General features: G+C 38.8%; 3 protein-coding genes and 1 long non-coding RNA gene across 4 annotated transcripts; 3 read left to right on the forward strand and 1 right to left on the reverse strand.

The window, feature by feature from the left end:
- The first annotated feature begins 30,316 nt into the window (after positions 1 to 30,316).
- On the forward strand, positions 30,317 to 36,816 carry LOC133103221 (uncharacterized). Its single transcript, XR_009703226.1, has 3 exons — positions 30,317 to 30,451; positions 31,279 to 31,382; positions 36,768 to 36,816. It is a non-coding gene; the product is annotated as an uncharacterized LOC133103221 (long non-coding RNA).
- Positions 36,817 to 37,536: 720 nt separating this feature from the next.
- On the reverse strand, positions 37,537 to 43,046 carry FAM217B (family with sequence similarity 217 member B). The gene is made up of 4 exons (XM_061208574.1): positions 42,966 to 43,046; positions 41,276 to 41,387; positions 41,055 to 41,140; positions 37,537 to 39,660 (listed from the first exon to the last, which is right to left on the reverse strand). Exon 4 carries the CDS (start codon positions 39,654 to 39,656, stop codon positions 38,505 to 38,507), a length of 1,152 nt encoding a protein of 383 aa, XP_061064557.1. The 5' UTR covers positions 39,657 to 39,660; positions 41,055 to 41,140; positions 41,276 to 41,387; positions 42,966 to 43,046; the 3' UTR covers positions 37,537 to 38,504.
- Positions 43,047 to 43,170: 124 nt separating this feature from the next.
- Positions 43,171 to 45,292, forward strand: PPP1R3D (protein phosphatase 1 regulatory subunit 3D). The gene has a single exon (XM_061209139.1). The coding sequence runs from the start codon at positions 43,544 to 43,546 to the stop codon at positions 44,441 to 44,443; it is 900 nt and encodes a 299-aa protein (XP_061065122.1). The 5' UTR covers positions 43,171 to 43,543; the 3' UTR covers positions 44,444 to 45,292.
- Positions 45,293 to 63,960: 18,668 nt separating this feature from the next.
- Positions 63,961 to 121,079, forward strand: SYCP2 (synaptonemal complex protein 2). The gene is given in 44 exon segments (XM_061208684.1): positions 63,961 to 63,984; positions 64,903 to 65,046; positions 65,880 to 66,008; positions 66,812 to 66,916; positions 67,165 to 67,189; positions 69,363 to 69,448; positions 71,387 to 71,472; positions 71,744 to 71,778; positions 72,633 to 72,775; positions 72,859 to 72,911; positions 74,082 to 74,127; positions 74,669 to 74,764; positions 79,898 to 79,958; positions 86,662 to 86,810; positions 87,993 to 88,067; positions 88,511 to 88,657; positions 91,323 to 91,422; positions 92,273 to 92,430; positions 94,045 to 94,114; positions 94,454 to 94,511; positions 95,047 to 95,180; positions 95,330 to 95,769; positions 101,418 to 101,545; positions 102,338 to 102,374; positions 104,558 to 104,628; positions 104,729 to 104,786; positions 105,271 to 105,326; positions 105,737 to 105,794; positions 106,324 to 106,492; positions 108,466 to 108,503; positions 108,974 to 109,144; positions 110,364 to 110,562; positions 111,808 to 112,013; positions 114,672 to 114,730; positions 114,892 to 115,000; positions 115,969 to 116,059; positions 116,321 to 116,479; positions 117,048 to 117,175; positions 118,331 to 118,425; positions 118,523 to 118,622; positions 119,271 to 119,329; positions 119,474 to 119,552; positions 119,663 to 119,719; positions 120,741 to 121,079. Coding segments are annotated over 44 exon segments (4,566 nt in total). The 3' UTR covers positions 120,816 to 121,079.
- The last annotated feature ends 817 nt before the right edge of the window (positions 121,080 to 121,896 follow it).

Consider the following 121,896-nt stretch of genomic DNA (forward strand, 5'->3'; position numbering starts at 1 on the left):
ACTTTAAGATTGCCTTCCTACCCAGGCCTGTTGCTTCAGGTGACTCAAGGTGGGCGGTGCCATTGTGCTGAGGGACAGGAGACGTCGGCCAAGCGAGCGTGGAGGCCAACAAGGACAGGCCAGAGGCTCCAGGGTTATAAACTGTGTCTCAACAGAGAGAGCTGGCTGGCAACAAATAGATCAGAAATCTTTACGTTTCTGAAAAAATGCTTTGCCAAAGAAACCACAGCCTGGTCTGAAAAAGCCTGTGATTGTTCAACCCCAAAGCCATCCCTGAAAACAAGGAGCAAGCTGTGAAACCATTCAGGTCCCAGGAAGTGCATCCCCCCCGGTACCCACGCCAGTCAGCTGTGGCAGGGGAGACAATAGCAAGCACGCAGGTAGGGGCCGGGGGCGGCGACAGCTGCAGAGGTGTCTTCACTGTTCCTGCCTCCCAGGATTTGCTCGTGTGTATGGATCAATGATAATTGTGTTTATTAGTTTGCTTTTCTCCAAATGGGCATTTTTATTGCAGGCGTCTTACTGTTCTTACTTGTCTACCTTATGTTGGCTGTATTGGGAACCAGGAGCTTATTATTTAGTTTGTAGGTTGTGAAACCATGAAGAACCTCATCCATATCTGTGGGAGAGGACTGTGCTTTACCCTGGGATCTTGGATTGTGAGCCAGATGCAGTAATTGGGTGGGGCTTTGCACTTGGTTCCCTGGGGGGGGGAGGGGGGGAGGGGTTCTGTGTGTAGACAAAGGGCGAGCACAGATATGTGGGCAGCCAAAGCGTGGACGGCTGCGGAGACTACTGTCCCCCAACCCCCATTGTCCCTTCTTTCCTTCTTCCCCAAGTTTGAGCGAGGGCTACGGCTTCCTCAAATGAAAATGACGTTTCCCAGCCCTCCTTGAACTAGATGTGACCAGGTGACCATGTTCTGGCCAATGGGACTCACATTGCAGAAGCAGAAGCATAGGTGCAGATGCTGAGATGGGTCCTTGAGGAGAACAGGGATGCCTCTTTCCAGCCCTCTCCCTCTCCCTGCAGCTGGAACACGGCTGTAAAAGCAGACTATCGGGGGACCTTGAGAATGGAGGCTTCCAACCATGGGATAATGTGTTAGAGCCTCGTCCCTCACCCTGGAGACCATGAGAGGCTGAATCACCTCACTTTTTACAAGAGAGAAATAGACACTTGTCTCTATTTATTGGGGGTTCGTGTTCTGTCATTCACAGCCAAACTTAGTACTAATTAACTCAGGTTATATAACCTAAAAAACAAACCAATAAATAGAAAAAACATTGACATAACAAAATATGTGCATTATGCTTCAGAGTAATTACCTTGTTTAGTTAATTTTATTCATTGAACAGATTTTTTCCATTATATTCAAATATTTGTACAGTGAATGTTTCATTCTTCCCTGTGCTGCATGATGGCTTAATATAGTTCTAAAATTATTTTCCAAAACGGCTGTCACTACCCTGTGACAAGATTCTTTTAAATATCCTTTTTTCTGTCCACACGGTATCATTCTGAGCTTGGATCTGGTTTTTGGAAACTGCCGAAAGTCATTCAGGGCCTCGCCGGGTAAACAGGTGAGGGATCAGCCTGAGTGACAGCACTGTGGGCTGGGAATGGGGTGAAGGTGGGGGATGGGGCCCAGAACCTGTAAAACGTTTGAGCCCATGGGCATCGCTGTGCAGCTGGGCCGGGTGAGCTCAATCACTTTTATTCTTTAGCTCTTGCCTTGTGATGTTCAAAACCCCCTAGGATTCTGTGGCAGAATGAATTCACATACCTGGAGAGGTGGTGTTACCAGGATGCTTGTGTGAACCAAGACGGTGCTATGTCTGGCAATCAGGAAGAGCCACGCATAGATCTGAACCCACGAAGGAGGCCTTCACCAGGGAAAGGTCGGTGAGCATTTCCCGGGTTTGAGGAATGATATCGCCAAGGTCCACTGTGCATGGTCTCCAGACCCTGCAGTTTCCATTTGAACTAATCATTTACATAACTCATTGAGGGAAAAAAGAATGACTTTGTTGTTATTCTTGTTTACATCATCCTAATGAACCACCTCCAACAGCTGAAATTCCCTCTATATTTTGCAGTCTCTGTGGGGAGAAGCCCAGTTTAATGAAGTCAGCAGCCACCGAGAGCTCTAGGAGGCTGTATTTTAAAGGCTCCTTCCACAGGCCAGTTGTCCCAACCAGGGCGAGTTTGCTCCCAGGGACCCTGGGTGATGTCTGGAGACACTTTGGTGGTTACGACTTGGGAGAGGGTGCTCCTGGCAAGGGGTGGGTGGAGCCAGGGATTCTGCTAAATGTCCCACAGGGCACGGGACGGTCCCCACAACAGAGAATGATTCAGTCCAGAAGGCCAACAGTGCCAAGGTTGAAAAACCTGCCATAGACCCACTCAGACCCACTCTGAAATACCGTTCGGATGGCAAGAAGCTAATGACCTCTGTTTTAAAAGAACTTCCTCTCTGAGATGAGCTGAGAGACGTGATATTAAGCAGTGCAGTAAACTGTGTATCTCGAGGGCTCCCTCTGGGCCAGGGCTGCCACCCTCACGCGACTTACCCTGGGTTGACACTGTCCTGTCATCAAAGTGCTCTTAAGCCACTGCTTGCAGGGACTGAAAACAGAATAAAGATAATTAGACAGGAGTTGCTTGCCCCTGACCAAAACGAACCTAGAGTAGACAGAACTCATACATTAAATGCTTTCAACCCAGAAAAATGAACTCATTGTGCTAAACACTTTGCTTAGCAGGAAGTCTACGTGGAATGTTTAGAGTTCTCAGAGCCCAGAGGCAGGCACAGGCCCACAATGGGACACGTGGTCTGAAAAAGGGTCCGGCTCCTGGCTATGCAGGGCTCTGCCACCCCCTTGCTGGAGACTTCCCCAGTCTGGGCATCAGCATCTACTTGTAAGATTGAGGGTTCATTTTGATGGATGGTTTTCCCACCTGAGTTCCCCAGAGTCTCAGCATTTTCAGGGACATCAGTGTGACCCAGAATCAACTATGGCAGAGGAACTTTGGTCTGTTGGTATTATAGGTATCTGTCTGTATGTCTGTCTTTCCACAAGCATCTCTTCACCTTTCTTCTGGGAAAGCACATATGGGAATTCCTATGGGCAGTTCCCTTTCTCTTCATCCCCTGCTCACATGGGCTCTAGGGGTGGATCATGAATGACCTAAGCTAGTTAGCATAGCAACCATAATTGGCTCAGAGATGAGCATGTCAGCCAATCTGAGCCAATGAGGGTCAGGCCCAGGTCTACTCAAGTCTTTGGGTAGGGTTGGAACCTGAGTGGGTGTAAGTGCAGGGGCAGTTGCAGCCACTTTGCAACCATGAGGGGAAGCTGCAGAGCTTTGGGGGCAGAGGGCACCACATCAGGCAGTATGAAGGGGAGCTGAGATGAGAGAAGGACAGAGGCTGGCTCCTAATAACCTTGCTTTGGTCCTGTACCAAGTTGTGACTCCACAACTTCCCCTGGACAATTACCTGTACTGATAAGGTTACTTTTGTGCCTAATTCAGGTTTTTAGAAACCAGCCTGAGTAAGAAAATTTCCTCAAATGAAATGACTTGCTTCAAAAGTTTTAACTGGGAGTCAAACTTTCCCAGAGACCCCTCCTCGTGAGCTACTCCCCCTGCTTTGAGTGGCTTAAAGGGACGGTGTTGTTGAGTTGGGCCACAGCTGACAGGGGCTGCAGCAGAATATTTATGAGGAAATGATGAAACCAAGACTAGCAGAGCCTGGGAAATGGAAACACCGGGCTTTGACCCAAACGCCCCCTTTCTAGAAAGTTCTTTATTGTCACTGAGGTTTGAGTCTCTATATTTGTGCATGTAATAGATTTCTCCTCTTTAGAAAGATTTGGTTATGGATTCAGGCATCTGAAATTTAATACTTGAGAGTTAATTGAATTTAATTAATTATTTGTAAAAACTTCCTCAGGTTCTTTAGATGAAAGGAAGGTAATATTCATGAAATTCTGTTTGTAATTTCCCTTCTGTTGCATTTTGTGAGCAGCTTTGCGAGATATGCAAGGTTCTTTGGAAGAAAGGCTGAGGGAGAGCAGGAAGGGGACAGGTGAGAGGGCTGCATGATTCCTGCCCTCACTCTGGGTGTTCATCAGGGGCCGGGAGGTAAGCACTGTCTTTGTATTTTCACCTTCCGGATCTGTCTTTTTGAAGATTTTATCTCCTACTTTGGAAGCATATTAACTTAATCTATCATGTGATTTGTAAATCAAGACCCCCAACAGACAGCTGTCTGCTTCTCTTAGCTTTTAATAACATTGGTGACATGGAGTGGAAGACTTGACTCATTCTGTAAGTCAGTTTTTAATATGGAACAAACACTGAGTTGTTCCTCAAAAGCCGTACAGGCTAAGAACAATTTAAAAATAATTTAACAGTATTATAATTCAATAACTATAATTATTAAAATGCTACCATATAGGCCTGAGTGTTGCAATGAATGGGAGAAGTTGGAATGAGAAATTAACCCTGAAATTAATTTCTATGTTAGTTAGGGAAGTTAGTGCAAGCAGCTTTAACAGATAAATCCACAAATTCCCTTAACCCAACAAAGGTTTATTTCTCATGTAGGCAAAAGCCAGTAACTGTACAATTTGGACCTCCAAGTTTGCTGTGGCAGGGAAAAGATGAAGAAATCACAGTGGCTCTTAAATTCTATTGGCCAGAACTTAAGGGAGGCTGCGAGATGGAGAGGAACACATGGATACTAAAAGCACATTACCTCTCCACCACCGTGAGATGGATTTCTATTCTTGTGTTTGTTAGTCAGAAACTAAACTTGAGACTCTGATTGATTGATTGATTGATTTAAACAACACAATCTAATTCAATCTTTTTTTTCTTTTTTTAAAATTTATTTATTTATTTTTGGCTGCGTTGGGTCTTCGTTGCTGCGCACGGGCTTTTCTCTAGTTGTGGCGAGCGGGGGCTACTCTTTGTTGCAGTGGTCAGGTTTCTCATTGCGGTGGCTTCTCTTGTTGCAGAGCACGGGCTCTAGAGTGCATGGCTTCAGTAGCTGTGGCTCGCAGGCTCTAGAGCACAGGCTCAGTAGTTGGGCGCACGGGCTTAGTTACTCTGCGGCATGTGGGCAAGAGGTGTGTGTGTGTGTGTGTGTGTATGTGTGTGTGTGTGAGAGAGAGAGAGAGAGAGAAAACATGGCAGAGGAAATAACATATGCCAAGGCCTGGCAATAAATATTTTTTCCTGCGTGAACCGTGGGAACTGCACTACAGTGGTGTTTCTAGAGTGTGATTTCCTCTCCACTGTTTTCATTACTGCTTATCAGAGGCACACAGAAGAGTTTCTTTTCCTCTTTCTACAAATTTTAATAGAAGTTCCTTTAAAGCACAGTAGGAAAAAAAAGAATAACTAGCATGTCAAACCCATGATATTATATATGGTAGTTCTTGGGATGTAGCTAAAGTGAATATACAGGTTAAGAAAGTACATCAGTAGCAATAACATTACAGAGTATGAGAGGGATGGTAAAAACAGTGAAGGTGGAAAGCCCAGGGGAGCTGAAGATTCAGGAACCCTGGGCCAGAGGGTGTTTCTGTCCGTTCCAGCTTAGAAGCTCTACACTTGAAGTTTGTCTGAGTGTGAATGGCTCTTTTGTCAATAATGTCACATTCTTCCCAGTGGGGGCAACGGCGTCCCTGCTGCTGTTAACCATGAAGGGATGATTTGTTACCAGTATTAGGACCTGCAGGGCCAAAGTCTGTCCTCGGACTGGTCAGGAAGAGCTTTGAGCTCTGGGGTAAGGGTCAGGAGGGAAGCCACACAAGTGCTAAAGTAGCCGTGGGAATCAGCCCAGCCTAGAGCAGGGACTAACAGTTCAAGAATGTTCTCTGGCCCCATGCTGATCATAGCCGCAGAGCCCTGGGCACCAGGAGATTGGCTAAAAATACCCTGGTCATGGGCCGAGGGCTTACATTTAGAAAACTGCTCTGCAGAGGCAGCCCCGGGGAGAGCTGATATAACACGGGCAGCAGGCAGGCCGCCCAGCCACAAAGGTCAGCCAGCTCAGGAGGCTCGCAGCCTCGGCTTCTGCCAAGACGGCCTTAGTACTCAGGCTCAAACAAAATGCCACTTTCAGCTCCTTTGCTTAAGAGATTTTCAGAGCTGTGCAGCCGAGCCCTCTGTCTGTTCTACTATCTTAACTGCAAGACTTTGCTGGCTCCTTAGCAAATGAACCCCTCAAATGGAAGGGGCGGGGCTTTAACCCGACAGGGCTTCAGAAATGCTCCCCCACTGTCTCTGGGAAGCTGCATTTGAAATCACTGCAAGTCACAAGTAGAACTCACAGGAACTTGGGTGCCAGCAACATGCTTTCATGTCTCGGCTTCTGAGGAGGGACAGCTGTGGGCAGGAATTCTGTCCAACTCTTGCTTCTGACCAGCCTGGTGCAGGGGCTGCGGGAGCTGATTAATGCCCCAGCTATGAACAGGGAAGACACTTAACTGAGAAATCACACGAACGCGCAAGACTGTTATGTAACCGATTTACAAGCACAAGCCGCCTCTTCAAGCAGACGTTCGTGGGGCAGAACCGGGGGGAGCGGCTCTGTAATAGCATACGTCACGGCAGCTGCTTTAACTGAGCACCTAGTATGTGCCAAGCACACAGAGCTTCTCTGTGTACCATCGTGATTAATCCTCATGGCAAGCTCACTTGGCCGGACCCTTGCTGCCTCTGCTCTGCTCACCAGGGCCCCGCGGGCTGCCTACACCTCACTGCTGGTCAGGGGAGAGCGGGGATTGGCCCAGGGTCCTCGGGCACTGCTGACCTGCCTGGGTTGATGCTCCCAGGTCTGGGCAGGCAGGGAGCCCTCGTTCGGTGCACTGAGTGATCTCATGGGCCATGATTAATAAGGCCGGGTCATGATCCTAAGTCTAGTTATTTTTGAAGGTAGGATTTGGCCAGAATCCTGAGGCTAAAATAGAAGCCACACTTTGGATCCCTTGTGGGGTGTTATCCAGGGCTCCTGATGACCTTTGTCCTGGCCCAGAAGCCTCTGGCTCAGACTAGAGTAGCAGTTCTCAAAGCAGGGTGCCCCTGGCCCAGCAGCAGTGGCATCACCCAGGACCTCCTTAAAGTACACATTCTGAGGCCCAGCCCCGGGTCTACAGGCTCAGAAACCAGGGTGGCGCCAGTGCTCTGTGTGTTAGCAAGCCCTCCCGAGGGCTCTGATGCTCGGAAGTCTGAGAACGATGGCTGAGGTAGATGACAGGTCCCCCTCACTTCCTTCCCCGTGGTCCCTGAGAACCGCTGTGCTGACAGGCAGGGTTGAGGTGGGTCCAGGTGAGTGGTGCCTGATGGCGAGTTGTCCCTCTCAGGAAGGGCTGGGCTGGGGGCTGGTGTCAGGTCCCTGGTACGTGTGGGACAGTGAATGGTGTTGGCCCGGCTGGGCTGGTGTTTCGGGACAGGGCCCTAGAGAAGGGTGACCAAGTCACAGTCACTGAAAGCATGCTTCTCTCCTGATGGCTGCTCCAAAGTGGCGAGGCCTGCTGAGGGGGGGCTTTCCAGGCTGTAGGTGAACAGAAAATTTGGGGACTCTACTGTGCCTCAGGCCTCTGTCTCCCCAACATCTCGAATGCACAGAGAGATAGGAGCTCAAGGCTAAACGTTAGCCTCTGCTTTGGACTTTGTTTTCACTGTGAAGACAGATTGTCCAAATAATGCACATTTCAGCTTTGGATGAAATACCCAGCAATTCAGGATCTGCGTTCGTTTGCAAAGTTTAGGTGCCCAATAAATCATTCTTTTGCAGAGATGTCATTAACTAATAATTCAAAGCTGGTAACCTTCATTCAACCGTGATTAAAGAACTTTTGCTGAATGGCGGGGGATAACACGTTTTTCTGAATGCCAGCAGCAAAATCTGCTTACACCATCCATCTTTACTTTGATAAACTGCCCTTAACTAATAATTCCAGATGGAAGGATTTTAAATCAAGCATGGGGATTGGCAGGATCAGGTCAAACTCTCAATAATGGTAAAGACTATTTTATTGCAAACTGTCTTCAGGTGGGCGATATTCATTTAGGTTCTAAAGAGCGGGTGATATTCCAACGCTTCCCGGGCACTTACAGAATGTGGGCCATTCACACCCATTGCAGCTTTGCAGCTTTGACATGCTGTGTTCTTGGAGGGAAGACCAGGTTCTGGGTGTGCCCCTCCAGCCTGCCTCTCCCATGCTTGGCCTGCAGGTGCCAGCTGGGATGGCCTGGCCAGCATCCATGACCAGGTCATGTTTCTCCTCTGGCCCCCGGCTCCTCACACCGCCCCTCACGTGGCACTGGGGAAGTATGGCCCCTCCTGGCTTGTCTGCCTACCTAGCCCGCTGCAGGCCAGCCTTCTGGGGGCAAGTGCTGTCTTACCTGCTTCTGTGGTACACGACACGGCGCCTGGCACGAGCTGGACACTTCATCAGAGTGCGCTTTAGTAGCAGACGAGTGGACAAAGCCCCTTGCTGGTTCACGCTAAGGACGGATGGCTACAGGATACACAGCAACGATGGATGGAATGTGCCAGACGGGGAGCTTGTTAACATGCAGGTGCCTGGGTCCCACCTCCAGAGCCTCTTTTGGCAGGTCTGGGCTGGGGCCCTGGGAGCCTGAGTTTAAACATGCTTGCCCAAACCCGAACCTTCTGCCCTTACCTTTCTTCTTTGCTTCTGAGAGCCGTGCCCACAGCCTTTGAGCCATTGGCTCACTTTTCTGACTAGACTGTGGTGAGGATACTGGTGACAGGGGTCCATGGTCCTTGAACACCCACAAATGAATGGTGCGAGGTGTAACAGGGAGCCTGGAGGTCCAGATGGCCAAGGGAGATCAACTTAGGATGAACTGTTGTGAAAACTGCACGTTATTCATCTGTTCAGCAAATATTTATCGAGAATCTGCTATGTGTGTCACACTGTGCCTCTCCCCATGTGTGAAAGTTTGGACAAACTCTTCAGTCAAACTATTGGGCAAACCTTTGTGGACCTCTCCTCACATGCGGTCCGTGAACCCTCTGACACCTGGCTACTCAAAGTGTGGTCCGTGGACCAGCAGTGCTGGCACTGCCCGGGGAGCTTGTTAGAAATGCTGAATATTGGGCCCCACTCCAGAACTGCAGCCCCTGTGTCTGCATTTCAATAAGAGACCAAGATCCCCAGGTGACATGTGTGCACATCAAAGCTTGAGACCCACTGGTCAAACACCCACTATTGGGCCAAATGTCTTATATCCAAGTATGTGTCTGTGATGGAGCGCATAGCTTTCATGCGATTCTCACGTTGACCTGTGACCCCCAGAATTTAATCGTGGCCTCGGGGACCATCTAGCCCAGGGCTGTGTAGATAAGCAGTTGTGCTTCCTTGATCGAACCCTGTGAGCGATTTGGGATAAGACTTATGATGGGGCTCGACCTTATGCAGTGATGAAGGAGGTGAGCGAGTCTCCGGAAGGCTGATGCCTTCACATTGGGTGGTTGGCCTGAAGTTCCCGGGGTGAGCAGGGCAGCACACAAAGCAGGAGGGGCAGGGAGAAACTGGAGCCCACAGGATGGGCTAGAACCCACCTCTGTCTCACACCACCTCTAAGTCAACCAGATGCTTGACTTGATGGTCGCCCTCACACATTGCTGGTCATGCACCTGGTCCACAACTCACTGGCGCTGGAGGAGCCACTGGTCCCGTTGCTGCCCCAGGACAATCAGGTGAGGCCCCATCAGAGGCAACAAGCAGGAGCTTCCACCAGGCCTGGCCCATCAGAGCCCATTTCACGCCGCTTCATGTCTGCCTTCCAGACGGCCCAGAGACTTCTCTCCTGGCCAGCCCTGACCTGGAACATAGAGCAAAGAGAATGTGGGAGATGTAAGTCCCGCTCAGATGCACCGAGGCCGGGCAGGGTTCTCACACTCGGCAGTCGCCAGGGCCAGGCGGTGCTGTGATGGGTGAAGGGGGACCGGCAGGGCTGTGAGGACCTCCATCCAGGTGTACATTTCAGGTCATGAAAGGTGTTGAGGAGAAAGTAAAGCAGGTAATAGGACCGAGAGCCTCGGGGCAGTGGAGGCAGGCCTTGGAGTCCCCATCCTGTACCTTCCCTCATGAAAGTTTACAGTCAGAGGGGACCAACTAGTAAATAATTACAGAAATCGATGTAAAAGGACAAGTATGATGACGCTTCGGGGGATGGAAACACGGATTTGACCTAGCCAGGGAGCTCCAAGCACAGGGCCTCGGATCTTGATGCAGCAGAACCAATGGGGACGCAGTTTATTTCCCCCACATGCTGTCCCTTTGGCTCTGAATGGTCCCTGGGACCTTTCTGTGACCGGCCAACCTGTTCCATCTCAACCTCACATTTCAGAAAACACTCTTAGGGATGTGGTTTTAGCATCATCAGCTTCCAGGCACAAAGTCCCATATTAAACATTGTGAATGTCAACCTTAGTACATTATTAAAGATGTTAAAGCAATCAAACAACAACAACCAAAAAACCCCTCCAGCACTACATGTTTTGCTCCATCCTTGCACAGCTCATGCCTGTTAACTATTGTGTCCTGGGTCCTCCACAGTCAACCTGCAGAGGCCCGTGGGTCAGTAGCAGCAGCGTGTCCTGGGAGCTTGTGAGAGATGCAGGACCTCAGGCCCTGGCCCACCTACTGAAACAGAACCCACATTTTGACCAGATTCCTTGGTGACCTATTTGCTCAGTAGAGATTGAGAAGTGCTGTCCCAGGGTCTCCTTTATGACCACTGTATATTCCTTCTTTTTAACAAACACTGCACATTTTGTGGAGGGGGGTGAGGGATTATATGGAGAGAGAAGACCTAGACAGTCATCTCTGCATGTCTTTTGGAGTCTGGGAGAATTTCTGCCTGTTTAAAAATTAGAGAGTCCAAGCCCATCAGTGAGTTAAGGGTATATAGTTTACTTTGTATATAAAAATTTTGAGTCACTGGAGAAAACCTTCACAAATTACTTCTTCCCCCGTGAAGGAGGCAATGTGTAGCCAAGCAGGCCTGAGACCCAAGCCCAGGTTCCAGCAGACGTCAAACCAGAACAAAGGCTGCAGACTTCCTAAGAAGCCCGTTAAGCTTAGGCTGGTAGCACGAGATACCACCGTGTGGTTTGGGGCATTTTTATTTCGAATTTCCTTTGCGGTTTAGAACTTGAATTTCAGCTTCATGGTAGACCATGGTATTAGGGTGATGAAATCATAAAGAACACCTAGACTCACAGTAAGAAACCATCACCAAGGGCTGCAATTCCTCATTCATTATGCAATCCATGGAGTCTGTTTGTAGCTTCTCTCCATAGATTTCAACTGTGACTCATCAAAGACTAAATCAGCCCATTTTATAAACATTCTGTCGCTCTATAGCCAAATGTTTTCAGATATCCTGAATCATATCAGCATACTGGTCATTAGAAGGGAGACCTGTAGCAGTTCACAGATCACAGATATGATTACAAAGCCAAAGTCCAGAACTGGAAAAGAAGATTACAAAATTAACCTCTGTGTCCCAGGCTCACTTCTAAAGCGTGCCACATTTCATAAGATGTCAGTCTCCCAGAACCTGGCACACAGCCAGCTTACAGAATGCTTCCCGAATACAATATTCCTGCAAGACTTTTACAATAAATCCAAGCTTAGAATGTATCAAATTTTAAGTACCGTAAAAGATGGTGTTTTCTCTCGATCAACAGGGCGGTGAACATATATTTTTCCATTCACATTATCTTCTATAGAAAACAAACCAATCTCTGGATATTTATCTACACCAGGTCCACTGATTAAATATATTAATTACATGTCGGCAGACAAATTATTGAACAGCTGGAAGGAGGAAAAATAAGGGGAAAATGAGGGTGAGAATAAGCCACTATGCCTATCAAATATCTAGGCTAAGATTCAAAGGCATTTTTAAAGAACCATACCCAGCAATTACAGATCTGAGAATTTACCCTAAAGAAATAAACAGACAGGTCAAGATGAAGGAACAAGGGATATAGCAGCACTTTGGTTTGTAATAGTGAAAAATTGGAAACAACATAAATGTCCGTCCCTATGGAAATAATCGTGTAATGGTTCTCCCCTCACGTGGCATGGGGCTCTGCTGCGTTTCAGGATTTATATGTCCTGCCCCAGAACGAGGGGTGTGACACATGGTAAAACAAGAAAGGCAACCAGCGGGACAGTATGCTCAGTGTGATGCGATTTTGTTAATACAGGTTCATAGCAGTGAATGTGCGAAGAAATATCTGAAAGGATACATACCGAGTTGTCCATACTGATTATCCCTCCAAAGAAGAGTAATAATCATACAGCTAACTTTACAAATTGCTTAGAAGGAGCCAGCTTATATATGCCTTACTTGCACTAACCTGCTTAATCTTTTAACAACCCTATAATGAAGGTACTATCGTTGACCGCATTGTACAGATGAGGAGACAAAAAGTCTATCTAATTTGTATAGTGAGGATGTGGTACATCTGGAATACGAACCCACTGAGTCCCCTGACTCTTGGGAGTGTTCACTGTTAACCGCTGGGCCTTCCAAACTGTCTATAGATGGGTTTTTTTCAGTAGGTATATGTTATTTTTATAAATATTGAACAAATATGAATCATTTAAAAATTTTTTCTAGGAATCATAGAACGTCAGAGCTGTAGGGGACTTAGTATGTAAGTCAAAGACCCATGGAGGTCAGGAAGGTGGTGGAAATGAACAGCAGGGGCCGAGTATAAAAATCCTGGCATCCAACATCCCCATGGGACTTCTTTGATGCCTCAGTCGACACTCAAACCTCAAAGTGAGGGAGACAATAGGGAGTGGTGGGGACTGTGACGCCCTGGGTAACTCAAGCCCCAGCAAATTCCTACCGTGTGGGGATGTACCCTCCAAGGAATCAGATCTTCCCATTTTTAAAAAGCCTCTAGAAGTGCAGAATTTTTAATACAATCGCCCTATTTTTTCCAATTTTTAAAATTATGGTAAATACATGTAACATAAAATTTACTATCTTAACCATTTTTAAGTGCACAATTCAGTGACGTTAAGTACATTTATACTGTTGTGCAGCCATCACCACCATCCATCTCCAAAATGCTTGTCATTTGGCAAAACTGAACCTCTGTACCCATTAAACAATAATTTCCCATGACCCCTCCCCACCAGCCTCTGGCAATCACTGTTTCACTTTATGTTATTTTTTTACTCTCCCTTTTGCTCCCACCCCCCAGCCTCTGGTAGCCACAATCTCCTTATTATATTTTTTTATAAAGTATTTTTTAAATTAATTAATTTATTTATTTTTGGCTGCTTTGTTTCTTCGTTGCTGCGCGCCGGCTTTCTCTAGTTACGATGCACGGTGGCTACTCTTCGTTGTGGTGCGCGGGCTTCTCATTGCGGTGGCTTCTCTTGTTGCGGAGCATGGGCTCTAGGCGTGCAGGCTTCAGTAGTTGTGGCACATGGGCTCAGTAGTTGTGGCTTGCAGGCTCTAGAGCGCAGGCTCAGTAGTTGTGGAGCATGGGCTTCGTTGCTCCGTGGCATGTGGGATCTTCTGGACCAGGGCTCGAACCCGTGTTCCCTGCATTGGCAGGCGGATTCTTAACCACTGTGCCACCAGGGAAGTCCTCCTTATTATTTTTAAATAATGATTTTTTAAAAAACAGGCTTTACTGGGCTAAATAAAACAGGCCTGCAGGCTGGAACTAACCAGCCTGTTGCCATATGTGATTCTTTTTTTTTTTAATTAATTTTTATTGGAGTATAGTTGCTTTACAAGTTGTGTTAGTTTCTGCTGTGCAGCAAAGTGAATCAGCCCTGCGTGTACATATGTGATTCTGACTTTCTCAGCTCACTGTCACATGGAGCAGCGATTTATCCAAAGTCACACGCTCAGGTAGAGGCAGGTGGGCTCTAGGACCCAGGACTCCTGACTCCTGACCCTGGCCAGTGCTGCCCCTAGCGCTCCACTACCTGGCCTCCGTAGCCTCCTGCCAACAGGGGCGTGCTTAATCGGGGAGCATGGTGGATGATGGGGCCCTTCCTTAGAGCAGCTGCCTTACCTCACCCGCAAGTTTGGGAAAGGGTCCCGAGTCTTCCCCCTCCAGCTCCAAGGCCGTGATAATCCATCTTCTCTTGGATCGCCGTAGAGGCCGGCTGTCTCCCTGGAAACCACAGTGACCGTGATGAGGAGGAGGGTGTTGGCGGTGCTGGGGCGCAGTGACTGATACACCTTTTCTCTCCGTCCTCACAACAGTCTCCGATGCTCAGCAATTCCAAGTGCCCATTCTCTCTACAACCACAGAGTCAGTTCTAAACTGGGGGGCATGTGACACCCAAGGATTTTACATTTTTATGTGGCTCACGAGATAATTTCAGGGGCCATGAAGACACAGCACTAAAGGTCATTGCCTAGTGTGTGCTAGCGCCTGCTCTAAAGTAGACATGCACAGAGTTGTTGAATTAATGGGAGATTTACTGCCCCGCTATTTCTCCCTCCATCTTTCTGAAATCCTTGGTGAGAAAGTCTCCATTCAGTGCAGTTGGGTCTTGAATTTCTCTTTGTTTACTCAAGTCCCTTGTAACAGAGACTTAGACTCAGACGTTAGGGTCAGAGATTTGTCAGGCAAGGGAATATAGATAGAATTTAACTATGTGGTTTCATTTGTTTTATATATATTTTACAGTATAGCCGGTTTCTAGTCACATTAATTTTTATTCACAAGAATGTACTTTAAAAAAATTATGTAATTAGAAAGTGAGTAGATCACAAGAACTACAGGAAGGAAATCATCATAAGGTGGATGAGGATACAAAAAAACCTCATGATGGTGCTGGTGACTGCATCCCTGCACTGCCCTGTACTCGCACACTGGAAAATAGCAAGTCTGCTGTTTCTAATTCCCTAAAGAAGAAAAGAGTGTGGGCAAACCTCTGGGCCAGCACCGTATGCTTGATTTCTGATGTTCACAGATTGCTCGTGTTCTAATTAGACATAAAAACATCGTCTGCAATTCTCTTCAGTCCTTTGAGATTCTAAAAGGCCACATCTAGTTACTAATTTATTTTGTGCCAACCAAATATTGACAGGGCACTGAAAAACTCAAAATTGCAATCCAGCTTCTAAGTAAAGTACAGTCTCACTTGGCTTATCAAGAAACTGAATTCCAAACCCCACCTTTGTTTGATTAGTAAGACCATCATTTTCTTGTGGGATACTGTTGACAATGTTGACCTTAAAAATAAAAATGATATTAATTAGTAGGGAATGTACTTAGCAGAATCAGGTAGAAGCTGCCTGAAGTCACACAAATCTTCTAGAATTAGGGGAAAAAAGGAAATGCATTCAGTTTTGATAACTATAATTTCTTGTTCTTGATATCTCAATTCATAATTACCACTTCCCTTCTGTAACTGTAGGAGAATTCTGATTAAGTATTACCAACGGTAGGGACATTTAAAACCCTAAATGTTACTGTTATGTTAGCATGACATAATAAATGGGTAATCAAACTGTCTATTCAGGGAGAGCACAAATGTATTTACATGGGCACATGTAAAATAGCACCAAATGTTAATTGGTGGTGGGATTCAAGTGGGCTTTTTTTTTGTTTTTTCTTTTATTTTTACCTTATTCTTAGACTTTACCATACAATAATCAATAAAATTAAGGAATTTGGTACTTTACATTTACATAATTATTTACATTGAGAATTGTTTATCATTTTTATCTCAACAAATTTCCCCTTCAGAAAAAAAACCCCAAACATGTACAGTAAGAGTGTTGAAGTACCAAGAGAAAGAGACAAGCCCTGCAATGGATGTCAAACCAACACAAAACATGTGTGTCTGTATGTATATGTGTATGTGTGTGCATGTATGTGCATGTGTGTGACACCCATAGTTCTACTTCATTCATTTTCACTGCCGTATAGCATTTCACTATATGAATAGAGGAAAATGTATTTATCATTCTCCTAATGATGGCCATTTAGCTTATTTCCAGTTGTTTGTTATCACACACACACAAAAATGATGCTGTGGTTAGAAACATCCATATGCACATAGAAAATTTCTCTGGACCCCGGTTTTCACTTCGGTTCACTGTGGTCCCTGACCCTATCAGAAACTCCACAATGCCAAACACGTTCATAATAATCTAAGACACTATTTGTCTGTTTTGCTGTGTGACATTTGCACTGATGGTACCAAAGACTGGTGACAAAACTGCTGATGCCTCAGCACCACTGGAGGCCATGGCACAAGTTCCTCTGATAGTCATGCATCCTTCATCACCACGCACGTGCAGGAAAGAAGAAGGAAGGGAGGGAGGAGGGAAAAGAAAAAAAGCCAGTCTCGTTTAAGAATGATGTAACTGGTGAATTCACTTAGTTATTGAAATCACTTGAGGATGGGTGAGGCAGGAAATGTTATTAATTTATCCCATTGCCACACCTGCATGTCTATCTTTTAAGCACTCTGTGTCTACATGGGAGGTATGCGTGAACCCCAGTGCTGCCCTTCAGTGTAGAAGGTTTGTCTCGAAGAGCGCGTTTGTGATTATCAGAGTCGACAGCTGAACAGGCCACTCTTTTATGAAGCAGGATTTTCCTCGAAAGAACGACTGACTGACCGTGGCTGTTCGGGATCAGGTACTTGACAGACAGGTCCTTGGTAATGAACAGAGTCAGCCCGTCACTTTGAGAAAAACAATGGACAGTGTCATGTTGCCGACGATAAAATTTAAGCTCTCAAGCAAAAATTAGAATTTTGGAAAATTTGTGTCTGCTACTCCGAGCTTGACAGCTTCCCAACAGGTAAAGATTTTCTGCTGATATCGGTGGACAGATTGATGAATGTGATTTTTTGATTTTGTAGGATGAAATATGTCAACATTTGGAAGATCTTCATTGCTCAGAGAGCTGAGTTCCTACTGATTAAGACATCACGGTCCAAAATCATGCACAGGTGAGAGTCATCTGCAATGCAAGAGACACAAATGGTTTTAATGGAACAGAGTAAGGAAAGTTCATTAATATGCTTTCAGATTCCACGTTGCAAGTAACTGTTAAAAAAGGACCACTTGTCAAGTTTTGGTGTGATGTCAAAAAGAATACCCACAATTATCTGTTCCAGGCTATTAAAATATTCCTCCCTTTCCATATATACCTATGTGAGGCCAGAATTGCTTCACATACTTTAACCAAACAACATTTACAACAGACTGAATTCGGAATCAGAGAGGAGAATCCAGCTGTCTGCTTTTAAGCCGGACAGCCAGGAGATTTGCAAAAAACATAAAATAGTGCCATTCTGCAAACTGGAGTTTTGAAAAATATGTTTATTTTTCATAGACATGTGTGATTTATATTAACATGTAATGGATTTATCATTAACTTTAATGAATTGAGAAATATGTTTAAAATTTCCCAGTCTTGGGAATTCCCTGGCGGTCCAGCGGTTAGGACTCCATGCTTCCACTGCAGGAGGCCCAGGTTCGATCCCTGGTCAGGGAACTAGGATCCCACAGGCCACATGGCGTGGCCAAAAAAAAAATTCCCAGTCTTAATTTCTATCATGGTAAGCATCAGTAAATATAACCACATAAGCAACAGCTCTTTGGGTTCTGCATAAAGTTTGCGAGTGGAAAGGCATCCTGCGAGCAAGAGGTTTGATAGCTGCTCCTCTAGGATTTATACCTAAGATCTCCCGGCACAGGGTAGGTGATCACCAGCCCACCTAGAGCCTGCCAAACACCCCTCGTTGTGGTTGCCCCCCCACTATAAGGATCTATCCTCACCCAAAAGCTTGTCGCAGCATAAAGGACTGTGTAGTAAATAACAGCGTCATAGAAAATAAAGAAACATTCTCCAAATCTTCATTTCTTGTGGTCGGCCACCCTTTCCGGTGAGTGGGGTATATTATTGGGTCATCTGGTTTTGTTAATGTCAAATATAAATGTATTTGTTTCCTGCCACAGATTCTATTTCTATCTTTTTCCCTAAAGGCAAAGAATTTTTTTAAACTCTTTCCAAAATCTCAAACATCGACTTATTCAGACAACAAATGCTTCTTGATTAATGTTGTTAATTTTAAATTAAGGGCCTAACCGCAGGTGGAATTTTAAAATGGAGAAAATTGCAGGTCTTGAAACAGAATGAAGAAATTCATTCCATTTCTAAGACAGGTGTATTTCCGGGTGGCCCAGGTCATGAACAAAGAATACATTAAGGTTTTGTCTCCTCTCTGGCCTCAGTTTCCCCTTCTGTGAGCAAGGGTGTGAAGCGAGGTGTCTTTAAGGGCCCTTTCAACAGGAAAGCTCTAGTTTCATTTTCCTATGGGCACATAAACAGCACAGCCGACAGTCACTAGGAGCCGGCTGGAGCGCTGGAAAAGAGGTCTGAAATAGTGATTGTATTTCTTGCCCAGAGACACCTGAAATTTCACATCCTTGTGTGCACATGTGTGTTGTTTCTCCTCTCTTTATGCACCGCTTGGAATTCATTTGCACTGTCTCGACTGGTGAGGCAGCAAGACTGGAAACGGTTATATTTGTCGAAATGATCTTGTAAGTACGCTTATTATATTTCCCATCCCTGCCAATTTTAGGCTGTTTGTCCAAAGAGGATGCCATTCAAAAGATTTACATAATGCTTTCTATAACGCGACTGGGGAGAAAACTTTCTCAAAGCGCATCTCCAGCTGCACTGTCCACCTGTTTCATGGGAGTGTGGCAGGTGGGCGGTCACTGTAAAGTCCAGCCTGCCCATCACATGACAGCTGCTGCTGACTTGAGGGCATGTCACCGGCATTGTGCAGGCCAGGCTGAGTAGCCATGGCACCTCTGGGGAGAAGTTATCTCAGTAAATGAAGGCTTTGTGTCTATAGAAGAACTAAGAACGAAGAGACCTATATGGAAATAATTCTTTCCTGAAAATATTTTTTACAGCAAACTTGAATTCAAGAACAATTTTTTTTTATTGAGGTATCATTGACATGCACCATTATATTAGTTTCATGAGCACAACACAATAATTCAATCAATATTTGTATGTATTTCGAAATGATCACCACAATAAGTCTACTTAATATCTGTCACCATTTATAGTAACAGATTTTTTTTCTTGTGATGAGAACTTTTAAGATCTACTCTCTTGGCAAGTTTCAAATATGCGATTTGGAATTATTAACTAGAGTCGCCATGCTGTACATTTCAGTTGCTTTAAGCCACCTAGTTTGTCCTTTGTAATAGCAGCCCTTGGAGACTAGCACACGGGTCCAAACACATTCTCTTCATATGGAAGCTTGGCTGATCCTTCACAGGTGCGGATTTGGCATGGAGCAACAGAAAACGGGGTTCTCGGGGCTCTTAGGACAGAGACCAGCCACTCTGTCCCCTGCTGAGGGCTCAGCATCACCTCTGACCATATGATCCCTCACCTCCTGCAAATCGCCAACTCTGTTGTTCTTGAATGAAGGGGTTGAGTGAGTTAATCAGGCAGAGCATAAATGCTAACAAACTTTTCAAAGATAACTCGACTCAGAATTTCCCAGATGAAAAACAACAACCAACCGTAACAGACTTTGTGCACTAACTTCTTTCTCAAACCCTCCCTCCTCTTGGGTCCTGGAAGCTGCCCCAGCCCAAAGCTGAGGATGTGCAGGCTCTCAGGACTAGAAGTGGCAACTAGGGGAGCGGGGCCCTGCTTCTGTGGCTTGTCGTGGAATCTGGGACAAAGACCCGCAGCAGAGTCACAGCTTTGTCCTTTGCTTCAGGTCAGGATGACAAAGCAAGGGTGGGGGATTTGGGGAGAAAACTGTCAAGACATTGCAGCTCTTCAGCAGAATGGGTACGTTGAAAATCTGGATCAGAGGAGGGGGAGGGGGTGCCTGCTTTGCATGTCAGAGCTGGTCAGAAGCCAATGTGGGGGGAAAAGGTAGGGGTGGAAAGGAATAGGTTACTTACAGCCCGCTCAGCAAATAATTGGGTACCTCCCGGGCGCAAAGGTCTTCGCCAATTAAGGGTCCAGAGTGCGGATTGCTCAAAACCTGTGAATCCTGCTGCATCCCATTCTCTCCCTTGGCCTTGATCCCCTGGAATCTGTATAAAGCTGCTTCCAACACACACGGAATTGCTACCCACAGTCCAGTCCTACTGCCCAGCCAACCCACCACACCCTCCGACATGAATCGACCTGCCTGGGCTCTGTGCTAACACAACAGAAAGGAGAAAAATACACCTCTGTTTTCTAATGAGTCCAGTTAGGGGTGAGGGCAGGAGCAGGACAAAGATGGGGACAGGGTTTGATTTGTGATGTATTCAAATCCAGGCGAACATGGGCTACTAAAACAGGATTCTATCAGAACACACAACTCCTCATGGCAAAACGTAACCAAGAGGGCTTCCCTGGTGGTGCAGTGGTTAAGAATCCGCCTGCCAATGCAGGGGACCAAGGTTCAAGCCCTGGTCCGGGAAGATCCCACATGCCGCGGAGCAGCTAAGCCCCTGTGCCACAACTACTGAGCCTGCACTCTAGAGCCTGTGAGCCACAACTACTGAGCCCGTGCGCCTAGAGCCCGTGCTCCACAACAAGAGAAGCCACCCCAATGAGACGCTCGCGCACCGCAACGAAGAGTAGCCCCTGCTCGCCACAAGTAGAGAAAGCCCGCGTGCAGCAATGAGACCCAACACAGCCCAAAGGTAAATGAAATAAATTTATAAAAAAAGGTTCTTCCATGTTAAAAAGTAACCAAGAAAGTCCTCCGAACACCAAGCAAAGGGTGCCAAATAAGGCATCCAATTTCAGAAGCAGAGCTGGCTAGAGGACTGGGGACTTTTTGTTTGCTCTTTTGTTTACTGTTACACCCCAGTGGCTATGAAAGCACCTGGCCCAGAACGAGTAGCCAATCAGCAGTAGCAGCCCCGGGCCCTGAGTAAACAGAGCAACCATTTCACCAGGGCTGCGAAAACAGAAAGATGCAGATTCTCTGTATTACCTCATTGACTCCCACAGATAAGTACAAGCATTAGCTCCATTTTCAGGTGGAGGAAATGAAGCTTAACAAGGAGAAGTTAAAACCTTTAAAACCCGGATGCCCAGGTCACACCCCAGTAACCCAGCGCAGGCCCAGCATCTTGACCCCCGCCCACTGCAGGGCCTCCTGCCTCTGCCCTCAGCCGGGTTTATAAGGAGGAACTCAGCAGCAACGCGGGAGTCCCACGGCTCTCCCTCCCGCCCTGAGGAAGGTGACTAAGCGGGTCGTGACCCACAGGCATATGCAGCAGCATTAACTCCGTCCACCGTAAGTACAAACAGAACAAGCCCATACTTTTCTCCCCTTGATTCTACTGTTTGTTTCCCAGTTGAGCCGAGGCAACTGGTGGGGGACAAGGGGATTTAGCCTTCCCACCCCCATCGGTTTGCTCAAACTGTCTTTGACGTACTCAATTGAGATTTTCTCAGTCTTATGTAAGGTGAATAGACGTATCCTTAGGAAACGTGTTGATATAAATCAAAAGTGTGTGTACTATATACACCGGTTTTAAGGCGAGTCCCCTTAGCCTGTTCCCACTACTCTCCCAAACAGATCGTGGCCCTAAACCCCTCCTTTGTATAAATTCTGGAAAATCCTTTTCCTCCCCTGTACTAGAGTTCCCAGCCCCCTCGCTCTCAGCTGCAGCCGATCACACGCAGTCCAGCCCCGACCCCTTATCCTCGAAGGGGCAGAGCCAGCTGGAGCTGTGCTCTCAGTTCCTGGCACCTGGCAGGTAGATCCCACGCGCCAGGTAGTGGGTACCCGTCCCTGCTCAGCTGCAGCGTCAGCAGTGCGGGAAGCAGCAGCGCGGACTGGGCCCTGGAGCTCATGCCGACGTGGGGATGCTGGGATACACCCAGAGCCTGCGGGCGATGGGCAGTCCTCCGGGCCGTGGGCTCACCTGCAGCCCGGCCTTTCCAGCAGGCCCTCTCCTCCAATCACGCTTCGGTCACTTTGTCCCAGGCATTCTCATCTCAACTCTCCCCTCCCTGCTCCCTGGCCTTTCTTTTTTTTTTTTTTTTTTGAATTTTTGAATTTTATTTATTTTTTTATACAGCAGGTTCTTATTAGTTGTCCATTTTATACATATTAGTGTGTACATGTCAATCCCAATCTCCCAATTCATCCCACCCCCCCCACCCCCCCGCCGCTTTCCCCCCTTGATGTCCATACGTTTGTTCTCTACATTTATGTCTCTATTTCTGCCCTGCAAACCGGTTCATCTGTACCATTTTTCTAGGTTGCACATATATGCGTTAATATACTATCATTTGTTTTTCTCTTTCTGACTTACTTCACTCTGTATGACAGTCTCTAGATTCATCCACGTCTCTACAAATGACCCAATTTCATTCCTTTTTATGGCTGAGTAGTATTCCATTGTATATATGTACCACATCTTCTTTATCCATTCGTCTTTCGATGGGCATTTAGGTTGCTTCCATGACCTGGCTATTGTAAATAGTGCTGCAGTGCACATTGGGGTGCTTGCGTCTTTTTGAATTATGGTTTTCTCAGGGTATATGCCCAGTAGTGGGATGGCTGGGTCATATGGTAATTCTATTTTTAGTTTTTTAAGGAACCTCCATACTGTTCTCCATAGTGGCTGTATCAATTTACATTCCCACCAACAGTGCAAGAGGGTTCCCTGTTCTCCACACCCACTCCAGCATTTGTCGTTTGTAGATTTTCTGATGATGCCCATTCTAACTGGTGTGAGGTGATGCCTCATTGTAGTTTTGATTTGTATTTCTCTAATAATTAGTGATGTTGAGCAGCTTTTCATGTGCTTCTTGGCCATCTGTATATCTTCATTGGAGAAATGTCTATTTAGGTCTTCTGCCCAGTTTTGGATTGGGTTGTTTGTTTTTTTAATACTGAGCTGCATGAGCTGTTTATATATTTTGGAGATTAATCCTTTGTCCGTTGATTCGTTTGCAAATATTTTCTCCCATTCTGAGGGTTGTCTTTTTGTCTTGTTTATGGTTTCCTTTGCTGTGCAAAAGCTTTTAAGTTTCATTAGGTCCCATTTGTTTATTTTTGTTTTTATTTCCATTACTGTAGGATGTGGATCAAAAAAGATCTTGCTGTGATTTATGTCAAAGAGTGTTCTTCCTATGTTTTCCTCTAAGAGTTTTATAGTGTCCAGTCTCACATTTAGGTCTCTAATCCACTTTGAGTTTATTTTTGTGTATGGTGTTAGGGAGTGTTCTAATTTCATTCTTTTACATGTAGCTGTCCAGCTGTCCCAGCACCACTTATTGAAGAGACTGTCCTTTCTCCATTGTATATTTTTGCCTCCTTTGTCATAGATTAGTTGACCATAGGTTTATCTGTGGGCTTTCTATCCTGTTCCATTGATCTATATTTCTGTTTTTGTGCCAGTGCCATATTGTCTTGATTACTGTACCTTTGTACTGTAGTCTTAAGTCAGGGAGTCTGATTCCTCCAGCTCCATTTTTTTCCATCAAGACTGCTTTGGCCATTCAGGGTCTTTTGTGTCTCCATACAAATTTTAAGATTTTTTGTTCTAGTTCTGTGAAAAAATGCCATTGGTATTTTGATAGGGATTGCATTGAATCTGTAGATTGCTTTGGGTAGTATAGTCATTTTCACAATATTGATTCTTCCTATCCAAGAACATGGTATAACTCTCCATCTGTTTGTGTCATCTTTGATTTCTTTCATCAGTGTCTTATAGTTTTCTGAGTACAGGTGTTGTACCTCCTCAGGTAGGTTTATTCCTAGGTATTTTATTCTTTTTGTTGCAATGGTGAATGGGATTGTTTCCTTAATTTCTCTTTCTGATCTTTCGTTGTTAGCGTATAGGAATGCAATAGATTTCTGTGCATTAATTTTGTATCCTGCAACTTTACCAAATTCATTGATTAGCTCTAGTAGTTTTCTGGTGGCATCTTTAGGATTCTCTATGTATAGTATCATGTCATCTGCAGACAGTGACAGTTTTACTTCTTTTCTGATTTGGATTCCTTTTATTTCTTTTTTGTCTCTGACTGCCATGGCTAGGACTTTCAGAACTATGTTGAATAATAGTGGCGAGAGTGGACATCTTGTCTTGTTCCTGATCTTAGAGGAAATGCTTTCAGTGTTTCACCATTGAGAATAATGTTTGCTGTGGGTTTGTCGTATATGGCCTTTATTATGTTGAGGTAGTTTCCCTCTATGCCCACTTTCTGGAGAGTTTTTATCATAAATGGGTGTTCAATTTTGTCAAAAGCTTTTTCTGCATCTCTTGAGATGATTTTATGGTTTTTATTCTTCAATTTGTTAATATGATGTATCACATTGATTGATTTGTGTATATTGAAGAATCCTTGCATCCCTGGGATAAATCCCACTTGATCATGGTGTATGATCCCGTTAATGCGTTGTTGGATTCTGTTTGCTAGTATTTTGTTGAGGATTTTTGCACCTATATTCATCAGTGATATTGGTCTGTAATTTTCTTTTTTTGTAGTATCTTTGTCTGGTTTTGGTATCAGGGTGATGGTGGCCTCATAGAATGAGTTTGGGAGTGTTCCTTCCTCTGCAGTTTTTTGGAAGAGTTTGAGCAGGATGGTGTTAGCTCTTCTCTAAATGTTTGACAGAATTCACCGGTGAAGCCATCTGGTCCTGGACTTCTGTTTGTTGGAAGATTTTTAATCACAGTTTCAATTTCATTACTTGTGATTGGTCTGTTCATATTTTCTATTTCTTCCTGTTTCAGTCTTGGAAGGTTATACCTTTCTAAGAATTTGTCCATTTTTTCCAGGTTGTCCAGTTTATTGGTATAGAGTTGCTTGTAGTAGTCTCTTAGGATGCTTTGTATTTCTGCGGTGTCTGTTGTAACTTCTCCTTTTTCATTTCTAATTTTATTGATTTGAGTCCTCTCCCTCTTTTTCTTGATGAGTCTGGCTAATGGTTTATCAATTTTGTTTATCTTCTCAAAGAACCAGCTTTTAGTTTTATTGATCTTTGGTATTGTTTTCTTTGTTTCTATTTCATTTATTTCTGCTCTGATCTCTATGATTTCTTTCCTTTTGCTAACTTTGGGTTGTGTTTGTTCTTCTTTCTCTAGTTCCTTTAGGTGTAAGGTTAGATTGTTTATTTGAGATTTTTCTTGTTTCTTGAGGTAGGCTTGTATTGCTATAAACTTCCCTCTTAGAACTGCTTTTGCTGCATCCCATAGGTTTTGGATCGTCGCGTTTTCATTGTCATTTGTCTCTAGGTATTTTTTTGATTTCCTCTTTGATTTCTTCAGTGATCTCTTGGTTATTTAGTAATGTATTGTTTAGCCTCCATGTGTTTGTGTTTTTTACGTTTTTTTCCCTGTAACTGATTTCTAATCTTATAGCGTTGTGGTCAGAAAAGATGCTTGATATGATTTTGGTTTCCTTAAATTTACTGAGGCTTGATTTGTGGCCCAAGATGTGATCTATCCTGGAGAACGTTCCGTGCTCACTTGAGAAGAAAGTGTAATCTGTTTTTGGATGGAATGTCCTATAAATATCAATTAAATCTATCTGGTCGATTGTGTCATTTAAAGCTTGTGTTTCCTTATTAATTTTCTCTTTGGATGATCTGTCCATTGGTGTAAGTGAGGTGTTAAAGTTGCCCACTATTATTGTGTTACTGTTGATTTCCTCTTCTATAGCTGTTAGCAGTTGCCTTATATACTGAGGTGCTTCTATGTTGGCTGCATATATATTTATAATTGTTATATCTTCTTCTTGGATTGATGCCTTGATCATTATGTAGTGTCCTTCCTTGTCTCTTGTAACATTCTTTATTTAAAGTCTATTTTATCTGATATGAGTATTGCTACTCCAGCTTTCTTTTGATTTCCATCTGCATGGAATATCTTTTTCCATCCCCTCACTTTCAGTCTGTATGTGTCCCTAGGTCTGAAGTGGGTCTCTTGTAGACAGCATATATATGCATCTTGTTTTTGTATCCATTCAGCTAGCCTGTGTCTTTTGGTAGGAGCATTTAATCCATTCATGTTTAAGGTAATTATTGATATGTATATTCCTATTACCATTTTCTTAATTGTTTTGGGTTTGTTTTTGTAGGTCCTTTTCTTCTCTTGTGTTTCCCACTTAGAGAAGTTCCTTTAGCATTTGTTGTAGAGCTGGTTTGGTGGTGCTGAATTCTCTTAGCTTTTGCTTGTCTGTAAAGCTTTTGATTTCTCCATCGAATCTGAATGAGATCCTTGCCGGGTAGAGTAATCTTGGTTGTAGGTTCTTCCCTTTCATCACTTTAAATATGTCATGCCATTCCCTTCTGGCTTGTAGAGTTTCTGTTGAGAAATCAGCTGTTAACCTTATGGGAGTTTCCTTGTATGTTATTCGTCATTTTTCCCTTGCTGCTTTCAGTAATTTTCCTTTGTCTTTAATTTTTGCCAATTTGATTACTGTGTGTCTTGGCATGTTTCTCCTTGGGTTTATCCTACCTGGGACTCTCTGCACTTCCTGGTCTTGGGTGGCTATTTCCTTTCCCATGTTAGGGAAGTTTTCGACTATAATCTCTTCAGATATTTTCTCGGGTCCTTTCTCTCTCTCTTCTCCTTCTGGGACCCCTATAATTTGAATGTTGTTGCATTTAATGTTGTCCCAGAGGTCTCTTAGGCTGTCTTCATTTCTTTTTCATGTTTTTTTCTTTATTCTGTTCCACAGCAGTGAATTCCACCATTCTGTCTTCCGGGTCACTTATCCGTTCTTCTGCCTCAGTTATTCTGCTATTGATTCCTTCTAGTGTATTTTTCATTTCAGTTATTGTACTGTTCATCTCTGTTTGTTTGTTCTTCAGTTCTTCTAGGTCTTCATTAAACATTTCTTGCATCTTCTCGATCTTTGCCTCCATTGTTTTTCCGAGGTCCTGGATCATCTTCACTATCATTATTCTGAATTCTTTTTCTGGAAGGTTGCCTATCTCCACTTCATTTAGTTGTTTTTCTGGGGTTTTATCTTGTTCCTTCATCTGGTACATAGCCCTCTGTCTTTTCATCTTGTCTATCTTTCCGTGAATGTGGTTTTTGTTCCAAAGGCTGCAGGATTGTAGTTCTTCTTGCTTCTGCTGTCTGCCCTCTGGTGGATTAGGCAAACTAATCCCTGGCCTTTCTTGGTTTATCAGAGTGGGGTGGGCTGAGCCTTAGCCTTTAACCTCGTTAGCTACAAGCAGAATTCTTAGGGAGTGGAGGGAAATAAAACTGCCCCGGCCACACATACAGCAGACATGAGGCTGGGAATCTTGACCCCAGGAGATTAGGGCTCACTCAGGAAAGTGAAACCAGTGGCTCTGGGGAAGTAGGGGTTTAGTTTCTTTATTTTTTGTTTCCAAAAATCAATGCAATGCCAAGTGATCTCTTTCTGTAGCAGGGTATTTTAATGTTTATTTCCTTATAGTCTCTATCATTTGAAACCAAAGAACTGGAAAAGGAAAGGATAACTTTATCAAGGAAAAAAGAAAAAGTATACTTTTTACTTTCCAAAGCACTAACAATCTTTATCCCAACCGTGTCTCGAGGCTCTGGGGTTTATAGACTTTTTCTACCAAAATCTCTTTTACGCTTAGATGAATCTGGCTTTTTGAGTTTGGGATTAAAGGAAGAGGGAGGAGGGATGGGAAAGAGACTCCCTACGGGTGGGGTCTCTGTACCAACCTAGGGTCTTTGCATTAGAATTCTGAAAAAAAGACAAGTTGAGTTTCTACCATACCAATACTAAGGCTGCAATGACCAAGTTTAAAACAAAATCTGACATCCATTAGTCCTCATTACCTTAACCTATTACCTTGTTATCACATCACCTTGTTTAAAATAGTAAACAGTTTTTCAGCAGATGAAATAGAAGATAGGCTTTCTTGCCTTACCGTACATTCATAGCTCCACGGAGGCTGCTGCACATTTTAATTTGAATAGTTTATAATCTGAATCCAAATTAATAGTTTGTTATTGAAAAGAGTAACTAATGTAATTTTAAGATCTCTCTATTTCCTGTGCATAAAGAGAAGCATAACAATAATTATCAAATTTACAACCTTGCATTTATTTTCAAAGTGGATTTTTTTTTAATTAATTAATTTATTTATTTTTGGCTGTGTTGGGTCTTCGTTTCTGTGCGAGGGCTTTCTCCAGTTGCGGCGAGCGGGGGCCACTCTTCATCGCAGTGCGCAGGCCTCTCACTATCGCGGCCTCTCTTGTTGCGGAGCACAGGCTCCAGACGCGCAGGCTCAGTAGTTGTGGCTCCCGGGCCCAGTTGCTCCACGGCATGTGGGATCCTCCCAGACCAGGGCTCGAACCCGTGTCCCCTGCACCGGCAGGCAGACTCTCAACCACTGCGCCACCAGGGAAGCCCCTCAAAGTGGATATTTTGATTCCGTGTAAGTCTATTCAAAAACTTGATTAAGTTAGAGTCACTAATTCAGAATTTATAGATGAGGTAAACTAAACCATGTGGAATGTTCGTGAGAGATGCAGGTTGTACATCCCTAATGCTGGCGCTGAAAATGTTGATCAAGAAAGACAGTGTGTTGGCCTCCAGAGATCCGGAGAGGGGCTGGGGAATGCGAGTGAAGGGTTCCACTTTTATATTTGCTTTAAGTTGAAGAAAATTGGTATTTTAATATATTTAAAAACAACCAAATTTTCAACATCCTCAAACATTTAAAAGTAACTGAGCAAGAAGCCAGTTTCCCATATGGCAGTCCTTCTCAGTTAGGCTGTGACTCACTCGGCTGGTGACTCTGGGCTTCACCTGCCTCATGTCTTAGGTGAGTCAGAGCTGGAAGATGTCAAGTTTCTCTGTTCTGTGTATCCACGATTCCGGGGAAGACCGTCAGTGTTCCTGTGTTCTTAGAAGTGCAGTAATACCTTATGGCCACAAGGCGGCAGCTCCCAGCTCAATGTAAGCTGAAATGAAGAAAGTGATGGTGAGATAAAAGTTTCTTGATTAAAAGGAAGGTAAAGGTGAGAATTAATTATCTAGACTCTACATTTACACCTTGGGTGTTGAGGGGTGCCCAACCCACCTCAAGTTCTCAGTGTTTTTTATAATGATAAATGCATCATGAGTGCATCTAAGCAAGGATTTTGTCTTGAATTATCCCTGTCAATCAGGGTTCCTGCAATTGCCAGGCACTCACTGAGTTTCATTTTCAGGGTTGTTAGTCAAGACAACTGAAACACATTCATCTTCCATCTTTTCAAGGAAAAGCATGTTGCGTGGGAGGTTTCTACTGGCCCAGGAAGTGGTGAGTAGAGTCCTTAACTGAGAATAAAGAAGCAGTAGTTCATGACGTTCTAAAAAGAGACACCAACAGTTAGGACCAGACCCCTCAGCATTCCCCCAGAATGGCAGGACTGACCCTGTGGCCCGCAACCTGCACCACAGCCCAGTCTCCTGGTCCCAGCCCACCCACTGGTGAGGAGTCCAGGGGGATGGGTGTCAGCTGGCTTCCTTGGGCCTCATTTGCAGTGAGAGCTGATCCCTCCTTCCCTGCTGCAGATGGATGGGATGCTTTCTTTCCACTTAAGGAAATCAGTGAGTTGGATTTTTCCTGTGCATGGGACGGGAGCTTCCTGAGAATCATTGGTCAAGCACGAGGGTCACTGCAAGACGAGGCCCTGGCGTCCCATCCTGGCTTAGACTTCTGCTTGGCCAGTGGCTGGCTGGCCGAGCCCTGTGCCCAGCTGAGATGAAGGGCCCTGTGGTGGCCAACAGGACTCAGAGAAGAATAACGGAAAAGTGCCCATCACTTCCTCCGTTGAGTGTGGCGAGGAAACCGAATTTCTCCCGTGGGTCAAGTCAACATCGAAGAAGGGAATGGTCAGGTATGAGCCTTCTTCCTGCCCCCGCAGTGGGATGCTGCTGGTCGGGAGGGCGAGGACACCTCATATGCATAGAGGAGTCCAGAGTCGGACATTTGGACGCCTTCTTCACGGAGGTGAGCCAACCTAAGCCACCACCTGGAAACAGAGAAGAGGGAGGGAAGGAAGGTGTCCCAGTGGGACCCACAGCCATGCCCTCCTGTGCTGGTGGGAGCTAGAGAGAAGAGGGGAGAGTCTGTTTCTTCATAGTCAGGGGAAAAGCTTAACTTCTGAGAACAGTCTCCAAGGGACAAAACAAAAAACAACCCAAGGAAGGGCTGTGCTTCCAGAAATGGGGAAGTGGTTCCCACAAGCCTAGCCCTGCCTTGTAGAATGATCACCTTTCAACAAAACATAAAACAACAAGTGCCTGGAGCCTCTGGAGAGAGACAAAAGGCACAGAAACTAAAGGGAGCCAGGTGCCCGGAAAAGGATGGACAGACAGAGGATGGACAGACGGGCCGAGAGCCAGGTGTTCACGCAGGATCTGGGTACTGAGCGTGTGGGTGTTCCCTGCACAGTTTTTTCAACTTTTCTGTGTGTTCAAAATTTTTTACAATACAATATTGGTGAAAAAAATCACTGGAGTGAGTTTGACTCCAGCAGTAAAAAAAAAAAAAAAAAAAAAAAAAAAAAAAATCCAAGTTATTATTAAGTGTAGTTTTACTCCAATGTCAATATCATGTGTCTAGTTGTAGCCCAATATCTAACACATGTATGGGGGAACACATCTAACGTGTTAGATTTCATGCCAGAATAAAATAATTCATCACCTGTATTTCCTGATTTATTTTCAGTGACTCACAAATGTTTGTCTCCTATATGGGTGCTTTGTAGTCACATAGGTTGATCAGAAGTGGTCCCTTATGTTTTAGTATTTTGAGTCCGCCACCAAGAGCTGGCGAGAAAATTTCCTTTGAGAGATTTTAATCTCTTGCCCCTATTTGTTCAACTAATCATTGTAGATGAACAATTAGGGGGGGAAATGCTGCCAAATACAACAGATTGGAGTGTTTTTCGCTTTTTGCAAGTATTCTGATAGTAGAATCACCAAGCTCTTTCTTCAGTTGTTTATGTATGTAAATGTTTTTATGGGAAGAAGGGAGATAAAGATTTGAGGCTATTTACTTTGTCTTCCCACATAAACTGTCCTGTAGAGGTAAAAATATATGCTTCCTTTTTAAATATTTTCAGTTAAACTTGGTAGATCATTCATTTCATTATTGCAGAAGACCTCTTAGCAAAAAGCATTTCATTTCAGTATTTAGAAAATTGAACAACATAGGAAAAGGGCCAAGCCTTCCTTTTCTTTCTGTTTCCTTTATTAAGGTGGACATCTCCAGAGAGATGAGTTCAGAGGAAAACCGTGGTGACCCTACCAAACCTGGCCAAAATGTTGAATGAAGTATGTCAAAAAGTCAGCTGAAGGCAGGGTGAGTTCTCTACACCTGCAGTTTAAAAATAGAAGAGTGTAGATGTAAGAAAAACATACTCAAGGTGGATGTGTTCTGAGAAACCTCCACTCCTTCATACCCACCTGTGGCACAGGTCATCAGAGCCATGAAGCATGCAGGTTAGTGTCCTATTCTTTTTTTTTTTTTTTATTGAAGTATAGTTGATGTACAAGATTAATAAGTTACAGGTGATCCACAATTTTTAAAGATTATATTCCATTTATAGTTATTATAAAATATTGGCTATATTCCCTACATATATCCTTTTAGCTTATTTTATACATAACAGCTTGTACCTCTTAATCCCCTACCCTATATTGCCCCTCTCCCCACTGCTAACCACTTGATTGTTCTCTATATCTGTGAGTCGGCTTCTTTTTTGTTATAGTCACTAGTTTGTTATATTTCTTAGATTCCACATGTAAGTGATATCATTCAGTATTTGTCTTTCTCTGTCTGACTTATTTCACTTAGCATAATGCCCTTCAGGTCCATCCATGTTGTTGCAAAGGGCAAAATTTCCTCCTTTTTGATGGCTGAGTAGTGACCTATTCTTGTGGTAAACAGCCAGCTAAGTGCCTTTAAGCCCTGGAGGAAGTAGACAGAGGTAAGCAGAAGACTTTGTTAGTGGCCAAAGCACGAGAGGGGACTGGTCCAGCAGGTGAAATGCTGTCAAAGCAGCCACTTCAACCTTGCAGACTTTAAGTGCCATAAAGGCAGGTTTCTCAGACTTTAACCTCCAAAGATGTTGTTAAAACACAGACTCTGATTCTGGAAGCCAACGTTTACCTTTACCCTTGTGAGTGCCAACTTAAAAGAAATGCACAATGTGAGAGTCGTGAGTTAAGTTTTTTGGGGGCAAAATGAGGACTATAGCCTGGGAGACAGCATCTCAGATAGCTCTGAGAAACCGCTCCAAAGAGGTAGGGGGGAAGGTCAGTATAGATGTGATTTTGGTGAAGGGGGAGTACATGCGATCAAACACATATCTTTTTGCAGAAAGTTTCTGCTAGTCACGAGGAGCAGACGTCACCATGAAGGATTTTAGTGCTTTTCTAGATATGAGGAGATACAAGAAGTGGGCTCAAAATTGGATCCTGAAAATATCTAACTATCTGAAGACCTGTTTTGCCAGTTTTCCCCAGAGCACAGAGTGCCTCATCTCTGCTCTCCACCCTGAACTCCTTTCAGGGGGTGTCGAAGGTCAGCAGCTACAGCAACATGTGATTTAATCCTTGTAGAGGTAGATGGCAAGTGCCAATTTGTAGTTGACATGGGGAAGGAAAAATAATGTTCCCCCTACCCTCTAGCCTCTTGGCTGAGATCCCCTGTAATAAAAGACAGATTAACACGAGGAAAACCAACAGAAGTTGAATAACCTGTATGCTCCCTGTATACATGGGAGACACCCAGGAAAAGTGAGGCACTCCCAGAAATGGCCCAGCCGCCATAAATACCATCTCCAGCTAAAGACAAAAGATGTTGGATTTGGGAGAGCGAGTGAAAGGAAGTTGTCAGGAAAAGCACAGGAAACGAGAGTATAGTTGTTATGCAGGTTTAACTCCTGCCTTAATATAAGAGTTGATAAGGCTGATAAGAATTTCTAGATTTAGTTCATCCTCCTCTTCCAGGTACAGAGAGGAAGACACCCTTACAGATGGAGATTTCCCTTAACAATGTAAATGTCTTCTTAGAAAAGGGTAACGTCTCAGTTTTCAAAGCCTCTCCAGTGTCTGCTGTTTCTCAGAAATGATCAGCCTAAAAAAATCCTCATGCCAAAGAGGCATATTTTGTGGCGGCAAGTTCTGCCCCCCTTCACCCTCTTAGGGTTCTTTTTGGCTGGGCCTGACAGCTACGTTGACATGAGACAGATCAACAGGAGAAAAGCACACCAATTTATTTAACACGAGTCTTACAGGACCCAGGAGCCTTCATAAAGAATGAAGACCCAGAGAAATGGTGACACTAACTTGCTTTTATATTAGGTTGAACAAAGTGGGCAATTGTGGAAAAGTGATTACACGATGTGGAAGACTAGAGGAAGTTAAGAATCATTTGAACAAATAAAGTTTGTGTAGAGTTCTCTCGGTCTCAACTTCTCATCCCTGACGATGAAAAACGTTACTTTCCTCCTGCTCTAAGGAGCACATCTTTCATAGAGGAATTTAATTTTCTGCTTTTAAGAGAATGCAGAAAGGTAGGAGTGTTTTTCTTGTACTTGCTGTTTTTCAAGTGCCTTTAACTCAAAATCATCCAAATGCCAGAGCGACATGTTTTGGGGTGGTGTGTTCTGAACTCCTTCACCATTAGTGGGTCTGAAGTGGGGCTCACAATACGAGGAGCAAGGCATAAAATTGTGCTAGCTGAACGGAATTGAAAGTTAAATATGCATCATTAGTTTTCTCTAAAATATCATGCAAGCTGGGACGGTTATATGTACGACTATCCCATTTTTAAATTTCGATATATATTTTCCAGTGTTATCACAGTTAATTCCTTAAATACCAAATTGCTGAGGACAGAGATATACGAATGGTATTTTTTGAACAGGGTCCTTCTGAAGATATTTATAAACGAATGATTTATGTTCCTTCATGGAGCATTGTTTCTATGCTATAAATAGTGTTTTATGATATCAAAGTAATGATGCAAGGAGGCTTTTGGACTGAGGTGGTTTTAACCCCTTCTTCGCCTACCTAAGCAGACCAAACCCTAAGCGGAATATTTCCCGCAAATGCCTCAAGAGCAGGGAAAACAACCCAATCACCAACAGCCAATCAGGCTTTCCCAAATGGCACGACCACTTAAGCCACAGCCAATCAAATGATTCCCTTGCTTCTGCATCCTCTCTATAAAATTTTCCGCCCTCAGCTCCTGTCCGGGAAGTAGTGATGCTAACCTCTAAGGCTTTGGTGCTGCTCAATTTGAATTGATTTTTGCTCAAATCAATCCTTAAATCTTTCAAAGAGAAAAGTCTTAATCTTCTTGTGTCTGAAATCAAACAGTCCTCCCCACTCCCCATGTCTTTTTGATTACAAGAAAAATGTCTCCATTTGGTCAGAAGGCATTCACAGAACCGATTCAGTGCTGCCCGAAAAGGTTTAGTTGCCACCTTGTGGATAAGAAAAGAGCCGCATCCAAAGATAATCTACCATTTTCTGTACAAACAAATGATTTAAAATCTCCAGCATGGTTAACTTTCAAATTATCAAAAAATTATTTGTAAACCCCGTTAAAAACAAGACAGCAGGCCCCAAATGAGTCGCTTATGCTAAGCCCCACCTCACCAAACCGAGACTTAGTAACAGTTTCAGCTGTCCCCAAACGGAATCTTCAGCCCGTCTGTCGGAACAGCCTAGTCGGGACGCGTTCAGTCGCGCGCCTGGTCGCCCCCTGCCATCCTGGCCCCTAAAGGAAGGCGACCTTGACACAACCAATCTGCTTTTTGCTGGTATAGCTTTCTTGTCCGGCTCCCTTCTGCCTGTAGTTCCATTTCATACAGCCCCTCAGAGCCCCTTTCTAGCTGCTGCACTGGGTGCTGCTGATTCGTGAATCACAGAATAAAGTCAGCAAGATTTCAATTTACTCAGTGAACTTGCTTTTTTACACCCCAAAGTTATTTTTTTAAACTGCCACTATTTGGTAGACTCAAAAGAGGGCACCTCATTGTCAGAGTGAGTTTAGAAAGAGGAGCAGAAAATCTTTCAGAATGCTTACGCCAGTAGCTGCTCACAGCTGCCATCTCCTAACCGGGGGGCTTCCTCGAAAAGACACGGGGCTCATTTCTGGACGTGTCAGTTAACGTGCAATAGATTTCTATCACATGTTATGTCAATTTTACTGAATTTTCATCTGCTTCCCTACACCTTTGGGGGTAATAAAAGGAAGAGGGACCCAAGAAAGGTACAGCCAGGGATGCTCCTCAGATGCATCTAGTACTGTTGCCATGTATGCTGCTCAGTATTAAGAAAGGAATTGGAACAGAATTTCCCCCTCAAGCAGTTTTTTGAACTAATCAGGGAGAGAAATAAGACAAACTCTGAAATAAAACTGCATAAAAGGCAAATGAAAACCATACCAGAAAAATCCAGGCAATATTTTTCTAGTGTTTAATTGATCTCAAGGAAGGAAAAAGTCCAGATTCACAAAAACCTATGTGTATTGTTTTATTATATACAAAACCAAGCATACAATAAATACACAGCAAATAACATGCTGAATATTTTCAGGCCATTTTGAATGGTGTTCTGTACATGTACATGAATAAGTAATAAATACTGCTTCTCTATTACCTTGAAATACAGTACCACCAAGAGTTTTATATTTTTATTTTACTACTCACGTAAATGAGCATAAAGGAAAGAGGAAATAGATAATATTTAAACATGTAAGGTAGAAATTCTTCTTTCTGGAAACTAACCAAATAGGCCTAAGAACCACTACTAATCAATGATATCCTCTCCCCCATCTTTTCCATCATAGCCACCAATCCCACCCTATTCCGGTTAAGTTACAAACCTACAGCCAATTTAGTCATTAAAGATTTGAGAAACAGTCCCAACCTAAACAATTGTAGCTAATACTGATATATTTTTGTAATTCATTTTTGTACTTTTTTACAACTTTTTCCCCTGATCCTAAGCTTGAAGCAGTTCTTCTTACATTCTCTAAAGTTTGGGGGTTTTTTTTTGCTACCATTTATTTTATTTTATTGGATCATTTTAATTGGTTTAAATGCAACATGTATGTAAACAACTCCACAGAAATGAGAGGCACTTCTTAGAAATACAATGACTCATGTCACAAGATTCAATGGCTTCGATTTGATGAACTGAATGAGCTCCTGACTCAACTCTCCAATGTTGTCTGCTTGAATGGCAAGATCCTTATCTGCAGCATTTAGTGCATTAAGATATGGGCATCAGAAATCATAAAATTGTGCTTATGTTCCATAATGAACCTATATTCATTAGGAGCTCTGATCCAATCACAATAATGTTGGTTAAAATAAACTACCAACCCGAGGCAAAAAAGTAAACAAGTAAAGCCACTTTTTCAGGCTTTTAAAACTGCCTTAACATGTGACATTATAGCTATCCCCCCAAATTAAGCAACCAACTTCAAGTCAAAGAGCTAGGAACAAATGTAACATCCGAGGCGTTACCTCAACATTTCTTAATCAGCTCAGAAATACACGAGGCCGGGAAAGGTAAACTACGTCACCCTCACCCTCCAGATCTCTGAGGGTACCTGCACAGGTGCATTACTGGGAGAGGCGGCAGCTCAGCATAAACCCTGTAGGATTAATATCAGGAGTATATATGTGTATATATATGTGTGTAAATATATGTAATGTGCTTACAGAGATTTATCGAACCTGAATACTTCATAAAGAGCTGCATAAAAATCTAGCAGAGAAAGACTCATGAATTGGGTGCCGGCAGTGTATATAGGACTAACCCATCTGTACTCACAGGAGCAGGGCCGTCGAGGGACATGTGGGGTGCCACTCAGGAACCACAGAAAGGAAAAGTAAGACTAGCACTATGTTTTCAAAACACTATACTTAATACTGAGTACAAAAGTTATAGTATAATTGTGAACCATGGAAGTAATGCCTGCCAGATGTACATCGTTTGTTCATTTATAAAAGTGCATAAGATTTTATTGTAAGCAGTGCTTTCTCCAGTAGGGTGGTGTGAGAGAGAATATAAGAGGGACTCTGTAAATAAAAGTCTTAGAAGAAAAAAAATTACCATAAAAATTTTTGTCGTTTAATACGATTAAAATCAGATTTTAAAATGGCATCTTAATATTTCAACTTTGGCCTATTATTTTAATTATTTATAAATGCATCTTGTCTTTATGTTAACTTAAACAGTGCCTTGGATGACACTGAGTTACTGGGTGAAAAGTCTGCGAGTTAGTAAATATTTTCAGATGAAAAGTGCCAAGTTTTTCATTTGTCCCAAAGGTGAGAAAACAGAAACATATATGTAAAAAAACAAATAGAATAATCGTTTGAAGGGATAAAATCAGCTGCAGTCATTAAAACATACTGTATATCAAGAAGTAGTCAAGCAAAGGTTCTACAGATATTCACCATAATATCAAGAGAAATCTCTCAGCACAACCATAGGGACAAGTAGATGTGACTTAACAGCGGTTAAATAAGAAGCATTCAGGGGAGTCAGGAAGCCGCAGGGCCAGGTGAGGAGGTTAAGACATTCAGTAACTTGATCCGTGGTCCGCCCTCCAGCAAGATTATAAAGTCCTGCTCTCGCAAATGAAGACAGATCATCATTCTGATGCTTTTTCCCCGGCACCTCTTCAGAGAAGCCACACATGCCGGGGATTCTGGTGCCAACTGTTTCATTCTTCCTCCCATCACGTGCTAACAACCGTGCTCAGACCCGCCGACGTCCACTGGGACGAAGCCTGCACGCTATTTTAACTTCAGCTTAGAGAATATAGAAATGGACTTCGCCACCACCTCCGAATTGAAAAGGCCTTGATTTTTTTTAAACCCACGTCAGGGAAAGTGTTTGAAAGCACTAGATTCCACTGTCTGGAAGGAGCAGGCAGCTTAGTGATAAATGACTTTGCTCATAATAGCTGCTCCGTAACTCGAGGAAGAGCCGAAGCTTCCCCAGGAGTGAGATGCCCGGACCTTCTGCTTGAATAGTTTAGGATAAGGATGCAGAGAGCCCTACTTCAGACATTCAGGATTCTACACCGTTTGAAGCAGTATGCACTAGTTTACATACGCTGTACGTGGCCTGGCTGAGGTTTCAGAAGTTTAGTCCACTCTTCCCTTGGAGAGCTGTCGTTTTATTTCTTTATGTGGCACAGACCTTGGTTAATTTTTATCTGAAGGGCTCTCATTTGCCTAAGACTGTCAACGCAAAATATGGTTACTGAAAGACACCCTTCTTTGGAAACGACCCTGTTGTGGCTTGGGTGGGCGTGGCGTGGACTAAAGAACTGGTCAACCTCTTCAGTGTCAGTAATCCCAAAGTCTCTTAAAATTCACAGTATTGTAACCTTTGGAAGCGCTCTAATACTGAGGCACCTGCAGGTCCTTGCAATTCATCATCTCAGTTATGATTTGAATTTGTGTGTGTTTGGTTTTACTCCATTTGTTTTGAGCTTTTTCTCGCTGGATATAGTGGCTCGAGCACAATTATTTGCATTTCCCTTTTTCTTAAGACTTGCATGTGCTGGCGCTCTGGAGGCCTTGTAGGTGTCCGTGGAGTCCCCGATCACCGCTGGCTGCCTGGGAAAGCGAAGGTTCAGGCTGCTCTCGATCTTAGGGTCGCCGCCGTCCCCGCAGGACAGATGCCAGTGCTGCAGCTTGGAGCTCTTGTTGGATTTCTTTCTCTTCTCCTCTGTCTGCACGTCCAGGGTTTGCTTCTGAGAACACAGTCGGCTGCTACTCAGCACATCGAGGGGTTTGGTGGAAGCCTCACATGTGTAATAGGACGGATGGACGTCTTCGCGGTGCACGTCTTTCTTTCGTGAAGGGCCTGACTTTGGAGGCCCTTCCTGCTGAGGCCTGAACAGAGCGCTGGCAATCAGCTTGCTTCTCCCAGGGCTTTTCAGAGCCCCCGAGGTCCCAGGCGCAGTGGGAGGCCTCGCCTTGGCCCCCTTTCCTTTCTCGCACTGGACAGTCTGGATCTGTAGCCACTCGAGCTGGACAAGCCTGTCGACGTACTTCCCCAGCAGCCCCGCGGTTCTGGGCACGGCCTCTGTCCTGCGCTCAGAGTGCAGGAGCACAGCCATGTCCCGCAGGTCCCAGGAGTTACACGGGGCCGGGAGGAAGTCGGGGTAACAGTATTCGGGCTGGGTGGGACCCTGCCCTGGGTGCAGATCGAAGTGAACCGCATCAATCTCTTCGGCTCGAAGGTGAAGATCTGGAGGCGTGAGGGGAGAAGGGGGGACGGGGATTCTTTCTGAATCAGAGAGATCACTGGCACTGTCCTCCTCAGCATCTTCTTTGACAATTTTCATCGTCTGAAAGTCCAGAAACAACTTGTTCCCTGAGGACCCCCGACACCTGTAGCCAAGGGGACTCCTTTTGGGGTTTCCTTCCGGGGAAATGCTTTCCTTCAGTTTATCCTCAGTTGGTTGGGGGACACATCCTCCGAGACTGCTTTTCAGCTGGGACGAGACGTAGGGGACTTGGGATTTATTCTGCCTTTTTCTTGAATTCTTTGGACGTTGTACTTTATTCCAAGAGGGGCCTGCATTCATATTGCTGTGAGAAATAAACCTGCAATTCTTAGTCCATCTGACAAAAACTGGCCAGCCGATGACTGAACAAAGGAACCAAAAGAATCCCCTAGTGGTATATTTCAGCTATCACGAGGCATTAGAAAATGTGAGGCCTCTAACTCACAGAACAAGTTACAGGACAATTTTCCACTTGATACTCTACTTAGGAAACATCATAGCGTAGGTGCCAGAGTAAATGCATGGATTCTATTTTACATCAAACATTACCTTTTAAGAAAAACACTAACATTTCATAAAGTGCTTATATTATCATTTTAAACATTAGTTTGGAAAACATCTCTCATAGGACACTCAATCTGTTCTGCTAATGATGAGCAATGTTTAATAACACGAACAAGTAAAATCCACAGCTTTCTTTTATATACCTGTTTTCAATTAAATGTGAACAGGATGTAAAATACAAGTTTTACAGAACTTAATCACTGTTGGTGGTAATTCTGAGCTGACAAAAATCTTAAGGAAAAGTGTAGCATATACAACCTACACCTTAAACCAAAAGCTTATCAAAGTGTTTTCAAATAGAAAACACACTCAGGAAAACTGTTTAGAGGAATAGGAATAAAATCATACCTTTTAACACAATATGAATTTTAAAAATAGGTTTAATGCAATCCTTTGAATGGCGGGGAAGTAGACATTGTGAATAGCATGTGCATTACTAGCATGGCAACTGATTCTTCCTCTAATTTATTCTGAGGCAGGATCTCATATCAGAGGTGAAAATATTTTCTTTTTGACTTATTTACCAAGAACATAGCATTTTGCCAAGATGAATAATACTTCTCAGCAACATCAGTCTGGTGGGGTTAAAAAAATTGGGTGGTAAACATACTTTGTGGAAACCTCAGAGGTTCATTTGTTTGGTTTACATTCGTCTGTGTTTCCACCACACTAAGCAATTACTTGAAAATGTGTCACTTCTTAACAAATAAACACGTTGGAGGTTAAATCATTGCCAGTAACATAACACGTGCTCAATAAATGTTGACGAAATGGATAAAGGAATTGCCATTATTTAGAACTCATAGCCAATATTGTTAAAACTTTCATTTACCTCTAGCTGTCTGTGTGCATCCATAAAAGTTATCAGTATCCTTTTTATAGAAAAGGAAACTAACATAGACAGATGATTAAGGGGCTTACCCCAAATTGTGGATTCTGCTAAGAGTGCAAGAATTATGACCTCTGGAATTTTTACCAACTAGTAATGTTTAAAATCATTTCTGCCAGACAAGAAATATAAGTATATATTTCCTATCAACAGACATATTTTTTTCCCAACCACACATATCAATCTGGAGAACTGAGATAACGTGCCTTTTGCAAGACAAAGCAATTACATGACAAACTATTTACCTGCTTTTCTGATAAGATTTATTCACCCTATTCCCTTTCTTGAAAAAGTCACACGGCTGATCATCATCTAGGGTTTGATGGACTGTCTAAAAAACAGACACGTAGTTAATAAATACCCTGAACACACACACACCCACCCACCCACACACACACAAGAAACAAACAGGAAAAAGAAAAACAGAACAAATCTAAATAAGATTTTACTTCAAAGTTTACATCACCTTTGCTGTAGTGCTCAAAATATTCTTGCTCAGTCTGTTGGGAGATGATGGCAGCGGGGGAAGTAACTTCTTTATTCCTCTTATATTTGGAAAGGACTCCTTACCACCGGAACTAGAAGCAACAGAACAGTGTCGGCAAGTACTGACTGCAAACGGTCCTATCGCCAGTGTTGTGCTGGTTTTCACTTGTTTGTTCTTAAATATTCAAATTGTATAGAAAAACTGGTGGGAGAATATTGCCTTCTATTTACGGTTTAATCTTTTTTTGCTTGTTTGTTTTTCACAGTGGATATTAGATACAAGATCACACTACTACAAATGGATTCCCTCTCTCTGTCTCCCCATACCCACACATACACACACAAAATCTCCTTGGAAATAACATGCTGTGGAAATTTGTGGGGCTAATTAAGGTCGGGTGTTGCTCCAAAGTTCCCATGTCCATTCATTCATTCATTCGTTCGTTCTTTCAACAAATACTTACAGGAGTGCCTAGAAAACGGCAGGATTACACACATGTCCTGCTCTTGTGGCGCTTAAGCTCTACTGTGGAGGCTCCCTTTCAAGTCTCCTGCCTTCACTATCACATCAATCCACGAAAAGGTTATCAATATCTTCATACACATCACACGATGTTATCTCTTTGTGACATTTTGTTGATTTGTACCACCCAAGGTTGCTTTTCCCCTCTTATTTTGAGTGGCCTACTAAAAGTGCCCCATTTGAACATGAATACGTATTTCTTTCTTCCATAATATCCCCTGCCTCTGAAAAATGGAAGAGGTGGGATTATAGAAGATTTTTATTTCCTTCCTAAAACTTTGCTGTGTTATTTTTCAAAAGAAGCATGTGTGCCATTTTGGTCAGTGTACATATGATGGGAATAAAAAACACATGCGGGCCCTCACAATGAATGAATTATAGCATAATCAACGGCTTGATTCGTTTTGGACGTAGAAAACGTTCTTTACCAACCCTCCTCCAATTAGCCTGGTTTTATTGCTGCTTTGTCCCTCTGGACAGTAAGGAACCCTCTAGAACGCTCTCTAGAAAGTGCACTCCCATCTTCTCCACTTCACCTGGCAAGCTTTACACCCTAGGCTGTGCCGTTTTCTGCACCAAGTTAGATGACAGCCTGCAGGGTCCCTAAGGATGCAGAAAACAAGCTCCGGTTTCCCTGACGGTTCCGGCTCCCATCGGAACAAAGCTAGAAGTCTGAGATTCTGGCTCCAAAAATGCGTCCCAAGCGCCAGAGGCTGCTTGCTTAAGGGCAACCGCATACGTCACCCCAGGGTATGAACTCTTGCTTCCACATCTACCTCTCCTGCGCGGCGCCACGAGACAGCCGCAACCGCCCGCTCCCTACCCCCGGGGACGGTGCCGGGCGGCAAAGCATTGTGGGTGCCGTGGGGACAGGACGCTTCTCCTCTACGCAGCGAGGCTCCCTCGGTCTGGCCTATGGTCCAGGCTGCAGTGCAAACGTCCAAAGAGCTGGCTAGCCTCGAGGCTTAAAATCAGCCTGGGGACGAGCTCCTGGAAAGGCCGGGTTTTGCACGCCTCCCCCGCCCCCATTAACCCAGAAATCCGAGGACCAGCAGCATGCACGTTCCTGGTCCTCCGTTTGTGCAGAGGCGGATCTGTGATCGATCGGCGGGCGGGCCAGGCAGACGCGGACAGAGATTGATCAGACCTGTTTCGCGATCGCCGAGGACACGTGACGCGGCCGCCGGCCTTCCTTCCCGGGCCGGGGCGGGAGGCCGGACTGCGGCGCGCTGCTGCAGGCGCGGCGGCGGCGCTCGGGCGGCGGGAGTCCGCGCGCGGGCCGCGTCACGAGGGGCGGGGCGGAGGCTCGCCGGGAAGTTGCACCGACAAGTTGCAGCCGTGTAAGTAACGCCAGGGCCCGGGGGTGGGAGCGGCCGCTGGGCGGACACCGCCTTCCCCCAGGCACCCGGGAGGAAGCAGAAGGCCGGCGCCACCCCGCGCTCCGCGGTGGTCCCGAAAAACTTCCACGGGAGCAAGCACTCATCTCTTGAAATCAGCTCTTTTTTTTTTTTTTTTGCTGCCCAAAGCGAAAAACCCGGGCGAGGACTCGAGGGACGAAGTGGCTGTCCGGGCGCAGCCGGCCCACTGGATCCCCTGCAGGCAGAGGTTCCGGCGGACCCTCCCCAGGGGCTGCTGAGCACGGCCAGGGACACAGAGGGAGCGGACGCGGGGTCGGGAGGCCGCCCCTCGGTTCCACCTCCCCATCGCCCGACGGCCGGCTGGGCCATGTCCAGAGGCCCGGGCTCCGCGGTCCTCCCCGCCGCCGCCGGTTTCCGGAAGCCCGCCCCGCGGAGCCTCAGCTGCCTCTCGGACCTGGATGGCGGCGCGGCCCGGGAGTCGCGGCCCTGCAGGCCCCCCGGGAGCCCGGGCAGCGCGCCGCCGCCGCCGCCCGCGCCGTCCGGCTGCGACCCCCGCCTTCGGCCCATCATCCTGCGGCGGGCGCGCTCGCTGCCCAGTTCGCCCGAGCGCCGCAATAAGGGCGCGGGCGCGCCGGGCGCTGCGTGCCGGCCGGGCTGCAGCCAGCAGCACCGCGTGCGCTTCGCCGACGCGCTGGGCCTGGAGCTGGCGCAGGTCAAGGTGTTCAACGCGGGCGACGACCCGTCCGTGCCGCTGCACGTGCTGTCGCGGCTCGCCATCAACTCGGACCTGTGCTGCAGCAGCCAGGACCTGGAGTTCACCCTGCAGTGCCTGGTGCCCGACTTCCCGCCGCCCGTCGAGGCCCCTGACTTCGGCGAGCGCCTGGGGCGGCAGCTCGTGTGTCTGGAGCGCGTCACCTGCTCAGACCTGGGCATCAGCGGTACGGCGCGCGTGCGCAACCTGGCCTTCGAGAAGCAGGTGGCGGTGCGCTACACGTTCTCGGACTGGCGCAGCGCGCACGAGGCGGCGGCGCGGTGGCGCGGGCCGGCGGGCACCGAGGGCGCCGAGGACGTCTTCGCCTTCGGCTTCCCGGTGCCGCCGTTCCTGCTGGAGCTCGGCTCCCGCGTGCACTTCGCGCTGTGCTACCGCGTGGCCGGCGCCGAGTACTGGGACAACAACGACGGCCGCGACTACAGCCTCACGTGCCGCAACCACGCGCTGCACATGCCGCGCGGGGAGTGCGAGGAGAGCTGGATCCACTTCATCTGAGCCTCCGCGCGCAGGCCGCACCCGCGCTCACTTCCTGGCTGGGCTCTCGCATCTGGGCAGTGGCCCTTCCTCACACCCCGTCCCCTAAGCGAGGTCGTCTGACCTCACTTCCCGCTGTAAGGTGTGCTGGCATGGCCCATCCTGTCTTCTACTTGCATCGTCTGTGTCACTTGGTCTAAAAAGTAACCTCACGTGCCAGAAGGCCGAGCTGTGTCCTATGCTGGGGCGGGGTGCTGGGTGGGTAGACGCATGGGTGCGTTGGCCCCTCTGAAGAAGGCCCAGGCAGGTGGTTTTGGAAAGGCCTGCATCCTCCCGCTGGGAAAGCCTGTGGCTTTTGCATGTGTCCTGATTGGGTCTCTGTGAATATAGCTGTTATTTATCATCATTGTGACGTTGGGACTTTTTACCCTTAGTGGATGCCTTCTTCGGAACATTCTGGATTTAATAAGCTAAAAAAGAAAAAAGTCATTTTGTGTGTTTGTGCCCATTGTAAACAGAATGTACAGTGTGACTCCCATTGTGGTCCCTTGTGGCATTCCTGCCCTGGGACAAGAAAAACCTGAGATCACATTTTCTTGCCAATGTCTGTAGGCTTCTAACAGCCGGGAAACTATTAATAGGCATGAAATTTATGCCTCATCCGGTCATCTTACAACCATTCCTGGTAGTTCAGGCTGCCCGGTTAGGCTGTGTGTCTCCTGCATCAGCAATTGCGAAGGAAGAAAATGCTTAAAACTTTTAACTAGCAAAAGAGCCCTTTCTGCAGTCTCTTTTTGCACGTCATGTATTATTCTTGTACATGTTTGATAATTATGTATCTGCACTTTATCAGGCCATTCTGTTTAGATTTGAACTACCTAAGTATTTAAAGAAATTCTGCCTTAAGTTATTTCAGTTTTCAGGCAACTCTATGGAATTTCGGGCAACGATGCCCTTTGCGATGACGTTTTTGATGAATTAAGGTGACTCTCTTTATGTCTTCTTAAGCGTCAAAGGTTCCAGCAGTCATCTTTCAGAAATCACGTTACCAAGTGGAACTAGCAGGTATTTTCAGCAACAGCCAGACTGGAGGAAAAACAATACACAAATATTTACACTTTTTAAGTGTTTTAAACTGTATTTATATATGCCTGGTTTTATCAGCTACCTGCCAACTTTGCTCTTTGTGCCTTCAGATAGAAAAGTTTATAACCTCGTCTGGACTTGTTTCCCAATTTTAAAATGTTAAATGCTGTTTTTTTTTTTAAATTTCCAACCAAGAAGTCAAGGCCATTGTCCCCTGCAGAGTGCCACAAGAACTTACAACCTCAGTGAGGGGCTGGCAATTGTTTTTGGTGCTGAGTGGTGGTCTCACGGCAGGTGCTAGCACTGAGGTGTGAAAACCCAGCTAAGATGGACACGGTCTCCAACTTGGGAAGCTGGTTTCTGAGACAGCTGAAACCAGTGTAATCAATTTTGTGATAGCTGTCACCAATGCACTGACTCTAAATTTTTGAATGCTTGTTGCCATTTGTCAAATAAGTATGTAAAGGATGCGTTTTGCCTTTTAACCAATTTCTTTTTTATAATTGCAACTGTGTTGTTTTTAAAATTCCATCAACAGGGATGGCTTTCTTTGGTACCTTCTGCTCTAAGAATATGGAACTTTGATTTAAAATATTGTGACTAAATTGAACAATCATTGGCTGTTAGCACTGTGTACTCCACTGACACGCAAGAGGGAGAGAAGCCTGGTCGCATTTCCTGCTATTTGACAAACTGTCCAGTTAGTTCAGCAAGCCTGTGAGGGCCTCAGCTGCTATGCCCTGGGTCCCAGCCCAGCGTGCAAGGCAGTTGTCCACAGCATTCAGGTATGAGCTAGAGCTGGCAAATGTATTGCTATGTAAAGGCATGTAGAGAATCTTATAATCCATATGAAGGTCACTTACCAAAAAGGTTCTGGTCATGGAATATGAAGTAAATGTTATATCTTTAATATTAAGAGAATCTCCATGTGCCTTTGAAAAAAGATCAATGTTTAAAAAATTTTAAAGCTTAAATATACCTGTCTAGTTAATAAAGAAGCTTTGGAACAGCTTAAGGAGATTTTCAGGCCTGAAAACACAGTTATGTGGCCTAGATGTTCAAATTTTGTTGTGGATTGTGCAATTCTTGGGTTGTCTCCCAAACATATTTTAATACCTGCCATTTAAGGTGTCTTCACTTAAGCCTAAATATTAAAGTATATGTGCACAAGTTGTTAGTTGAAGTGTGTTTTTCTTGTGGTCTGATTACTGTGAAACAAGGCTTTAGAAGCATGCTGATTGTCATTTCACACGTAAGTCTTATCCATCCTAAAATGCTGTCACATTTAGGATCTTGGCTAGATAAGTAAATAAATGCATTGTATAATGGCACCTCAACTTCAGTAGCACAGTTGTGTATGTCTTTGAGAAACCGAAATACACCCTTTTATGCCAGGTCAGTATTACATGTGAAGAAAGCTCTAGGGGGACATAAGGGATGGGACAGTTACTGTACTTCCTTAGTGCTTACTGAAGCCTGTATATGGAATAATTAGTGTGTATCTGCCTTCCCCCGCAGCACCCCGATCGTGACTCTCACTCAATTACAAAGCTTTGAACACAGGGAAAGGAAACTAACCCTTATTGTGTCCTCTCTTATTTGCTTGCCTAAAATGTTAGGTGCTGTATGTATTTGATTTCATTTAATTCTGAAAATTGCACTACCTGGTAGATAATTTCCCCATTTTCTCAGCTGAAGTGAATGAAGCTTGGGGAGGTTTAAGGAGCTCACCTAGAGCCCCACAGCTGGTAAGTAGCAAAGCTAGCATTCAAACCCACGCCAAAGCCCAACCTCTCTCTGCCATGTGGTAAGATGTACCCGGTAAGAGCTTGTTAAATTTAATTGAAAGCCCATTCGGATTATGAGCGATAAGATTTTCCATCTGACATCATAATCTAAAAACCTATTTAAAAACAATTCAAATAAGGTTAAGTAAAATGATTTTTTTCTTCCATGTGGTAGTCTACTGATGTTTCTGAAACAATCCTTGGGCTTTCTGAACACATGAAACAATGAAAAGGGCTCTGACATTTTTCTTCTCTCTACTAAAAAGTGGCAAGGTGAGAAATCACTAACTTTTAATTTTTGGTGCTTGTCTGCTGTAATTATTTCTGAGTTGCTTGCACAGTTTACACCACAAGCATCCATTGCTTTTATCATTTAAACTGATACTTTAAATTGAAACATTCTAAAAAGCCTGGGAATACACTGTTGATGAGTCCCCTCAGTGCCAAGCCTAGATGGCCTCAGCGCTCTGTGCCCCAGGGGTCTGGGGTTCAGGCTAACGAGAGGGCAGTCACTCGCAGCCCCTGCTTCTAGGAAACCCTGGCAGGGGCGGGGCCGGGCGGGGCCGGGCGGGGCGGGGCCGGAAGGGCGGGGGCGGGCCCGGGAGGCGCGGCGGTCAGCGGGGACAGGCCCGGAGTGGTTCCGCTGCTCTCTGCTGGCCCGCAGCGTGGGCCTGTCTCAGGGCACTCTGACCATCGTGTCCCCGCGGGTTCGCCTGGTGCCCCCGTGTCACTGCGGCCCCTTCCAGCCTTCGCGGTGGCCGTCGGGAGCCCTGAGTCTTCTTGAGCCGCCGGCGCTTCCGGCCCTCCACGTTCAAGTCCTGCGGGCAGAGGAGGGACACTGTCGCCTCCTCTCGAGGCGCGTCCGTGCGGGGAGGGCTTCGCGGCGCGGCCGCCGGCCGAGCGGGGTCAGGGGTCGGCGTCGGGTCGGGGCGCGGCCGGCCCACTTAACCTGAGGCCCTGAGCCTTGCCCACCTCGGCGCCCTTGGTTCCGGCCTCGGGCGGCACTCGCGCCGGTGTGAGGGGCGGGGCCTGGCAGGCCGGCGGCGCTGATTGGACGCGGCGCCGACTGTACGCGACGCCGATTGGACGGGCACTTCCCGCCTTCCCTCGGCTGCGTGAGGCGCTGCGGCGATCGCTTAAGCGCGGAGACGGGACGCTGGGCGGCAGCTGCAGCGGGACTCCGCGCGGAGGCCTCTTCCAGCCGGCAGGTTGAGCTGGGCGCCGGGGAGGACTTCCCTGACGGCGGGGTGCGCGAGGGGAGCTGCGGCGTCGGCTGGGCCTCAGGGGGCGGGCGAGCGAGCGAGAGAGCGGCTTCCGGACGGTTGAGGCGAGCCGTTGAGGAAACGGCCGGGGCGGCGGCGCCGCCGGGGCTGAGGGGGGCCGACTCCGGCGGGGCGTCCGGTGGGCGGTGCGGGCCTCGCGCCGACGGATCGCGGGGCGTGCGGTCGTGAGGGGCCGGCGGCGGGTGTCCAGGGCCGGGGTGGGGTTGGGGGGATCGGGGGGAGCGCGGATCCGCTGGTCGGGGATGACCGAGGACGCGAGCACTGGCCGGAATCACGAAATTGAGGGCGACGCGGGTGGAGACGCGGCGGGCCGGGCGGGGCTTCCGGAGCGGGCGCGGAACCTACAGCTTAGCTTCCGAAACGATGTAACAGCGCCCAGGTGTGTGTGGGGGGGCGGGGAGGGGTTAGCAGCTGGCCTCGCGGTGGCCCGTGCTCTCCGCTTTCGGGAGAGCCAAGTGCGCACACGTGTTTCCCCTCTCGCCGCCGCCCCTCCTCCCCGGGCCCTGCCCCGCAGCCTTTTGCCGCGAGCGCGTTCTGCCTGGTTCCCCTTTCCGTTGGGAGCCACATGTCCTGCTGTCCCCGGTCGCAGAAGGAGGAGGATGAAACGAGTCTGTGCGCTGGGTGTCGTGGGTGATCCACTACAGGTGTCGTGAAGTAGCTTGTGGTGACGGGAGAAGGTGGTGTTTCCTCCCCGGCTCGCGGGCAGCCTCCGGCGTCACGGTCTGAACTGTTGGACGTCTGCTCTGGTGGCGCAGAGGGCTTTGCTGCATTCATTCATTCAGCTTTGGGGAAAGAATATATGCTTGTGTCAAGTTGTTGGGTGTTTTTTAAACCTTCCTCCTTCCATCCGCCTGCGCATGTGCATTCATCTTGTCCCAACGTCTGTGTTGCCTGTAAGGAAACCAGAGCGCCAAGCCCGCTTAGTTGACCCCACCCTCCCAGACTCGTCTTGAAAAAGTATAATTCTGTGCTGGGTCTCCCAGGTCGTTCTGTTGTTGCTTGTGCTCGTGCATAGCGCTTCATAAAGGTTTTTTTAAAAAAAATAAATTTATTTATTTATTTTTGGCTGTGTTGGGTCTTCGTTTCTGTGCGAGGGCTTTCTCCAGTTGTGGCAAGCGGGGGCCACTCCTCATCGCGGTGCGCGGGCCTCTCACTATCGCGGCCTCTCTTGTGGCGGAGCACAGGCTCCAGACGCGCAGGCTCAGTAGTTGTGGCTCATGGGCTTAGTTGCTCCGCGGCATGTGGGATCTTCCCAGGCCAGGGCTCGAACCCGTGTCCCCTGCATTGGCAGGCAGATTCTCAACCACTGCGCCACCAGGGAAGCCCCATAAAGGTATTTTTAACTGTTTACTCAGGGCGGTGGAAAGATGAGTGTGTCGCTTACGTTCCTTACTTACTTACTTAGCCTTCCCTCTCAGTCGCAGGTGTTTGTCTTGCATCATGGATGGTACCCAGTTTGGGGCTCTGTTAGAGCCAGTATATGCATTCAGCCTTGGAAGGGAGGGAGGAGTCGCTGGATTGTTTAGTTCAGTTTTCCTTACTTAAAAAAAACTCTGCCTGGGTAGACATTAATTAATTTTCCTTACCCTTGACGGACTTCTTGCACAAAAGTAGACTAGGAACTAAGCCGTCTTGTGAGCCTTGTGTGCCTCTTGGCCGTAAGTAATTCCTCTGGGCTGTAGGTCATGTCTCAGAGTAACCTTGTAAATGACATGGCAAATTCACACTCAGGTTGCTGTAGCTGTGAAGCAGGAAAGCATTCCGCCATAGGCAGGCCCGCCCCAACAGTTGCTGACCCTAGGGAAGAAGTACAAACAGAGGCCCCTGAAATATTTTAAGTGCTTAAACTTTTCAATCGAGTTTTCAAGTGGTGCAATAAAGTCTTCAGTTTCACACAGATACCCTCGTCGTAACGAAATAGAAAAGTTTGTGTGAAGCTATTATTTTTATGACCTAGTGTTGGCAAAATATGAAAGATAACAACGCATTTATTATGGATATTTGATGATGGACTGCCGAATTTTGGATAAGTAATAATGACCTATATAATTCGTAAATTAGTACACATTTCATAAACTTCTTTTCATTTTAGCAAAATCAGTAAATATAGTCAAGATTTTTACTTATTTTGTGTTGTATTGACAGTATGATTTAAGGATTAAAACAACATGTAATTTTGTTCAAAATGTACTAATTTGAGTATACTTTCACCAGAAACATGAAATAAGTGTAAAAAATAAAAAGGTACTGTTTGTTTAATACTTTCTGAAATACTAAATTTTTCTTAAAATTAAGGTAGATACAAATTACTAATGAACATTAATCTAAATAAAATTGTTCTAATAACACTGAAATTATTTTTGAATAAATCTTATTAAATATTTTTATAAAATAAACTCAGTCACTATTCTAGTGTTTGCTTGCCATCTAACTGTGAATATGTCATGTTCATGCAGTTGTCTAGATTTACATATATACAAATTAAAGAATAATAGCAGTTGCTTAGAACTACAGAATGTTTCTCAGTCACCATGTGCAATTGTTGCAAATACTGTGCACTTAGTTGCCAGTACTTCCAGAGCCACAAGTTGGAATACAAAGAGAAGCAAGAAAATGGACGTTTGGCACTATTAGGAAGCAGTTTTTCATTACGCAGGAATCAACTGTAGTTTTGCTCTGCCAGAGGAAGGATTTGACAGTTAACTGATGTCTTTTCTCTTACCTGAGCACTTAGGTTGCTCAAATTTTACCTCCTTTCTGAAGCAAAGACTAAAATGTCAGTATCAGCACAACCTGCAGTCTTCTCTGCATTGTTTCAGCCTACCCTCCTCCCCGACCCCCACCGGCCCCGCCCCGAGTCCCTTAAACATTATTATTATGGAAGATTTCTAACATACAAAATAAACAGAATAGTGTAATTAACTGCAGTCCCCTTCTTTTAAAGGCATAGGCAAAGGAAATGTTTCTCTAGGGCTTGAAGGGTGTGAGTTATGCCAGTGAATGTGTTCACGGTTATAGGACCTGCTGGGGCAATACTGAGTACTGGATTCAGAGTGAATAGAGAGTCCTTAATGAAATTATGTATGTGTGTATGAGAGAGAGAAGGAGACAATGATGTACAAAAAGTTCATATCTATTACTTTTTGTGCTTTGTGCTTTTTATGTTTTAAATGTTTTCACATTGCAGAGTCATAGAGATATCCTCCTGTGTTTCCTTCTAATGGTTTTTAAACATTTTCATTTTACATTAGGTAGTTAATTCATCTAGTTTGCTTTGTGAATGGGGGAAATAAGGGGCTTGATGTTATATTTTTATATGGTGAGTCAGTTTTCCCAGTGCCAGTTTGCTCATTTGGGAGCATTTATTGACTAATTTACATTTACTATTTGCAAAACCTTCTTACTCATATATGAAGTTCCAATATATACTTGGGTATGCATTTGGATTCTCTTTTGGTTATTGATCCATTTGTCTATTTCCTATTTTTAATACTGTTTTTAGTAATTGTAACTTTGTAATACATTTTAATAACAAATAGGATGATTCTTCCATTTATTTTTAAATAGTACTTTTGTTGGTTATAGAACTCTAGCTTGCAGTTTTTTCTTTCAGAACTTTCTAGTTTCTTTTCTCATAATGTTCTTGTATGGCTTTGGTATCAGCATAAGCCTGGCTAATAAAACGAGTTTGGAAGTGTTCCTTTCTCTTCTATTTTTTGGAAGAGTTTGAGGATTGGTGTTAGTAGTTCTTTAAATGTTTGGTAGAATTCACTGGCGAAGCCATCTGGTCCTGGACCTGTCTTGTTGGGAGGTTTTTGATTACTGATTCAATTTCCTTACTAATAATTGGTCTGTTCAGATTTTGTTTCTTCATGATTCAGTATTGATAGGTTATATGTTTCTCGTAGGTTCCATTTCTTCTAGGTTGCCCAATTTGTGGTCAGAAAAGATGCTTGATATGATTTCAGTCTTCTTAAATTTATTAAGACTTGTTTTGTGGCCTAACATATGATCTATCCTGGAGAATATTCTATGTGTGCTTGAGAAGCATGTGTGTTCAGCTGTTCTATGGAAAGTTCTGTATAGGTCTGTTAGGTCCATCTATCCAATGTGTAGTTTAAGTCCAATTTTAGAGCACTTTAAAGAAGTTATTATTCTAAGTCTTTTGGCTTTCATAGTTTCTATTGGTCATCTACTAGTCTTATTGATGCTACTTAAAAGTAACCTGTCTTTTTTTACTCTCTGACAGCAGTTTGATTTTTGATTTTGATTTTGATCTTGATTTTCAGCAGTTTTCTGTGGTGCACCAGGGTTTGGGTGTTTTTTTTCCCCCTGCTGGGGTTCATGGGGTTTTTTGAATCTATTGTTTGATATATTTTATTGGTTTTGGGAACTTCTCAGTCATCATTTCTTAGATATTGCTTTGGTCACATTCACTATCTCCTCTCCTGGGATTATAGTTACACATACGTAGGGCTTTATAACTTATCCTCTGTGTTCTTTTTTTTTTTTTAACATCTTTATTGGAGTATAATTGCTCTACTATGGTGTGTTAGTTTCTGCTTCATAACAAAGTGAATCACTTATACATATACATATGTCCCCATATCTCTTCTCTCCTGCTTCTCCCTCCCTCCCACCCTCCCATCCCACCCCTCCAGGCGGTCACAAAGCACCGAGCTGATCTCCCTGTGCTACGTGGCTGCTTCCCACTAGCTATCCATTTTCATTTGGTAGTGTATATATGTCCATGCCACTCTCTTACCCCATCCCAGGTTACCCCTCCCCCTCCCCGTATTCCCAAGTCCACCCTCTAGTAGGGCTGTGTCTTTATTCCCATCTCACCCCCAGGTTCCTCTGACCTTTTTTTTTTTTTTTTTTTAGATTCCATATATATGTGTTAGCATATGGTATTTGTTTTTCTCTTTCTGACTTACTTCACTCTGTATGACAGTCTCTAGGTCCATCCACCTCACTACAAATAACTCAGTTTCGTTCCTTTTCATGGCTGAGTAATATTCCATTGTGTATATGTGCCACATCTTCTTTATCCATTCATCTGTTGATGGACACTTAGGTTGCTTCATATCCTGGTTATTGTAAATAGAGCTGCAATTAACATTTTGGTACACGACTCTTTTTGAATTATGGTTTTCTCAGGGTATATGCCCAGTAGTGGGATTACTGGGTCATATGGTAGTTCTATTTTTAGTTTGTTAAGGAACCTCCATAATGTTCTCCATAGTGGCTGTATCAATTTACATTCCCACCAACAGTGCAAGAGGGTTCCCTTTTCTCCACACCCTCTCCAGCATTTATTGTGTTGTTTTTTTTAAATTATTCAAACAGAAAGTCACAAAAATTATAATCATCCTCATCAGTTCACTCAGTCCCATGTTCCAGCATTTATTGTTTGTAGATTTTTTGATGATGGCCATTCTGACCAGTGTGAGATGATATCTCATTGTAGTTTTGATTTGCATTTCTCTAATGGTTAATGTTGTTGAGCATTCTTTCATGTGTTTGTTGTCAATCTGTATATCTTCTTTGGAGAAATGTCTGTTTAGGTCTTCTGTCCATTTTTGGATTGGGTTGTTTGTTTTTTTGATATTGAGCTGCATGAGTTGCTTGTATGTTTTGGAGATTAATCCTTTGTCAGTTATTTCATTTGCAAATATTTTCTCCCATTCTGAGGGTTGTCTTTTCGTCTTGTTTATGGTTTCCTTTGCTGTGCAAAAGCTTTTAAGTTTCATGAGGTTCCATTTGTTTATTTTTGTTTTTATTTCCATTTCTCTAGGAGGTGGGTCAAAAAGGATCTTGCTGTGATGTGTGTCATAGAGTGTTCTGCCTATGTTTTCCTCTAAGAGTTTGATGGTGTCTGGCCTTACATTTAGGTCTTTAATCCATTTTGAGTTTATTTTTGTAAATTTATTTATTTATTTATTTATTTTTGGCTGTGTTGGGTCTTCGTTTCTGTGCAAGGGCTTTCTCCAGTTGCGGCGAGCGGGGGCCGGCCACTCTTCATCACGGTGCGCAGACCTCTCACCGTCGCGGCCTCTCCTGTTGCAGAGCACAGGCTCCAGACGTGTAGGCTCAGTAGCTGTGGCTCACGGGCCTAGTTGCTCTGCGGCACGTGGGATCCTCCCAGACCAGGGCTGGAACCCGTGTCCCCTGCATCGGCAGGCAAACTCTCAACCACTGCGCCACCAAGGAAGCCCCTGAGTTTCTTTTTGTGTATGGTGTTAGGGAGTGTTCTAATTTCATTCTTTTACATGTAGCTGTCCAGTTTTCCCAGCACCACTTATTGAAGAGGCTGTCTTTTCTCCACTGTATATTCTTGCCTCCTTTATCAAAGATTAGGTTATCATATGTGCATGGGTTTATCTCTGGGCTTTCTATCCTGTTCCATTGATCTATATTTCTGTTTTTGTGCCAGTACCATACTGTCTTGATTACTGTAGCTTTGTAGTGTAGTCTGAAGTCAGGGAGCCTGATTCCTCCAGCTCCATTTTTCTCTTTCAAGATTGCTTTGGCTATTCGGGGTCTTTTGTGTTTCCATACAAATTGTGAAATTTTTTGTTCTAGTTCTGTGAAAAATGCCAGTGGTAGTTTGATAGGGATTGCATTGAATCTGTAGATTGCTCTGGGTAGTAGAGTCATTTTCACAATGTTGATTCTTCCAATCCAAGAACATGGTATATCTCTCCATCTATTTGTATCATCTTTAATTTCTTTCATCAGTGTCTTATAATTTTTTACATACAGGTCTTTTGTCTCCTTAGGTAGGTTTATTCCTAGATATTTTATTCTTTTTGTTGCAATGGTAAATGGGAGTGTTTTCTTAATTTCACTTTCAGATTTTTCGTCATTAGTGTATTGGAATGCAAGAGATTTCTGTGCATTAATTTTGTATCCTGCTACTTTCCCAAATTCATTGATTAGCTCTAGTAGTTTTCTGGTAGCATCTTTAGGATTCTCTATGTATAGTATCATGTCATTTGCAAACAGTGACAGCTTTACTTCTTCTTTTCCAATTTGGATTCCTTTTATTTCTTTTTCTTCTTTGATTGCTGTGGCTAAAACTTCCAAAACTGTGTTGAATAATAGTGGTGAGAGTGGGCAACCTTGTCTCCTTCCTGATCTTAGTGGAAATGGTTTCAGTTTTTCACCATTGAGGATGATGTTGGCTGTGGGTTTGTCATATATGGCCTTTATTATGTTGAGGAAAGTTCCCTCTATGCCTACTTTCTGGAGGGTTTTTATCATAAATGGGTGTTGAATTTTGTCAAGAGCTTTCTCTGCCATCTATTGAGATGATCATATGGTTTTTCTCCTTCAATTTGTTAATATGGTGCATCACGTTGATTGATTTGCGTATATTGAAGAATCCTTGCATTCCTGGGATAAACTTTGCTTGATCATAGTGTGTGATCCTTTTAATGTGCTGTTGGATACTGTTTGCTAGTATTTTGTTTAGGATTTTTGCATCTATGTTCATCAGTGATATGGGCCTGTAGTTTTCTTTCTTTGTGACATCTTTGTTTGGTTTTGGTATCAGAGTGATGGTGGCCTCGTAGAATGAGTTTGGGGGTGTTCCTCCCTCTGCTATATTTTGGAAGAGTTTGAGAAGGATAGGTGTTAGCTCTTCTCTAAATGTCTGATAGAATTCGCCTGTGAAGCCATCTGGTCCTGGGCTTTTGTTTGTTGGAAGATTTTTAATCACAGTTTCAATTTCAGTGCTTGTGGTCGGTCTGTTCATATTTTCTATTTCTTCCTGGTTCAGTCTCGGAAGGTTGTGCATTTCTAAGAATTTGTCCATTTCTTCCAGGTTGTCCATTTTATTGGCATATAGTTGCTTGTAGTAATCTCTCATGATCCTTTGTACTTCTGCAGTGTCAGTTGTTACTTCTCCTTTTTCATTTCTGATTCTATTGATTTGAGTCTTCTCCCTTTTTTTCTTGACAAGTCTGGCTAATGGTTTATCAATTTTGTTTATCTTGTCAAAGAACCAGGTTTTAGTTTTATTGATCTTTGCTATCGTTTTCTTCATTTCTTTTTCATTTCTTTCTTTTTTTTAAAAATTAATTTATTTATTTTTAATTTTGGCTGTGTTGGGTCTTCGTTTCTGTGCAAGGGCTTTCTCTAGTTGCGGCGAGCGGGGGCCACTCTTCATTGCGGTGTGCGGGCCTCTCACTATCGCGGCCTCTCTTGTTGCAGAGCACAGGCTCCAGACGCGCAGGCTCAGTAATTGTGGCTCACGGGCCCAGTTGCTCCGTGGCATGTGGGATCTTCCCAGACCAGGGCTCGAACCCGTGTCCCCTGCATTGGCAGGCAGACTCTCAACCACTGCGCCACCAGGGAAGCCCCTTCATTTATTTCTGATCTGATCTTTATGATTTCTTTCCTTCTGCTAACTTTGGGGTTTTTTTGTTCTTCTTTCTCTAACTGCTTTAGGTGTAAGGTTAGGTTGTTTATTTGAGATGTTTCTTGTTTCTTAAGGTAGGATTGTATTGCTATAAACTTCCCTATACTGCTTTTGCTGCATCCCATAGGTTTTGGGTCGTTGTGTTTTCATTGTCATTTGTTTCTAGGTATTTTTTGATTTCCTCTTTGATTTCTTCAGTGATCTCTTGGTTATTAAGTAGTGTGTTGTTTAGCCTTCATGTGTTTATATTTCTTACAGATTTTTTCTTGTAATTGATATCTAGTCTCATAGCGTTATGGTTGGAAAAGATACTTGATACGATTTCAATTTTCTTAAATTTACCAAGGCTTGATTTGTGACCCAAGATATGATCTATCCTGGAGAATGGTCCATGAGCACTTGAGAAGAATGTGTATTCTGTTGTTTTTGGATGGAATGTCCTATAAATATCAGTTAAGTCCATCTTATTTAAGGTATCATTTAAAGCTGGTGTTTCCTTATTTACTTTCATTTTGGATGATCTGTCCATTGGTGAAAGTGTGGTGTTAAAGTCCCCTACTATGATTGTGTTACTGTCGATTTCCCCTTTTATGGCTGTTAGTATTTGCCTTATGTATTGAGGTGCTCCTATGTTGGGTGCATAAATATTTACAATTGTTATATCTTCTTCTTGGATTGATCCCTTGATCATTATGTAGTGTCCTTCTTTGTCTCTTGTAATAGTCTTTGTTTTAAAGTCTATTTTGTCTGATACGAGAATTGCTACTCCAGCTTTCTTTTGATTTCCATTTGCATGGAATATCTTTTTCCATCCCCTCACTTTCAGTCTGTATGTGTCCCTAGGCCTGAAGTGGGTCTCTTGTAGACAGCATATATATGGGTCTTGTTTTTGTATCCATTCAGCCAATCTATGTCTTTTGGTTGGAGCATTTAATCCATTTACATTGAAGGTAATTATTGATATGTATGTTCTTATTACCATTTTCTTAATTGTTTTGGGTTTATTATTGTAGGTGTTTTCCTTCTCTTGTGTTTCCTGCCTAGAGAAGTTCCTTTAGCATTTGTTGTAAAGCTGGTTTGGTGTTGTTGAATTCTCTTAGCTTTTGCTTGTCTGTAAAGGTTTTAGTTTCTCCGTCAAATCTGAATTGAGATCCTTGCTGGGTAGAGTAATCTTGGTTGTAGGTTTTTCTCCTTCATCACTTTAAATATGTCCTGCCACTCCCTTCTGGCTTGCAGAGTTTCTGCTGAAAGATCAGCTGTTAACCTTATGGGAATTCCCTTATGTGTTGTTTGTTGTTTTTCCCTTGCTGCTTTTAATATTTGTTCTTTGTATTTAATTTTTGATAGTTTGATTAATATGTGCCTTGGCGTGTTTCTCCTTGGATTTATCCTGTATGGGACTCTCTGCGCTTCCTGGACTTGATTAACTATTCCCTTTCCCATATTAGGGAAGTTTTCAACTATAATCTCTTCTAATATTTTCTCATTCCCTTTCTTTTTCTCTTCTTCTTCTGGGACCTCTATAATTCGAAATGTTGTTGCATTTAATGTTGTCCCAGAGGTCTCTGAGACTGTCCTCAATTCTTTTCATTCTTTTTTCTTTATTCTGCTCTGCAGTAGTTATTTCCACTATTTTATCTTCCAGGTCACTTATCCGTTCTTCTGCCTCAGGTATTCTGCTATTGATCCCTTCTAGAGAATTTTTAGTTTCATTTATTGTGTTGTTCATAACTGTTTGTTTGCTCTTTAGTTCTTCTAGGTCCTTGTTAAACGTTTCTTGTATTTTCTCCATTCTATTTCCAAGGTTTTGGATCATCTTTACTCTCATTATTCTGAATTCTTTTTCAGGTAGACCGCCTATTTCCTCTTCATTTGTTAGGTCTGGTGGGTTTTTACCTTGCTCCTTCATCTGCTGTGTGTTTCTCTGTCTTCTCATTTTGCTTAACTTACTGTGTTTGGGGGTCTCCTTTTTGCAGACTGCAGGTTCGTAGTTTCCATTATTTTTGGTGTCTGTCCCCAGTGGCTAAGGTTGGTTCAGTGGGTTGTGTAGGCTTCCTAGTGGAGGGGACTAGTGCCTGTGTCCTGGTGGATGAGGCTGGATCTTGTCTTTCTGGTGGGCAGGTCCACGTCTGGTGGTGTGTTTTGGGGTGTCTGTGGCCTTATTACGATTTTAGGCAGCCTCTCTGCTAATGGATGGGGTTGTGTTCCTGTCTTCCCAGTTGTTTGGCATAGGGTGTCCTGCACTGTAGCTTGCTGGTCGTTGAGTGGAGCTGGGTCTTGGCGTTGAGATGGAGATCTCTGGGAGATTTTCGCCATTTGATATTACGTGGAGCTGGGAGGTCTCTTGTGGACCAGTGTCCTGAAGTTGGCTCTCCCACCTCAGAGGCACAGCCCTGACGCCTGGCTGGAGCACCAAGAGCCTGTGCTCCACGTGGCTCAGAATAAAAGGGAGGAAAAAAAAAAAGAAAGAAAGAAGATAAAAGAAAATAAAATAAAGTAAAATAAAATAAAATAGTTATTAAAATAAAAAATAATTATTAAGAAAAAACATTTTTTTTAAGTAATTAAAAAAAAAAAAAGGACAGACAGAACCCTAGGACATATGGTAAAAGCAAAGCTATACAGACAAAATCACACACAGAAGCATACACATACACACTCACAAAAAGAGAAAAAGGGGAAAAAATACATATATCGTTGCTCCCAAAGTCCACCTCCTCAATTTGGGATGATTCGTTGTCTATTCAGGTATTCCACAGCTGCAGTGTACATCAAGTTGATTGTAGAGATTTAATCCGCTGCTCCTGAGGCTGCTGGGAGAGATTTCCCTTTCTCTTCTTTGTTCAAAAAGCTCCCGGGGTTCAGCTTTGGATTCGGCCCCGCCTCTGCGTGTAGGTCGCCTGAGGGCGTCTGTTCTTCGCTCAGACAGGACGGGGTTAAAGGAGCCGCTGATTTGGGGGCTCTGGCTCACTCAGGCCAGGGGGAGGGAGTGGTACGGATGCGGGGCGAGCCTGCGGCGGCAGAGGCCTGTGTGACGTTGCAACAGCCTGAGGCGCGCCGTGCATTCTCCCAGGGAAGTTGTCCCTGGATCTGGGGACCCTGGCGGTGGCGGGCTGCACAGGCTCCCGGGAGGGGAGGTGTGGATAGTGACCTGTGCTTGCACACAGGCTTCTTGGTGGCGGCAGCAGCAGCCTTAGCGTCTCATGCCCGTCTCTGGGGTCCGCGCTGATAGCCACGACTTGCACCCGTCCCTGGAGCTCCTTTAAGCGGCGCTCTTAATCCCCTCTCCTCGCGCACCAGGAAACAAAGAGGCAAGAAAAAGTCTCTTGCCTCTTCGGCAGCTCCAGACTTTTTCCCGGACTCCCTCCTGGCTAGCTGTGGCACGCTAGCCCCCTTCAGGCTGTGTTCACGCCGCCAACCCCAGTCCTCTCCCTGGGATCCGACCGAAGCCTGAGCCTCAGCTCCCAGCCCCCGCCCGCCCCGGTGGGTGCTTGTCGGCACCGTTCCTCTGTGTGGGAATCTCTCCGCTTTGCCCTCCGCACCCCTGTGGCTGCGCTCTCCTCCATGGCTCCGAAGCTTCCCCGCCGCCCACCCCTGTCTCCTCCCGCGAAGGGGCTTCCTAGTGTGTGGAAACCTTTCCTCCTTCGCAGCTCCCTCCCACTGGTGCAGGTCCCGTCCCTATTCTTTTGTCTCTGTTTTTTCTTTTTTTTTTTTGTCCTACCCAGGTACGTGGGGAGTTTCTTGCCTTTTGGGAGGTCTGAGGTTTTCTGCCAGCGTTCAGTAGGTGTTCTGTAGGAGTTGTTCCACATGTAGATGTATTTCTGATGTATTTGTAGGGAGGAAGGTGATCTCTGCATCTTACTCGTCCGCCATCTTGAAGCTCCTCCATCCTTTGTGTTCTTGATCTGACTTCTGATACCCCCCCCATATTTTTGTCTCTGCTTCATTCCAGATATTATCTTCTGATACCACTTCCATTTCTAATCTGCTATTAAAACCATCCATTTTATTCTTTCTTAATAATCTTCTTATTGACTATTTTTGTTTTTAGGATTATTTGGTCTTTTTTCAGATTTTCTGTGGCCTTCCTTACTGCCCACCCCAGTTTCCAGTTCTCTGCCACAATTCTCAGTCTTGTATTATAATTGTTATGTACACAATACTCAGTTATTTTGAAGTATTTGTCTAATAACTACCATTTGGAGGTCCCGTGGGTCTCTTTCTTTTGGCTAGTTCTGTTTCTCACCTTTTAATTAATTCATCCAAGTCTATGAATTGTACTTTAAGTGCTGATTTGGTTGTATCCTATGGGATTTTATATGTTCACATTTTCTTAGTCACTTAAATATTTTGTCATTTCTATCTTTCTGTATCCCATGGAGTATTCACATGTATGTGTTTAAATTTCCAAATATATAGGAAGTTTGAAGCTATCTTGTAGCTGATTTCTAAATTTATTACATTGTGAGAACAGAATCTATTATGTTTATTCTTTTGCATGCATTTGTGTTTTGTTTTTGCTGTGGTGACTTAAGATTTTCTCTTTTATTCTTACTCAGAAATGTCCTCACAGTATGTCTAGATGTACTTTTTCTTATTTATCCTGGAATTCCATGGACTTTTTCAACTTGTGGATGTTTATATTTATTTGGGAAAGTGCTTGGCTATTATTCAGCTGTTGCCATCCCACTGCTCTTTTTTATTTAAACATTTTTTCTGGATTTCTCCTTGAATAGATAGTGGAATGTGTGCATCTCTTCTTCATATCTCAACTTTTTATTCTATACATTTTGTTCCTTTGTGATCCTGTGATATCCTCAACTTTGTCTTTTTATTCCAAGGAATGTTCCCCCCTGAAGCTTTCAGGCCTGTGGTGTAGTGGCAGTGGTGGACGCTCAGGGTTCTCTAGCCTACCTTGTTCCTCTTATGGTTCCTCATTAATTCCCCTGTTGGTTGCTGGCCTTCTGTACTTATTTCTTACCTCCATAATTGAGTTAATACAGGCTAAATTTCCATCTTCTGTGATGGCCTGGGGAGAAGGAGAGAAAGATTGAAGCCAAGCAGAAAATAAGTACACCCCTTGTTGGGAATTGGGAAAGCAAACCGGTGGGTCCCTGCATTCCCAGTATTTCCCAGGCAAGATGATAAAACAACTACCAACTACTTAGAGATCTTGGAATCATTGCTGGTATACTGGAGTCCCCAGCCTGCCACAGACCTAGAGTCACCCATTTAATATTTAAGCTAGAGCAGACAGACATAACCAGCTGGGGCAAAACCACAGCAAGGTCGTGGATAGACTTGGATGGAGCAGCTGGGCTCTAGCTGCGTAAGTGCAGAGGCTGGCCTTGGTGATTTCATTCCCCTCGCAGTAACCCAAGCCTGCATGTTACTGATCCCACGTTTTGGACCCCACCTACCTGCATTTTAGTATGAATTTACTTTTAAAAAGGTTAAGTAAGTATAAATTACAAATAAAACTGAAGTTTCCCGTTGCCAAATAGCTGATTACGGTTCTGTGCAACTCTCTACTCTTCCTCCCCAATAAGCTGACAGATAGAGTGTCCTGAGTGGTGTAGGTGAATGTCACTCTACACATACACACACATACACACACACACACACACACACACACACAGGCGCACGCATGCACACAAATATGTGTATACTTATGTGCACCTAGAGGTATAATCATAAATAATACAAAATTTCTTTTTGCATATAAGTGGCATTATGCTGTATTTATCATCTGGCAACAGATGATAATCACTAAAACTGTTTGGCTGCAAATATCTAAAATTCTGGTTCATTTTATGTAACTGTTATGTTCACAAAATTGATTAACATATGCCACATTTTATTTCTTCATTCCTTGCCCTCCCTCCCATTCCTAGCTCCCATCTAGGTACTTTTGAATTTTCTCACTCAGAGCGATGCTGCAGAAGCATCTTTATACTTGGCTCCCTATGTATGTGGAATCAGTGTTTCTCTGTGGATCAGATTTTTTCCCCGGGAGTTAATCTTTGGAAATGCAGGATATTTTTTTGCTCATCCCTTTTGTATGCCTTTTATGTATGTCCTCATTGGCACTTAAATATCTCTACTGGCATGTCTGCAAGAAAGTAGACTGACTAGTGCCTCTTGTTGCCTTCAAGATACACAGTCCTGTATTCCTCCTGGATTAAGTAACTAATTTCCCCTCTATGTGGGATTTCCTGAGGTTCTATTACAAAGCTGTTCATAGTACAGATTATTTTAAAATTGTTCTAGTTATGATGTCTAGAAAAGATTGTTTTATTTCTTTTCCTTTATAGGACTAACCTCCAAACCTCCAAATTGCATTTGCAAATGTTAGATGCTTTTGTTAAGATGGTGCTTAATGTAACCCTGCTGTTTCTTGTTTCCATTCTCTTTTGAAGGGAAAAATGTGTTTAGGTTATCTTTTCCTCCTTTCATTGCATATTTGTATATTCTTACATATCCTGTTCTTTGGCAGTATACTTGCATATACTTCCCTTCTTAAATATTGTATTACTAGCTTAAATTTCATTTAGGCATTAATTCAAGATTATTTTTCTTCTTGTTCCCAAAGTTGGAACAAAGTTGGAATCTCTGATGAGGGAGGTTCACATTTATATTCTTTCAGTGACTAGTTTTGTGACCTTTTGGCAGGACTTTGACATTTATTTAAGTCATTTATAAAAAGGGAAGGCTTGAATAAATGATCTTCAGGCTTTCCTCCAGAAACTTCTTTGACAGATTCAAATGAGTAATTTCATAAGCAGTGAGGAACTTGAAGAAACAACGTTTATTGCCCTTGGTATAAGCAGCAATGCTTATTTATGTGTGTTAAGATTTTTAAACTGTAAACATATAAAATAGATTGTAAGATTCAGAACGTATATGCTTTCTTTTGTAGGTGTTTGTTTTGTCCACCTGTTTTAAAATTAAGTCAAAATGCCAGTAAGACCAGATCTCCAGGTATGTAGTCCTAGACCAAAAGGAAGTCTTTTATTTTAATTCCTAAAATCACTTTTTGTTTATTTATAGGTATTAAATGCTATCGTTTTAGGAAAGACAAAGCTTACTTGTTTTTATGAAATGGTCAAGAGTCAAATAATTGAAATAAAAATGTTATCCTTCTATTTTTTCAATAGATTTGTTTCCAAAAGCTTTATTAAGAATATAAAGTACTAAAGATGATTTATATCTATCTCTTACATAGAAATGAATCATACACTGATCTGTGTATCATTTATGGCTGAATACTTTTATATCAAGGCTTAAAATTGTGAGATACTTGCATTTAGGAGAATCATATTAATGTATGAAAATTCCTTATTAATGGTGGTGTACTTTAATAGCAGGGATGGCAGATTTTGTAAAGCTTATAAATATAGAATATAATAAATAATAAATTATATGTGTATGTAATGCTTAAGTTATATTGGTTGGTATAGTTTCTAAAAAAGTGCTTTTACCTGTCTTTATGCAATTTTTTTTTTTTTTTTAACTATTTAAACTTCATGAAGAAGTTGATAGATATGTTAGGGTTTTATCCATGGTATTAAGTATTAGTTACTATAAAGTTGATTTTTATTTCCTTCATTAACAGGTTTTTGTTGAGTTTAGCATAATGATGACTTTCCAATAAGAAATATGAAGTGGAAAATTAGTAAAATATATTTTTCCTGTATAGAGCTTATTATTATCAAAAAACTTAATCTCTAATTCTGTTACTCTGAATTTAATAGTGGACAGTTTTTTTAAATAAATGAATTGATATTATATAAGCTCTTGAGAATTTTCAAATGTGAAAACAATTCTTAAATTACTTGATTTCATAAGGTGACTAATTTGGGTTTTGAGTCAATATATTTGCCATTTTCTATATTTCAGCAGTTGGAAAAATGCATTGATGATGCTTTAAGAAAAAATGATTTCAAACCTTTGAAAACACTTTTACAAATTGATATTTGTGAAGATATGAAGATTAAATGCAGCAAACAGTTTTTCCACAAGTTGGATAACCTTATGTGCAGGGTAAATATTCATTTTTGTTGAATGAGTGTTACAGTTATTAGATACCACTCTACTTTTTAGGAAGAGATACTCCGTTGGAAGGAATGAATAAAAAGGCTTTGGCAAGCTCACTTATAACTATCTAAATAAATGCTTGTTTCACCACTTGCTTTTTGTGTGTGTTTGTTTGAGGAGTCCCAAATAACATGTTGGACTGTTGTTTTCTAAATAATATATACAAAAATCTGTGTTTACATAGTGTTACCATTATTAACTGTTATCTAAATGGGAAAAATAGCTTACCTGTTTGAAGTTTAAACAACTTGATCTATTTTTTAAAAGCCTATCAGCATATTCTTCATGTTGTGTGGACAGTGCTTGGTGCTTGCAAAAAATAAAACAAACAAAAACAAATAAAAATCATCGAAGACCTTGTACTTGATTTGTCATGTATAAAGTATTTTCATATGTGAGAAAAAAGTGATTATTGACAATCTCCACCAGAATTTGATGTTTGTTACGAATCTAGAAGAGTGAGTAAAAATTTCTTGTATCCCTTAGTTAAATGCATAGAGCTTTTTAGAATGGAAGGTAACTGATTCATTGCATCATAATTCTAAAGTTTCTTGAGTTTATACATGTCTGCAATTTTGTACTGAGTTTGTCATTCACTGGCTGAGTGCCTGTAAGCAGGTTGCCTTTTTTAAACCACACTTTTGTCCTTTGCAATATGGAGATTACGATTATGATAATGACTAACACAGGATTTGTGAGGATTATAACGCTCCTAGCACAATGCCAATTCCATTCTATTTTGTATTTACAGATGTTTAAATGTATAATTTGCATTTCAGGAGCTGAATAAAAAGGATATCCAAACTGTTTCAACCATTTTGGTTTCTTTTGGAAGATGTGGCAAAAATATCAGTATATTGGGGCGAGCTGGACTTCTAACTATGATAAAACAAGGACTAGTCCAAAAGATGAGTATAGAATATGTAACATATTTCTTTGAGGGAAATATGATTAAAGGTGTGTTTTCTAATTAAATGGTTCAAACTGTTGGAAAATAAATTTGGGAAGTGTATATAAAACTTTGAGATAAAATATTTTTATAACCTGTGGTATATGTTAGAAAAATAAAGATCACAAGGGAACTGTATTCAGGGTCCTTGATAATTGTGTGAATTTAAGGTCACAAGACTCCCTAAGGCCTTTACTTGCTTTATTTTCTCTTTAGCTCATCTTAATCACTATCTAACTTAATTTACTTTTCTTTTTATATCGTTTATTATTATCTATTTCCCATTTTAGAATGTAGGATATTGATTTTTGTCTGTTTTGTTCATTGTTGTATACCCAGCACCAAGAACAGTGCCTAAGACATAGTGTGTACTCAAATGTCTGAGTTAATAAAAATAAAATAATACCAAAACATTTCAAATAGTAAAAATGCCACAATAATCTAATGTGTAATGATAATTTTTTTTTATCTATGAATATGAATGTACATGAACAAAGAATTTGAAGGGGGGGAAGTAAAGATTTTCTACTTGGAATTGGATTAACTTCATCCATTCCCATCTAAAAAATGGGAACATATAGTGAGCTACTAAAAAGCAAAAACAATGACAGTGTTTAAGAGCATAAACTTATTTTGATACAATACTGGAATTTTTATTTTTAATGTTTCTTTATTCTTAGGTTTACTGTTTGTATGAGTACATTCTTAAAATTATTAAAATTGAATTCAAAGTAACTAATGTATATACATTTCTTTTTCTACATGGTTGCCTGGTTTGAAAAATCCAAGGAGATTATTCTGAGTCAAGGAAATTCAAAAGATGAAGCTGTTATAAATATGATAGAAGACTTATTTGATCTTTTGATGGTAACAATCATATTGATTCACTGATGTTATAAAGCATGTGTTTATTTAAAAACAATTTGTGTTCTATATGCCCTGAGACTAAAAGTTACTAACAGGTTGGTTAGTGCATTTATCCTGATTAATTAGTTAATACATAAAAGTTAAATAATTATTTGGTGAGTTCATATGTAACCTGTTATTTTAATACTATTTGTAATGGTTTATAATATAAGATAGTAAGTTTTAAATTAAATATTATTCACTTTCAGGTCATACATGACATCGATGATGAAGGTATAATAAACATTTTATTCCTACTGGAACAATAATTTGCTGTTAGAGTTTTGGTATAATCTTGCAATTCTTGTAGTATTGTCCTAATATTAGGAATTCATTACCTAATTCAGGGATTGACAAATTTTTTCTGTAAAGAGTCAGATAGTAAATATTTTAGGCTTTGTGGGCCAAGAAAAAAATTGATGGTATTATGTAGGTACTTATTTAACAAGAAAGAAAACAAATTTCCACAAATGTTTTATTGATGCAACTCAAAATATAATAATAATTGAGTACAGTGTTTTTGTAATACAGGTCTACTAATGAGAATAGCACTCCTTTTTGAGAAGATGACGTTTCTCTTAATTAAGGTTCAGAGTTAGTGTTTGCTGTTATAAAAATTAATTGCAAATATTCATTTGTTCATGCTTATCTGTAGTGAAATTTTGTGTATATTACATTAGAAAACGTCTTTTCATGCAGATAATGCCAAATACTGATACCAGTTCATGAGCATGATTTTTAATTGAGCATATTCATCACTTGGAAAGCATTTATAGAATTATATTAGACTTTTTTCTTAATATTTGCTTTTTAGAATGCCATTGCATTGCAGATTAATCACTTTCAGTTGAAGGTTAGGTGGAAGCTCCTCAGTTGCAGAATTAAAATGAATTTTGAAATAGGGAAATGTCCTTTGCACCTACATCAACGTCCAGAAACGCTGCTGGATCTGTAGTTGGAGCTTGGAAAAAATATATCCCCTATAAATTTGTTGTTGGAAATGGAGATGTCATTTCTTGTCTTAGCTTTTGACAGCCTAGGAGATGTATAAAGCAGCTGGACATTACTTGTGATTCAGATGACCTTTGTTTCATTGAAATAACTTTATTGAAGTATAAGTTTCTCATATACGCACTAATTTTGCCTTGGACTTTGGTGTTGAATTCATTAAGAAACCCATCAACTCTGCAGCCCAAGCTAATTACCAAAGCCATTCATTTAGTGGTGGCTAATGATGGCTAAGTTCTTAAGAATGAATGAAATTCACCTGAGACTACCAGTTCAGTAAATCATGATAGATTCACGTATTTCCACAGAGTACCTGCTGATGAATACAGCCATACAAAAAGGGACAGTGAGTTGGATTTGGTTTGTGGGCCATAGTTTGTCCTTGATCTAATGAAACAAAATTTTCAGAGTACACAGAGAGTATAGAACATGTTACAACTCATCATTTCACTTGTGCTTGGCAGTGCCTTATGTCAAACAATAAACTCAAGTTATTTTATCTCTGTGTTGGTTGAGGAAGAATTACCTAGGATTGGTAATTGGGGCCGGTGAATTGTTTATAAATAAAGGAACAGCTAATTGCTGCCAAAACGTTTAAAAATATCAATTGCTATTTATTTCAGTAGTAGTTAATGCTACCTTTTCATTGGTTTCTTTGCAATTAACATAACAATCTAGTCAAAATTCTTAAGTTTTTAAGGGAGAAAACAGTCCTAAAGCACCAGTGATTATGAAGTGATCCAACTGGTTTTTTTTTAAGTAAATCACTTTATCTTTTCAAGTAATTCAGTGATTTTTTTTTCTTTTAACGTAGTCACTTTGTAAAGTGCATTTTCTGTTGCAGCGTTGCCATTAGTTAAAATTATTTTAGAAATCTGCATCATGAATTAGCATGTAGCAAATTCCTCTTAATATACTTAGTATTAATAAAGCCTTGTCTTTTGAGAGAAAAGGGTCAAATTTTAGAAATAGGTCAAGATATTTAGATCTTCATGAAGTCTGGAGGTGTTAACGGCCGTTATGGAATTTTGGAGGTATGACTATAAATTACTGAGGCCAGTTTTCATAAAAACCTCAAATTAGACGTTTCCAGTTTTGGACTGTATTTATTTATCCAAAAAAGTAATACTGCTTTAAGTGCCTCAAAGGAGAAGCTGGATCTGGGGTTATTCCTTTGCCAGAGTTAAAATCAGTCACATCTGTTTGAATGGTGTTTTTCGAAGTTACATGGCTAGTTAATGGCAGAACCAGGACTGAATTTCATGCTTCCTGGTGCCCAGGCCAGTCCTTGGGCCTTCTTCTGAACTGAATTAGTATGTCCGATTTCCATTAACACATATAAGATTGTCATTTAAAAGAGTTTAAAATACACATTTGTCAATAATTTACTTTTATTCAGGTAAAAGGCAAGTAGTGGAAAGTTTCATACCTCGAATTTGTGCCCTGGTTATTGACTCAAGAGTGAATATTTGTATTCAGCAGGAGGTAAAGTCATTTTTTAGATTTTCTTTGAAAACTTAAAGAGAAGGTGAAGACAATTTGGTAGCAATTTATCAAATTGAATAATTATTTTATCTTGGCACTAAATTATCATGTAGTGTATCTCTGTTGTCTTAATTCATTGTCTGACATGATGACATATATTGGGTTGGCCAAAAAGTTCCTTCGGTTTTTAAGTTTAAAAAAAAAGACACATTTTACATTTTCACCAAGAACTTTATTGAACAACATATTCACCGTTTTGTTCCACTACCTTCTGCCATTTTTCAGGCAACTTGATAATTCCATCTTCCCAAAACTTTTTACCTTTTTGAGTAAAGAACTGTTCTAGGTACCTTTTACAGTCTTCCAGGGAATTGACATTTTTTCCATTAAGAGAATTTTGTAAAGACTGAAATAAATGGAAATCCGAAGATGCTATGTCTGATGAATATGGCGGATGAATCAGAACTTCCCAGCCAAGCTGTAAGAGTTTTTGCCTGGTCATCAAAGAAACATGCGGTCTTGTGTTATCCTGATGGAAGATTATGCGTTTTCTGTTGACTAATTCTGGACGCTTTTGGTCGAGTGCCGCTTTCAGTTGGTCTAATTGAGAGCAGTACTTGTTGGAATTAATCGTTTTGTTTTCCGGAAGAAGCTCATAATAGAGGACTCCCTTCCAATCCCACCATATATGCAACATCACCCTCTTTGGATGAAGACCGGCCTTTGGTGTGGTTGGTGGTGGTTCATTTCTCTTTCCCCAGTGTCTCTTCCTTTCCATATTATCGTACAGTATCCACTTTCCATCGCCCGTCACAATTTGTTTTAAAAACAGAACGTTTTCGTTATGTTTCAGTAGAGAATTGCATGTGGAAATACGGTCAAGAAGGTTTTCTTTGCTTAACTTATGTGGAACACAAACATCAAAGCGATTAACATAACCAAGCTGGTGCAAATGATTTTCAACGCTTGATTTGTATATTTTGAGTATGTCAGCTATCTCCCGCATGGTACAACGTTGATTGTTCTCAGTTAATGTCTTGATTTGATTGCTGTCAACTTCAACTGGTCTACCCGACCGTGGAGCATCATCCAGGGAGAAATCTCCAGCATGAAACTTCGCAAACCACTTTTGACATGTTTCATCAGTCACAACACCTTCTCCATACACTGCACAAATCTTTTTTTGCGTTTCAGTTGCATGTTTACCTTTCTTGAAATAATAAATCATAATATGCCAAAAATGTTGCTTTTTTTCTTCCATCTTCAATATTAAAATGGCTACACAAAAATTCACCAATTTTGGTAAGTTCTTTTTAAATGCACGCTGATATGACAGCTGTCACAGTACAATCTAACAAAATTGTTTCGAATGAAGTTAAAGACTACTAAGCGCTACTAGAGCCATCTTATGGAAAAAAAACGCCAAACACACCTTTTGGCCAACCCAATATTACCTAAATATGTATTGAAAATTCATAAGCATGTGGGTTTATGTATACATATATAGCTCATATGAAAATAAACTATACCATCTAGATATTAGTAGTTCCTAAGTATTTAAATGCTAAAAATAACCTGTATTAGTATATATATATGTGTGTACATGTGTATAGTCATAAGAACAAATATTAATAGGGTAATATTTTTTGCTTCTTTAGTTCTTAGAGTAATAATAAACATATGTCATACTGCAAAGAGTATAACTGCTTTGAGTACAGGAATCATGGTATATTCTATTTTTGATATCCTGTGTTTTATGTTTTCTTGTATTCACTATTTTATACTTTATATTCTTTCCTCCACCCTTCTTTCCCTGCATAAAATGCTGTGATTAAGAAAAAATAGGCTTCTAAGTTTATGTACCTATAATATATCTCTAAGTACTTAATGTTTCACTGGATATATAAAGTTAATGGATTATGTATTTTTCTTTTCTAGACTCTAAAAATAATGAATGCTATGCTGGACAAAATGCCTCAAGATGCCAGGAAAATACTCTCTAACCAAGAAATGTTAATTCTCATGTAATAATTTGTACTATATTTCTTTAATTAGTGGTTCAAGTCAAGAATTTAAAGGATGTTTTATAAGGCAAATAAGGCAACCATGAGTTGCTTTAATAATTAAAACTGATAAACTCTTGTAGGTTTCTAATATAATTTATATATACGTTTTCTGCCAAAGTCTGTGATACTAATCAATTGTAAATTTTGGTGAAGTTTTTTCCCCCAAACGTACGAGCTTTCTAGTTAATTGATACTTGTCTAGTATATAACCTGTTGTTTTGATTCACAGGAGTAGTATGGGAGAAAGGATTTTAGATGCTGGAGGTAAGTCTGTTTTTTTCAAAATGTTCATATTTGAAATTACTCCAAATTTATTAATAGACTATAATATATAAGTAGTCAAAATAATATTAACATTATAATGTAGTGAAATTATGCGAGGGAATTATAACTGTGTATAATCAAGCAATTTTTAATTACCTTAATAAGTAATTAAAGGATAAATACCTGTGGGACTAAAAAAATAAGTATGATAACAGGAGTTGTCAAATATAATTTGTGCCTAATGGTAGGTTTTTGAATAATAATTTTCAAGTAGATTTGGATTCCTTTTGTGAAGAAATTTCTTAAATGTATTTTATGAAATTAAAAGGTTTAATATTCTTGGGATTGATAGATTTGTTTGTAAACAATGTTTTTATTAAAAGAGCTCAAATTTTCTTTCCTAAGTTTCATATGAGAAAATTTTGATGTAGTGATTTACATATAGAACAAACCACTGGTTTAAAGTACTTTAAAATAACTGTGAATATCATGATATGCAAAAGGAAAACAAAGATTACCTGTGATTTATAGACTTTTGTATGAGTTATTTTGCAATTCACAACTCTAATAATGGAATGGAAGAATCTTTGAACATTTAGGAGTTTCTTTTAAATATCCTTAAAAATTTTTTTTACTCCTTTCTTCTCTTAGTAAACTTATTTTGTTATTTGGGCTATATTCATGCCTGTAATGAGGAGATGTTTCTAATCTATATGAAGAAAATGGCAAAAGATGAGTAAATTACACTACGTTCCTTATTACTCTTGCTTGTTCTAACAACTTATGAAATGTATTGACTTTTATAAACTTTAATTTTCATAATTTCAAATAATACATTAATTTTTTTTTTAAAGATTATGACTTACAAGTGGCTATCATAGAAGCTTTATGTAGAATGACCACAGAAAAACAAAGACAAGAACTGGCATGTCAGTGGTTTTCAATGGATTTTATTGCTAATGCATTTAAAGGAATTAAAGACTCTGAATTTGAAACAGTAAGTAGTGTAAAAATAACAAATTAACAAGTTTTTTTTAAATTACTGTGTTTTTTAAAAGCTCTCTCTTTTTTAAAAATTAGGATTGCAGGATATTTCTCAACCTTGTAAATGGCATGCTTGGAGACAAAAGAAGGTAAACAATGCAAAATACAACCATTTAATGATAAAGAAATAGAGCTCAAGAAAGAGCACACAATGGTAGGCTGAAATAATCCTCCACTGGTCTTATTTTGCTTTGTACTTTTTAGAGGAAAGAATACATTTTTATTTAATTAATATTAATAACTTTGTCTAAAATTGGTTTACTATATTTCAGATTTGCATATATATTATAAATTTGGTGTTTAAGGAACAATACGAATCTAGGTATAAATATTACTTGAGCTACCTCCTTCGTACACATACTGGAATAAAAATATATAGCAAACATAAACCATCTTCTTTTATAATTAGCATATTGTAAGGATGTTCTTTCTGCAGTTATTTAATCTCAAGAATGGTCATGGAAGGCTAGGTAATATAAATTTTTATCACTTTTGACAATGACAGAAGAGGCATTTTTGTAGTGCAGTGCCTGGCACCTTATAGGTGCTTAGGACACATTGGATTGAATGAGTTCACATTTAGTTTACCTGCTAAGGAAATGAAAGATAGGGTGAGGGTTGTGCGCAGGGAGTCACACTATTTGGATTTGAATAACAGGTCCCCCTCTTCCTGTTCTAATGTTGGACAAGTTATTTAACCTTACTCGCCTCAGTTTCCTTAGCTGTAAAATAAGAATACTAATAAAAAAAAAAAAAAAAAAAAGAATACTAATAATATCTACCTCATAGGTTTGTTGTGAAGATTAAATGAGATGGTTATACACTTAGTACTTATAGTAGTATCTGACCAAGAAAGTAGTCAATGAATTCAGCTGTTTTTATTAGCAGTATTATTCACTTCTACTCTTCTTTTCCCATATAATCTTATGGGAACTTCCACTGTATCAATATCACTAGTATAAGCTAAATTAGGAATCTCTGTTCATAGTCGATAACATGAAAAGTAATTTGGTTCAGTCACTTTAGTCAAAATGGTAGGTTGAGTAGTATCCTCAAAGTAATATGCTGTCTTTCAGAAACAGATTTCCCCTGAACTCTCACTTTAAAGAGTAATAAAGAAGGAAATATGATTTTATTTAAATTGTTGTCACTACTGCCTGATTTCCTTTTGATCCTAGGTGTGATTTGTATGGCAAGTCAAAATTATGCTGTGAAGACTTATTAATTTTTTCTTTAATTCAGACTACTTTTTATTTCAGGGTCTTTACATTTCCTTGTTTATCAGCATTTCTTGATAAATATGAGGTAAATTTTAAATTTAGTATGTGTTTTAGTTATTAGATGACTTTTGATGCAAAGGTCAAGTGAATTGTAGATTACAAATTGACAAGAACATTAATGTTAGTCATAATTAGATCACAAATACAGCTGGACTGGTATTCTGGATCTAAGTGACATTTTATGAAATGGCACATTTGTAGCCAAGGATAAATGAAATATAAAGGTTGTACTTCAAATTTTCTTATGTTTCCTTAATCAAGCCCATTATTGTTTATCATTCATGAATATATTCAAACATGAAAATATTTTCAACCTTTATTTGTACTTGGAATATTTGTGATTTTTTGGAGCTAGCTAATTTCTATGTAAAATATTAAGCAGCATTTCTTTTGATTGTTTCTAAATTGATTTAAATGCTATACTTGCCTGCTCTTTATCTTCCCATACCTTCCAACTCTACTCTTTTCTTTTTTAAAAAAACTCAACCATGAATATAACATCATAATTTTCTGTTGTCTCTTTTAAAAGCATAGTATATTCTAGTTTTATATGTTTATTTTATTAGTTGCAAATACCATCAGATGAAAAACTCGAGGGATTTTGGATAGATTTTAATCTTGGGAGCCAGACTGTATCATTCTACGTTGCTGGAGACAATGATGTAAGCTTTAGATTCCTCTGTACCATTTTATATGTGTGTGTGTGTGTGTGTGTATGTGTGTGTGTGTATAATGTTGTAATTCAACTTAAGAATATGGATTTCTTTGATATTTATTTTCTCGCTATTTTAATAGATTTCAATGTTAGCTCTAGTAGTTTTGATGAGCATGGTAACCTATCAAGTTAATTAGAAATGAAAATTATTTCTGATGTCTTATTGCAAGAGAAAAATGCTAAAATTTAATACTAGTGTTTAAATATGAGCTTTTCAGAAATTAATTACATGTTAATGATTAAAATTTAACATTCACATGAACAAAGTGAATTGAATCTAGAAAAGACAGAAGTTACTCCAGTACAGAAGCACTCAGTTAAAAATAACATTAACAGATGAATGACAAATGGTCTTAACCTTATTCTTTCATAGAATCTTCTGTTTGAAAATAGTGAGGGATTAATTCTTTTTTTGTTTTTTTGTTTACATCTTTATTGGAGTATAATTGCTTTACAACGGTGTGTTAGTTTCTGCTGTATAACAAAGTGGATCAGCTATACGTATACATGTATCCCCATATCCCCTCCCTCTTGCGTCTCCCACCCCTCTAGTTGGACACAAAGCACTGAGCTGATCTCCCTGTGCTTTGCAGTTGCTTCCCGCTAGCTAGCTATTTTACATTTGGTTGTGAGGGATTGATTCTTATGGTGGTACTTAGAAGTGAATTTTAGTTCTTTTCTTTCTGTGCTATATTGTAGCTATGTTTAAACTTTCCAACCAGGTGGTATGTTTTCTACTGACCTCTTTTTAACCTGAGGAAAATTCTTGAGGCCTTGTTTCCAAATAGCCACCACTTAATATTTGCTACATTTGCATACTTCTAGCTCAAACTGTATGGCCTTGCGTGATCTGAGTAAGAGTTGATTTGCATTTACTAATCTGACTGCGGGCTGCTGATAATACAATGAGGCTTTAGTCTTTTTAGTCTCTCTCTTGTAAAATCCTGCCTTTTGTTCCAGGTAAACTCTTTATAGACGAACATTAACCAAATGCCTCTTAGGATTTCCACGTACCTTTATTTCTTTTTAGAGTACCTTTTTAGAATGCTTAATTAAAATTGAGTTCCAAAAACTAGCACTACTTCTCAGGGGTACTGATGGTTTTCATTAGTGTATTTATTCTTGCAGCGTTTTTAGGTGTATTTTTAACTGGATTTTCTTCAGGAAGTGGACTTTCATTTTGGGAAAAGAGGATAGAATAGGACTGATGTGGTTCCTGACTTCACTCACTTGGTCTAATGGATGATTCAGACAAGAAAATAAGTAATTTTAGTATTATACTTGATAGGGATAGTATAAAATGCATTTATAAGTATTAAATACCTCCTATGTTCCTGTCACTGATCTAGAGATGCTGGGAGAGAGTTCTTCCCACAGAGATATTTAGATTCCTCTCCCCTCTGGATTTCTGTAGCAGTAGTGCATTCTCCCTGTCTTCAGGCTTACTCTCCTCAAAGCCATTCTTCCATATTGTGGCTGCTTAAAACCCTCCCTTTGTCTCTTTAACATGGTGTTTGAGGGCCTTTATGACCTGGCCCCTGGCTATTTCTCTGATAATCAGACTGTTCTCTGTGCTTACTGTGTTCTAGCCACATTCATTTTTTTTTTCTTTTCCTCTAGATCATGCTCTTTTCAAGTCTTTCTACTTGCTGGTTCTTCTGCTTAGGAACCTCCAGATCTTTGCATCTTAGTGCCTTCTCAGTTAGATTTCAGCACAAATGTCACCTCCTTATAGAGGTATTCTCTGGTAACTCAGTCTGAAGTAGCCACCCAGCCACATTATATCACATTGGCCTCTTTTTTTCTTTTATAGTAGTTATTGCTACTTAAAATCCTTTTGTTTATCTGTTGTTTTTTCTGTTTTTCCCCCCGTAGAACATAAGATTTATTAAACCAGGGACATGTCTTTTCTCATTTATGGCTATTCAAGGGCTCGTATTTATTTTAAGAATGAATATATAGAATACTCAAAGAACTGGAAGATACATAGTATGGTTAGTGCATAGAGTTCAAAGGATATTGGAAAGAAATAAGGCAGGCAGTATAGAGCCAAAGAAGGATTATAAGTAGGAGGCAACATCAGTTCAGTGAATATTTAATAAGAACTTACTGTGTGCCAGATATATGCTAGACACTGAGCATCACATTCACGTAAAAGATTCTCCTGGTGGGGATGATCTCGGAGAGGCAGCAGTGAGTGGTGGCGTGAAGCGAGATCTTAATTCCCTGCCCAGGAATTGAACCTGGGTAGCCTGGATGAAAACCAGGAATCCTAGCCACCAGACCCCCTGGCTATTGCCCCCAGTGAAAAATGCATTTCTTACGGAGGCAGAAACTGAAAAAAAAACAGGTACAAAGTTTATTATTTAGAGACATAGCACAACAACTAGTGGGAGAGCACACAGAGAAACAGTTTGTTTAGTTAAGATGGAAGCAAGGCAGAATTACACACTGGGAGAGCAAGGGTGTGGGCCTTCTCCCTAATGAGGAGCGCAGTAAAGAGGTGGTTAAGTCATTTATATAGATAGGGCAGTTCTTCCAGGTCTTTGTCTACCTTTGGCCAATTATCTGGTTTCTCAACACCTGACCTGCCCTAGGACCCTCCCCGGGTGCGGTGCGGTGCGTGCGCAACTTTTTTCCAAGATGCATTTCAGCCCAGAGGCCTAGGGGATGGCCTTAGCATCACATATTATGGGGTGGTGCCCCCTCCTTTTTGAACCCCAAGGAGCCTTTCTGTGCATGTGCAATGTTTCCCTTGCACCAAGGATGGGAAATGCATGATGTCTTGATCTTTTAACAGGGTTTAGCCCCTCTCTGTCCCTGCCATAAAAGTGTCCAATGTCCAGTTATCTACCCTGTTCCTGTTGTTGTTTCTTGTATTGAAGTGCAGATCTCGAAATATAGACTGGAGTCTGGTCATAAATATGTAGTCCGGAGCCGGTTTGTCTCCTGCCTCAGGAAATGTAAACAGGGGGGTTGTGGGTTGTAGTGAATGTCTGGCCTGGAGCCCATCTTCTTCTCACCCCAGGAATTTGGAACAGGAGGCCAGTTGTAAATGTCTAGCTTGGGGCCCACCTATCTCCTGCCTCAGGGAGAACAGATTAAAAAGGGACAAGACCAGAGGCAGTTAGGAGACTTGCAGTAATCCAGGTGAGAGAAATCACGGTGGCACAGTTTTGGAAAGTGACAGTGGGGATGGATGGAAATGGATGGATTCCAGAAAAACTTGAGGAGGTAGAATTAAGCAGACTTGGTAGTTTGTTTGTAGTAAAAAGAGGAAGGATTAATAAAACTTGGGTAACTGGATGGATGAAGATGCTGTCACAGGAGGATCAGTTTTGTAGGGGAAGATGATGAGCTCAACTTTGGATGTTTTGATTTGGAGGTGTTTGTGGGGTATTCAGCTGAAGATATCTTGTAGGCAGTTGGATATATTGGTCTGAAGTTGAGGTGAGAGAGCTGAGCTGTAAGTGGAGATTTAGAAGCTCTCTGTATGTAGATGATAAATAAAACCATGGGATTTAATGAGTGTCTACGTGACAGAACTGTGAAAAACACAAATTTATACAGGATAGGTAGAAGAGACTCTAGCCTGAAGGATACTTGACGAATCAGCCAAAAGAGAACAAAAGGGTATCATGTTATAGAAGACAAAGGAAGGGTGTTTTATGAGCGGAAATGATGAACACTGTCAAAACACATGTTAAATAAATAAAAACTGGCGATCCATGAAAGAGCAATTTCACTTAAGTGATGAGGATTTAGGCATTCCTGGAAAGTTGAAATATTTGTAGAGGAAGTAAAGACAAGGGAAAGAGAACAGTAGAAGCTAAAGTGAGATGTGGATTCAAGGGAGGGGTTTTTTTAAGGTACTTTAAGGATAAGAGTTTTAAAGTTGATGGCTGGGGTGACAGAGATTAAATAAAAAACTGAGGTCAAGAGGAGGAGAGTGTAATAGAGGGAGAGTAGGGGGTGAAGATGAAACAAGTGGGTATAATATATCGGTAACTGTTGAAGCTGGGTACGGGCATATTTTGGATTCAATATACTATGATTTCTATTTTTTATAATCTGTTTGAAAATTTTTATAATGTAGACATTTTTTCAAAAGGAAAGCTTTGAACCAGGTGCCTCCATGTATGAGGAAGAGTCACTTTAAAGTTAGTAGATGATAACCGGTAGGTATGTGTGCCAGCTGGCATGTGCCGCAAAGGAGCAAGGTTTTTACACACAGAGAAATGTGAAGCTGCTCAAAGTGTTGGGGGAGAGAGGAGGAGACCAGCCCTTTCCTGCCGACCCTGAGGTTTTGAGGTCTGGGAGAATTAGCACCTTAACTGGAGAAGGCTATAATTATAATAGTAGTGGTGCTTTCAGAGTACAGACTGGTTTCAATTAAGGCAAATAAGGGAGGGAGTTAGTGAAGAGATCGAGGATTTAGCAGAATTTCTATACAATGAGTGGTCCTTAAATAGCAAAAGAATTGGATCTATTTTCATCATAAGATTACTGAAGGTTTTAGGATCCCATCTTTTAGGAATGGTTCTAATTTTTACCATGACTTTTTTGTGTGAATTCATATTATTTTATTCACTTATACAAATTTTCAATGAAAATACTTGGAAGGGGAAAACATTTTAGGTTATTATTCACATGCATTCAGTGTTTGAATCTAAGGACAATCAATTAATGAGTGGGAATTGGGGGATGAATATGATCACACAACATTTCAAAGGAAGAAATGACAGGATTTGGTAATATTTTTTTAGAAGAGTATACTCTAATAAATATGAATGGCTAGTCATTCTTTGCTTTTGGTTAAGAATAGGAAACCATAAAAGTATTCAGTACTGTCATTTACTTTTAAGAATGAACAAATAGATTAAATGTGACAAGTATAATATATTATCTAGTCAATTGATGGAGCAAGAAATGTGTTATATCAACCAGTTACTTAGTGATACTTAGTAAAAAAAAAATAATAATAACCTTTATTGTTTGTATAACTTAAAATGGTGTTTAAAGGAGCTTTAAAGCAAGAATGAATTATTATTTATGATCAAAACCTGTTTTTAAATTTAAGAATCATCAGTGGGAAGCAGTCACTGTGCCTGAGGAAGAAGTACAAATATACAGCATTGAAGGTATTAAACTTGTTTTCTATACCTATCTTCTTGATTCTGTTCGAGTAGAAGTTGCACACTCTATGGAAAAACACAATAGACTGATGAAAGCAGATCAACATTTCCATATGTTCACATTCATAAATTTGATAGTTCAATATCATCAAATTCCCTGACCCCACATTTCCCCCAATATCTTGTATTTATTTCCTTCTCTATCTAGTCTAAAACCCATGATCAGTCACTTTCTTGTCAAAACGTGCTGGACAAAAATCATACACCTTGGCAGACTGGCACCACTCCAAATTCAGATATCAAGACATATTTTAGTTATCTCAGTGGGCATGTAGTGGTATCTCATGATAGCTTTTATTTGCATTTTCCTAATAACCAGTGATGTTGAGCACTTTTTCATGTGCTTAATGGCCACTCATGTATCTTCTTCATGAAGTGTCTGTTTAAATATTTTGTCCATTTGTTTTTTTTTTTTTACTGGACTGTCTTTTTTATTATTAAGTTTTTGAGTTCTTATGTATCCTGGATACGAATCCTTCGACAAATGTATGATCTGTGAGTATTTTCTCCCTATCTGTATCTTATTCATTTTCTCAGTGGTGTCTTTAATGAGCAGAAGTTTTTAAATTTGAAGTCCACATGATCAGTTTTTTTTTTTTCATGGTTATTGCTTTGTGTGACCTAAGAAATTTTGCCTACTACCAAGTCACAAAGATGTTCTCCTATTTTTCTATAAAAACTTTATGGTTTTAGCTTTTATGTTGAGGATTATGATCCATCTCAAATTAATATTTGATTATGGTGTGATATAGGAGTTAGGTTCATTTTTTCATATGGGTATACAGTTATTTCAGGACTATTTGATGAAAAGGTTTTCCTTTCCCCACTGGACTTCATTGGTTCCCTTGTTGAAAATCAAATGACTGGTAGAAGTGCAGGTCTTGATGCTGTAGTCCATTCCATTGATCTGTTCTCTATGCCAGTACCACATTGTTTTAATTACTGTAGATTTATAGTGAGTCTTAAAGTGAGATAGTGTAAGTCTTCTAACACTGTGGGTTTGGTTTTTTTTTCAAGACTGTTTTGGAAATTCTAGACCTTTTGAATTTCCATGTAAATTTTAAAATTGGCTTATCAATTGCTACAAAAAGCCTGCTAGAATTACGACTGGGATTGTAGTTTGATATCTGGAGAAATAACATTGTAACAATAGTTACACTTCTTTGTGATGTATTATTCTTTTATATATTATTGGAATTGATTTGCAAAATTTAGTTAGGAATTTGGTATTTCATGTTCTAGAAGGTCTGTAGTTTTCTTTTCCTGTAATGTCGGTTTTTTTGTTTTTAAGTTTCAGAATCAGGGCATTGTTAGCTTCATAGGCTGAATTGGCAAGTATTCTATAGTCTTCAGTTTTCTCTAAGAGTATGTGTAGAATTGGTATTGTTTCTTCCTTAAGTACTTGGTAATATTTACCAGTGAAGCAATCTGGGCTTGCACTTTTACTTTTCTTTGCTGAAGGCTCTTAACTACAAATTCAATTAATTTAATAGATAGAGGGTTTTTCAGGTTATCTGTTTTTTCCCTTGAGTAAACTTTGGTAATTTGTGTCTTTCAAGTAATCATGTTGTCAAATTTATTGGCATAAAGTGGTTTATAATGGTCCCATTTTATCTTTTTACTGTCTGTAGAGTCTGTAGTGATGGTCCCCCTGTTGCTGCTGATACTGCTAAGTTGTATCTTTTTTTCCTAATCAGTCTGATGAGAGTTATATCAATTTTATTGATATTCTCTAAGAGCCAGCCTTTAGTTTCATCGATTTTTCTCATTTTTGTGTTTTGATTTTCAATTTAATTGATCTGTGCTCTTATATCTGTTCTTTTCTTCTGCTTACTTTAGTTGTAATTTGCTTTCCTGTTTCTAGCGTCTCAGGGTGAAGCTGAAGTCATTGACCTGAGACCATTTTTTCTCTTCTAATATAGCCGTTTAGTGCTTTAAATTCTTCCCCTAAGTACTTCCTTAGCAACATCCTACAAATTGCCGTGTGCTGTGTTTCCATTTTCATTAATTTATTCTTTTTAAATTTCTCTTTTGGTTTCTTCCTTGACCCATAGGTTTATTTAAAAGTGTTTTATTTAGTTTGTATATACTTGAGATTTCAGGGATATTTTCCTGCTACTGATTTCTAACTTAATTTCATTGTTATGAGAGGAGTATACTTTGTATGATTTTTGAGAATCCTTTTCAGTATATTGACACTTATTTTATGACCCAGAATATGGTCTGTCTTGGTGAATGGTGTGAGTGCTCTTGAAGGAATGTATATTCTGCTGTTGTTGGGTGGAGGGTTGGGTTGATAGTGTTGTCATATATCCTCCCTCATTGTCTGCCTCCTTGTTCTATCACTTATTGAGGGAGCGGTATTGAAGTCACCACTAGAGCTGTGGGTTTTTTTCTATTCAGTTCTGTTATTTTTTCGCTTCAGATATTTTGAATTTCTGTTATTAGTTTTATAAACATTTAGTGGTATTATCTTTTCTTCATAAATTTATCATTATGAAATGACTCTTTTTCCTGTGGTAATAGTCTTTGCTCTGCAGTCTACTTTATATAATATTAGTATACTGTCTCCAAGTTTCTGTTGGTTAATTATAGCATGGCATAGCTTTTCTTTATTTTTAAGTCATTTGTGTCTGTGTATTTAAAGTGGGTTTCTTATAGGCATCATATACTGATACTGGGCATCATATCAGAGACTGTCAGTGTAATTTGACAGTCTCTGCCTTTTGTGGTTTTTAATGTGACTATTGATTTGCTTTAAATTCATCATCTAGCTTTTGTTTTTTCTAGGTGCCATCCCATCTGCTATGTTTCTTTTTCTCTTTTTCTTCTTTGGTGTTAATTCATTTTCAGTGGTTTCATTGTATTTCTTTTGTTGGCTTTATATCCACCTTTTTAGTGGCTGATTTACGGTTTATTTTATACATATTTAACTTAATAGTATGTGTGTTAAAGTAATATTATACCCCTTTTTGAATAGTATAAGAACCTTGTAGTAGTAAACTTCCATTTTTGCTTTCCTGGCCTTTGTGCCATTGCTGCCCATAATGCTAAAAATTTTTTTGCTTCTGAATGTGTCAAAGACCTCATATTATGGTATAATGATATTTTTCTTTATGCAGCCAATTAGTTTTTAAAGAGATTTAAAAAGTGGATTAAAAAGTATTTTATATTTACCCACATATTTACCATTTCCAGTGTTCAGCTTTCATTTGTATAGACCCAGATTTCCATCTGGTATTATTTTCCTTCTGCCTAGGTGACTTCTCTAATATTTCTTGTCCTGCAAATATGCTGGTGATGAGTTCTTTCAGGTTTTTTATGTCAGAAAGTCTTTATTTTGTTTTTATTTTGCAAAGTATTTTTGATACATATAGAATTCTAGATTGCCTGTTGTCTTCCTTTCAGTGTACTTGAAAGAGGTTACTCTACTCTCTCTTGGCTTGCATTGTTTCTGATGAGAAGTCTGTCACTCTTATGTTTGCTCCTTTTTGTTTAAAGTCTTTTTTTCCCCTGGCTGATTTTAAGTTTTTCTCTTAATTAGTAGTTTTAAACATTTGATTATAGTGCTTTAGTGTAATTTTCTTCATATTGTTCATTCTTAAGTTCATTGAGCTTCCTTGCTTCTAAAGTTTTTATCCACTGTTCTTCAAATATTTTTTTCTGCTCCTTCTTTTTTCTCCTCCTCTCTGGAGGCTCTGATTACGTATATACTAAGCTATATGAAGTTCTCCCATAGCTCACTGATTCTCTGGATTCTCTACCCAAACTCCAGGCTTTTATTTCCACTCTCTTTTTTCATTTCTGTAGTTTTTTATTGCTGTGTTTTGTTGCTAGTTAATATTTTCTTCTGCAGTGTGTAACCTGCTTCTGTTCTATCCTGTGTAATGTTTATCAGGCATTATATTTTTCATCTCTGGAAGTTTGATTTGGGTCTTTTTTAAAGATAAATTTTAAATGTTAGAATAGTTTTAGATTACAGAAAACTTGCCAGAATAGTGTAGGAAGTTTCCATATACACCCTCACGCAGTTTCTCTTATTTTTTTTATTGTGGTAAAAATCACATAACATAATATTTACCATCTTAACCATTTTTTAGTGTATATAGTTCAGTAGTGTTAAGTACATTCACATTATTGTGAAACAGATCTTCAGAACTTTCGTCATCTTGAGAAATTGAAACTCCATACTCATTGAACAGTTCCCCTTTTCCCCCTCCACCCAGCCCCTGGTAACCACCATTCTACTTTTTGTTTCTATGAAATTGACTATTTTAAGTGGAATCATGCAGCATATGTCTTTTTGTGACTGGCTTATTTCACTTAACATAATGTCCTCTCCTGTAGTTTTAACATCATACATTTTTATGGTACATTTGTCACTGCATCTTAAAAAAGTCTACTTGGATCCTATGTCTTCCTCTATCTCATTCTTTTTCCATTCACAGCCAATTTTGAGAGAATAGTTTTTACTAAATCTTTCCCTTTCTTGCTCTTCATTTCTGTTCTTTTCTACATTCTGTTTTACATCCCACTCCATCAAAATTTCCACTGAAATTTCAGATGTCAAGGTAATAATTAACTCTTTCATTATCAATATCAGTATACACACTTCAGTCCTTATACTGACCCTTGGTGGCACACCCCAGACTCCACAGGGATAGTGTCTTCTGTGCTCAGGACTTTTCCAGACCTCACACTATCTCTCTTCATCTGGCTGTTCATTTGTATCTTTTAATATCCTTTGTAATAAAGTGGTGATGTAGTCTACCTATGTGGAGCAGGCAAGATCTGAATTTTTTACATGACTGGCACTCATGGAAGTTAAAAAAAAGTGTGGACTCTGGAGATCAAGCAATAGTTCTAGTGAAAAAGAGCATCTACAGTTGCAGACTGAAGGAATGGGGAAGCAACAGCACAATAGGGTGAGGTTAGACCCTTTTATGTTCAATTTATAGGAGTATATAAAATAAAGGCTCCATGGACAGTTTTTAAGTGTTTTTTTGAATGGCTTTGCAGGAGAAAACATATTATTATATTCATTTAAGAATAGTATACTGGAATCCTACAGAAATATCTAGATAACATTATAAGATCCAAATATGTTGATATCTATAAATACTTGGATTTTATAGGAAGCAACAAAATAGGAAGTTTTCTGGTATCTCAGTAATATTGCTAACTAAAAAGCAAGCCATGATATAGTCTAGGCAGTCAAAGCAAATATCAGAAATTTCAACAAAGTCAGCAATAAAATATAACGAATATCAACAAATTCTTATGTAGATAGTCATGACATATGTGGAGAATGCTTTGTAGAAAAAGGTACAAAGCATTCAGCAAAATAATAAATTGGAAGTAATTCTAATACCATGTTCATGCAAGCAGTGAGGCAAATACTGCATTTACTCTAAGTTCACAGCAAGCTGCAGAAAAAAATTCAAATGCGTATCAGAGGGATATAACAATAAACAAAAATATTCATAAAGATTATAAGTGTTCTAATCTTCATCATCAAAATCTGAAACATTATCATTTTCAACGTCACCTGATCTTTCATCTCTAAAGCCTGAAAACTTTTACTGTTGAGACTTGTGACTGTTTTTTCTTTCAAAAAAAAAAAAAAACTACCAGCATTTTGGATTAGAAACTGCATTACCACTATCTTCAGGCAACTAATACTTCTTAGTACCATCAAAGGACATCACGGAGGAAGCTTCATGACCATATAGCTGCAAAAGCAAATAAGACATTTTCTGTTTGGGCAAGCCTCATAAGGATCAGAGAGTTTTATAGCCGATAGGGACATTTGTCCTTTAGGGTAGCATGGAGTGGCCAGCGGAGCTTTTCCTGATGCAGACACAAAGTTTTGTCCTTGGTGTGGTCCTTCTCCCTCAGGATGTTTTCCTCTTGCCCAAAAGCAAACACTGGGGGCAGGTGTGGAGTCTTCTCAGTCAGCAGCAGGAGCACCACCAGAGGTAGGACAGGACCATAGTGGCCTTCGGTCCATAATACAGGCACATTAATTGGGTGCCAGGTAATTTTCTGTAACTTTTTGGAGGAAGGGAGGTGAATACTTCATATAAACTGGCACTTAACAGTATTTTCTTTTCACTGGATTGGTGAATTTATTGAGGATTAGCACTGTATCCTTCTTCCTTCACAATATCCTGGTACTCAAGTTTTTATCAAACGTTCATTGTCAACACGTTTGTAACTGTGGATTTAATAGAAATGTCTGAATAGATGCTTATGCCTAGGAATAGTTAGTTATGGGATTAAAGTTATTTTCTTTTTTGCCTGTTTTAAATTAAGAAAATAGTTTTCTCAGATGTGGTCAAAGAATATTTATTAAGAACCTGTTAGTGTCCAGAATGTACTCAGGGCTTTAGTTCATTAATTATTGTATTACCTTGTAATTTATAGATCAGGAAACTGAGACTTCGAAAAATAAACTGAATTGTTGATTTGTTTATGTAAGTAGTTAGTACCAGAATTGATTAATCTAAATACTGTTAAATCCTAAAAGTTAATTTTATTTCAGTTCATTTTAATTGGTACGCTGCATGCTTTTCTTATTTATAGTATACCTATAGAGTGGTATATAGGAATGAATGTAAACTAATCAGTGTGATTCATTTGTGTACAGTGAGAGAATCGAAGAAGCTACTGACTATAACTCTGAAAAATAAAGTAAAAGTTAGTGAAAGAGAAGGGAAGGAATTGCTTTTGTATTTTGATGCATCCTTAGAAATCACTAACGTGACACAAAAAATTTTTGGTGCAAATAAGTATAGGGTAAGTCAAACTCTTTTTAATAAACATTTATTTTCATAATTCTGGAAACTTTCAGTTACTTGGGACTATAAGTTTCATTGATTTTTTTTCCCTACAATTCTTTATAAAATAACATGTAGATTTTTAGTCCTTTAAATTTGTATTGTGGAATGGCCATCAGATTGTTAGCCATACCCTTTCAGATACCGATTAGAAAGAATCTCATATGACAGAATTAGCAGCAGCTACTCAGAACATTTAATGAATTTCTGTGAGGTGTTTAGAAAGTGAAATGAGACAAAGGCTTGTTTTCAAGATATTAAACATTGTGAGAATTACAGAATGTGCCTCAGAAGAAGTAAGTGGCATATAGAAAATGAAGTATAGATGTTGAAGAAAGAATGCACATTAAGAGTCAGATATGAAGGAAAGGCTATGGAGGTGGGCCTTGAAATGGCCTTTGAAGTTAATGAATGAAATTTAGATAAGATGCTTTCCAGGACTGGAAGACGATATAAGTCGGATATTGTTTAACTGGGAATCAAGGTGGGAATTCATGTTATGTTTAGGGAGATGTTCAGTTGACAAGCTTGGATGGTCCATGTCTTAGTTTGTTCAGGCTACTGTAACAAAAATACCATAGACTGGGTGGCCTAAACAACAAACATTTTTTTCTCATAGTTCTGGAGGCTGTGAGTCAGATCAGGGCGCCAGCAGACTCAGTGTCTGGTGAGGGCCCGTTTCCTGGTTCATCGATGGCCATCTTTTCATGGTGTCCTTACATGGTGGAAGGGGTGAGGGATTTCTCTGGGGTCTGTTTTATAAGAACACTAATTCCATTCATAAGGGCTCTGCCCTTATGACCTTAGCAACCCCCAAAGGCCTCCACTCCTAATACCATCCTTGGGGACTATGTTTCAACATATGAATTGTGGGGGAAAAATTCAGTCTATAGTGTGCAAAAGATTTATGGTGAAGAATAGCAGATAATATGCTTGTGAGGAACCCTTACCAAAATAGCAGGCTAAGACTGTGGTTAGTGGGGAGTCATTGAATTATTCTGAAAAGAGTATTTATATGTATAAATAATAATGATTTAAGATAATTTGGCAATTTTGGAAGGAAACAGGTATAGGAAATAATTGCATTAAAATGGAAAGAACTGGGAGAAAATGACATCCCTTTGAATTAATTTTACTTTAGGAATTTACCAGAAAACAAGGCATTTCAGTTGCCAAAACATCTGTGCATATTCTTTTTGATGCAAGTGGATCACAGGTATGTGTCTAACTTACTTGATTTTTACCACTGGGCTAAGTTTAACCCTAAGTAATAATAGCACAGTAATAAAGTTCATCTTGGAGGGTGAATATCTAAAAAAATAAATTGTCTCAACATAGTGCCCCAATAAGACGTATATACTTTTTAAACATATTAATAATCATTTATTTCAGTACAGAAGGTAGATTGTTATTAATACCAGTTTTGGTAACTTTAAATAAAAATCAGAAGTACATGTTCTTCCACTAATGCCAAAGCCTGTTTTATGTCTAGTAACGTTTGAAAAAGGACTAAAAATTATAACAGTACATAGATATAAGACAAAAAGAATTGACCTTTATGAGTGTAAGATGAATGAGCGCTTTACGAAGACATCCAGTGATTTTTGAGAACTTCCTATGGTTTGCAGTTTTAAACACTTTTTCCTTATTCTCCAACAGATTCTAGTCCCAGAAAGTCAAATCTCACCAGTCGAAGAAGAACTTGTTAGTTTGAAAGAAAAAGCTAACCCCCAAGAGGAATTTGCTAAACCTCCAAAATATATCAAAAACAGTAATCAAGGGGACAGAAAAAATAGTCAGCCTGAGGTATATATGGCATCAAAATAGTCATTTATAAAATAGCATAGGTCAAATCATTGCTATATATAATTACAGAAAAAAGCATCTAGAATTCATATGTTTATCAGTCACATTTCAGAGTATTTCCCCTGCCTTTTACAAATGCAAACAAAAGTTAGTGTTTCAAAAAAAAAAAAAAGTTAGTGTTTCAGTAGATTGTGTTTATATGTAAGGTTTAGGGATTTAGGACAAGGTATACTATACACTTGTAAGTTTCAAATTAGAGATATATAGGAAAGTAACTACCACTTTTTGCATTTATCCTTTCTGTTCTGTCTCTGCACTGGCCAATACAAATTTATAATGTAATGTTCTGTTTATTTGCATGAGGAAAGAAAGCAAAATACTAGGTTCTTTCTCCTCCTCCTGCTCCATTGAGGATCTCCTCTAGGCCACATGTGATAGAACCATTTCTCAGCCACCTTCTCCACATCTTGCTGTGACACTTGACATTGCTAACAGCCCTCTCTTTCTTAATGTCCTCTCCTTTGTCTTCTATGTTAGCATTTTAATTCTCTTTTTACTTCTGTTACTACATCAGAGATACTTTCTCTCACTGTCTCCTAAATGTAGATTTGCTCTAAAAGCTTGATACCCAGCCTTCTGAACATCTCTATGCCTTCTCCCTTAGAGAGCTTCCTTCCTGTGCATAATTTAAGCTCTTAAAATGTACCAGGCTTCTGTTCAAAGTTCTATAGCTACGTCTCCACTTACTCTTTTAATATTTCCCTTGGTTGTGTCTCTTCAAGCCCTTTCCTAAAGTCTACCTCAAACTCGTTATCTTTTGCCTTAAGTTTGCATCTGCCTCCATACTTCAGTAATGTTACCCTTCATTTTTCTGATGATATCCTTGATTCCAAACTCTTCTCCCCCCATACCTAGAACCAAGGTGCTAGTGATTGTTCTTTCATAGTATCTCTCACATCGTTTCCTCCTTATTATTCCCTTTACCGTTACTCATTTTAGCATACCTAGGTTATACAGTAACCTTCTAATAGTGTCTTTGACACTGTTGCTCCATTTTGTGAGCTACCCTGTGTCGTACACCACTGATTTTTCTTAATACCGGTATCCTCATAGCATTCTTCTGCTCAGAAAGCCTTGTCATCTCTGTGTTTATCCCATTAAATCTAAGTTTTGACTTAGTTTGAAGACATTCTGTAATTTAATATTACTCTATCAAAATACCCTCCACTTTAGTATGGTCAGTTGCTTTACTGTCTCTTTTTTTATGGCATGCTCATTCTTGCCTCTGTACTTTCATTCATGCTGCTTTTACCTCTGCGTATCTAAAGTGTACTTACATTTGTAAATCTTTGTTCATTTTTACTTTCTTAATGGAGCTTTTCCCAATTATTTGTTTTTACTAATCTCTCACTTTTAGGCAACTGTAACTCTCACAGCCTCTTCCATACATTGTGTTACTATTTTTCCCTTTAGTCTGTGTCCTTCATTAAATTGAAAGTATCATTTTTGTCAACTGTAGTTCCCTCAGATGATTAGATTATAAAAGCCTTTTTTTGTGTTTTTATATCAGAATCATAACTTGAGTACTTACTAAAAATGCAGATTCTTAGACCCCCCCCTCCCCACCTTAAACCTATTGAATCATAACACAAACTCTGGAAAAGATCTTAACCACACTAAAGTTTGAAAAACATTGCACTGTTGTTAAATACCCACTGTGTTTTCAATAAGGACTAACTGTTTGAAGCATTTATATGAATAAGTAACTTTTTGGATCTCATTCATTATATACCACTAGAACTGTAATTTCTTTAAGAAGAATCTGCTGATTCAGTAGCTTATTTTCTGGTTAATCTTAGAATTCACATTTCTCCTATCCTTCCCCACCTTTCCTCCATTGCCCCATATACATACCTACTCAAAACAACATCAATTTTTTTTTCTCTGTCTTAGGGGCAGGTACCTTTTTCAAAACAGCTGTCTTCTCCCTCTTTATGGTTTGTCATCATGTACTCCTTTGTACGGCATCCTCTGGAACTCCTGTCCCCTGTAGTCCCGCCTCTGCTTATCTACTTCTGTTGCTCTTAGCAGTCATTCTAGGCTAAAGTTAGAAAATGCACATCTTTTTTGGAACACTAGCTTGTGTGCCACTGAGTCTCTGAACTCCTGTAGCTGCTTTTTACTCCAAAGGCAGTTTAGTCTTCACAGAATATTAATACAATTTTTTAAATGTGTGAAAGTTTTGAAGAAGGCTTAATGTTATGAAAACTTTCACAAACAAGTTTACATAAATATGTGTTCCAAACATTATCCTTATGAAATACAATAGGAAATTGTGAACCAATGGTTAACTAGATAAATTGAGTGTCAATAAAATATTTTCAGCTAATATATAAAGGTACTATACTTCTAAGTCTGGATATTCTTTAAATATTCTTTAAAACAACATCGTTTACTTGTTTCGGCTATCTATTCAATACCAAACATTAGGATAAAATCCTTCAAGTCAGGCTAAACTACAGATATTTCTGGATATCATATTGTTTATAAAATACCATATGTCTTTTGTGTGTAGTCAAGGCAAAATGTTGTGAATAAAATTATAGGATATTTAATTTCAAAAGAGAATGTATATTTACTGTGGTTTTTTTTCTCATGGTTTAAGATAATTACTCCTAGCAAAAGAAAAATGTCTGAAGCATCAATGATTGTTCCTGGCGCAGATAGATACACTGTGAGAAGTCCAATACTTTTAGTCAATACATGTAAGTTTTATTGTCTTTGAAGATTCCTAACAAGTATTATTGTTTTAAGCCGGCATTTTTTAAATTCAGGAGTATTTTGGACCTAATTTATCTAGAGGATAATTTGGGGATATAAAAATTAATAAAATATGAACCACAAATGTCTTCTGTCAAAAAATTATAAATGTCTGAGAAGTTTAATGGGTATCCATATAAACATTATTCAGAATATTAATATCCAGCATTAATAATTTGTTGTAATTTTAAGTGGGAGCCAGCATAACATAGTGGATAAAACATTAAATTAATCAGGCTGCTTGGGCTTGTTTCCCCACTCCTGGGTATGTACTTTGTAGCTAAGTTTAGAACCAGTTTCCTTTCTATGAAATGGGACTAAAGTGTCTAACCGCATCAAATTGTTTAAAGGATTAAATAAAAATTATTCATTAAACAAGAAATGTTGTGAAACATTTAGACAGTGCCTGGTACATACTAAGAGCTAAATAAAAATTTAAAAATAATCTGATACTGTGTACTAGTTGCTATAAACACAGTATTATTTAATCTTTATGACAATTTAATAGTGACCTTCTGTTCCCAAAATCTGATTGCCTACTGGGAAATTATCTAATATTTGACAAACTTCTCAAACTTAACAGGTCCAACATAAATTCATCTTTCCACCCTCCCTGCCAGTTTTTCTCCATTTCTTACCTTGGAATATGGCGTCCATATCCAGTTACTCATCTAAGTCAGAAACCTGGGACCCATCTTAGAATCCCCTTTTTTAACCTTCCTCAGCAAAAAGTATCTCAGTGAGAGCAACATAGAAAATCCTACAAATATAGCAGTCCTTTGTCCTCCTTTTTAGCAACACCACGAAGAAGAAGAATTAAACCACCACTGCAAATGATGAGTTCTACAGAAAAACCTGGTGCTTCTAAAACATTGGAAAATGGAGTGGATAATGCTGTATCGCTTAAATCTAGACCATCTGAAGAAAGAAATAGAGGAGATAATACAGACAAAGTAACTTTACTTTGAAAGCATTTTTAAATAAATTTTTATCAAGTTATTGTAGAAATACATAATTGAGCTAACTACTTTTGCAAGCAGTGAGTGTCTCACTTTGCCTACAGTATTGCTTTTTAAATTTTTTTAGATATCATTTATTGTCCTTGAAAGTAAGGTCTTATCAATCATTTACTGTGCTAACAATAAAATTTAGAAATATTCATTCAGTGTAACTGATTTATGCATTCAGTAGGAGAAATGGACTTGCCATCATTCTTTAGTTTATTATACAAATTAGTGTCTGCTATGGGGAAGGTTCTGGTTTAGAAATATAAGACACAAGTGGAATCTGTCTTTTAGTATCTCAAAGTCTAGCATGGGAATTAGACAAATTAATAAGATGATTATAATATTGTATGTGTTCTCAGATGTACATACAGGATGCAGTAGAAACCTAGTAGAGGGGCAGGTGCCTAATCCCACAGCTGGAGGGGAAGCTGAAGATCAGGAGATGCTCTTTTAGGAGATGGAGAGGAGTTGATTTTTGAAGGGTCAATATAGGTTATTAGTCACATGGACATCGAGGAGGGCATTCTTTCCAGGAAGTTGAAGGGGGGACAGAGCAGGGAATGGATGAGAGAAAGTTGTGTCTTGGAGAAATAGGTAATCAGAGATACAGATAAGTTTGTAGATGAGGAGGAACACCTGAAAGCTTTTGTTTTCTCTGAAGTGTGAGCATGGTGAGCTTCTCTTGGGGACAGAGCCTTGAAGTAGAGGGCTCAGAGACACACAGAGGTTTGGAATAACTACTGAGAGAGAATGGAGAGGGGGAAGAATAAGTACAAGTGTTAGGCAGTGTTGAGGGCCCAGTTCAAATTTAAGACTATGAAGCTTATCATGGCATTAGTTTAGAAGTAAGTATAATTTCTTCAAATAAAGCTTAGCAGCCTTGGTGTTACAGTAAAAAAAAGAAAGATGGTGGATGTAAAAAAATTTTTAATGGTTATGTGGCCGAAAGATAAAGGGTGCAAGAGTTGAAGATATTAGGAAAAAATAGTCAAAGTAATGGTTCAATTTGTCTAGCTAAGTGTTTCTTAATAGGGGCAGTATTGTTTAGCTGTGCAGTGTGGTTCTGAATGTTGTAGGATGAGAAGTGTCCTAGGCCTGGGCTTACTTATTGTCAGGAGAGCCCTTCTGTCATTGTGACAACAAAAAACACACCTGTACATTTTCATACTGCTCCTCTCCCAGTAGGGAAGACAGCCAGGATGAGGCAAAATATCTTAGTTAGAATAGATGCAGGCTATGAGATCAAAGCAAGAGAAGATATGCCATGGAGGTGCTAGAAATTCTCAGAGAGGAAAATTGAATTATTTTTCTAGCTGTGGCTGAGATCAGAAAATTTGTAGGATCTTCTGCCTCCTTATCTGCAATGAAAGTTACTTTCTTGTGTTTTAGGATAGGCAGTATTCTAGAATGGGCATAATCGTTATGAAATAAATAGAAATACTATCCAACTTTTAATAGTAAGGCAAAAAAGTTTTAAACTTTAATACTCTGACTTTTAAAAGTTGTTTTCATATAATGCCTTAATTCAAATTTATATTAAAATTTCTCCCCTGTTTATAGCATATCGAAACTGCTAAAGTTATAGAAAAGACAGAAAATAAGGACATTGAATTCCCAAACCAAAATTTTAGTAAGTAATCCTTGGTTTAATTTTAGTCATTCTTTTTATATATATATATACACACACACACATACATATATATATATACTCACTTCTCTCTATACTTCCCTTTCATTTATTTGAAAAAAAGATTTATAATGAATACATTCAGCTTTATGCAAAGAACTTAGAGGTTACAAGGAAACATAATACAGCCTTTGTTCCCAAGAAGTTTGGGTCTGGGAGGGGGAAGATGAGATCAATCAATCTTTCCATCCCAATATGTGAACTTTGATCAAATTCTAGCTTTCATTTTACCCTGCCAACTGCACGAAAAAATGAAAATACCATAATTTTTGTTTTATTTAGGTGAACTCCAGGAAATTGTTCCTGATTCACAGGCAGTGGGAAAAATAGATAAACCTGTGTAAGTATGAGAAAACCTATCAAATCATTTAGCCTATAGTAATGTTACTTTTAGATGAGTGTAACAAATTTAAAGGACAAGGCCTTTATAGTCTTAGAATGTAGTATTGGTTATAGAATTTATCATCTTTCAAGTATTATTATGATCGCACAATGGGGAATAGCCTATATGTTTCTTCAACCAACATAACTCTTTTCAAATTGAGAGACTTAAAATGAATGAGATTTTTAAAACAATAAAGTATGAATGTGAAGAAAATTAACCAAGTTTAGATATACATGAAGACGTGTAAGATATGTGAGATGTATTTAGGTAGATATCAAAATAGTAGCAATAATGGAACTTTCACAATAATATTCTTTATTCTTGATCAATTATATAGTAAATTTTAACTTTCATCAGGACTTATGAAAATATTTTCATACTTGACTGTTAAATTTCTGTCAATAAACATTGACTAAATAAAAAGAACCAAGGCCTTATATCAGAGTCATAGGCTAATGTTTTGTGATAAGCAAATGAATTTATTTTGCAGGTCACCTGGTGTTTTAGACAACATCTGTGGAAATAAAATGCACTCCAAATGGGCATGTTGGACACCTGTAACAAATATTAATCTGTGCAATAACCAAAGAGCAAGTACTTCATCAGGAGACACATTTAATCAAGGTGAAACACAGTTTTCTCTGTATATAAAATAGTTGTTCAAGGAAATACTCATTTCTTGAAATGTCTTAACAAATATTTTTGTTTTAACAGATTTTGTATATGATCAGTTTATAAATTTAATAAGGATTAATTTCTCATTTTCCCACTAGATATTGTTATCAACAAAAAACTTACTAAACAAAAATCATCCTCTTCAATATCTGATGATAATTCTCAGGAAATGGGAAAGGTGCAGTATGGGAAAGAAATAATGCAGCATAACAAAATACATAAAGCAGAAGTAGAAGTTTGCAAAAGAAACAAACAACAACAACTGAATCATTCTAAACATTTGGAGGAGAAAAATATTGAAAATACAAAGCAGAGTGATTGGCATATTGAATCTGAAACTACTTTTAAATCAGTTCTCCTAAATAAGACAGTTGAAGAATCTGTGGTCTGTAGGAAGAAATACACACTGTCAAAAGATGTGAATACTGCTATCTGTGATAAAAGCCCTTCTCCTAGAAAAAATGCGAAAAGTCATAGAAAATCAGGGAAAAGATTGACATCTGAATTTAATTCCTGGGATTTGAAACAAAAAAAAATGGTGAGCTTTCAGTGTGTTTTATTTCTGCACACCCATAATATGCCTACTTAATAACATAAAGTGAAAGAAGCTTGATTAATTGCTACAAATATAGTGTTTGTAATACCCTGTCCTTTTTTTAATTGAAGTATCATTGATTTACAATATTACATTAGTTTCAGGTGTATAATATAGTGATTCAATATTTTTATAGATTATACTCCATTTAAAGTTATTACAAAATAATGGCTGTATTTCTCTATGCTGTGCGATTTACCCTTGTTGCTTATCTATTTTATATTTAGTAGTTTGCATCTCTTAATCCCATACCCCTATCTTGGCCCTCTCCTCTTCCCTCTCCCCACTGGTAACCACTAGTAATACCATGTTCTTTAATTCAAGCTTAGACTCTGAGAGTGCACGCCTCCTGAACCCCTTTCTGACCTCTCCCCCGTCCCAGCCCTGATAGAACCCATGTGCCTGCTGGCACATAGCTGGCATGTAAATAGGTATAGCGTGAATGAACCCTGCAGTTCCTTGTCTCCTCTTGTTGGGTCTCTCCCACGCTGTCCCTCAGATTCTTCGGAACATGCATATAGAACTGTCTGTGCCTCTCTTATGGTGCTTATCTTTCTTTTTTAATAAATGGTTATTTTGTGTGTTCTTTCCCCCTGTTTTAACCTATTAGAGTGTAAAGACTATGTTTTATTCAACATTTGTTTTCCTGCATGGCCTAGCACAGCTTTGCGCATAGTAGCATCTGAAACATTTCTTGGATTATTGCCTTAAAGTTTGACGAGGTTTTTCAAGAAAGTATGGAAGTGGGGTGGAGGAGACTTATCTTCCGTTGTAAATGTTGCTTGTCCTCATTGGAGACTCCACTTCTTCAAATTAATCATCTGTAGAAAATCTCCAGGAGAGTTTTAGCTAGTTTGCACCATACTTTGAGACTGAAAGTTTACTTTTTGTAGCAGTTAAAGTTATAAACCTTTTCTTTGGTCATTGCTACCAAGATGCAGATTAAGAAAATTTTCTGATCAGAATACATTTCCACTGCCAGTAATGCAATCACTTTTTCACTATGCCTTAAAAGATCCAGGTTGTACAGGCCTTCATTTATCTTCCAGAGTATTACTAATACCTGGGTGGCCAAATTTCTAGAGTCAGTGTAAAATGTTCATATATTGGAGCATCTTAGTGTGCAAGTGAAATATTTAATAGCTAATTTTGCAGTTGTTGTATATAATTAGATATTATTTCATTTGTCTTGACCAGGCTACTCTTTATTTTGTTTTTAACCTGCAATTCCCTTTTTCTGCCTCATTTGGCTACTTTCTATTTTAACCAAATCCTTTTGGGTCACTTTCTTCTTGATTCTCAGTACGCTATTCTCTCTTCTTTCTAGTCTCAGCTGCTATTTAGTTCCTTCAGACCCAGTGGAAGTAAGTTTCTTTTTGTCTGAATGCTGATCTGTCCTTCAATTTTAATTTTAAACTGTTTTCTTTGGAATTTAGAATCATTCCACAGAATTTTTCTGATCTAGTCATTTTTTTCCTGGGAGCACAGAAACTTGATCTTTTCTAAGCTGTGCTTTTTTTTTTTTTTTTTTTTAAATCAACTTCCCGTTTTCAGAAGTTCTCTTTGCTCTTTCATAGTGTCACTCTCTTTATTACTGTGCAGCATTTCCTGCCACTCTCATTCATGGGTGACTCTCCTCTAAGGTAGTCATCTGTCTGATCATGACTTTCTGTTCACTGGATAAACCCAGAGAAATAGAACCTCTGTAGTTCAGTGGTACAGATTTCCCACATTGGCTCCAATTATGTCAGAGTTCTTAATAATATTATATTATTATACACTGTTTTAGGGGAGGTTTGTTTTTGCTACATTTTTATCAAGGCAGGTATACCCTGTCTTCAGGTAATCTCAAGAAGGGATAGTAAGTAATAACTTATTATCTATTATATATAAAAACATATGAACTTAAAAATGGTTAAAATAATAAATTTTATGTCATGTTATGTTTATATTATATTTTACCATAATTTTAAAAACCCATATGCATGATGCCCAGAAAAAAAGTAAAACTAAAAGCAAGAGAACTCATATCTTTAAGAGTGTTGTTCAAGTTTTCTTTTAACCAGATAATCTAAAATTATGCAGATAATATTCCTACTTTGTAGTCTTTCCATTAAAAAAATTAATAGAATTTTTTAGAGCAGTTTCAGGTATACAGCTATACAGAGAGTTCCCATATACCCCTTCACTCCACCCCAGTTTCCCCTATCATTAACGTCTTACGCTAGTAGATTTGTTACAAATGATGAGCCAGTATTGAAACATTATTAACTCAAGTCCATAGTTTACATTATTGTTCACTCTTTGCGTTGTGTATTCCATGTTTTTTTGACAGATGTATAACAACAGATATTGACCCTTAGAGTATCATGCATAATAGTTTCACTGCCCTAAAATTCCCCTGTGCTCCATCCCTCCCTTGTTTCCTCCCTCCCCCGCCAAACTCCAGGCAATCACTGATCTTTTTACTGTCTCCATAATTTTGCCTTTTCCAGAATGCCATAGAGTTGGAATCATATAGTATGTCATCTTTTCAGATTAGTTTCTTTCACTTAGCAATATGCATTAAATGTTCCTCCATGTGTTTTCATGGTTTGATAGCTCTTTTTTTTTTTTTTTTAAATGCTGAATCCATTGTATGGACATACCAAGATTTGTTTATCCATTTACCTGTTGAAGGACATCTTGGTTGCTTCCATGTTTTGACAGTTACGAATAATGCTTCTATAAACATTCGTGTGCAGGTTTTGTGTGGACATAAACTTTCAACTCAGTTGGGAAAATACCAAGGAGCATGATTGCTGGGTCATATGGTAAGAGTATGTTTAGTTTTGTAAGAAACTGCCTGTCTTCCAAAAGTGGAAAAAATGGCTGTACCATTTTTGCATTTCAGCAGCAATGAGTAAGAGAGTTCCTGTTGATCTACATCCTTGCCAGTATTTGATATTGTCAATATTTTGGATTTTAGCCATTCTTACAGGTGCTTGGTGGTATCTCATTGTTTTAATTTGCAATTCCCTAATGACAGATGATGTTGAGCATCTTTTCGTATTTTTCTTTACCATCTGTATATCTTCTTTGGTGAGTTGTCTCTTCAGATCTTTTGCCCAGTTTTAATTGGGTTGCTTCCTAATTGGTGAGTTTTAACAGTTCTTTGTGTATTTTAGATACAAGTTCTTTATCAGGTATGTATTTTACAAATATTTTCTCCCAATCTGTGGTCTGTCTTTTCATTCTCTAAACAGTGTTTTTTGCAGAGCAGAAATTTTTAATTTTAATGAAGTCCTACTTATCAGTTTTTTCTCTTATGGATTGTGTTTTTGGTGTAGTACCTAAAAAGGTTTTCCAAACCCAAGGTCACCTAGAGTTTCTCCTATTTCTCCTATGTCATCTTCTAGGAGTTTTATAGCTTGCACTTTACATTCAGGTCTATTATCCATTTTGAGTTAATTTTCATGAAGGGTGTAAAGTCTGTGTCTAGATTCTTTTTTTTAATGTTCCAGCACCATTTGTTGAAAAGACTTAACTTTTCTCCACTGTACTGCCTTTTGTTCCTTTGTCAAAGATCAGCTAATTGTATTTATATGGGCCTCTTTCTGGGCTCTCTGTTTTTTCCATTCTATTTGTTCCTTCACCAATACCACACTATATTGATTATTGTATTCAATATCTTTTTAGTAAGTCTTAAAGTAGGGTCAGTCCTCAGACTTTGTTCTTCTCCGTTGATATTGTGTTGGCTACTCAGGGTCTTTTGCTTCTCCTTGTAAATTTTAGAATCATTTTGTCGATAACCACAAAATAACTTGCTGGGACTTTGATTGAGATTACATTGAATTTATAGATCAAGTTGGAAAGAACTGACATCTTGACAATATTGAGCTTCTTAAAATACACGAACATGGAATATCTCCATTTATTTATTTAAAAAAATTTTTATTTTATATTGGAGTATAGTTGATTAACAATGTGTTAGTTTCAGGTGTACAGCAAAGTGATTCAGTTTTACATATACATATATCTGTTCTCCGTTTTTTTAGATAGTCTTTGATTTTTCATCAGTCATGTTTTCCTCGTATAGATCTTGTACATGTTTTGTTAGATTTATACCTAAATATCTCATTTTGGGGGGTGCTAATATAAGTGGAATGTAATTTCACATTCCAGTTGTTCATTACTGGTTTATAAGAAAGCGACTGACTTTTGTATATAAACCTTGTATCCTTCAATTGTGCTATAATTGTTCTTTAGCTCCAAGGATATTTTTGTTGATTTTTTGAGGTTTTCTACATAGACAGTGATGTCATCTGTAAACAAAGAGTTTTATTTCTTCCTTCTCAATATGTATGTAGTGTATTTCCTTTTGTTGTCTTATGGCATTAGTAAGACTTCTAGAATGATGTTGAAATAGGAGTGGTGAGAGCAGACATCCTTTCCTTGTTTCTGATATTAGTGGGAGAGTATCTAGTTTCTCTCCATTAATTTATAATGTTAGCTGTAGTTTTTTTTTTTAGATGTTCTTTATCAAGGTGAGGATATTCTCCATTCCTAGTTTTCTGAGAATTGTTATTGTGGATGGGTATTGGATTTCGTCAAATGCTTTTGTGCATCTACTGATATGATCATATGACTTTTCTTCCTTAGCCTGGATTATATTAGTTGATTTTCAGATGTTGAATCAACATTGCATACCTGGAATTAATTCCACTTGGTTGTGGGTACATAATTCTTTTTATACATTATTGTATTCAATTTGCTAAATTTTTTGTTGAGGATTTTTGCATCTCTGTTTATAAGAAATATTAGTCTACAGCTTTCCTTTCTTGTAATTCCTTTGATTTTGGTATTAGGATATATTGGTTTCATACAGTGAGTTAGGAGGTACTCCCTCTGCTTCTGTCTTCTGAAAGGTTGTGAAAAGTTGTATAATTCTTCCTTAAATGTTTGATAAAACTCAACAGTGAACCCATCTGGGCCTGTTGCTTTCTGTTTTGGCAGGTATTAATTATTGTTTCAATTTCTTTAATAGATTAGGCCTATTCAGATGATTTATTTCTCCCTGTGTGAGTTTTAGTAGAATTTATCTTTCAGGGAATTGGTCCATTTACTCTAGGTTATCAAATTCATGAGCATAGAGTTGTTCATAATATTTTTTTTATTATCCTTGTGATTTATCCATGTGATCCATAGTGATAGCCTCTCATTTCTGATACTAGTAATTGCTGTATTTTTTCTTAATGAACTTGGCTAGAGGCTTATCAATTTTATTGATCTTTTCAAAGAACCAACTTCTGGTTTCCTTCAGTTTTCCTTCAGTTTTTTATGATTTTTTCCCCCATGGATAGAAACTTTTTTTAATCGCTGCAAAGCACTCTGCACATTTCTATATGTTAAAAGACTTATCCTGAGTTGTTGTAATGCCTAACAAGGCCCAAACTTATTAATTTCTTTTTAAAAAAAATAATTTCTGACCCCTTTTATTTCTCTTTGTAGTTATTTATAGAACCAGATTTTTTCTTAAATGTTCTTTTCAGCCTTTTTTTCCTTTGAAGGTTAACTGGTAGAGTTTTTAAGTAGCTAACAAACTGTTTCAGAGAGAAGAGTCAAAAGGGAAAGGATTTAGTGATGCAGCAGAATCTTTGATAAGCCAAATTAATAAGAGATACAAACCAAAGGATGGCATAAAGTCTACAAGAAAATTAAAGGAGTCTTTGATTGACAGGTATGTCCTTAAATTTAGAAATGAATATTTTTCTGAGAGATACAACTAAATTATTTTACCTAGTTTTAAGGTTAGTTTTAAACATATGTCCAAATAATGTAACTTTCCATTAGAAAACACAGGTACTTATTTACTTTTATAAATAGAATCTGTTTAAATTATATAGAAAGGGAACTACAATTGAAATTAGTCATTCTAGTATCTGATTACATTTTATAAAGTATCAAGAGCACCATATTGATACAGCATACCATTTCAGAAATAAATCTTTAGGATTTAAACATTTTAGAAGTGTTATTTATTGAGCCTAGTGATGAGTAAGACTAAATATATTTACATATATTGCTTAATAAAATATGAAATTTAAATGAGCTGAAATGAGTTATTTTGTATTGTATATATGTATTCCTTGTTTGCAATCTTTCTGAAGGTTTTCTTTTATTATAAAATGTTTCTTTATAGGCTTCCAGGTAGTTAATTCATGTTTAAGTTAATTCTGACTTTATATGGCATCAAAAAAATTACTCTCATGGCAGAACCATTCATTTAAATTGTCTGGCACCTCCTGCTGCATGAGTGATTCAACTTAGACTTAAGTTTTATTGTTGCTGTTTACTGTGTGTGGAGTTGCAAAAATATCAGACTAGGACTGTCACATTTCAGTTATTTGTAGCATATTGAATGTAGACTTAGTGATCCAAATATGTTTTACCTTATATAATATGGATTTTATGAAAAACATTCTACTGACATTTAATTGCCTTTTTAATTTTGACAAAACCTTTTTTATAGTGGTTTTTCAAACAAATCTGATCTACAGCTCAGTAAGGTAAGTTTCATGTATTTAACTACACCAAATGTATAGTCAAACTCTATGATATTTGACTTTACAGTAAAATAGAATAGTAGTAGGATGGAAGTAGATTTAATGTTTTCAGCATATTGAAAAATGGATTGAACAACTGACCAGATTAGTGGCAAGTACTCAGAAAAGCCCCCTAAACTTCTGTTTCTACTTTTCAAAGAAAATGCTTCTTTTACATACATGTGTGATATTTTTACTTTTTGGTACATGATTCAGTACCATTTTTTCCCTAACTTATCCCATCTCTCTTGACAATAAGATCATTCTGAAGTCCATATTTTTGATAAAAACATTTATTATTCATCCAGGTTTAAAATATCAATTATCTTTGATTTATTCCTCACAATTATCTCCAGTTAATTTCAAGTTTTGAGCTTTACCTTCTGTAAGTTCCTCTTGAGGCTTCCCTCTCCTGCCTGTGCCAACTCCTATTTTTTTTGTTTGAGCTCTAATTTCTAATCCCTGGGTTATTATAATATCCTTTATGTAATTCTTTTTGTCTCTAGTATTTTCTCTGTGCCAATCCATTCATTACATTCAATACTAGCTTTATTACTTTCCAAAGCACGCAGCTTCAATCATGTCATTCTCTTATTGAGAATCCTTCTTTGGTCTCTGTTGCTTTTTTTTTTTTTTTTTTAACATCTTTATTGGAGTATAATTGCTTTACAGTGTTGTGTTAGTTTCTGGTTTATAACAGAGTGAATCAGCTGTACGTATACATATATCCCCATATCTCCTCCCCTCCTTATTGAATTAAGTGGAGACTTAAGCTGGCTCCCTAGACCTCTTAAAAGTCTGTCTTATTTCCTAAAATTAGTTCCCTAGACATGTCTTATTTAGCTGAAACATAATAAATTGAGATTCCCTGAAGTGTCTTTCCTAAGTGTTTATTCTTTTTCTTCCCCCTTTGGAAAGAACTTTGATGCGAGTCGCCAGGTTCTTTCACCCTCTTTTCTCCTTGTCAGAACTTTATTCCTCCTTGCAAGCCTTGCTTCAGAGTCTACCTTCTTTATGAAAACTTTCTAAGGTGCCCTAACTCAAAATCCAAATGGGCAAGAATTCTGAATCTGTGCGATAATGTCTTTGTACCTTTTTATTAACTATTGCAGTTCTTTTTTTCTCTCTTCTGTCTTCTACTAGAATGCAACTGTTTAGAATCATCTTTGTATCCTATATAAGTAAGACCTTTGCTCACATTTGTATCTTCTTTAATATCTGCTCATTTTTGGATCTTCAGTAATACTTAGCAAACACTGGCATGCAAAAGATGAATTGAGCAAATGTATCTAAACAATGGTAAAAATCATTTTGGAAAGGACAAGTCAGATCAGTGATTAGAGGAGTAAAATACTGAAGGATAAACTTTTTGGAATAATGTAAACTATTTTATTATAAAACAGCCAAAAGAAATAATAAAATTGAAGATGAATCACAACTAAAATGAATATTTTAGTTTTAATATTTCCAACTTCCAGATATTAAATTAGACTTCTAATTATTTCTCATCAGTAATCAATCATTCAGTGATATTTGTGTACTTAATTATAGTTAAATTACTTTAATAACATAATTACACACTTAAGTATGTTAAAATTTTATTTAACTTCTTTTCTGCCTACTTTTTGATCAGATTGAATATACTTTGAGCAGTGGGCTATAGGAATAAATGTACACACATCTTTCCCTAATAATACTAGTTGATTGATACAATTTTGGCTCTTTCACATGAGATTTTACATAAACCGTAGCCTCTCCTGAAATTTTTCTATTTAACAGTTTAAAGCAAATGAGATTCTGGGGGAAAAAAGTAGAAGCATGATTGTTTTGTGATCCTAGAATCACTTAAATTCAGCTTGTAGAATACCAGTGAGGTCATTTACCTATGTCCAGTAATGTCAATAAATATTAAAGATATAAGGATCGTTTGTATTTGATTTGCAATACTTTCTATTATGTTCTCAGTTAACACTTAAGTCTTCAATATTTTTTAAAGTGTGGATATTTATAAAGAAACTCACAAATGTAAAATTTATATTAGTAGAAACACAACTAGATAATATATGAAAATTTAGTTGCATCTGTTATTTGTTTGACAAGTAATATACAAGTTTGAATGGTTTTATGTAAATTTCTTCTGTATTTAGGAAAAGGTTCAGAAAAAAAGTTATAGACAGTTGAAGACTACTTTTGTTAATGTTACTTCTGAATGCCCATTGTAAGTAAGTTTTCATAAATCTTAAAAGTTTTCTTCATATTTGAAGACAATAAATTTATTTGTTGTATAATGAAGTTAATATTTCTCTTCATTTTTACAGGAATGATGTTTACAATTTTAATTTGAATGGAGCTGATGAGCCTATTATAAAACTTGGAGTAAGCTAGAAATCAGAAGTTTGTATTTTGTACAAAATACTAAATTTTGTATTTAGTTATTCAGTATTTATTTTGTATTTACCATGCAGTTATTAGAGCATGTTTTCTAATTTCCATCCTCTTATAGATATGCTTTAAAATATTTTAACATATATTATTAAATTCTTCAAAATTTATTTGGTACCAACCTAGGTATTTTTGGTTTTCTTTCAAATCTTTTGGACTGAAGTAGAGAAAAATGAGTAACTGGGGCAACAAGAAAGTCACTTTCTTTACTGATGCAACAGATTTAATCTTATTTTGTTTTTAATATAGTTTATATTATTAGCTTTCTTCTTAAATATAAAAACATTTTAGTAAGATTAATTTTATTGTCACATCTTACATGAAGTTATAGAAACAAGATTTTTATGTTAATTTCTTTTAATTGTTGTTTACCTTCTTTTAACACTAAGAAATTTTTTAATGCTTATTCATAATATAGATCCAAGAATTTCAAGCTACAGCTAGAGAAACCTGCGTGGATAGTTCAATAACATTGTAGGTATTTTTATTATAATTAGATGGATCAGTTTAAAATACAGTTTTCTCAGTTGTTCTTTTTCTTAAATTATTTCCTCCCAGTTTGACATTTTAACATATCAAAAGAGAGAATAAAAATGCTGTCATAACTACTCCTATTATTCTATCATTTTAGCATTTACTTCTAAAATTAATTTGCAGATTCTGTACACTTAACATTAGTTGTAAGCTGAAAGGACTTAGTCTTTTCATCTAACCTTGCTACTTTATGATTAACTGAGGTCAGAGAGAATAAGTGACTTGGCCACATTTATATAGAGACTTAGTAAAAGAGTTAAGGCAGAAAACCCGGGTCTAACTGTCCAGTTGCATGCTACCTTAAGAAAACAAGTAATTAAGATTTAAATTAATGCATATTTTTGTTTAAGGTTAGGTTTAAGGAATCATGATGAACTTGAACCTTCTCTCAAAACAAAAGATAAAAGAGTAAGTTATAATATCCTAATGTGTCTATTAAAATCAGTATTTCTTTTACTAACTTTTCAATGCCAAAGATTATCCCAGAACTGGAAAACAAAAATATTTGGATCATTTTTTTTTTTTACTCTGGAGATTATCCATGTTCCTATTTTGACTTTTCCTATGGTCTCTGAGCTATTTGTAATCATCTAGTAATAGAAAATATGACAACCTTAGTTACTCTCTTCAGTGGTATTAGGTTTTGTCTCTACGTAAGTAAGCTGTTTTGATTTAACTTTTAATTAACAACAACATTGACAGCAAAATATAAATCTCAATCTCTGATCTGGATTTCTGAGTGATTTTATTGGATAGGTCCTTAATGCCAGATAGATGATTTAGTGTGCTAAAAAAAAAATGAGAAGTTAGTTTTTCTGAGTTTTTGGTGGGGTTTTTTATTTTATTTTATTTTTTTGGTTTAACTTCCTTTGTATGACATATAATAAGCCAGATTCCTTCATCTATTACAAGGATTGTGTTTTTTTTGTTTTTATAGACTGTAACTAATCATAAAAAGAAAAATCTCTTTAGTGATACTGACACAGAATACAGATGTGATGACAGCAAGACCGATATTAGCTGGCTAAGAGAACCAAAATCAAAACCACAGCTAATAGACTACAGCAGAAATAAAAATGTGAAGAAACATAAAAGTGGGAAATCAAGTAAGAAATCACTTTTTAGAGAAATGCTGTAAATGATTTTACCATTTCGACTGTATGAAATACTTTGTTGGTTGATAAATGTGTTTTTGTTATGTAGATAGTGTTTATAATTACATACTCTTTTGAATAGGAAAAAAAAGTATGAAAGTAAATAACACCAAAATGCTACAGCGGTTTTTCTTTTTGTTTTATTATTTTTGGTAATATGGTTATATTTAAATTTCTTTTTTATTGGAATCTTTAGGGACACAAAATATGGTTTATCATAATCTTTGGTTCATGACACACTCTCATTTCTCTACTCATGGCCTACTATTCAGTTATTTAGCTAATTACTGTGAGTAATGTATTAAGTACTTATGAACCCAGCACCGTAAACAAAATCAAAGCTTGGACAACACCCCACTCCCTGCTTTTTAGGAATTCATATAGATGCAATAAAAATTTATTGAAAGGAAAACAGTTTTCTTGCAGAAAGTTTTTTGCCAAAACCTTTCACAAAATGTTTTCCCAGCATAAGTCTTCTGCTTCTTGAAGTAGCTGGATAAGAGTTTGAGTTATGCATTTTTGGCTAGACATAATGGCCATTTTCATAGCTTAGATAAATTTCAGTGTTTACTAAACCGCAGAGATTTTGTATATTCCATTTTTAAAAGAAGGTAACATAACTCTGAGCTTTTAAATTTATATTTGTTTTAAGGGAATCAGTTTTTATTTTCTTTCAGGATAAAAATAATTGTTAGTGACCTGTGGGAGTTGGGGGAGGGAACGATGGCTTAAAAAGAAGTAAAAATAGAGGAAATAGGAAATGAACTTTGGCATGTGTTTAGAAATGAGGCTGAATCTTGAAAACAGATGAGAGTTCAATCATATACATGAGGAAGAGAAGTAATAGGATTATCATATATATATATAAGAGACAGTAGGAAATAGCATAGTGTACTCAGGAAGTGCAGTATCGGGGTAGTTGGAATGTAGATCAGACTTGTGGTAAAATGTTGAAAAATGTGGCTGGGTCTAGTCACAGTGTGTGGACTTTGAAGCAGTGTGTTATAAGCCAAGGAGAAACATGATAAGATTCACATACTCTCAGGGACCTTATAGTCTAGTAGGAAGATGTATAAGTAAAGACATTTATGACATGGGATGTTATTAAAGGTTAGAATACTGAAGTCAGTAAATACTCTTAAAATAGAACACTTCTGAGTGAATTGTTTTGTTTTTATGGTTAAATGACAGTGAGCCAATATGTACGAGCTGGTTTATTGCCAGGAAGACCTTGGATAATCCCAATTCATTATTATTTCCTTGGCTGGGATAAGCCCAGTTCTTAGGCTTCAGTGAATATTTAGAAAGTGGAAATTGTCCTGGAAATGCAAAAAAGGGAATAGGGACTGAAGCAACTCTTAATAATATGGGTAAATCTTAGAAACATAATGATGGGTGAAAAATAAAGCAAATCATAGAATATTTCATATAATGTGATACTGTTTTATAAAGTTCATTATATTGTCTAGGGATATATATCTGTGAAGTAAAACTTTAAAAGCAGGTGACTAAGAAACAGATTTTGGGATAGTGATGACCTTTTGGCAGAGGGGATATGGAGGATCGTGTAAGAGGGAGTACACAAAGTAGATTCAGTATTATTCATAATCTGGTTCTTAGTGGAATGGTAGATTCATGGGTGTAACTTTATAATGTATGTTACATATTCTCTTGTATGTTTAAAAGTGTATACTATAAAATAAAGGAGAAGAAGGGAAATTGGTAATTCATGTTGTACCAAACTATACTGTAAAAGTTTATCAATGTCAGTTTAGTCTTATCTTGAAACTTAAATTTTTGAATGAGTTTAAAGGTATATTCTTATTGTTTTTATGATTTTAACTTATATGCAGAAGTATTCTAACAATTTTTAATGTCAGTTCCTATCTATTTGAAAAATTTAACCTTATTTTCTTGAATTGCAGGACCATCTTTGGAAAGGGGACAGCCAAGATCTAAAATGGTAAAACCAGGAAGTCTGTGTTCAAACATCCCTTTAAAATTATTTTTCTCCTTGTAATGAAAAAATATCATTTGTCCCCTCATAATTTTATCCTTGTTATCAGTTCCTTGTTTTCTATAATTGTTCCAAGCTTTGCACACTTACTTCTACCTTCTGCCTTTTTGAATCATGTTGACTTGTTTTAAGTCTGTTTTATTCTGTGGTTGTAGGTATTTTTGATATCGTTTCCTTTCTCTCTTACTTTAGTTACGTAATATGTATCAGGCCTCACAGAGCTTTAATGATAAGGATAAAAAGGTGATAAAGATATATTTGAAATGGAAAGATAAAATCCAGTCATTTTAAAAGTATTAATCAGGAATCTTTTTATTCCTACAAATATACAGATCTTGTCACAGTGCCAATTTTGTAGCAAATAGCTTGTATCTCAAAATATTGATCTAATATATTCAGGGATTTTTCTCCTAAAGACACCCAACAAAAACATCACCAAAAAGGTAGATGAGACAGTTCCAGATGGGAGAACGAGACTTCCACGACGAGCCGCAGAAACCAAAAAAAATTATAAAGATCTCTCAAATTCAGAATCAGAGAGTGAACAAGAATTTTCACATTCCTTTAAAGAGAAAGTGCTAGTAAAGGTAAATAGATACAATTCAGATTAATAGTTTCTAAAAGCCTTTTAAAATATTAAATATAGAATATATTTTTGTAAGAATGTCAGATTTATCTTGTCACTTCTTTTTAAGATTTAACCTTCCATATGAGAAAACTTATATAACAATTCTAAAAATTGATCCTTAGGCAATATAATGTTAAAATTTATAATAAGTTGGCATTATTGTTACAAAACAGATGTTTGACTCTAGTAAAATTATAACTTTAAGATAATATCTTTGAATTAGAGAAGTACTTGGTCTTTCCAAAATTATGCTTCAAGAAACTACAGACTGTTGGGAAGCTGTGGATCTTTTTCTTGAATGAAAGCAAAAATATTGGATCTGAGGTTCTTTCCATACCCTGCCCCACCTGTGTTCACCCCTGACTTCTAGAGAGATGAAGGAACTTACCCAAGGTCACACAGCTAGGAAATGGTTAAAAAAAAAAGATTTGAACTCAAAAGAGTCTGGCAGGTCTCTGATCATTACACTGTTCTCATTTTAAATCATTAAACCTCCATCGCCCCCTGTTATCTCTTACCTGGAAGAACTTAAGGACTTCATAACTTACCTCCACATTTTCTTATCGCTTCCTACTTTAATTTACTATGCAAATAGGTAAATCTTACCAAGCCAACTCTCATCTTACATTCTTCAAAGGAAAACCCTGAAAATATCCAAATAGACATTCAAAACATCAAAATACCTTTCCAAGCTTATTTTCTCACTTCCCCAGTATATACACAGAACTGTAACAGTCAAATAGAATAACCTGTGAGTGCCAAACAAGACCTGTGCTTCTCGCTACCTTTGCTCATCATATCAGTCGTCCTCCATACTCTCAGTATGTTCCCTTGCCATCTTCTTTTACAGACTCCTGAGCATGTTGAGTACCATGAAGTCGGGGAGCTCCTTCTGGTTTCCCTAAACTGGAAATCATCTTCTTTGAACCGTTACAGCATTTTATTTGTATCTATTAGGATATTTATTATAGTCTATAATATTTTCCTGTGAATTTGTCATATGCTTTCTTGTATATTAGAAGGTCTTTCACTACTCATGCTGAGGCCCCTGTTATGCCTGTATGTAGTGATACAAGGCATTTAATAAACAATTCAATGTAATTTAATTAAATTGTTTTATGTGTCCAAGTATAAATTATTTGTATTCAAGTATAATTGAAAGATACCAATACATTTAGGAGGAGAAGATCCATTCCAGACGCAAAACCATGAAACTGCCAAAGAAACAGCAGAATTCCTTCACTGCCGAAACACAAGAGGATGTATCAAAAGAATGGAAAAACTCATCTCTACTGAAAGATACTATAAGAGATAATAGCCTTGATCTATCTCCTGTAACTTTATCTGGGAGTCCATCATCTATAGAAGTAATGAGATGTCAGTATCATTTTTTTCTTTTAGTTGAATGTTCATTAATTTTCTATTATAACTAATTATGTGAAAATACAATTTGAAGACTAATTTTGAGGGATATGTTTAAGATTTTCAGTAGTCAAAACTTCATTTTTAAACTAGTTAATGCTAGTAACTTGGTCTTTGCTAAGTAGACTTGGGAACAATATTACTATGACACTGAAGTTTTACATGTTAGGAAGTTAAAGACCAAATGCTTTAATATAGAAAATATTTAATGTATACTTACAAATTATAATGTGAAAGCTTGAATAAACATTTATGTTTTTAGCTCAAAATATATTTAATAAGAGGGAAATAATGATGGGGATTTCTATTTTCTCATTTTTACATTTCATTGACAAAATTCTCCAAGGAATATCATGGTCAATCTTTGGACCTGTAGTGGATTATCTTCATAAACAAAGTTTTGCTTTTATTTAAAAATAATTGGGAAAGAAAAAATTTATTCTTTGGAGCTCTGGCATATGTATATATGTTTCTAGTATAGAAACTATAAGAATAAGTTTCTACTTTTAGTATCTTTTTCATTTCCCTTTATGGATATTTTAAAGCATTTCTAAGTGTCTGTCATTTTAGCTAAAATTCAAGACCATTCAACACCAGTTAATGTACATTTCCTCTAAAGTAGCTACTTTGTTCTTTTCTAGAGTATTTTCATAATGCTTGGGACCACTGTCATCTCAGATAAGCACACATTCAGAAGACAGATGCACATGCCCTGATTTGATCTGAAAACTGTCTGTCTGAGAATTCATTTATACTAAGACTTATTTCAGCCATGAATTTTCTCATCTATATATAAAGGATGTAGACCAGATGATTTCCCAAGCCATTTCTAACCATAAAATTCTGTGACTTTAATATATATCAGTACTGGTGTCAAAATACTCAAGATAATAATTAGGTTGATCATTATAGTGCAGCCCATACTATAGATATTGGTGGTTGAAAATGTTTTGAAAGTTCTTATAGTTACAATTTTGTTTTAAATTGAGCCATTAATATTTTTCAAAGTCTTATAAAAATATTTTACACTTAATTTTATCTTGATTTATTGAACATTTATCCTTTCTAAATACAGCTAAGATGTGAGGATTTGATAAATTACTATATTTTTTAGAATTTAAATTAATAATACTATTTCTAAAGACGTCAGTGATTAACACCTGCCATCTCTTTTTGTTTGTGTTTTGTGAGGCAATATAGGTATAGAGAAAGTAACAGAAAGGGATTTTACTCAGGATTATGGCTGTATAACAAAACCAGTATCACCTTGTCCAAAAATTTCATCACCTGAATCCTTAAACAGTGGAGTTGGAAGTCCAATAAAGTCACCCAAGAACAGTGAGAAGAATTTACTACGTACAAGAGAAAGTTGCTCACCAATTCCACGATCATTCTTTTTGGTAAGGAAAAAATGTATATATATTTTTTCTTTTATTAGATATACCTGAAGGGAGTAAATCATTTGCCTCTAATCTTAATCAAATATACAGTGCTTGTCTATTTAAGGTTTTGAGTTTGGTCTGGGGGAGAGAAGGAACCTACCAATAAGTAAAACAGCCTCAGTGAACTAACAGACTGATACATACAGGAGAAAGGTGTAGTGGTATGAGAAGTACAGAGTACTGATAAGAATTCTGTGATAGGAACAATCACTTCCAACGAGGTACTACTTATTTGTCTACATGTCAGAACTACATTTCCTAGGTTGGAACAGGCTTATTCCTGCAACACAGGCACTTCTTTCCGGTTTCACTATAACTCGAAGTCTGTAACCTTTTAGTTACTAAATCACAAGTTGGCAAAGCAAACTGACAAAGAATATAGTTGAAAACAGTATAACTATAGCATTTGCTTTAGAGATTTGTAAAGGAACTTTAGTAGTTAAATGTCATGAGTATTAACGTAACGGTATATTGAAAAAGTCTTTATTCTGCTGCTCATGTATTGTTATATGTACCATTTCTTATTAATAAAATATGTACATATGCTCAAAAGTCTTTTAAAGAGGTATTAGAGAAAGGAATCAATTATGGGTCAAAGTGAGGGAGTGTAGCTAAAAATATAATGTCTATGAGGAGTAGTTTGTAGTTTGAATTCTGCTTTTTTTTTTTTTTAAGTTGTTTGTACTTGGTACCAGTTTACAAAACCCACCTCACCTCCTTGGCTTGGGCTGTATAGATGGCTTAATTTGGAGAATTTCGAAGTAGTGATAAAGCTACAGAACTGATTGCCAAACAGAATCTTATATGAAACCTTCAGTGTGCCAAACATAAAAATAAAAATGCAGTTATGCTGTTTAAAGCAGATGGGTCTAAACCGTGGCCTACACACCTCCCTCCCTCTCTGATAACCCCCCAAAAGCACCTTTGCAAGACTCTTAATTTCTACAGACCACAATTTAAAACCATTTCCCACTAGACCATCATCCCATGGTCCTTTCTCAGTACTGCTCTGTCATCCCTCCTTTCCTTGAATCCTTTCTCCCTTTAGTATCCCATCTTGCAAATCTCAACACCTAGGTCATCCCCACCCACCTGCTTTGATGCTATCTGTGCTAGATGGAATTTTAATTGTTACGTATTTATTGGCTGGACATTTACAGGAGACATTGTGTTTTCCATTTACTGTTGACTCTTAATTAGGTATTGGAAATTTGCTATATAAATTAGTTGTACCAGCTTACACTCTCCAACAATGCTACATGGTAGTGCCCATTTTTCTACAGTTTTTTGCCCATCTGATGAGTGTAAAGTGCGTCTGACTTTAATTTGCATTTTTCAGATTAGCAGCATCAGTGAGTATTTTCATATTTTTTGGCCACTTTGTAAACTGTCTGCTTTTTCTAATTTTTAAATTGCATAGTTTGATTTTTCCTATAAATTTGTAGGAGTTCTTACTATATTCTGGAGATTAATTCTTTATTGGTTATATACAATGCAGACATTCTTTTTCTAGTATGTAGCTGTCTTTTCACTTAGTTAAATCAAAATATGATGTAATGAAATTTACCAATCTTTTGTTCTTCAAGAAATCCTTCCCTCAGTTATTGTCATAAAAATATTTTCCTTTCTTGTACAGATGTTAGTTTTAACTTTGAGGTTTTCCATCTTCCTAGGCTTCCTCTTTGCATATGGATAGTGAATTAGTGCAACATCATGCATTGGATACCCCTCCTTTCTCCATCATTTGTGATGCCAGTTTGGTCACAGCCTTGGCAACCACATGGGTCAGCTGTTTGGCCAGTAGAATATAGAACAGTGCCTGTCTATCTTCGAGCTAATACAACATTGCTTCAATTAGTGTAGTTTTATGCTTACAGGGGTTTCACCACCCCCATCCTCACCCTCATCTCATTCTGCTTCTAAATTCTCTTGGCCCTATAGTTGTCCGATAAAACTTAGAATTAGCTTGTCTAAGGGAAGAATTGCCATTTCCCAGTATCGTTACTGAGATTTCTCATCGACATATTTCATTTTTCTCTCTACTTTTTGGTCTTATTTCCAACAAAGTTGTGTCAGATCTTCCACAAAGAAAGTTGTACTTCTGCAGTGTTTTAATGGGCCTTTTTCTTTACTGTATGTAAAAAAAAAAACTTTAAAACAATTGTTTTCTGGATTTTTAACTTTTTGCTTTTGTGTAGAAACACTATTGATTTTTATATGTCCCCACACCCTTGGCAAATTCTCTCATAATCGCCTGCCTAGATTCTCTTGTATTTTGAATATAGATAATCATAAACTGTTTTTTATGGTAATTTTTGCATTTTCTCTTCCAGTCCTTATACTGCATGGTCTTTTCATTTTTAAGGTTACTATGACCTGTAGAGCAGTGCTAAATAGATACCATGCTAGCATGCATGCTTATCAATAGTTTTTGGTAGATATTTGTTATCAGATTAATGTTCTAATTGTTTAAGTGCCTTTTTTTCAGTTATGAATGGGTGTTGAGTTTTAGTAGTGAATGAGTTACTCCCTCAAAATTTAAGTAGTTTGGTTTAATGTTGTTGTGTTTTTCTTACTTTAGTTTTCTTAACTTCCTTTGGGTTTCTGTGTGTCTTGTTCATTCATAGCCCAGTTAAGAATAATACTATTGTGAATAGAAACAATATAAATTCTGTGGTACAGTTGGCCCTCCATATCCATCGGTTTCACATCTGTGGATTCAACCAACTGTGGATCAATATTTTATATATGGGACGGTAGCATCAGTGGATTTCGATATTTGTAAGGGGTCCTGGAACCAAATCCACCCCGCAGATACTGAGGGAGGAGTGTACTTATACAGGAAATACAAAAATTGCAACAGCTATTCAGATGTAAGCAGTTATAGGTCAGAAAAAATTTATGGAAATTGAACCTCCAAATATGAAAATCATATTTGAAGCAAAAGAGGGGTATATATGGTAGTGTATCCATCAAGCTTTCCTTAAACTAAGTTGGTTCTTGTAAGAATCAGATTACGGGCCTTTAGTAATAGTTATTATAATTTAGTATTTTTCAACGGTTATTATCTGAAAATGTGATGTTTAACATATGTAGGATGGTTTGATCATAGAAAAAAAGTTGAAATTTTTAAAATGAGATGGTCTTAAATAGGCTATCACTGCTAAACCACTGACATATTTATAATTAGGACTTTCTGGTTTCATGATCATACAGGAATTTGGGTGAGCTTTTTTTCCACTACAGAAGTCTACCAATCCATCAACAAAAATATTTTAATAACCTATAAAATACAGAATGTTAAGATAGAATTTTACAGCTTGGAGTGGGCTGGGTTTTGACCTGGACCTAAGTGGATAGGTTGGTATATACAGACTGACTGGAGAAGTAGCAGTGACCTAAGTACAGAAGGGCCACCGGAAGTGGACATGCATTTTCATAAAACAGGAAAAAGACTAATTTGACTGTAACAAACTTGTGTATTGAAACAGTAAGACATAAGGTTAGAGGACAAAGATATGGCTTAAAGATATAGCTTGAAAGAAGTAGCTTAGACTTTTCTTTTCTATGGCTTCCCATTTCCTGACTCAAATAAAGAAATCAAAATCCTAATAAGGAAGAACTGAAAAGTAGGAGTAGTTTAAAAAAGCCAGCTCAAAACTATTGCTGTAATTTAAGATTGAGGTTAACATAAGAATTTAGGTAGGGGGGGGCGGGGGAAGGAAAAAAATAAATAAAAAGAATTTAGGTAAATGCATTGTAGTGTGAGACATAAAAAAGGTATAGAAACAAAACAATCTGAAAAAAAAAGAATTGATAGCATTTGCAATTTACTGTCTTTAGGGTTTGAGAAAGATGGTCAAAGGTGAATCCAAGAGTAATTACAGAATTTTTTTCCTATTTCTGATACATACTTTAGGAAAGTCATTCAGCATCTCCATTATCCATGTCTAGTGAAGGAAGAGAGAAAATATGGTGTGGCATGTCCGATGACTCCACTCATGTATCAGGTTTGTAGTCAAAGACTTGCTTTTTAAAAAACATATGTTAATCACCAAAATACTACTGTGAAATTTCATCTGAGGAAATTATATATTTTAAGTCAATTTAGTTAATGTTAAAATGAAAGTAAGTACAATAGAGAGAATTTAATGCACAGTTACCTAAAACTATACAGATAATGGAAACAAAGGCCTTTTTTATAAAAGCAAGTATATATTAGGTATTTGTAATTAAGATTGTAGCACTGTTACTTTTTAACTGTTCCTAAGGCCCTACACAACATCTTAGTCGCAAACGAATGTACATAGAAGACAATCTAAGTAATCCTGGTGAAGCAGAATTGGAAGAAGAAGAAGAAGAAGAAAGAGCAAACTTGCTTCCCAAGAAACTGTCTAAAGGAGAAGGTGCAGATCATCACACTTGCAAAGGTAGGTAGAGCAAATGCCTAAGTCAAAATGCATTTATTTTTGAAAATGGTTTCTTAGATCTTGAGTGGTTCTATTCACAAAACAAATTCCTTTGTAAAGATAACTTTGGATAAATCCAAGAAGGATAATGCTTTATCACAAAGTTCATTACCTGAATAATGTTATAGTAAGGGTCTTTTTACTCATAAATCTCCCTCATCATTCTATCACTGATTACCACAGACAAGTCTTACTAGAGTATGAATTTACTGATAGATGAGTGTGTCACTGAATACTTGGGTTAATAATGTAGAAGCAGTTAAGAACTAGTTTTTTAAAAAAAATCAGTCCAAGTATGTTCCATTTTAATGTTACTGTTTCTGCCTTAATTCCCATGCTAGAAGGTTTTTTTAATAAGTCAAAATAATATTTTAAATGAAAAATATAGTAGTCTGTCTTTGATTTTATAATCCTTAGATTACATATAGAATCTAAAAATAAGATAGATTTGTTCTCAGCCTCATGACAAATAATGCTAAATTTGTAACAATGCATATCTTAATTTTGGCTGATTGTCTTCATTTTTCAGTGTCTGAAAGTATATCTCCATTATCAACAAATGACTTTTCTATTCCTGGGGAGAACTGGGAAACTGAAATTTCAGGTGTAGGGACGATGTGTGAGGAGCTCAATACAGAATTTAGGAGGAAAGTTCATGTGAGTTGTCATTCTTTATGATTTATATTTACACCCAATAACATGACAATATGCCACACTTTCTACTAGACTGTCAGTTTGACCCTTTGGCAACAAAACACTTCTTCATGAACTCACCTTTCCTCATGTACTGGTGAAAAATTGGAATGATTCCTAGGTGAAAAGCCTTATCATCTCATGAGCCCAGTTCCTTTTCTAAGATCTGTGCATTACTTGTATTCTTTCTTTTTCTATGGGTTCTGTCTCTTTGTCCTATTTTCCTTTTCAGTTTAACATTTTGAGTCTTCTGTGATTTTTCTTTTTTTTTCTGAACGATTTTCTTTTCATGCCTAGTCTTTTTAATACATTCTTTAATCTCCATAGCAGTGACTGCTTGTGAGGGTACTATATTAAAGTATAGAGGATGAGCAACCTCAGTCAGAGAAATCCATTTCACTTTGTTTCACCAGTTCTATACTTACATATCCTTAGTTACTGAGGTTCCAACGAGGTGATGTTTACAAAAACACTTTATAAAATAAGTTTTCATTATTATTGTTTTCTCCACCTGTCTCTTTTTCTCACATGCCTATATTTAGAGTAGACAGCTCTTTTTGCCCTCCTGTTAAGAGAAGATATTTTTCTGCACAGGTTATCAGGCCTATCTCCTCTTTGCCTTTTTCATCTCTTCATGGGTAAAATCTGAAATTATTTAAGATTCTGTACATTTCTTTTGTTTTGATTTGATTTATCCAAGGTCAATCTCATCTAAACAGAGAAGCCCTGATTCATATATTCTGTTACACATCTGTGACTAGCTGCGAATATATGTTTTTATGAAAAGTGGTAATAAATAACTTTGAGTGTGACTCTTATGCTGTGTTCCTGAAGAGAATTATAATCACTAGCATTTTTGTAAATGTAGAATGTCATGTACTTATGAAAATAATTACCAATTCCAACCCTCAGTCAGAGCCTTCCTGGTGGAACTAGGCCCTGCTCTGACTGAGCTTATTTATTAACACTTCAGTTGAGATCACTGAGTTTTTAATTTTTCACTTTTCTAAGTTCTTCTTAGGCATTTATATTTCATGGAAAAGGCTTTGGCCTTAATATAGTCTTGGTTAGATTATTATTTTGTAAAGATTTTTCGAGTTAACATTGAGTATTTTTCAGATCCGCCACAAAATGATGGATTATTTTACTAAGCAGTCTTGGAAAACGGCTCAACAACATGTAAAAACAATGAACCATCAGATTCAGGAGTATAGGTCTGTGCTAAAAATCCCTTCTGAAATATCCTAAGTGCTGTGCTATAAGTAAGTGCTATCATTTAAAAAAAATAATCTCATTTTGTTTCTTTAATAGGATCAAAAAACTTGACAAATTCCAATTCATCATCATAGAGGAGCTGGAGAATTTTGAAAAAGATTCACAGTCTTTAAAAGATTTGGAGAAGGAATTTGTGGTTTGTGCTTTTAAGAGTTTAAAAATAATTTTAAAACCTCATTTTTAAAGAGCTACACTCAGGAAAACTTCTGTTAACCTTCTGCTTTTAGACCACACCATAAAGGTTTTTGTTTTTTAGAACATAATTTAGTTTTATCTTAGATTTTTAGTTAGTTTCATATACATACACTAAAAATACAGACTTAAGTTTATGATGTGGGGGAGGGATAAATTGGGAATTTGGGATTAACAGATACACACTACTATATATAAAATGGATTAACAACAAAGACCTACTATATAGCACAGGGAACTATATTCAATATCTTGTAATAACCTGTAATGGAAAAGAATCTGAAAAAGAATATATATATGTATGTATAACTGAATCACTTTGCTGTACATCTGAAACACTGTAAATCAACTATACTTCAGTAAATATATATATAAAGTTTATGATGAATACCTTTGATAATAAAGGAGAAAGTCTGAAAGAGTTTGCTTTCAATTTTTTTTTTATCTGAAAGAGTATATGACATCTGCAATATTCTTAGCATATAGCCAAGTTGTTTTTTAAATTAGGAGTCATATAAATACAGTAAATTCTGCTAAGTTTTAATTTTTAGTCATAATTATACTATAACTAGTTTTGTATTTTGAAATTTAGGGCTTTTGGGAAAAGGTGTTTCAGAAGTTCAGTGCCTATCAAAAAAGTGAACAGCAGAGGTTAGTATGACATTCTTAATGATTAGAATCTATAACATTAGATTTTTTTATTATAATAGTTTAAAATTAAAATTATATATACTATATTATAGCAATTTAATTTAATTAAAATACAAAGGTAACTTTCATTATTTTATTTGTTAGACTTCACCTTTTAAAAGCTTCATTGGAAAAGAATGTCTTCTACAACACTGATTATGAAGAAACTATTTTTACATCTGAGGTATAAATTTTATATTTTTATATATAATCTCTCTCAATATTAGTCTAACTTGTCTTTTTGCTGTGAAAATTTTATAGTAAATTTCATGGGGGGAAATTATTTATTCACAGATGTGTTTGATGAAAGAAAACATGAAAATGCTGCAAGACAGACTTCTTAAGGAAATGGTAAATCAGCTATCTAGTTTGGGTTTTTCAAATGGAATGATCAGTCATGCTTTTATATATTTAAATGGGAAATTCTTCCACAGGTTTTTCTTCTTTCTTTTTGGATTGAGAGAAGCCAGTTTTTTAGCCCCACTGGGGTTCTTTTAGTTCTTTAAGTTTTTAAAATTAAAATGGGAGCAAATTTACAGTAGAAAAATAGGGGTGATTTAAATAATGAGTCCCTCTCCTAAGGAAGAAAAGATGGATTTAGAAATTTAAAAATAAGCTAGAAGAATGATTTCTTTGTATGTATCTAAGCACGATGCACTGCAGCAGTCCTGATGTGTCTTAAGTCCTGTGTCAGGCAGAGCTACCCAGACAGAAGTATTGTCTACTTGGACAAAACTTCATTTACTTAGATTTGGGGATAAAAGTAGCTGGCTTTCCAAAGGTCTAGTAGACCAGCAACTGCAATCAGGGGTTGGGGAGGGGGGAAGTTGTCTAAAGGTACTTCTCCAAGTGAACATGCCTTTGGTGTTTTCTCAAAGATGGAGGCATTTCTGTGTGTATTTTAGTACTAATCTTTGATACAGGATATTTTAATACACGTTTATTAAATTTTAATAGAACCAGAATGCTGATATATAGCAGAGGATCAGGATGTGTGGCTCAGCCAGTTCAGCTTAAAGCACATAAGCTAACTAACTAGACTGATTCTTGCTGAAGTTCTTCTCCAGACTATAGATTTAATATTTAAAGGAAGAAAGTAAAAAATAAATTTCACTGATTTGGGGTTTAAAAGATGAGGTCTTCTCTTAACTGATCATCTAAATTCATCTAAATATATCTAAAATATCAGTAATAAGCACATAATTCTGTAGATATCTACGAACAGACCCTGGGGAACTGGACAGAATGAACACTGATACATAATAACTTTATTCATAATATCTAATATCTTGATTTTTTTTCTATTTTATTAGATTTTAAAGTTTCACTGTAAAACTACCAAAGTGTGATTTTCTTTTTTTCTTGGCCATAGCAAGAAGAGGAGCTTCTTAATGTACGCAGAGGATTGATGTCATTATTCATGGCTCATGAAAGAAACAATGTGTGATGTCTAGTTGTTATCAACAAGTTTTATCCAGTTATTCCTTTGTATAGCTGAGGAATACCAGAGTAGCTCTACAAAGAAAATACATGTCACCCAGGCAAGAGTACCTCTGTAGGAACCTCTAAATTCAAAGAAATGTCCTCTAATGGATGAGAAAGAACCTACAGTCATTATATAACATGACTCTTGAGACCCAAAGACTTTTGTCTGTACAATACTACTCTTTTTTTAAGAAAGCTTTGGGAAACCAATCAATCAGTAAAAGAAATTGGCTTGTTTTTATAGTAATATTTGCATGAGACAAATATTGCCAAGTTAACTATACTCATAAACTAGTTATTTCTTTAATAAACTAAAATTTATCATATAAAATATATTTTTAAAAAGTTTGAACTAAATAAATACAAAGTATTATTAAAATTTACTAGTTCAGAATATACAAGTAATAAAAATTTAGTGATGCATAGAAAGGGAAGCATTTTAAATCAGACTCCTCCCCCGAGTGTAAATCAGTACTTTCAGCACACTGTTGGAGAGTATATTTATTCAGTTATGGCTCCATTGTATTAGAAGGCACTAACTAGCCTAAAATAGTTAACATGTCTATCTAGAATTAAAATGGTATTAACGCATAGCAGGCTGTTTTGACAAGTACTTTTTAAGCCCTAGTGTTCACTGTAATAATATTTTGCTAGATTAATGTATAAAAATGAATATACATTTATTTGCTTTAATTGTATAATAAAGTTGAAATAAATGCTGTCACTGGGATTTTATACAATTATTTTACTTTATAAATTGTTTTCCTGTTTTATGAACATTGGATCAAGCAAAATATCCTCCAATCAATCAGACATCTGAAGTATAACAACACCACGCAGCCTCACTCACTGTCGCACTTACCTGCTTCATGGTAGCAGAGTATTTGGATATTACTGGTATTTCTATACAGTGGTAAAGGCTGCTTAGTCTAGATAAGCAAAGGAAAACCCTTCACATCTTAGCTTTAGCCCATTGCTAGCATCAGCTAAGATTTACTGATTGATTGATATAGGGTAGCAGGGATTCTATGTCAAGAAACAGT

The sequence above is a fragment of the Eubalaena glacialis genome, chromosome 13 (assembly GCF_028564815.1).
Source record: "Eubalaena glacialis isolate mEubGla1 chromosome 13, mEubGla1.1.hap2.+ XY, whole genome shotgun sequence".
NCBI classification, from domain to species: domain Eukaryota; kingdom Metazoa; phylum Chordata; class Mammalia; order Artiodactyla; family Balaenidae; genus Eubalaena; species Eubalaena glacialis.

Coding starts and splice junctions, on each gene's coding strand:
- PPP1R3D (XM_061209139.1), top strand. CDS start 43,544: ATGTCCAGAGGCCCGGGCTCCGCGGTCCTCCCCGCCGCCGCCGGTTTC.
- FAM217B (XM_061208574.1), bottom strand. CDS start 39,656: ATGAATGCAGGCCCCTCTTGGAATAAAGTACAACGTCCAAAGAATTCA.